Source organism: Anabas testudineus, chromosome 7, assembly GCF_900324465.2.
Source record: "Anabas testudineus chromosome 7, fAnaTes1.2, whole genome shotgun sequence".
NCBI lineage: Eukaryota > Metazoa > Chordata > Actinopteri > Anabantiformes > Anabantidae > Anabas > Anabas testudineus.
Window position 1 is genome coordinate 1,687,194 of NC_046616.1, and position 105,271 is coordinate 1,792,464.

The 105,271-nt window shown below is 42.7% G+C and overlaps 7 protein-coding genes across 13 annotated transcripts; 3 read left to right on the forward strand and 4 right to left on the reverse strand.

Moving 5' to 3' along the window:
• The first annotated feature begins 3,027 nt into the window (after positions 1 to 3,027).
• On the forward strand, positions 3,028 to 39,267 carry LOC113167498 (PDZ domain-containing protein 4-like). The gene is made up of 17 exons (XM_026368163.1): positions 3,028 to 3,252; positions 21,540 to 21,593; positions 24,184 to 24,286; positions 25,179 to 25,419; positions 25,537 to 25,621; positions 26,707 to 26,805; positions 27,107 to 27,169; positions 29,122 to 29,223; positions 34,301 to 34,743; positions 34,906 to 35,110; positions 35,302 to 35,777; positions 36,477 to 36,884; positions 36,991 to 37,061; positions 37,313 to 37,659; positions 37,870 to 38,010; positions 38,118 to 38,230; positions 38,616 to 39,267. Exons 1-17 carry the CDS (start codon positions 3,193 to 3,195, stop codon positions 38,842 to 38,844), a joined length of 3,240 nt encoding a protein of 1,079 aa, XP_026223948.1. The 5' UTR covers positions 3,028 to 3,192; the 3' UTR covers positions 38,845 to 39,267.
• A 1,593-nt stretch (positions 39,268 to 40,860) lies between these two features.
• LOC113167500 (A-agglutinin anchorage subunit-like) lies at positions 40,861 to 50,179 on the forward strand. Of its 5 annotated transcripts, none has more exons than XM_026368167.1 (9): positions 40,861 to 40,992; positions 47,340 to 47,684; positions 47,890 to 48,213; positions 48,346 to 48,402; positions 48,577 to 48,732; positions 48,840 to 49,040; positions 49,156 to 49,311; positions 49,429 to 49,575; positions 49,760 to 50,179. In XM_026368167.1, the coding sequence occupies exons 2-9, from the start codon at positions 47,447 to 47,449 to the stop codon at positions 49,900 to 49,902; spliced, it is 1,422 nt and encodes a 473-aa protein (XP_026223952.1). In that variant the 5' UTR covers positions 40,861 to 40,992; positions 47,340 to 47,446; the 3' UTR covers positions 49,903 to 50,179. The 5 variants fall into 5 exon arrangements, with proteins under 5 accessions (XP_026223952.1, XP_026223954.1, XP_026223953.1 ...); XM_026368165.1 differs by lacking the exon at positions 40,861 to 40,992 and adding an exon at positions 46,510 to 47,193 and having other exon boundaries at positions 47,337 to 47,684; XM_026368166.1 differs by lacking the exon at positions 40,861 to 40,992 and adding an exon at positions 46,512 to 47,193.
• On the reverse strand, positions 41,439 to 44,855 carry LOC113167524. Of its 2 annotated transcripts, none has more exons than XM_026368220.1 (6): positions 44,662 to 44,855; positions 43,878 to 44,210; positions 43,315 to 43,383; positions 42,928 to 43,029; positions 42,803 to 42,843; positions 41,439 to 42,210 (listed from the first exon to the last, which is right to left on the reverse strand). In XM_026368220.1, exons 1-6 carry the CDS (start codon positions 44,699 to 44,701, stop codon positions 42,073 to 42,075), a joined length of 723 nt encoding a protein of 240 aa, XP_026224005.1. In that variant the 5' UTR covers positions 44,702 to 44,855; the 3' UTR covers positions 41,439 to 42,072. The 2 variants fall into 2 exon arrangements, with proteins under 2 accessions (XP_026224005.1, XP_026224006.1); XM_026368221.1 differs by having other exon boundaries at positions 43,878 to 44,400; positions 44,662 to 44,853.
• Positions 50,180 to 52,119: 1,940 nt separating the features above from the next.
• Positions 52,120 to 57,711, reverse strand: LOC113167508 (polymeric immunoglobulin receptor-like). Its single transcript, XM_026368189.1, has 9 exons — positions 57,675 to 57,711; positions 56,337 to 56,487; positions 55,837 to 56,181; positions 55,362 to 55,688; positions 53,985 to 54,098; positions 53,720 to 53,743; positions 53,178 to 53,317; positions 52,681 to 52,717; positions 52,120 to 52,546 (listed from the first exon to the last, which is right to left on the reverse strand). The coding sequence occupies exons 2-9, from the start codon at positions 56,386 to 56,388 to the stop codon at positions 52,482 to 52,484; spliced, it is 1,104 nt and encodes a 367-aa protein (XP_026223974.1). The 5' UTR covers positions 56,389 to 56,487; positions 57,675 to 57,711; the 3' UTR covers positions 52,120 to 52,481.
• A 9,899-nt stretch (positions 57,712 to 67,610) lies between these two features.
• Positions 67,611 to 71,570, reverse strand: LOC113167093 (L-rhamnose-binding lectin SML-like). The gene is made up of 9 exons (XM_026367481.1): positions 71,540 to 71,570; positions 71,023 to 71,055; positions 70,584 to 70,688; positions 69,356 to 69,491; positions 68,575 to 68,684; positions 68,427 to 68,471; positions 68,197 to 68,329; positions 67,956 to 68,059; positions 67,611 to 67,652 (listed from the first exon to the last, which is right to left on the reverse strand). The coding sequence occupies exons 1-9, from the start codon at positions 71,568 to 71,570 to the stop codon at positions 67,636 to 67,638; spliced, it is 714 nt and encodes a 237-aa protein (XP_026223266.1). The 3' UTR covers positions 67,611 to 67,635.
• Positions 71,571 to 72,367: 797 nt separating this feature from the next.
• Positions 72,368 to 75,308, forward strand: LOC113167094 (polymeric immunoglobulin receptor-like). The gene is made up of 6 exons (XM_026367482.1): positions 72,368 to 72,441; positions 72,782 to 73,108; positions 73,486 to 73,830; positions 73,973 to 74,059; positions 74,391 to 74,503; positions 75,186 to 75,308. The coding sequence occupies exons 1-6, from the start codon at positions 72,402 to 72,404 to the stop codon at positions 75,306 to 75,308; spliced, it is 1,035 nt and encodes a 344-aa protein (XP_026223267.1). The 5' UTR covers positions 72,368 to 72,401.
• A 7,282-nt stretch (positions 75,309 to 82,590) lies between these two features.
• Positions 82,591 to 88,302, reverse strand: LOC113167525 (L-rhamnose-binding lectin SML-like). Of its 2 annotated transcripts, XM_026368222.1 has the most exons (10): positions 88,263 to 88,302; positions 87,514 to 87,635; positions 87,318 to 87,350; positions 86,816 to 86,920; positions 84,512 to 84,647; positions 83,867 to 83,976; positions 83,719 to 83,763; positions 83,489 to 83,621; positions 83,248 to 83,351; positions 82,591 to 82,944 (listed from the first exon to the last, which is right to left on the reverse strand). In XM_026368222.1, the coding sequence occupies exons 2-10, from the start codon at positions 87,542 to 87,544 to the stop codon at positions 82,928 to 82,930; spliced, it is 714 nt and encodes a 237-aa protein (XP_026224007.1). In that variant the 5' UTR covers positions 87,545 to 87,635; positions 88,263 to 88,302; the 3' UTR covers positions 82,591 to 82,927. The 2 variants fall into 2 exon arrangements, with proteins under 2 accessions (XP_026224007.1, XP_026224008.1); XM_026368223.1 differs by lacking the exon at positions 88,263 to 88,302 and having other exon boundaries at positions 87,514 to 87,648.
• Between the last annotated feature and the right edge of the window lie 16,969 nt (positions 88,303 to 105,271).

The window sequence follows — 105,271 nt, forward strand, 5'->3', positions numbered from 1 at the left end:
GATTTCACTGCAGACAGAAACAAAAGTGGTCTTCACCTTTCGGGATTAGGAGTTCTGAAGAGGATTTTTCTGCTTAACGCTGAAACCTGTTCTGATCAGCAACAGTTCAAGTCCAGTGTGAGACACAGAGACACTAGAACATTCCTTTAAATCATCAAGGGTACAACCAAAGAGCTGGTTACTGCGGCACCTCTTCAATAGAAGAAGTTTGTATGTTGGTCACTGAACTGAGCTGATTATGGTCCGACTGCAAAAACTCATTAAATAATCGTAATTTAAGAAAAAAAGCACAAGCTTGAAGAAAAAGGACGTTCTTTCAATCGTCTTCTAGTTCCTCTTTGCATACACTCATTTCTGCTTTCCTATTTCTTCTGTTCATGCACGTGTTGCATTTTCTCCCTTTTCCCACTGGGACACCTGACAGGAAACCCGGGGAGGATTGAGTTGTATGAAGCAGGTGTTGATGACACATAACAGCTGCAGGGAAGCTGAGGTCGACTGATAAAACCAGATAAGTGATGTTCAGCGACAGGAGCAGCAGGTAATCCAGGCAGAGCTCAGGCTCGATGTGCTGTTGTCTGTCATCTTTCTGCACTAATTCCATCTCAAGGACCGTCTGTGGGCGAGGTGGACGCTAACAAAACCAGAGGGAGGGAGATAGATGCTCCAACTCTGTGAAGCCTGAACATGGCAGAGCAGAGAGAGAGAGAGAACTGAAATAAACTGAAACAAGCACAAGTATCTACAGAGTAATGACCCACTGTGCTTTTCGCATGTTTACATATTAATTACATATTAATGTCTCTTTAGAGAGACGGTAAATGAGTTTGAAAGGCGCTGAAGGTAACAGCAGGGCTCTGAGGTACATTAAACACTTTCTACAAAGCTAATAAAAGCATTAACATCAGACTGATCGATCCTGTAACGGTTATAACAACAGGGGAAAATGTTTTGAGATGAACATTGGGGACGAGAAGCTCAGCGGAGCCACGGTTGACAGAGTAAACTGCAACTTTTCCACCGTTGGAAAGTTCAAGTGTCAGAATAATTCCAGTTAATACATGAAAACAGTTCAACTAGAAACAACAAACTCAGTGATCCAGTGACAGACACAGCGTGACATCAGTTTCTTAGAACACGTTTAAACAGCAGAGACTGAAAGGAGGTGGGCTAAACTGCAGCTTGAAGCACAAACACTACAAACACCATAGATTCTACTTAAATATGCACATTAAAGTTTACAGTGCCAAGTGCATCCTGCTCAAGCACAAATAGCATTTTCAAAGCTTGGTCTAAAATCTGTCAGAAATATGAAGCACAAATGTTCAGGTGATCAAAACTCTGCAGATTTAAGAGTCAAGTTGATGCACAAGTAAGAAATCAGGTGTTAAAACACAACTCAAATCTGCAGGTTTAACTGTGTTAGCACAAATCGTTTGCATGGGAAATTTTAATGTTGACATAAATATTCTGGTGCTAAAATACATTTTGGTAAATTTTTGACACTTTAATATTAAATAGAACCAAACATTAGATACTTCAGCTGTTTGTAGGCATTTTAACGTCAGCTGTTGTGGACGATCTTCAACGAGCATCAGGACGTTGACTTTAATATTGAACGTGCTGGGTTCATATTTGTTTGGGTATAAAATCTTTAAATGCAATTATGTTTAGAATGATTATTAAATGAGTTTGTTCAAGAAAAACGTCAACATTTGACTCGAACTGAGTGATTTGAACAGAAGTGCGTCTCCTCAATATTGACGCTCTGTTAGTAATATTTAATAGTTCAGATTGAACGCAGCAGTCTATTTGCTGTTGTCAGACTGAGGAGAAGGAGAGGCGTTTTAAACACCCGCTGATTTTCAGATGAATTATTGAACTGATTCATCAGCGAACAGTTCTGAGCCCTGAGGAGTTTTCCTTTCTTCCCTTTTCTCCTTCATGTCTTATTAATTGTCACTGGCCTCGTTTCCACTGCAGCTTAAAACATCCACATTTAGTAGAAGATTTCAATGATTTGTAAAGATCAGGTTAAGGGACGTGAATCATTTGAGCTGCAAACATCCAACAAGCTGAGAAAATAAGAAAAAGAATATTTGACTTTAACGTTAAAACCAGTTTCAGGTCCATAGATTTAGGTGGAATTAATTATTATAACTTATGATGAACACACACACACACACACACACACCTGTTCAGGCCGCCACACAGTGTGTAGGTGGAACTTAATCAAACAGTGACACATTGATGAAGTGCACACGCCCTCATCTCTCCAGAGACGACACTCAGGAACGTTTCTACAGGAGTTGGCTTTTTTACAGGACGCCCACAAACTGAACATTTTCTACACTCTGAAGCACAAACTCGCAGCTTTCCCCTCTTCATCCCTCTCATCTTCCTCCCCGGCAGGGCTGGAACAATCTGCTGTGCACAAATAAAAATGAATTTTTCTCCCTGATGAGAGAAGAGCGTCGCTCCTCTTCCTCGCCCCGCAGGACGGCAGATAAAAGCTGTTTACTGCGAACAAACAGAACAATGTCCTGCTCCTTTTAACGCCTCTTTCATCATTGTTTTTGCCTGTGACTGAAAAGCTGTAAGACACGCAGAAGTGGGTTTTGCTTTTTGTCTTCAGAGTGACAGAGCAGAGGAAGAAAGACAGCAGGAAGTGAACTCGAGTCGACTCTCAGATGGGTTTTTAATCAGGAGCGACACTTAAAAGGGGACAGATGTCTTGGTTGAAGGAGCGGTGAAGTTTGATGGATCAAAGCATCTGCATTTGTTTAAGCATCTTTTTGATGACGTAGCTTCATCGAGGAAAAACTAAAACTAGAGGCGACACTTTCCCAATGAACTAACTGAAAATGAACATGAAGGATCTTCTAAAGCACAGTAACCACTGATTCCAACAGTATGTCTGACGTCTGCTGATGTTTTTCTACTGTTATTCTAAACACAACATCGTCTCTGAGAATCTCATTAGTGTGAAAGGTCACAAGCTGGTAAAAGGGCGAACGATCGAGAAAACTGACATTGAAGACTGACCTGAGGACATCGGGTTTGAAGGTGAAAGGTCAAACACACAAGCTGGATTATTGATACAGATTGTCAGCTGTTTCCTGAGGGACCTGCAGAGACAAAGGAGAGAGGACAGAGAGATTAAAAGACGCCAAGATCACAGAGGACGTCATCATGGGCTGCAACATGTGTGTGGTCAAGCGTCCGGAGGAGCAGTACAGGATCATGTTCCAGGTAAGAAAGTTTGTGTCTTTGCTAATCAAACGTTCATCATCAAGTTTTGCTGTTATAGACACCGTCACTGGACCCTCACTGAGCTTCAGTCCATCTGTTCACTGTTTCAAAACTCTCCACTTAGTCGGCACAACTAAGGTCAGGACGGACGAACATGTGGAGCAGAGTTACCGTTTTGATACAGGATAGGTTCAGAAACCACATCACAGATAAGACTGGATCAGGTGGATCAATCTGCAGCCATTGTTTGTACCTGGTTGTGACTGTAAGGCATCACGTCAAAATGTTCTAACAAGCTGTTGTTTTAAGGATAGAATGACTGGTTGATGGAATCTAAACTATGAACTATGATTTTTACAGCTTGGTGCCTGTGTTTTGAAAACAAAACTTTACAGAACTTCAAGCTTTGCTCAGTAAAAGGTAGAAAATAACTTCTGAGGCAGATTTTACCAAAAAGTCTCGACTCCAACCACGGAGAACTACAGTCAAACCACAGCTCAGAGGACAAGTGGTAGAAGTACAAAGAAGGCCAAACAGCTGCCAGTTAGCCTGACAGCTAATGTTGTAAATGGATTGTTTAACTAGAACCAACCGAAGAACCGTAACTAGCAGTGGAACCACAGGTCCCGTCTGTCTACAGTGTAGTGTGTGTGTTTAAGAAAGCTGCTGTGCTATTAATCACTGCAGGTTGGTCTAGTTACTCTCTGGAAAGGTCATTGGTGACTTTTTGTTGGTCTGGTTCCAGCAGAAAGTCACATAGAACTGACATCCTGCTCACAGCCCCCCCACCTGTTCATGGGTATGTTAATCAGCACACTTCACCTTCTCGTTCTCGCTCTGTATTATTAAGTATTATTTATTATAGTATGTCGTATTATTTCAGTTTCAGACAGTACTGCTCACCAAAAAGACATCAACACTAAACAACACACACAGTTGAAGGGAGGGCTCCAGACACTCATTGTATTTTTACTGTCCATCAAATGAATAGGAACCATAGCTTTGTATGTACTAAAACACACCTACACCAAAATGAAGTACAAAAGGTTCAATGTGTTTTGTTGAAATAAGAGACAGACAAACCAAACGTGGTCTGTGTTCCTCCTACAGCCACGGGTCCAGATGCTGTGTTCTCTAAACTGAATGATAAAACATCCTTCAACCACCACCAGGCACAAAATACTTGGTTAGTGATCATGTTAATTAAAATGAACCAACACTGACGAAGAAGAGGAACCAGGCTCCAACATGATTTGTTGTCCCCTTGAACCGGCCTGTCCTCCCTGTGAGGCTTAACATTAAATAGGTGCTGCTGGTAAAGGCGGAACCAACAGGACCTTGGGGTCCGTGGTGTTTCAGACGGTACTTCACAGTATTTATTTTATTTCACAGTAGATAAAGTCGGGGGGGTGGGAAACAGTAAAGGTTAAAGAGCTGTCCGTGGTTCTGGACTCTGCAGTGATGAAACAAACTGAAACAAACATTTGTAACATGTACGTATTCTGTAATGTTCTAATCTGGACTTTTTCTGAAGCCTGTCTTGAGAAAATCAGGTAGTTCAGGGGTTCTACTAATCTGGATGTTTGTTTGTTTGTTTGTTTGTAGACAGACAGAAGTTTAATAAATCTGGTTATATTATGAGTAGAAATAAACGTTTCCAGCCTCTCAGCAGTGAAGAAAGCTCCTCTATGTGAACCTGCAGGGTAAATGTGAAGTTGTCAGCCCGACTCTTCCTCAATAACAAACTCCACCAAAGGTTTTGTGGAGACTGCAGGAGAGTTTTCATTAGAATGAAACTGCTCAGTGTGTCGAGAACTTTGTGAGACAGACCCTAACCCTCATGTTTATGGAGGAGCAGCGTGCTTCAGCTTCAGACATCAAACACACAGAGCTTTAAATTCCTGCTCGTCTTCAACGCGTCTGTAAACCCTCTTCCTTCTTTCTACACATGCACTTGTTGTTTTGTTGTTGATTTTGCTTTGTCCACCACAAGAGAATTTCTACATCCCTTTTTCACTTTTACTTTCCACCCAACTTCTTCCTGTGCTGCTGGTTTGTGGTTCACAAGAAGCTGCAGGGCTGGGGGAAGTTTACACAGTGGGCGCCGAGCTTTCTGGTGTCTATTTATACAGGCCAGACTTGCACTGTTACACATGAACACACCACTGAAAAGAGGTTTTTTATTTATTTTGTTCTCTCGGCTCCATTTACCTGTCACGTCACACCATAAATTACAAAATCCTCCATTTAATATGAAAAAAGTCAGCGTACAGTCAGCATACACATAAAACTCAGTTCCCTTAAAATAAGACTTTGAGAGCTAAGATTTGGATTCATCAACACTAACACACTCTGAATGCCCACGTGTGTGTGAATAATGAGGCACACAAACACAGACGTAGGTTCATTCTGTGTGAACGTGAAGCTAATTTTAGATGTTTACCAAAAATCTATGGAAGGATTGGAGATCTGTTCTTGATTGTGGAAACTGAAACAAAAAAGTTGTGTGGAGGCCACCCTGTCAGAGCTGCAGAGAAACAAAACAAGAAAAAGAAACTGGTAATTAAGCTGGTGTTTGTGAAGTCGTAGTTCACCAGGCTGAGACCTCCACTGTATCTAGTGTTGGAGTGAGAGGAAGAATGAAAGCAGTGAAGTGAGAACATGTCCTGTCTGTAAAAGGCGGCGCTGGTTTGAGGCTGTGATAGTGCAGACTGTAAATTTACCTTTTTGGTTGGTTATCACCGCTTTTAATGATTTAAATCCACTTTTACACTAAATACCTTGTGATTCATATGTGGCAGCTGAGTGCTGATAGTCAGAAGCAGGCTCTAGTTTGTCCTATGCAGCCTCAGAGCGTCTGAACGCCTCTCTGGTGGCTTCAGGCTCCGTCTGGCAGACTGAAGCTAAACGACTGCTGTGAAGCAAAGAGAACCTGAAAAAGACTGAAGTGAAAATCAAATGTCAGGAATCAAACCGAGCAAATCAAAGAGCTCCGAGTGTGTGATCCTCAGGCTTCGCTGGAGCTGCAGAGGGAGTGTGAGCTCTGTGTGTGTTCAACCTGGAAGCTGTGAGGCTCATTACAGTTCACTTCTGCCCAGGCCTGTCCGGACACACACACACACACACACACACACACACACACACACACACACACACACACACACACACACACACACACACACACACACACACACACACACACACACCAATGGAAAATAAACTCATATTGTTTTATTAATCTTCACATTCCTTCTTTCCCCGTTTTTTAATATCTTCCTCTTTCATGTATTTCTTTCTTCTTTCTTTTGTGCCCCCCCCCCACTTCTTTGCACCAGATACAGTATCTGTGACTCTTGTTATTAAACCATTTCTCTCTTCCCATCCCCGTTTTTAATCTTCTACCACTTTTATTGTCTCTTCTTTTTTTCTTCTAACCTCTCTGTTGTCTTTATCCTTTAATCTCTCTGATCTGGTTTGTTTTAGACTTGTTTTAGAATAATTACCTGATTTTCCAAATTTGGCTTTAGTAGTTTTTATTTGTGCCCAGTAGAGTAAATATTATTTATACTGCAAATAGATGAATGTGTGGGCTGACTTGTGTTGTGTTGTCTAATCTGTGTTAGTGGATACAGAAGAAGTCATCCATTAATCACACAGGGTTAGTGGGGAGGTTATTCACTGACAAACACTAGTCCGAACTTGACTATAACACTAGATTTGGAAGAAAACTAAATAACATCAGTCTCTGTACAAACTGCTGAATAATAAAAGCAGAAAGAGAAAAGCAGCCATGTGCAGTCGAGGGTTTATTGTACTGCACTCTGATAAAACTGATACTGAAATATCACCCACACACATTTTCTAAAAGTAGAATATTAGAGAGAGTGTGGTTTGAGGGAATTTAATAGAAATAAAATCAATGATTCAAGTTCATTTCATGGAGTAAGGTCACGTTTCCAGATGAACCAATGTCAAATAAGGAATTTAAACCAAATTAAATTACACGTCTGTATTGTCTGCTTCACAGCATTTAACAAATATATTGTAGACACGAGCACATAAACTAAACTTTCATTCATTCCTGCTGATGTGAGTTGATTACATGCAGGTTCTGACACGTGCTGCCACAGGAAGCTCTCACCTTCCTCTGCTCGTACCTGAAGGCCTGAACGCTGCCTGGTACTCAACAAACTGGAATCTTCAGTAAATGTAAAAGATCCAGTTCTAGTTCATAATAAACCCCCCCCCCCTCCTCTACAGGACCACTCCTGCATGAATCTCTCCCTCCATCTCGTCTTCCCCCCCTCGGTTCTCCTTTTCCCCACTCTCCCTCCATCTCTTTCTCCTCCTCTCCTCACTTTCCTGTCAGATTTGTCTCGATGGGATGTTGTTGCCGGGGTAACCAGGGTCATTAGGGAAGCTGTATTTATGCTTTCTCACACTGGAGCTGGCAGATCTGCAGTAATGAGCACACACATGCAGGGAGAGAGAGAGAGAGAGAGAGGGAGAGGGGAGAGAGAGAGAGAGGAGAGAGAGAGAGAGAGAGAGAGAGAGAGAGAGAGAGAGAGAGAGAGAGAGGAGAGAGAGGAGGAGAGAGAGAGAGAAGAGAGAGAAGAGACGAGGAGAGGAGAGGAGAGAGGGGAGGGAGAGGAGAGAGGGAGAGGGAGGAGAGGAGGGAGAGAGAGGAGAGAAGGAGAGAGTGAAGGATAAGAGGAGAGAGGAGAGAGGAGAGCGAGAGAGGGAGAGAGGAGAGCTGGAAGAAGAGGGAGAGAGAGAGAGGGAGGAGAGAGAGGAGGGAGAGAGGAGAGAGAGAGAGGGAGAAAGAGCAGAGAGAGAGAGGGAGAGAGGGAGAGAGGAGAGGAGGGGAGAGGGAGGAGCAGAGCGAGAGGAGGAGAGAGGGAGAGCGAGAGAGGGAGAGAGAGAGAGAGAGAGAGAGAGAGGGAGAGAGAGAGAGAGAGAATTGAATTGAATTTACAAAAGCCTTTATTACAAAATATTCAGAGTAAATAAACCGACAAACAAAAACGTGCCACAGACCAAAACATCATAAACATAACATCAAACAACAAAATAAATAAGGACAGAGATAAATAAACACATCAATAAATAGAGGGTTCAGCCTCTGGTGAAAATAAACTAATCCCTAAAGAACAGTGTTAAACACAAGATCGTCCTCCACCACAGAGCAGAGGACATCATCGTAGCACCACTGCTGAACAAAACCCGGCAGATTGTTCATGAACTTATAGAACTTAAAATCCAGCCACAATCGGGCCCGAACCAAAGCCCGGAACACAGAGGTGACCTCCTGACCCTCGGCCTTCCTGGTCTTGTAAATTGCAAGTTTGGCCTGGCCGGACAAGAAGTTCAGCAGTTGCCACTTGGTGGCGTCTGCTCTGCGGTACCCAGCCCCAAAGATAAAAACAGTCGTGGTCCAAGTTTCACTAAAACCTTCAAAAAGCACAGTCAACAACTCAAACAGCTCACGCAGCCGGTCACAGTCCATAAAACAGTGGAAAACAGTCTCCGGTAGACCACAGTGCACACAGGCGCAGGAAACCTCCGGATTGATCCTGCTGGTGAATGAGTTCACAGCGATCGCCCCGTGCAAGATCCTCCACTGAAGATCCCCAGTTCTCTTGTTCAGGGGGGGCTTGTAGAGGACCCTCCATGTCGGCTGCAAACCAACAGCGTGGGACAACCTCCTCCTCCACACCGTGTCAGCCCTGACCCCCAGCTGGACTCTATGCAACTCCACGACGCAGCAGGCGTACAGAGTCTTCCCCGTGATGGTGTAGAGGTCAAAGCACCTGGTCGAGTCTCTAAAGTCCAATGTAAAACCAAGTTCAGGAAAGGGATCTTGCTCATCCGGACTCTCCACGCCACTGCAATAATCCTGCAGCATCTGCTGTTCATCAGCAGACAGTCTAGACAGAACCAGTCCCAAAATCCTCTCTGAAACCCGGGCCGATCTCAGACCCAAAGCCGAGGCCACGGCCGGTGCGTTTCCCAGGTCAGGACCAGCCACGTGAACCAGGCGCTTCAGCGTCGTCAGTCCAGAAGAGAGCAGAGCAGGAGCCAGACCCGGAGTGGAGCCGTCGTGGACATCCAACCGGGCCCCGCACAGCAGGGGCTCAGCCAGGAGCCAGTGCAGGGAGACCGAAGGCTCCAGCCTCCTCCAACCGAACAGCCGCCAGGATCGAAAAACACTCCGATAAAACACAGGTAAAGCCGAATCATCAAAACTAGTGGGGTCCAGTAAAAACAGCGCAGAGTCCAGGTGAAGTGCGCCAGCCGTCTGTAGAATGGCAGAGGCCACGGGTCTCCAGACCACATCCTCAGGTCCAGAAAGAAACCTTTGGACAAACTGTAGTCTGAAAGCGGACACTCTGCTGGACAAGTGGATCAGACCTTGACCGCCTTGATCTTTGGGTAAAAACAAAACACACTGTGGCACCCAGTGAAGCCGGTCCCAGAAAAAATTCACAACGATGGACTGAACCCGTTTAAGAAGATCAACAGGGGGGTCCACACAGGCCAGGCGATGCCAGAGCCCACTGGCCACCAAGTTGTTGATCACCAGAGCCCTCCCCCTGTACGACATCTGTGGCAGTAACCACCTCCACTTTTGCAACCTCCCCTCCACCTTCTCTACAACACCAGACCAGTTCCTATTCACACTCTCTTCATTCCCCAAATGCACACCCAAGTATTTAAATCCCCCCCTCTGCCAGGTGAGACCCCCCGGTAGAGTGGGAAGCCCACCCCTCCACCTGCCGACAGCCAACGCTGCACTTTTGTGCCAGTTGACCTTAGCAGAGGAGATATTGCCAAAAGCCGTTACTATGTCTTCTAAAGTACGGATCTCTGTTTGTGACTTAACAAGAACAACAACATCATCTGCATAGGCCGACAGCACAGGGTGGGCCGTACAATTGGGTAAAACCAAACCACTAATGGAGGACCGGACCTGACATAAAAGAGGCTCTATGGACAGTGCGTACAACATCCCTGAGAGCGAGCAGCCCTGTCTGATGCCTCGTTGCACTTTAAAAGGAGCGCTCAGCTCACCATTGACCTTCAGTACACTCTCAATGTCCTGGTACAGAACCTGGATCATAGCAATCAAACCAGGGCTGAGACCAAACCTCTCCAGAGTCTTCCAGAGATACGGGTGCTCAACTCGGTCGAAAGCTTTTTCTTGGTCCAGCGAAATCAGACCCAAGTCTATTCCCAATGAACCAGAGAGGTCCAAAACATCCCGAATTAAAATCACATTGTCAGTGATCAACCTACCGGGCACACAGTAAGTCTGGTCCCGATGGACCACCTGGTCCATCACCTCTCGCAGTCTGTTGGCCAGAGCCTTGGACAGGATCTTATAATCCGTACAAAGCAGTGAGACGGGACGCCAGTTTTTAATGTCCTGAAGATCACCAGTCTTTGGCAGCAGAGTAAGAACTGCTCGTCTGCAGCTGAGGGGCAAAGAGTTCTCCGTTAAGCTTTCAGCAACAACACCGAGCAGATCTTGCCCCAGCTCAGGCCAAAAAGCCTTGAAGAACTCAACAGAGAGACCATCGAGCCCAGGAGCCCGCCCTCCCTTCATACTCTGTAAGGCCACAGACAGCTCCTGCAAGGACAGAGGTTCGCCGAGCGTCATGTTAACCTCCTCAGAGGCCTGGGGAAGACCACCACAGAAAGTCTCATAGTGCACCAAGTCCTCAGTGTACTCACTGCTGTACAGGTCTCTGTAGAACTCCACAGCCCTCCCCCTGATGTGACCAGGGTCCGTCAGTACAGCCCCTACAGAGGAGCGCAGGCCGTGGATGTACCGGCTCTGGCCATTCCTCTTTTCCAGACTGAAGAAAAAGCGGGAGGGAGCATCCATCTCTGCGACAGCCTGGAATCTGCACCGGACCAGTGCCCCCTGTGTTCTGGTGCCCAGTAGGCTGGCAAGAAGAGCCTTTTTGGATTTGAGGACGTCAAGGTGTCCTGTGTTTCCCGTGGAATCTGCCAAAAGTTGCAGTTCCACAATATCACTCTCTAGAGCTTTAATCGACCTGGTAACGTCCCTAGTGACATTGAGAGTGTACTGTTGGCAGAATTGCTTAATCTGGACTTTGCCACAATCCCACCACTGTCTAAGATTCATAAAATCAGATTTCTGGGTTTTAAAAGTCTGCCAAAAGAACCTAAAACCATCTTTGAAACACTCATCAAGCAACAGTGAATCATTAAAAATCCAGTATGCGCTCCTGTGCTTAATGTTATTAATAAAAACATGACACAAAACCATGGAGTGATCAGTAAAACCAACAGGTGTGATCGAACAGGACCTGAAAGAACTCATCTGGTGCTTAAAAGAATAAAAACGGTCCAGTCTCGCTAAGGAGATCGAGCCATCTCTCACGTGGGACCACGTGTACTGTCTGTCAGAGCCGTGGAGGCTCCTCCAAACATCGACCAGCTCATGAGCTTCAGTGACCTGTTGCAATACACGCCTAGATGCAGGATGAGGCTCGATGTGGTTCCTGTCTAGATGGTCGTTCTCAGTACAGTTAAAATCACCACCTAAGAACAAATAGTCTTCACAGTTACAGTGAATCAGAACAGAGTTCACTTCATTGAGGAGCAGGAGTCTCTCTGCTCCTGTATTAGGAGCATAAACATTGACCAAGAGCACTTTGGTACTTTCAAACACCGCCTGTACCACCAGCAGTCTGCCAGGAACCAATTCAGATGTAGTGAAGGAAACTGGGGGGCAGGATCCAGAAAACAGGATACCTACACCCCCGCTGCTGCTGCTGCCATGGCTCAGTACCACCTGTCCAGGCCACTCCCTGTGCCAGTCAACCTCATTACTGCTGTCACTGTGTGTTTCCTGTAGTAGCATCACGTCAATGTGATTCAGTTTCATGAGGTCATACAAAACCATTCTTTTCTTCAAGTCTCTGGCCCCGTTCAGATTCAGAGTGCCAATTTTAAAAGTAGTCATGGGGAGAGAGAAGAAAAAACAATCACCGAACAGCAGCAAGAAAACCAGGGCAGGGAGTGAGCACTTAGAACAACCCTCCATCATCCTCAGGTTCCTGGCTCAGCTTGAACACTATTTTCTTAAGCCTGTACACCTCCTGGTCCGTGTAGCCCCCTTTACCTCTGCTCCTCATCTGACCACGGACTGAGGTCACAAACAGTTCCGTATCAGAAAAATAATCCTCAACTTTAACACCCTTTAAGTTCTTAGTACGTAACAGAAACAGTTTGACTCTTTCGACACTGTACGCTTTCAGCCTCTGAGACTGGGAGGAAGCAGAACCGGACATCTCAGCATCAGTGCCGGGGGAGTCGTCGACCCCACTACAGTCCGACTCGGCTGCCTTCAGGCTCCTCAGGCCTCTACCTCTGACCTTTTTCACAGCCCCAGACTGGTCCTGGGAGCTGCCCACAGTAGTTTTACTTTTCCTTTTTCCCCCTGGTACTGTGGGACAACTGTCACCTTCGTCCATCACTGCGTCCTGTTCAGACCTCGGCTCCTCAGCACACGGCACCATCTCCCCTTTACTCACTGTCTGTACTACTGATGTGTGATCAGCAGCATCAGTCCCCACCACCTCAGCCTGGTCACCCCCCAGGGCACCTGCCTCAGGCTCATCCTGCTGTCCTGCATCTCCACCCTGCTCCTGCTCATTCACCTCAACCCCTCCTTTGTCCCCTGCTGGCTGCTCCACCCCATCATGGACACCATCAGACCTGCCCTCGGCCTTCTCAGGACAGGCCCTGATGAGATGTCCTCCCCTCCCACAGCCAAAACACTTCATGGTCTCAGACGTCACAAACAGAACATAATCAAAGTCATCAACCCTCAGCTTCAGCACCAGGTTCAGTTCTTCGTCCTTATTGTTCAGAACCATGTAGACCTGACGTCTGTGGGAGATGACGTGACGCAGCTCTGGCTGTGTACATCCCGACGGTAACCTCCGTAAAGGAGACACTATCTTCCCGTGTCGGGACAACTCTCTGCACAGCAGCTCGTCACTGATAAACGGAGGAACATTAGACAGAGTCACTTTCTTAGAGGGCTGAGTGAGAGGAGACACAGAAACAAAGGAGTCACCGATCACAACACCACTTTCAACCAGGCCGTGAACTTTATCAACGCTGTCGAGGAAAAGAACGACGGAGCCGTTCATCCTGCAGCTGATTTAATACTTTGTGGACCGACCACAGCGGCCACAGCGACCACACACTCATTCACAGAGAACCGGGAGGCAGCGGACACTTTCAGGCCGTGCTTCCGCGTCAGCTCGGTGAGGAGCATACCTCCACCTGCACCTGGACGCCGACCGGCGAACGCCGGTCGGACACAAAAGCGCACACAAACCCCGTAAAACACCCCCGACCCCCCCTGTATGAAGACCAGACTGTACAACAACAGTTAAAAAGACACCACCGTGAAAAAAGTAAAGAAAAAGAACGAAAAACCACAAAAAACACACGAAAAACGCTCCGAGCTCTGAGAGAGAGAGAGAGAGAGAGAGAGAGAGGGAGAGAGAGAGAGGTAAATATCGGTCTAATGTCTGAGTTAAGGATGAAGTTCAGGCTGGAAACTGTTTTAAATGAACCTTTTAACAAAACTAAACTAAATCATCATGTGAGTCATTAAGATCAACAGGACAGAGCTGCTGCTTCATTTCAGCTCGTCCTGCTGCATCTCTACTACTAGATCTTCTACTTCTCCAGAGTGTGGAAGTTCAAGCCACAGGCAGGACGAGCCCCCTTCAGTACCCAGTATCCAGCTGTACCTGCGTTCCTACGAAGTTTACTTTGACTGAACTTCAGCTGAATGAAAATGTCATCTTTAGAAGACAGGGTTGGAAGGAGCACGACTGAAAGACGGAAAAGAGTAAATATCCTCTCATTATCTGACACATCGTTTGCAGGTTTTTCTTTAGGGACTCTTGTTATGTGAGAGTCGTCAAAATGACATTAGTCTTAATGAGCTGTCGGATCATTAGGCCGTCAGCTTCCTCCCCAGAGACGGGGGGGGGGGGCTCGTTTGTATGCAGCTGTGGATCAGAGGCGAACACCAGCTAGAAACATGTTGCTACAAATCCCCAGCTGCAAAACTGCTGAACCCACAGCTGGAAAATCCTTCAGTCAAAGTTCAGATAGAAGACAGAAGGCAGAAGGCCACTGAGAAGATGTAACGGGACACGTTATTCAAGTTTGATGAACTGATGAACTGAATAATGTGAAGTGAAATCAAACTATTTCCAGTTAGAAATAAACAAAACAGCAGTAAGACAAAAAGAAACTCGACCAATTCTTACTGAAGCAGTGGAATCAATAATTAGAGTTCTGTACTTCTGGTTCTTATCATAGTGATTTATAATCTGAGTCTGTCTGTGCCCCCCCCCCCAGTAGTAGCCTCCAACTAAACATCTGCATGAGAATGAGTGTTTAGGACGTGAACTGCAGACTGGGCTGGTTCAGGTCATCAGGCAGCTCCAGGAGGGATCAGGGCTCTGTTTGCTGTGCAGAGGTGAATTTTAAACACACACCATGCAGATCAGCTGTGTATGAGGCGGTTGAAGCGACACAGCGTGAATTAAATCTAATAAACTCAAAGATTTAAGAAAGTCTCACAGAAACATGACTTCTAAATCGATTCTTTTTTAAATTGAACAGTTTCAATTTCCTCCTTTAAGGATTTTAAAGCAGTGAGAACATCAAACAGCAACATTATGGAAATGAGTTTGATTTTGACTTCTGACTTCTCATTATTCACAGAAACACGACGACGCTCGGAGCTCGGCAGCAAACACCGAGCTGTGACTGTGGAAATGTAAAGTTAATAAGAACAACGATTGCCGTCTTATGAATGTTAAAAGCCAGTGTTGCAGTGATACATGTTTATGTGAAGGCGTCCCCAGAACGACTACTGTGGATTTACATAATAGGCACGACTGTGAATAAACCAGCGCGTTCTGTGACGTCTGTCAGTGGCTGTTTCACACATAGAAAACTTATAAGGCATCATTTCAATGATTTGTGTTTGTGTTTTTACAAACAGTGAAATGGTTCTGAGAGCCGGGAATGACTCTGAATGACGAGAGTAATAATACAGAATACAGAGGAAACAAAATGATGCTCTGACCTCTGACCTGAGAGAATCCTTGATGTTACAGTATGTACACTGTCTGAACAGACCTTTCCTCCTGGTGGCTGCTTCAACTTGTTAAAGCACAAAAAGAACAAGTGAGAATAACTTCAGTAAGAGACAATAACTAAAGGTGAGAATCAAGTTTTCACACTGCTACACACTCCCAGTGTATCTGTACGTGCACAAACCTGAGGCTCTGCCTCCACCACAATAACATGGAGCTAGTATTTGGACAAAATGTCTCCTGCACTTTAAAATCTCTATATTTACATCATCATCAACCACATCGTGGTGTTTCTAATCTGGGGAAGAGCAGCCTGGTTTCTGCAGTTACATCTGACTTCTTGATGTATAGAGTGTGTAACCAGGTCTCTAATTGGCTCGACCGACCAAGTGTAGAGGTCTGCTGCACGTGAAGCCCAGGTAACGAACGAGTCTACGGCTGTGCTGGTTTTTAACACACTGGGAAGGTTGTGACCAACGATGTGTTCGCTGACTGTGCTGCATCACTGAGGAACACGAACAGACGCTGACGACGGAGAAAATGCTGTGGATGAAATCTGACTGTGACAGAAGCGTCAGTGAAACGCCTGAAAGCTGAAATGTAAATGTCTTTAGATTGTGAATCGTAATTAAGATAGTGGTGATGAAATAGATGGTTTCCTGGAGGCGGGAGCTTTACTGGAATCTAAAACACACAGATGGATTTTTGTTTTGTGTGTGTGAGAGAAGATAAATGTTATCTGCATATTAATGTTTATAGTGAAGGAAGCTGTGTGTGTGTGTGTGTGTGTGTTACTGTGTGTGTGTGTGTGTGTGTGTGTGTGTGTTACTGTGTGTGTGTGTGTGTTACTGTGTGTGTGTTACTGTGTGTGTGTGTGTGTTACTGTGTGTGTGTGTGTGTGTTACTGTGTGTGTGTGTGTGTGTTACTGTGTGTGTGTGTGTGTCGACTTTCTTTTCCTTCATGGTGATAAAAAGCTGTTTAGTTCTGAGGAAACGTCTGTTTTAGTCTTTTCCAATTTTTCTTTTTGATTTTCTTAAAGTCATTTTCTGTTAATTCATGTTTTCAGTGTTTTTTATCAGGTCAGGTCTCAGTAGACTATAGGTACCAGTACTATAGGTACCAGACTATAGGTACCATACTAGGTAAGACTAGGTAACCAGTACTATAGGTACCAGTACTATAGGTACCAGTACTAAGTAAGCTATAGGTACCAGTACTATAGGTACCAGTACTATAGGTACCGGTACTATAGGTACCGGTACTATAGGTACCAGACTATAGGTACCGGTACTATAGGTACCAGTACTATAGGTACCAGACTATAGGTACCAGACTATAGGTACCAGTACTATAGGTACCAGTACTATAGGCACCAGTACTATAGGTACCAGACTATAGGTACCGGACTATAGGTACCAGACTATAGGTACCAGTACTATAGGTACCAGTACTATAGGTACCAGACTATAGGTACCAGTACTATAGGCACCAGTACTATAGGCACCAGTACTATAGGTACCAGACTATAGGTACCAGTACTATAGGTACCAGTACTATAGGCACCAGTACTATAGGTACCAGTACTATAGGTACCAGTACTATAGGCACCAGTACTATAGGTACCGGACTATAGGTACCAGACTATAGGTACCAGACTATAGGTACCAGTACTATAGGCACCAGTACTATAGGTACCAGTACTATAGGTACCGGTACTATAGGTACCGGACTATAGGTACCAGACTATAGGTACCAGACTATAGGTACCAGTACTATAGGCACCAGTCTTAGTTACCCGACCTAGGTACGGACTATAGGTCCCCGACTATAAGGTTACAGTACTCTATGTCCCATTACTATATGTACCAGACTATAGGTACCAGTACTATCGGCACCAGTCCTATGGTACCAGACTATAGGTACCAGTACTATAGGCACCAGTACTAAGGTTAACCGGGATTAGGTACCAGGGACTATAGGTACCAGTACTATAGGCACCAGACTCATAGTTACCGGACTATAGGTACCGGACTATAGGTACCAGGACTATCGGCACCCGACTCTAGGTACCATTCTAAGGTACCAGACTATAGTTTAAAAGTACTATAGGGACCTGTACTATAGGTACCAGTCCTATAGGTACCGGTACTATAGGACCAGTATATGGAACCACTACTATAGTACTCAGAATTTTAGTACCAGTTATATAGTTACCCGTACTTATAGGTACCAGACTATAGGTACCAGGTACTATAGGTACGACTATAGGTACCAGACTATAGGTTACCAGTACTCTAGGTACCCGTATAGGTACCAGACTATAGGTACCGGACTATAGGTACCAGTACTATAGGCACCAGTACTATAGGTACCGGACTATAGGTACCAGACTATAGGTACCGGTACTATAGGTACCGGTACTATAGGTACCAGTACTATAGGTACCAGACTATAGGTACCAGACTATAGGTACCGGTACTATAGGTACCAGTACTATAGGTACCAGTACTATAGGTACCAGTACTATAGGTACCGGTACTATAGGTACCGGTACTATAGGTACCAGTACTATAGGTACCGGTACTATAGGTACCGGTACTATAGGTACCAGACTTTAGGTACCAGTACTATAGGTACCAGACTATAGGTACCAGTACTATAGGTACCGGTACTATAGGTACCGGTACTATAGGTACCAGTACTATAGGTACCAGACTATAGGTACCAGTACTATAGGTACCAGACTATAGGTACCAGACTATAGGTACCAGTACTATAGGTACCAGACTATAGGTACCAGTACTATAGGTACCAGACTATAGGTACCGGCCTCTCTGGTCTTTGCTGTTTTCTATAATCTTCCGTCCCGTTCTCGGCCTCAATCCTCAGCTTGACCTCCATTAGACTGTGAAAGTTCACTGCACTGATAGAGGTGAGAGGTGAATGAAAGAGAAACTGGAAAGAAAAACCTCTTTCTCCTCGTTGAGCCTTCTTCCCTCCTCTCTTCTCCCACTTTCATCTTCGCTCTGTGATGTCGATGCATTTTTACATTTTTGCCATTTTTCCCCCATTTTCATTGTTTGTCCTCGACTGAATTAATCTCCTCTTTCTTCTTCTCTCTCTCTCCCTTCCTCCCTCAGGAATGATTATAGCATCTCTCCGTTTCTCTCAGCATGGTGGGAATGAAAAATGAATTCTTGTGTGTGTGTGTGTGTTCATGTACTATGGGTGAACAAGATAAATGTCAGAGGAGTGTGTGTGTGTGTTCATGTGCAACCATTTCTGTTTGTAGGTGTGTGAGTGTGTTCTGATGATCTGCTGATGGATGTGCTGGAAGTGTGCGTTGATGGAATCAGTAAATAGTTAATGAGTAGAGAGGAAAACAGGTTGAAGCCCCAGGAGGGGATGTAGATGGAGACGCCGACACACAGAACACATGGCGACAACAATATAGGACAATAAACGTAATCACCATCAGCTCCATATGTTCATGTGTCGCACTCGTCGCTCTCTAAGCTGAAGTCGTCTCTTTTATTCGTCACTACTTTGCTTTTAATCAGTTCTGCTGCCTGTTTAGCAGTGAGCCTTTATAGACGCTGATGTCGGTGCAACAAATTGGACCAAAGAGAAATATATCAACGTTTTTACAAGTGCTTGGAAATGTGATATAAAATTTTATGTTCCCTCACGGATGAATCACAGGGTAGGTCCCGTTTATTCTTCACTCTCATTTTCGAGCTTGAATCCACGTTTAACCTCCACTCAGCACAAACACCTTAAAGCCAAATTAAAACAGTTGTAACTTCTAAACTGTGAATAGAAGGAAGTCAGAAACAATATGTGACACAGAAACAACAGGAATTCTTATCTAGAACATTACGAATATAAAAATGTTGAGACTGCATTTAAAGGAAACATCTGAGATCTAAACCTCAGATAAACAACTGTACGTGGCATCAAACAGCGCAGCACACAGCAGGAGGTGTAGTCTTTAGAAACCACTGATGTAGTAACTACCTGTTGAAAAAAGAAATGATAGAAGAAAACAACTCTGAGCTTCATCGTGTCCAGTCAAACTGAAATCTTCATTAGCTTGTGTGCGGAAGCAGCCGGGCTGTTTCCAACAAAAGACGACAGTCAGCTCTTTCCTGCCGTTCAGTTATTAATTTCACACTTCACTTAGCTGTGATTTCTTTCGGGCTAATGTGGCGGAGCCCATTCGGGACGTGTATTGTTACCGTTCCTGTAACCACACATACACACCAGTATAATGAGCAGGAGCGCTGCAGGGAGTCTGGAAAAAATAAAAATCACCATGATGCTGGTGAATATTCACATTTGACACAAACAAACACAACGACAAACATCACGCTTATTATCATTTGTTAAAAGTGAGATCAAGCTGAAAACAAAATAAAAGCCCAAATGTTACAGCCCGTTATGTAGACAGCGTGAGGAGGACTGAGCATGTCGCAAACACAGAACATTATAAATTCTTATAATTCAACAGAAAGTTCGACCTTTTAATAATCGTTCCTCTGCAGCCGTTTGATCTATGACAGGAAGTGTTGTGTTGCTGGTTCTGGGGATTTGAAAGCATCATCAGTTCATGTTTGTAGATGACTGTTTTCATGATTCTCCTTTTTCACAGATATTTCAAATCGTTTGAACTATTAGGACCCTGGTGCTGGGCTCGACTACAAACATGAGCACGTGTAGAGCTGGTTCCATTTGAATTCTACTAAGTTGGGGAATTTAACAATTTGCAGGATTTCACGTTCTGACTCTGATGCTAAATAAAATAATTGAGATCATTTATTCTTTAAGATCTGTCTTGCACTCAGGGTGACACAGTGTAAGCCCGGCTCGGTAGTCATTGATAAACACAAAAGCACACACACACACACGCACACACACACACACACCTGCTGTCTCCCAGTGAAATGCCTTTTGTCGGGGTGAAAATTCTAGGCTGACCTACTTAATGGCAGATGAAACACACACACACACTCAGTGACCACAACAGGCCTGATAGATGACTGTGGTTATTGAGTGGCTCAGGCTTCATCGACACACACGGACACACACACGGACACACACAACCTTCAGAGACTGTAATGCATAACAATCAGCTCTAAAACAAAGGCAGGGAGGGGGAGAGGTGTGTGTCTGTATTCATGAGCTGGTGTTTGTGTCTCACCTGGAAGCAGCAGGTGGGACTTGGCTCTCGCACCTTCAGCCATTATGTGTCCGCGGACGTTAACTTGACGTGATGATTCCAACGTGCTTGAAAACCTAATAACAGAGACACAGTGTTGTTAATATTACACTGAACCGTCTCATAAGTAAATACCTTCACGCTTCTTTCCAGGCAGGTGTTTCTATGTACATTGTCTCACAGTGATGTCTGCGCACACTCTTCTGCTTTCGGCTACAGTACTTAGGCTAATGTGCATCAGCAGCTGTGCATGTGAGCTACCGATGAGTTACTGACTGAGGTCGATCCAGCACCGTGTTATAGAAAACCACTGGGTGGACTTCTTTTAATCTGCTTGTTACGTATCACACTGTTAAAGCTGTTTATGTCTGAGTCCAAACTTTGATCCTCTCTCCAGTGTCATGTCCATGTTTCTTATATTAAGTAAAAGAAACAGCTGCAGCTGATTTGTTGGTGTCTTGAATCAGTCCAAGTCTTCTACGCTGACAAGTTTAAGACGATAAAACAGGTTTTACTCTTTACTGGCTGTGTTTAATCTTTAAATGTGGGATTTTTTAAAAGGTTTGTTTAGTTTAAATCTAGAAATATGTCGACAAACCACAAGCGCCTCATTGTCAACAACAGAAAAAGAAAGAAGGAACTACTGAATGTATGGTTCATCCCTCCGTTGGTCTTTAATAAGGTTTCACTCACGCTGCTGGTGACAGTCACCTGCACAGCCTTTAATCACAGATTTCTTTAATGTGTGTAATGTGTCTGAGAACATGGTTCTTTTGTTCCATACACAATAGATCTTCTTCTTCTTCTTCTCTGCCTTCTTGAGTTCATCTTCTTCTGATCTTTCTCGCTCCACCTCACCTCAGTAACACATCCATCTCTGTCTCCCTCCTCCCCTCATTAGCAGAAAGCCTGGAGTAACTCCCTGCGGCCGATGGACAGACACGGAAACATAAAGGTAAAACGCACTTGGACGTTGCCGTCCATCATTAACAGTCTCAGCCTCTTCACCAGCTTTCGTGTCCTACATCCGTCCATCTGCCTCCTATCACTCATGGTTAATAAGGTTCCACTTCCACCTGTGTCACCTACACACATTTTAATCTTCCATTTATCTGAGGAAGCTTTTGATAAGTGTTTGTTTGAGGATCACGCTTCTCATTCGTATATCAACATCTACAGTGGCAAAAAAAAGCATGTGAACCTTTTGGAATTTCGTGGTTTTCTGCATTCATTTATCATAAAACATGATCTGTGCTGATCTAACCATAACCCACTTGATCTTCATCAAGTCAAGTGTGTATTAACTAAAATGTGCCTAAAATAATAACACAAAAAAAATTTTAATCTTTCATGTCTTTGTTGAGAACAACCATACAAACCCCGTAGTGATAGTGGAAACTGGTTGACGGCCAGACGTCCTCCTGTAGACCTGTGCTCACTGCCCGGCGCCATGGAGCCATGTCATTTTCCATAGAACACTAGAACTGACAGGTCGGCCACTGGACCGCTGTGCTTTTTACAGATGAGCAGATTCACCCTGAACATGTGACAGACATGAAAGGTCTGGAGAACGTTATGCTGCCTGTTACATCGTTCAGCATGACCGGTTTGGTGGTGGGTCAGTGATGGTCTGGGAAGGCGCATTGAGGGAGGGACGCACAGACCTCCACAGGCCAGACAACAGCACCCTGAGTGCCATTAGGTATCAGGATGAAATACTTGAGCCCACTGTCAGACCCTAAACTGGTGCAGTGGGTCTTGAGTTCCTCTTGGTGACAACAATGTCCGGCCTCATGTGTTGAGAGTTTGCTGGCAGTTCCTGAAGGAATTGATTCCATTGACTGATCCCTAGACTGGTCTGACCTAAATCCAGTAGAAAACCTCTGGGACATTATGTTTTGGTCCATCCAATGCTGCCATGTTGCATCTTAGACTGTCAGGGAGCTCAGTGACCAGATCTGGGAGGAGTTACCCCTGAGCATCATCCATCATCTCAGGACATGCTCCATTGTCAGATCTGTATACAAGCATGTGGGGGTCATACAAAGTACTGAGTAGCATTTTAAGTAAAATGAGCTATTGTGCTGCATCATTTTTCGACTTTAAATTTTCATAGTGTCTTTAAATTCAGCCCTCTGCAGGTTGATCATTGTCATATCCATCAAACAGGGTGGATCCTTTCATTCCTAACATCACTCACTCCGTATCAGTACAAATGTCCAGCATGATTTTTTACCCATTGAAATCTGTTCCTTTAATTTTTTTTGAGTTGTGTTTCTGTTCATAATGAACGTGTTCACACACAGTGAGACAGAGATAGGATTTATTATCTCAGAGTGAAGGAGACCAGTTTGAAATGATGTAGTCATCTTTATTCATTAAAAGTCTCCAACCTTGAATTCTTTCCAGCTTCTTATTTGTCTGTTTTCTTTGTTAATCACAGCCCTCAGACGCCTGTTTCCGGCTTGGTTTATTAATCATCTCTTTTATTCCTCACATACTGTTTTCCTTTTGGTTTCAATGCTCATTTGTCAGCTGGTGTTCACAGCTGAAAACCTCTGGTCACTCCGATTTTCCCTTTTCTTTTCTTACTGACGCCTTATTTTTCAACATGGATTATTTTTCATGTGATGCATGAAAATGGAAACACAAGTCATTAGTTGTCTCCTTTTTGTTATGGTGTTAATTTCTCCAGGCGTACTGGAGCGGTGCTGCTGCCTGCGATGCCAGTGTGCTGTGTACAATTAATGAACACCATCCTGTGCAGCCTTTAGTTACTCCGGCAAAAATCCCCAATGTTTTTACCTCTGTACAGAATGAGATATACATTCATACTATTCATAAACATACACAAGTAAAGAAAGGCTTCTAAACAGCATCTACACAATTAATGTAGATTAAAATTAATATTAGAAAGCTAACGAGGGATAATGAGACAAATGACCTTTGGCTCTGTGGCAATAAACCGAGGCCACAAGGGAGCAGGTTATTGGTTTTACAGTGAAGAGGTCATCGGAGAAGGAGGAGAGACGGACAACAAGCACGACTGTACAAAGTTGAACCCTGCACTTCAGATGTGATGTAGCACCAACATACATTAGAGGAGCATGTCTTCTGTGAATACACCCATGATAAAGGTGCCAAACTGAGCTTCAAAACAAGACCATGATGAATAAAAATGTGTTGCTCAGCACTGTAGGTGGTGCATACAGCACGGAGTAAATGTGTGCAACATGTTTTCATTCAGTTGTAATTCAGTGCACACACGGCCCATTAAAGCAATTAGTGTTACACCCATTAAAATAATCACAGCCACAGCATGGCCCAAGGCTGCAGCCACATCATGGCCCAGTCATACATGTAATACAGAGCAGGAGTGTACCACAGTCAGCTCAGCCACCCAAGTAAAGTACTGTGAGGTACAGCTTCGTACCAGGGCATCCCACAATCCCACGGTGAAAGATTTTCAGCTCATTTTTTAATTTACTGATGTAAATTCTTCGTATTTATCACGGCATCATAATGACACTGTAAATCTTCAGCAGGTGAGAGGAAGAAGACCCTCGCAGCTCCCACTGGACAGGGCACAAAACTCGCAGGAGCCTTTGCACCAACCCAGCTCCATCCGCAAGAGTCACAGAAGGAAAGGTGAAGTAACACCGTCACCTCTCCAGTTCCTTCATGTCACACAGGCGTTCTCTCCTCTTTCCCACATTCTTGTCTCATCTAATCTTTTCTTCATCCCACAGTCTCAGTCGATGCAGCTTCCTCGTCTTTTCTCTTCATCATACACTTCCTCTATTTCATCATAGTTTTCCTTTTTTCTAAAATATCAAATAATTCTGTTTTATCTCTTGACTTAGAACATCGTTTCTGATGTAACTGCAGCATCTTAGTTTCCCGACTTTTGTTTTAATATTGGTTTTCTGTCATCCATCTCCCTCACTAAGATAAAAAATACATACTGTTTATACAAGATGCAGTACAGTTTGATTTTTCCATCTACTTTGATTTTGTTGAGTCCCCTGTTGGTTTATTCTCACTACAGTGAGCAATCACATTGCTGTTTAGCAGCTTCAGGACTGATGCAACTGTACCTGCAATTTAACACAAAACATCCTAAAATTATTTTTTCTTTGCAGACTTCACTTCATCTGAGGCCGTGACAGTATTTTATTTATTCCAGACTGAGAAAAGTTCAACATCTTCTGAGTCAACTGAAGTTTTAGTTGTAGCTCCTTGTTTTGTCTTAAACCAACAGAATAAATGACAATTATTAGTAATTAATGAACTAAATTAAAGTTGTTTAGACTACAAAACGAAGCAGCTAACTGGATTTCAGTGGTGGATGAAGTATTTAAAAGAGAAAGAGAAACAAAACCACAGTAAAAGATTCAAACATCTCTCACTGACCCAGAGAAAAGTGAGGGACTGTGATACGACATTAAACTGAGCTTGTGACCCACTTTGTTTTCACAGGTCCAATTTGATCTCAGCTCAGTTCTGCCTTTTGTTTACTGACGTCTCCTCCGTCCCTCAGGTACGTTAATGTGCAGCGGTAACGGGACCAGCAGCACCCTCTCCTCTGTTGCCATGGTGGCCATCCCAGACTGTGTGGACAACGCTACGCAGACGGACATCAGCTTCCAGACCATCATGACGCTCGGGAGGACCAGAGGACACCACCACCACCACGGCCGAGGAGGCTCCTCCTCTCCTCCCCCACCTCCAGCTTCACCCCCCGCCCCCGACGTCATGGGACCGTATGGGATCAATGAGTTGTAAGACCTGACTCTTTGTTTTAGAATAAAATAATAAAATGTCTCCAATGTAAAAAAAATCAAATCAATCATTCTGGACTGAATGGTGATCGGTTTTTCGGTGTCTCGCTCCTTCAGCTGTGTGTTTGAGTACAACGACCCCAACGACTACTTTGACGTCTCAAATCATGAGGTGGACAGACAGGACGACCTGGAGTACGAGGTAGGAATCCTGCTGCTGTATGAATATAAACTAAATATCACCATCAAATGAAACGTGTCGAGTCGATTCATTCTCCATTCAGTGAGGCAGGAGTGGCTTTTTTTAAACAGCCACCCAACTGCCACAGAATCCCCATCCCTGAGAAACAGTTCTGACATCTACATGTATGAAGCCACGTGCAAGTCATTAAGTTTGATGAATACATCTGGAAAATAAAGCAGCTGTGGTTTTTCACAGTTGCTCGTAGAGAGGAGACTCGCTCAAAGATTAAATTGACAAGGTGTTTTCACTCGACGCCGTTTTCCTCCATTTATTCAGATGCACATTTATGCTCATTCACAAGTGAAGCTCAAATGAACTAAATCTGGAAGAGACGGCTTCACAGTGTTCGACACAGAGCAGACGTGCTCAGGTTTCAGTCCTCTGTTTAAACTGGTCGTGGAGTTTCCCCCTTTTGATTATGAAGCTTCCTTTGCAGGTGTGACTCGTATTTGATTGACTCAAACGGGGAAATCAAGTCTAAAAACTATGTTTAATCATACATGTCTGCACTGAACTTGAGCTCTCGATGCCTGTCTGCACTCAGAGTGCTGAATGTGCATGTTCTAGTCAAACTGCTCATTTCATGCTCTGTAGATACTGTGTGTACTGCCTGACAGTTTGTACTGTTCAAAGACAATAAACTATTTAGACAGGTGATTTATTTGATCTACATTACTCATATCCTAACGCACACGCTGTGTTTTGAGTTGAAGTGGAGGACGTGAAGTGAAGAGGGCTGAACATTGATTAAATAAAGAACCTGAAGAATGGAACAAGTTAGGACGAGGAAGAAAAAGGAAAATACAGAAGAATGAAATCAACAGCTGTTACTGAAACATGATCAATTCTACAAGTTTTCACGTTTGATGGAGATAAACTCATCTGATGTGATGGTTTGATCTCCTACGGTCATTTGTCCAAACTTTTCCAAATTCATCTGCCCAAAACTGTTTTTGTGATCAACTGATGGTCTAAGATAACTACAGACCCTTCGCTGGGCCAGTTTCTGATGTGACCTGATCAATAATCAGATGTTCTTTCAGGAGGTGGAGCTGTACAAATCCAGTCAGCAGCAGAAGTTGGGTCTGACAGTCTGCTACAGGACGGACGATGAAGAGGATCTGGGGATTTATGTTGGCGAGGTAACAACAATCTTCAGCGTTACTCTAGTTAATTTAACTTCTGACTGAATAATCTATTTGTTAGTTTTGCTTGAACAAACAAAAGTCTGCGTCACACATTAACGAGCTTATGGAGGCTGCTCCTACCTCACCACTCATCTTTCTATCCATTCATTTATAGCTTTCACCAGTTATTCACTCTCTTTCCATCCATCAGACGGGTTCCACTGGTTACTCGTTCATGTCTTCATGAAGTTGTTTGTTCATCTTTCAGTTCTTAATGTGCTTTTCTTTATATTTCTCTCTTCATTTTTCTTTTTAGGTAAATCCAAACAGCATAGCAGCCAAAAATGGACGGATCAGAGAGGGTGACCGAATACTACAGGTACACAAACTGTTCAGACCACCCTGTCTTAACAGGACCGTCCTCAGTGTGACACCACATGTCAGAAACCTATTAAACAAAGCATTTCAATTAGTTTTTCTTCTTAATGTAATACTAGCAGTGCTCTGTTTAATTAGAGCTTAACCGAGATTGAAGCCATTAGTATTGTTCATCACGATGATAAAATTCAGAGGCTAAACTGTTTTAATGAGCCAAAGATTTTCCCTTTAGACCTCGAACAGTTCAGCCTCAGAATGATGAAATGATGGTAAAATGAAACATGTGTGTTCATAAATATTGAACATTGACCTTCAGCTGCATTTCGTGCAGACGGCCACATTGAATCTTTGCCTTTGCCGAATGAACTGACTCTACAGGTGTTAAAATAGATTCTAATCAAACTATGTAAATTTATACCTGAATCCCACAGGACAGTCTTGTCCAATCAAAGAGAGCCGTCAGCAGCCCAGTTACTGCTCTCCTAAAAATAGACACAGAGAGAGGGATGGATGGAGGGAGAGACATCGCACCCTGTGAACCTCCACAGAGAAACTGTCAGTTTTCCTAAATGAAGACTTTTCTTTCTTCACAGTCTGATTTCACCGTCTGTCCACCTGTGAAAGCTTTTCATCTCTCTGCACCTGTAACTTTCCTGAGTCACCATCATGATAACAACTGCTCTTAAGTATAACTAAGTGAAGGCGAAATACAGTCCAGGTCAGCTCAAAGTGAGCCAGAGACAGAATACATGTGTTACCAAGGCTGGCAGCACACCTCAACACTAAAGTCGACAAAACCGTTCCCACCAACATCCAGATTTCTGTATCTTGACAGACGCACAACTTGGACTGAAAAGGAACCCAGTAAAGGATGGTTCCATTTACCGCATGTCACTAGGCAACCACTGAAATCCAGCAACAACACAAAATCTTCAGACAGTCCCGTAACATGTGATCCCATCACAAACACCTTCATATTTGACAGTATTCTACCCAAACAGGACAAGAGCTTCACATAGAAGACAAGAGTTGGAGTCAAGCATGACATGAAGTTAAGGAAGCAGTAATTTTAGTACCCAGGGACCCCACCATGCCACGTTTAGTGTCTGAATCTACCCTGGAGGTCTTAAAGCACAATTCTTACCAAATCACGTCCGTGCATAGTTGTCCGGCGTTTCTGAACGTTTAAGGTGAAAATATCTGTTACACTTACAATAAACTGTGACTTTGGTCTCATGAGAGCGATGGGACCATAGACTGTCTATATACACAGTCTACGGACAAACGACCTACAGCAGTGTTGAAGTTGAGGGGATTACTTTCATGTCACCATTTCTCAGAACAATCTGACTTTAAATGTCTAAACCTTGTAGATATTCTTACAACTTATTATTTCTAAAAAGATAAAATTATCAAAGTGTGGTAACAGGAGCATCAGTGGGAGTTTGATTAGGACCTTTTTAATTCTCTTTAATAAGCGTTTTTGTTTTGCTGGAAAGCTCGATAATAAAAATCAAGTGTGAATAAACTGATCTCCCTGACACCTTTCTGTAATTAACCTCTGACCCTAAATGTCAGGGAAAAGGTAAAGTTGCCATGAGATTAGAATACAAAAGCAGCACCTGGTGTCACCATGGTTACTGAGCAGCAGATGAATGATGTCAGCTGTGGTTCCCATGACAGCCGTCACCACAGAGACAGTCAGAAGGCCATTTGGACTGATGTGGTGTCTCCCTGCAGGTCTGGGGGACACACCTCATTTCAGTTTTCCATCTGTCCCTACAGACTTTTATATTCATTTTCCCCTTTTGTAAATAATAATAAATAAACTGCAGATCTCTCTATGAACTAATTAACTGACAAAATGCAAACTGCATTTTCTTTATGTTTTGATTTACTACTATTTACTACTAATGTCTGTAAACATTTGTTTATTTTCCTCATCACTGTTAGATTAATGGAGTGGACATTCAGAACAGGGAGGAAGCAGTAGCCATTCTGACCAGAGAGGACAGCATCAACTTCTCCCTGCTGCTGGCCAGGCCTGACACAGAGGTAACATCACACCACAACACAATAGCAGCACTGTCCTAAATCAGTGCTCATGGGATTCAGACTGCTGGTAACCATAGTAACAAACATGTTAGCTCACCACTAACCCCAATACCTACTTCACATGGGAGGAACATGTACAGTCCGCTGCAGGTTTACATACTACAGGGTGTAGCTGGTGTTTCTGGACCATCATGCACACACTAACATTTGATCATGTTGTGTAACGGGTTTCCTTTACCCAGAGTTCTTGTCTGGAGGGTTTTTAGACTCCATAGTCATGATGCTATAGTATGGCAGCGCTGCTTTTCTAATGAAGTTGCAAGTTGAACGCAGTTTGTTTATGTGCATACAGTCTACAATTATGATGTTGATGCTGAGAGTCACTGTACTTAATCTTTTGCAGATAAATAAAAGCCTGTTTCTGATTATAGTCAACACTACCCACTGCAGCGTGAGCAGGCTGCTCTAAGCTATGAGGCATTCAAGCAGTGTTTGATGAGTTCAGGGACTGTGTGGAGTGTGGGTCATTCCAAAATGGTCCATGGTAGTATGGTATGTTTAGTATCATTAAGTGAATGTAGTGATAAATGCACCAGTCGTTCTAATGAAAGACAGTTTAAATTGCACATTTTGTTCAACTAGCACTCCAAAATTATCCAACAAAAAGTAAAGCTGCAAATCATTATATTTTAGCAAGTTAACAAGAACAATGAGCTTCAAACATAGATAAAATATTCCCTCAGTGAATCCTTTTCTGTCAGAGTAGTTTTATTCATTTCTGGTCCAGAAATAGTCGTCACATCCATAACTTTTGGTCTGTGTCTCCACTTCATCACTCACTTCCCTGCAGCCTAGTTTACTAACCCAGTTTCTCCTTGTATCTCACAGTACACCTACACTGTCCCTCACTTTTTCCATTTTACAGCTTCTACTGTACACTGTCAGCATAGTACTGTACATTTCTAGACTACTACTTGACTTTCTTACACCAATATGAAAAATAAATAATAATAATAATAATAATAATAATAATAATAATAATAATAATAATAATAGGTTGGAAGGTTTCTGTAATGTGCAGTTCTATATGTATTGCACACAACTCCTTTCCTCATATAAAACCTACTTTTGTTTCTCATGTTGACCTTTAAAGGTAAATTTCATGAAAAGCTACAGTTTGGTTCACAGTGTGGTCACAGGCCTGGTTTCTTACAGCAGAGGCCTCATGTGGTCGTCTCCTTCTGCCCTTTTTCTTTTGCTGTTGTGAAAGCCCTCCGCCTGTGTGTGACCAGCATTTGGTCAAACTACTAGCTGAATTGACAGGAAATGAGTTTCCTTGCTTCAAATATTGATTTTGAAGACCTCATGACATCTCTAGTAGTGGAGTCAGAAGTTTCTATCAGTCTCAAACACATCAGTTGTGCACACTCACAGTCCAAAGAGGAAGGAAGCCAGTGACTCCTCTGGCCTAATAATATTTTTCTAAACGCTGCAACCAGGAACAATCATTGGCCAAATTCACTCTGTTATCTATTACTTCCTTAGTTCCCGTCTAATGTTGACTGTAGTCTGTGTAACTGAGGAACGGCTGTACTTTTATTTTTCAGTTTAGATGAGTGAAGTAGTTTGATGCAATTTGTGTACAAAAGGTGGGAGGACAGTTCAATCACCACTAAAAAGGTAGAAATGGAGTGAGTGTGACTCAACATGTAAAAGTTTTATCTAGAATTTGTGATTAGCTGCATTTGTAGTGCTTTTATTTAAAGTGCTTTACAATTTAGCTCACATTCATACTCACACTCCAACACACAAGCCTGTGACTGGGGGGCAACTCGATTTACCTACAGACCCAATTCAGGCTCAATACATGAACTTCACAAGTTCACATAAACCAACAAAGCACAGTGGATGTTAAATACAATAAAATATGATCTAGTTCAATCAATATTCACATTTAATGATGTTTGGACCCCTGATGATACAGTAGATAGCACCATTCCCTCTCCCCAACATGTGAAGCTTCCTTCTACCTTCAACCCAGCAAAGAGTGTTCAGCACCTTGAACCAGCCTGTACATTGAATCTGCTAAGACTAAACTATGTTTCATCTCAAAAACCAATCACCTCATCTGACCATGGAGGTTCTACTAAAAGTAACCAGCTGTAGCAAACATGACTTCTTTTCAGCCTCGTTAAAACTTTGATGAATTACATCCTGTAAAGTAAATATGCAGCCACAGCCACCAAACCTTTAATGTCTAATTAAACCAGTCAAACCTCTGCTAACTCACGTTATGAACTAGGCCAAACACCAGCTAGTCCACCAAGTACTGAAAGAACCAGTAAAACTTCTACTTCATGTTAGCAGTATTCACCTCATTCTGCCAGATCCACCAAACATTCATCATCCTCCATCGCCTCACTGCGCTGCACGATCTTAACACACAAAACCAAACCACTTTATAAATTCAGTCTCAGCATTTACCTGTCTTTTGCAAAGTCAACCACGTTCCACTTCCTTCTTGCACTGTCGGCCATGTTTGTCAGTACCTGCATTTGGCTCCGCCCTTTTATACCTAATGCAGCTAAAAGAAAAACGAACCCCTGCAGCTTCTGTTCACTGGGTGGAGATAGGTAGCAGCTGTTTGACTGTGATTCCACTTCTGTGTATTTATAATTAGAATAAACCTAAATCAACATTGTAAAATTCATTCTCTGTCTTTATATTTAAGCACCGATCTCTACAAACATTATTGTCCCACACATCACAGCAGCTTCCCACATCCTCAAAACACGACTGTCAGGTTAACGTTTAGTAAAAGAACTAAACCATCGTAACTGAAATAATTACACTCATTAGAAATTCACAGCAAGTCTCCTGACTGAATGCAAATCACTGCACTGGCCCTGACTGGAACCAGCTTCAGTCTCCATTGACTCCCAGGTTTTTTTTATTCACATCATGCACTTCATACACAGACAGTGTGTGTGCGTGTATGTGTGTGTGTATGTGTGTGTGTGTGTGTGTGTGTGTGTGTGCGCTCTCCATGTGTTATTATATACACACATACAAAGCCATGATAAATGGTTCTGGTATGACAGCATGTCCCAGAGTGTGTGTCCACATCTGCTGACCAAGTAGGAACTGCAAGACGACATATTCATACCTGTCATTTAAAACACACTCACTCATACATATTCACAGATGAATGTGCACTGTGTGTGTGTGTGTGTGTGTGTGTGTGTGTGTGTGTGTTTGTGTGTGTGTGTGTGTGTGAACTCAACCAAAGAAATAAGCTGCCAGTCAGTATTTAGACGAGCCTGACAGTGTGCCAGTCAGATCTTGTTGTAAGGAGAGAACAGGAGATGATGGATGTTTTATCGACTAAGCAAATGGGGTGGAAGCCATGATGTGGGTGGGGGGGGGGGGGCACACATTCAGTGATTTATACATGAGCTTGAATTAGGTCCATTTCCGTGGAGCAAACTATGATGACGTATAGGTCAACATGTCTGTCTGACGCTGTCTAAACCACTGCTGCCGAGACTGAGGTGAGATATACTGCTCACAGTGCGAAGAGGATTCACCCTTTTTATTTAAATATTAATAAATAATAATAAAAATATAATAATATATAAATATACATAAGTATTTTATATTTGATCTTGCAAATTGTAGTTTTAAAATGTAAAATTAAATTTATCTGAAGAGACAAAAGCAAAAATTGTCCTTCTGTTAAAACAACCAGCTGTAAAACCTAAAGTGAAGAGAGACGGGGGAGAGAGGCAAAGACATCGAAGCTGGATGAAATGCGGAAGGGATGATAAGTGGGGAGAGGAAAAGGAAAGCTGATATTTATCCCATGTGGCCTGGTTTTCCTGTCAAGGTCACACACACAATACAAACATAAGGTAGAACCACAGTATGTACTGGTTCAGCACAGGCCTGTGTTCTCTCTCCTCTCTTGTACATCTTACTTATCAGCAGGTTTGAAAACCATCGTATGCTGTGACGGTCAGCCTGCTGAACACTGACGAATCGTCTCATTGTCCTGAGCTGGATGAATAAAAGCAAAAACTAAGGAGGTGTTTTGATTTTAGACGTAATGCAGCAGGTTCTGTCAGCTCCGTGATAAATGTCCAGGCTGTAAAAACAGTCGAGTAACTCAAATACCTGAGCACCAACTATACAAACGTGAAGGTTGACACAACTCTGATGACATTGTTTTACAAAGCTTTCATTCGAAGCGTCCTTACATTTTCTTAGATCTGTTGGTTTGACTCAGTGTTGAACAGAAATGTTCATTGAATGGTTAAAGTTAGTAGTAAAATAATTCATTCAATAATTCATTAAGCAGCCTGTCTGATCTCCATACGAAGCAGCTGTGCTTTCCCCCTGGGCCAATACAGTTATTAATTAATTGATTGATTGATTGATTGATTGATACAGACACAACAACAGAAGATGCATTCATGGACAAAATACTTTAGTTTTTGGGAAATATTACCAGTGTGAGAGAGGCTGTTCCAGCATGTGTGTTCAACAATGTGGCAGCAAAGCAATTGTTTAACTTTAATATGAATTGTTACCAACACACACCCACACAAACTGATGCAGACACAAATCTCCAGCACTGTAAACAGATGTAATAGAAAGCGACACAGTGTTGACAACGTTACCTCCGAGTTGGTGAAACCATTTCACGCTGACGTTATGAAGAAACAACCACTCTGCTGGGTCTATAAAGCATATTAAGCTCTGTGAATTCAATACAGGAGGAATTTCTCATTTCAACAAATCCAAAGTGGAAGAACTGCTCACATAAAAAATCCTATTAAAACACAGAATAGAGTTTGCAGTCTTTTTCTGCATCACTGTTTTCACACGATTTTAGACTTTTAAAATCTAAAATCTCTGCTCCCACTCGTGTGTGACTACATGAAGCCCCTCAGCCCACATCTCCTGTAGCCGTGCACTGTTTCCTCCTGCATTGGTTCTGTGTTCTTTTTCTAGCAACAATATGGACCCTGAATTCTTTATTTTCCATGTCACATACATTTATTCGACCCTTTTACAGAATGAAAACCCTGTTGATCCAGAGGAGGAAATGGACCTGACTCTTGAGGGAGGAGGCTTCTACCCAAATCCTCGATCTTCGTCCTGCTCTTATCGCCTCCTCTGGGGAGGCAGCCTGGCCTGCCCCAGGGGAGAGGGGAGCGGAGAAGGTGCAGGGGGTAATGTGGATGTGGATGAGGAGGAGGATGAAGAGGGAGAGGATGGAGAGAGAGGACAGAAGGAGGACAGAGACCCACCTGTTCCCCTCCCTCCTCTATTGAATCTGGCTCCGCTGCTGTCCAACAGCCAGGAACTAGACAGTGGAGTGGGCCGGACCGACGACAGCACCCGGTACGAGGAGTCATCAGAGCATGACCTGCTGGGTGATCAGACCAGTGCCTGTAACACCAACACCACCAACACTCCTGGCAGCACCAGGAAGTTCAGACCAGGACCCAGTCCTAGGTAGGAAAGAGGCTTTGAGTCAACTCCATATTTAGTTTTATCATCAATGTTTATATTCTAAAAATTACTTTAACTATTCAAACAAGAACAAAAACTCATCTGATATCTAATATCTTGAGTTTTTCTCTCACACACTGGCCTCTCCTTGCTCCCTGTACCCAGGCCCAGTCCCAGACCGAGCCCTGGCCTCGGCCCAAGCCCCAGGCCGAGCCCCAGCCCTGGGCATGGGCGAGGAGACACTACCCCGCCTTTCCACCTATTGCGAGACCTGCAGCTGAGCTCCGACTCTCTTCCCGGTCTGGACTGGTCAGTTGGAGGTGGAACAGGAGGACCAGCATACAGCCCCCACCACCATCCCCACCACAAGGTGCAGTACATGGCCTATCACAATACTTGGATCTTCTAGATTTTACTTATTGTAATCAAATTTCAGACAAACGTTCATTTTCAAGATCTTAGAGCCAGAGAGCAGGAAATATAGATTCAAGGTTTTACTATTAGCTCGGAGGCTATGAATGTGTCTCGGTTTCTAACTTCTAACTGACGTCTGATCTGCAGCACTACCATCACCACCACCACCCGCCCCCTCTGACAATGATGATGATGATGCCGGGCCTGACAGAGGAGGAGTGCCAGCGGTACCAGGAGCTGCTGGAGATAAAGTGCCAGTATGAGAGACGTCATGAAAAGAAGCAAAGAGAGGCAGTGAAAAATGACAATGAGGAAACAGAGGCACAAGAGAAAGACGAAGAAAGAAAGGAGGTGGAAAAGCAAGAAGAAGAGGAGGAAGAGGAAGCTTCTTCATCTGTGGTGTTGGATGTGAACTGCAATGAAACTATAAGCGAGCATGAGATGGCGCTCATCGATGAGGAGCTACGCCACCTGGAGTTCAAGTGCCGCAACATTCTCCGTGCCCAGAAGATGCAGCAGCTCAGAGAGAGGTGTCTGAAAGCCTGGATGATGGAGGAGGAGACGGTGGCAGCTGGAGCGGGGCGGCCGGGCTCTCATGAAGCAGGTAACCATGACAACGAGAAAGAAAATCCCAAGTCTGACATCTGATTAATATTCATGGAAGAACAGATTTTTAATAAACTGAGAAAACCCTGCAAACTTTTGACTGAGGGGAGCAGTTTGGCATCCTGTGACTTTCTGTCACCGTAAGAACCGAGGGGCACTCGTTAGAAAGATATTTTTATCTCAGAGAAGCCACTTCAAGTTGAATAAAGCCACTGAAAAATCAACAATACATCCTCGACTAGAAAGAGCTCCATCCAGATTGCAGTTATATTTATTTACAAATGTAGCTCAATGCATTTTAATCAAAATAGATCATATTTTTAAAGGACATCTCCATGTAATGTACACACACATGTCAGTGAGGATCTGTGAATTATCTACACAGTGTCAATGTCTTAAGGATTTAATCAGCTTTTACCTTGATGTGTTTAAAATATGTATATTAGAATTTCTATTTCTTGATTAAAATTATAAGAGATATGACCATAAGAGATATGACCAGATATCCACCAGCAATAATTCTGTACTATCACATTTTAATGAGATTTCATATTCCAATTTGTATTGGAAACCTTTGGGAGTAGAGATACCCAAGTGTGTTAACTAATAAAAATATTGTATAATATATATTTCAAATTGAAAAGAATCCAACAATAAATCTAAAAGAAAAATCATTTAATGATTTTAATTAAATTTCTTTAAGCAATGGAAGATGTTCTTGGTGAAAACGACAATGATGACCCTCATCGTCACGAGTTGTCGGCCATCAACGAGCTCCCAGAGCGAGAACGGTCAGACGACAAAGACACCACCAGCGCCTACAACACAGGAGGAGAGAGCTGCCGGAGCACACCATTGGTCAGCACGGAGCAGATCCCGCCTCTACATGAAGAGGAGGAAGAAGGAGGACGACGACTGATGTCTCCACCTCCGCTCCTCCCCCTCAGTCGCCTCCCCCCACTGAACTCTCCCCTCACCCCGCGGCGTCATGGGCGAGAACGGGAGAGACGCCACTCAAACCTCGGCTGCTCTTTCTCCCCAGGCACTTACAGGAAGTACGAAAAGGCCAACAGCAACCGGGCAGGTGGCTCAAGCTCCACCCCCTCCACCCCCTCCAAGTTCAGGTGTGTTTGTGATGTTATTAATGCCGAACTTTGTAAAGGTGCACATGCAATTTGTGTTATATTTATATTATACTGGATACTATTCTGTTTTTGTTGCCATCTTTAGGTCTCTAACCAGAGAAGCGGGGTCATCTCCAAGAAGGGGCATGGCTGATGGAAGGCGGAGCTCCAGAGCAGGTAAATAACACACTCTTCTCCTTCTGAAGATTTTAACCATGTCACAAAAGTCTGCTTCTCTGTTTTCATTAACTCACATAGTCAGAGCTAATTATACACAAATGCTCCTCAATAGAGCCGCTGCCAGACAGGAAGTCACAAATAATATGAGTGTGCTTACCGAAATCTGTGATCACACATTAACCCAATGATGCAGTAAGTTGAAGATAATAACAGATTCATCATTTATTCTATATTCATTACTATGACAGGTGGCGCCACTGAAGGGACTGGAGGTGGGAGTGCGGAGTCCACTCCTTATTTCACCAGAAGACACCACAGCCATAACAAACCATTAGAACGCTACCAAAGTTGTATGACTCTGCCTTCTGAGGGCCTGGTGGACCCTCTGGACAGGCTGAGAGACAGAACGAGGATGGAGGACGAGGAGAGAGGAGTGGGCACAGGCAGCAGTGGCCCCGCCAGCCCCAGAAGTGTGAGCAGTGCTCCCTGTGGTCTGCAGGACCATCATACAGGCACCTCACGGTTAGGACTGGCCCTACCACTCGGGTTGACGCACTCATCACCAACTGCCTCACCCCAACGAATGGAGTGGAAGGTAAACATGTGATCATGACAGATCATCATATAATAAATATAAAACCCTACAGTACAGTTTTTAAAGAGCCCCCTTTATGGAGTTAATGAAAGCTGTCTTCTAAATTCATCTTCAGGAACAAATAATCTGTCAAACTAACCCAAAAGTTGAAGTTAGTTTCAAGGCAACATTATTCAAGAGAGGAAACGTATTTATTCTGTTTGTGTCCAGGTGAAGATCCGAAGTGATGGAACTCGATATGTGGCCAAGCGGCCGGTCAGGGATCGCCTCCTGAAGGCCCGAGCTATGAAGATCAAAGAGGAACGAAGCGGCATGACAACTGACGACGATGCTGCCAGTGAGATGAAGCAGGTAGAGTCGAGAAGGGCTTGAGTACAGACTGAAAGACTGTGACTAGACCCCTTCAACCAGTGGGACAAACTCCCCATTAAACCTCAGGTAACTGTGATCTGTTACAGGGCCGATACTGGAGCAAAGAGGAGAGGAAGCAGCAGCTGTTGAGAGCCAGAGAGTACAGAAGAAGAAGAGAGTTCATGATGCAGAGCCGCCTGGACTACCTCAGAGGAGACAGGTAAAGCTTCAAAAGTTAGGTTGGTACCTGCCGTATTATATTTAGGTGATGACGAGGTTTGGTAGGAATAATCCTGCTGCTTCTATTTGTCCTAGTGTCCAACCTTAAAAACAGTGAACCATCACAGACATTATTCAGCATTATTACAATCACCTGTGAGCTCATCGAGGACTTAAAGGGACAGGATCAAAATAAGAAACAGGACCGAACTTTAACAAGTGTATAAAAACGAGTACTTTCTTAAGAAAAGACTGCAGACAGCTTGTGTTAAATGGAATTTTTTCAGTAAGTTAAGTCCTTAAAGTCCCAAATATATGTACGACTATGTTTAAACCCTCTACATATTCTAGTAGAAGTTAAAATACAGATTCTTTCACATTTCTAGGGATCCTTCATTATCAGGGGGCCCTGAAGACCAGAGCACCCAGCCTACTTCCCAACAGGATTCTCCAAGCAACAACATCCTGTTGCTAAGCCAGAAGAAGATTACAAAGAAGAGGAACCGCCGCATTCTTGACAACTGGATCACCATCCAGGAGCTGCTGGCTCATGGCTCGAGGTCACCAGATGGAAAGAAAATATACAATCCTCTGCTTTCTGTGACCACGGTGTGAGGAGAAGAGGAAGAGAGAAGGGAGGAAATAGACAATAGAAACATGGAAGTAAGAGTGCAAAGGTTCAGATTTCTAATGCTGGAAGGAAGAAAGACATTTGAGGATTTCAAGAGAAAGAGAAACACCTACAAACAGATGGTTAGACTTAAAAAATAGATCCTGGATGAATCTGGCACTAATGACTTCTTATGGACCTGCTGGTATCGGATTGGATCCAGGTCCAGACTCCAGGATTCAGAACCAACTTAATTGGCAGGAATCATGTTTCTCTCCCTTCAAGCTTTAAGAACACAGGAGACTGTGTTAAATTGTGTGATGAGTGAAGAGTCTGTGCTGAACTGACACGATCAGATTCTGGCAAGCTGAGCGCCCACAGTCAGTACAGATGGTGATCACAGGCTACGCAAACAGTCTTAATCATGATAAAACAAGCTGAAGCAAAGATGTGTTTCCCTTTCTGTCAGAACATTTAGGGTTGAATCTTATCGCTGGAGGAGAAACTTCGCAAAAAGCCAATGAATTCTCACCTAGTCCCTGAAGAAAAACTTGTGTCGACTTTGTTATCAACAAATGTACAGAAATGTATGGTGCAGAAACATACTGACAAAATTACCATGATGACCAACATTCAGTAAAATACCATTATTACACTAAAGTAAAGTAAAGTTCCACCTTTTATTTTATTTTAATATTATTTATATTTTTTATCTTATTATATATTAGATTATGAATATTGAGTCCATTGCATTTTGTTGGTTATGTTTTATTTGGATCACATTGTGGCCGGTGCTTCAGAGAACACTGGTTGTGACAATGACTATTTTGGACCTGTGTAAAATAAGAGTACTGAAATGCATGAATTATGTATTTGAAAGTGTGGATTATTGGAGATACAGTAAATTTTGAGTCTAAAGTGATGTAGTGTACAAAGTCTTGTGCAGACAATTTTAGTAGTAAAAGATGTGAAAGTGCAAATTAGATTAAAACGAGTAAAATGAAATACAAAACGTCATTATTTGTCTTTCTTTAAGTCTTCAAACCAAACAATCCTGTTGTCTCTTTAGCCTTTGAAAGAAAGATGTGAAACCTTCAGTATCCAATAATGCTGCTATTTGATCCTTTTCTATGACAGTGCAGTTTGTGATGGTCTTGACAGACTCTCTACAGACACATCTCCACATGATTGTGTTTTGGACTTTCTGCAACACCAGTGCATCAACTTCATATGTGCCAGAGAAGTAAAGCAGCTGCTCAATGCACACCAACTTATTTCAACGTCCGTGACACCAGTGAAACAGTTTCACCTGCTGTTATATTTCTTCCTCTTTTTCACTTTGTGTTCAGTAAAGTACAACAAATGAAGAAGCACTTGTCCATGGACGTAACTCCATCTGTAGTATGAACAGAAGCATCCGTGGTTAATTAGATTTAGAATTACTGTACCTGAGTATAGTAAAGATGGAGGATTAGTGACATACGTTTGTTTTCCAAAGTCATTCTCGATTTAACCACCAGGTGGCTTCGGTTTCTTTGTTACTGACTCACACAGCACCAGCTGAAAACTGTGCATATGGATCCACATACGTCACATGTCTCTTATTTCACTACTTATTCTGATTGTTTTCACTCGTCTGTCAGGGCTAAAACATTCAACACCTGAACCTCAAATCTCAGATCTTTGCAGATTTTGCAGTCGGAGGAGAGCAGCTGCAGCACCTGGCTTTAAAATCTGCAGCCAGGTGCTGCAGATTTTTCTCTTGTTACAATAAAACATCTTTCATTTAACCTCCCCGTATCTGGCATTCTTACTGGGTCCATTAACTCTGACACTTATTGATTGTGTGAACTGTTGTTGTTGAACATTGCTTTGTTTGACTTGAGAATGTTGTTTATGCCTCTTTCAGAGGGAAGTTCTTCATGAAAGGAACATTTCATCATTTACTCTTTCAGTTCCTGTGAAGACATTGGTTTCTGCATGCTGTGTTTTCACAGCACACTTCTGTTTAAAGGTGAACAGTGATAATCAGTGATAAATACACAGGTTTTTACTTTGCGTAAAATTAGATGAAACAGGCAGCTATTACCACATGACTCTACAGTACTTGTACTTTTGAGCCTGTGACCTGTAACCTACCTACTCGTATTAAGGTAAATGTGGTTTCACTTAATGTCGGTGTCAAATTCACAAATGTCATCATAAGACCTATTTGATTTGCTGGAGTGAAGAAATTCAGTCCATGGACTGATTCAGTTTGTTTTCTTCTTCTCAATTTGATTGGCAGCTACCTTTCAGTTACAAAGGTAAAAATGCAAATATGGATGTACAGTATAAGTATTCGATATTTACAATATGTATGAAAGTACGTGACATCTAGGATGTATGTGTGCATTTATGTGCAAAACTGCTTATTTACAGTTGCATAAAAAAGTTTAATGAAAGTTCCTATTTTTTTTGCATAAAAAAGTCCTGAAATGTGATCGGATCTTTATCAAAGTCACAAATATAATAAACTAGGTTGATGATGCAAACAGTTCTGACCTTTAATAAAAAATCCCATAATACACATACAGACTGATGGTGGAAAAAGTAATGAACAATCTTTGGCTACAATAACCTCAAAGAAGTTCTTCCTGTAGCTGCTCCAAGTCATGATGCTCCCTCCACCGATCTTCACCATTGGGATGAAGTTTTTATCATGTTTTGGTCCAAACGACTGGTTGGAATCCTCTCAAAACACATGAACGCTCACTTGAAGTTTGTAAAAAAGCACTTTAAAGACACAATGTGAAAAACAAGATTCTTTGGTCGCATGGTTTTCATCTAGCTACGCTGTCATGTAGCCCAGATGGTTGGACGGCTGCAGCGATGTTTCTCTTCCTGGAACTTTGTCCCATCACCACACAGGATCTCTAGAGCTTAGTAAGAGTGATTCTCGGTTACCTCACTTACTAAGGTACCTCTCCCCAATTGCTCAGTTTCAGGAACCTTTAGTGCAGCAGAGGTTTTTGTTGCCTTTCCCAGATCTGTGCTTTTCAATAATCCTGTCTTGGGCCTGTTTTTGGTTTCTGATACAGTATGCATTAGAGTCAGCTGGGAAACCGGAGCTGCGGATACTTTCTGAATGCACTATAAATCGACAATGTTCCCATCAAACATAAAACACTGATGACTGACTAATACAGAGGTATACATAACATATGTGTTCTTATTTACATATGTAATTTATGTTATATGTTATGTGTGTTGTGGTGTGAATGAGTGAGTATAGAGTAGATTTGATCCTTATTTCTACTGGCTGGATCAAGACTCTGATAGATGGAGCTTTCACATGTGTAAGGTGGAGAGTAGGTCTCATAGGGGCAAATCTGAAAGTAAAAACGTAAAGTTAGACGTTATCAAGAAATGAACATAATGGTAACCTCACTGATCCTCGGTCTGACGTGTTACATCGTCCTTCTTTAGGTACTTCCTGTTTTTGTAATGTAGTAAAACAAACCAAATAAAAGTTGTCATAGTTATTTCCAATTCAGTAGTCGTACATCCAAGGTTTGGTTAAATATAGAACACACTTAATGTCATGTATCTACTCTGCTTAAAAAAATCACACATCAGCATGAAAAGGTCCAGATTTTAGATTCAGGTTAAATGAAACAACAGACAACGTGGCTGATTGATCTGAGGAGATTAAATCAAAGTTTGGACCTGGAAACCTGTTAATAATTTTATGGTCACCACTTATTGAAATTAGTGATAATTAATTGACTTATATTAATTGGACTAACCAATAACTGGGCATATGATAATGATGATACTTTCCCCCGCTTCGTCTACTTCCCTAAAACATTTGCCCTGTGTTGTTTCAGGTTTAAAAATAAAATCAATTATCAGAAGTTCCTCATGTCGTCCTCCTTGATTAAATTGTTTCTGTTGTAAAAACACTGAGGTTTAAAAAGTCACCTCCATGTTCCTGTCATCCAGGTTTCCTCTTGTGTTTAAACCTGTGGAACAGAAAGACAAAATACTTTGTGTCTTTATCTCAGTTGGTTGTAGAAGTGATGATAGAGTTGGAAAAACATATTCACCATCGAGGTTCCTCTTTGACTTGAACTTGTAGAGAAACAGCAGGACAAGAGCCAACAGCAAAACAATCACAGGTCCACTAATAACCAGAGGCAAGAAGAAACCTGCGAGGCAGACAGGTGAGAGAGAAAGGTCTGTATTTACTGAACTGGAGGAAATTTAATAAACCAGAGACAAAGTCTTAAAAACCTGTCAGGAGTGTCAGTGCTCAGTGCTTCAACTGCATGTGTTTGAATTATCACTGTAAGTTATTTATAACATGATGAAACCTGGTGGTTTTACATCCCTAAACACTGTAGTTAGACTAACAGCATCCTGCAACATGTAGGAACTTGAATGTTGATTAATACTAAAATCTGAGCAGCAGCTCTAAACCTGGATTTAAGTACCTGCCACGTGAGGGGTGGTTTCTGTGAAAGTTACTGACGCTGTGGTCTGGGTAGAGCTGGTGGTTGTAGCTGTGAAAAATAAAAAGACGTTAAAATGATCAGCTAATAAACAGGAGACTGATGAAATAACACACATGACTCTGAATTCTGACTGATGAGTCTTAATGACCAGGATCAGATACAACAATTATTACTGCTGAAGCCTTTCTGTGATAGTGGGGTGGCTGTGGATCAGGAGGGAGAGCAATCGTCCACCAATAATTGGTGGTTCGAATGCCAGCTCCTCCTGTCATGTCTCCTTGAACAAGATAGATCAGGGACAAAGACTTTACACAAGTTAATAATAAAAACTGATGTATTTTCATTGTTGTTTTTCTTCATCTTTCATCTTTGTATACAACATTTTAAGTTTTTAAAACATCAGGCTACAACACCTGATATAAGTTTAAAATCTAAAATCTGTTCTAGATGATTCATTTATTTTAAATTGATATTCTGTAGACTGAAGTAAACATCAACAGGGTGAGAAAGGAACATACTGACAACGTGCAGAGCCAACTCACCATCTTTAACCACAAGGACAATATCCGTGAGACTTTTCAAAACTCCGTCCGTACCACATTTGTACTGTCCTTCGTCGGATTTAGTCAGTTGTCTGATGGTCACAATCACAGTCCCAGATGACATCCAAGATCCATAGGATTCAATGCTGTATTTATTGTTGTCGGCTCTGTCAGCAGTTGTTTCTATGAGATTTTTGCTACAGTCTCCTTTACAGAACAACTTTCTGCTTCCATATAAAGAAACGTGGCATCTTAACATAATGTTTTGTCCTTCAGTTCCTGTGAAAATGTTGGTTTGTGCATTGACACATCGACTGTTTCGACCACACAGTGCTGTAGAAGGGACAAACAGTGCATAGTGATAATCACTAATCTCTGTTTTGGAGACTTGGGCGCAGTAAAAACAAAGTGCAGGTTAACGAGTCAGGTTAATGAGAACTTTTCACTAACTCCACAGCACTTGTTGTACTTTTAGCTACAGTAGCAGTCTCCTGTAGAGTCTCTACCCTGGGACATAAAGACACTAAACAGGGAAAAAGAATGATTGTTTGCACATAAAGTTCACATAGCATCTTAAAACTGAAAATAAAGAAATGCAGCTGTAACCTACGACTGAGAATCTTCATCAACATGCTTCATGTCACAAAGCTGCAGTTTAACTATATTCAATAAATCAATCAGCAATACCAAGAAATGTATTTAGGATATAACAATATGTACAGTATGTAGAATCATAGCATACAAGAAAAGCTCTCAAAACTGTATTCAGAGTTTCAGTCCTCACCTGATAACAGATAGAAGAGCAGGAGCTGGTGGAGCTTCATTCTATGATGGTGATGGAGAAAAGTGATTGTAACAGGAGAACTGACTCCATCACTTCACTCCTTCAACTGTTCCTGATCAATCAGGAAGCTGAACTTACAACTTCTCTCTCTCTCTCTTTCTGTGAACTTGAGATTGCCCTCCCAGTAAAAACTAGAACTGGGTGAAGTGTGTGTTGCTGAAGATTCTTCTTGATGAGGTTATGCGGAAGTTGTGTCATGACAGTTACACTTCTTTATTTTTTGTTTTTTTGTTTTTTACTTCAGCCTGAATAAAGGTGGTTAAGGACCTAAATTTATGCTCAAGGCTGGCTTTGTTTCTTGCCTGAGCTGCAGGGGGACTCTTCATGTTCTATTTAACAACATCGTTTGCCTCATATAGTGAGAATGAAATATTAGGTGTGGCTTCCTTAACTGATGTGAGAAGTCTAAATTTTACAGAGGCCGGATGATGAGAAGAAATTGCATCACACATTCATGGCTTCTTTCATTCCCCTCCTAAAACAGTCATTCTCTTCATCCAGTCCGACGCCACCTTACAAACCTTTATTGCACAGGCTACAATGGTCAGAGTTAAGCTGCAGTAAGACTGAACGACTAGGTGCATCTAGAGTCTTACTGAGACTTGTCTCTTCCTCTTTCTAGTAAACATTGCTGTGAAAAGTATTAATACACTGTGGCTTTAAAGTTCCTCTTCTTTTAATGGACATGTTTACTAGTCTAGTTTATTAACTGAATCGTGGTTGAACATGTCATCATTCATAAGTCACCAAAGTATTGGTTACAGCGTTAGAGGACAACGATGACACTTTAAAAATATAGATGAACCCACAGCAGATGTTTTGTCTGCAAGCATCACACACCTGATGTCTCACCTGGGATATTACCAATGTGGTTTGGCCAGATCTTTGGTTGCAGATTCACCTTGGGACTTTACAATGAGAGTTCTTCTACTAAAGATTATTTAACTATTGGCTCAAAAACTTGAAATTTAAAAAGAAATCCAAGTTGAAATCTTATGGACAGTCTGCCGTTTGTTCTAGTCAGTCCTGCTCTTTGCTCTGTTCTTGCAACTTAAACACATTCTCACATTATTGATCATTGCTGCTAATTCATGTTCTCTCCCAAACATGTCGGCTGTGTGCCTCCCTCTCTCCCCTGTTCCTCCTCCTGGAGGAGTTGTGCAGTTGGGTACTGTAGTGCTAAGATCTCTGGGGTTTGAATCCCAGCTGTGACCTGCCTCCAGTAGGGTTCCTCACGCTTTCGCTGTCTGCCTTTGTACCTCACTTGTAAGTCGCTTTGGATAAAAGCACTACATGTACTTTTGAAGCCCAGCTCCTGCTGACTGGTTGCATCAGGAAGCTGCTGGAAATCTCCCTGATCATGACCTCGACTGGTCGAGGCAGATTAATTGAATTTAGAAAGTTCAACATCAATAGGTCCCACTCTTTGTGTAAAGTGTCCTCATTTAGCACTGACCACAGGAACTCCACATCATTTCCTGTGTGGTGTTACCTTTCATGATGGCCCTGGTTTTCTTCTCTTCCTCTTCCTCTCCTTACTCGCTTTTACAGGAAATACAGCAGTGTACCCCATCAACCTTCAATGGGAGGTGACCATGAGACATCCTGATAAAAGAAAACAAAAATCCACTGATGCATGTTGGAAAACAAGTTTAGCTGCATTTCTCTCAATGTCAGAAGAAAATAGACCACTTAAGAAGAGGCAATGATAATGCAGCCAAGTCCCCAACCAATCATGGAACAAACCCGTTAAGCATAAAAATGATGATTCAAGCACTTGCGACGTTTCAGGATCTTCAACCTTGTCAACCTCTGATTCATACACACCTCTTTACACTTAGCCTTTGTAGTTTAATATCAGCAGGTCTGTTTGGCACCGATTCCATTCTTTCTCAACATTTTAAGTGATTTTTAAGAGCTTCTTTATCTTTGAGCTCATTACAGAGACAACAGGAACACAGGAGCAAAAGATACAACAAAGGTCACTGGCCAGTAGCTGAGGGAACACCCTAGGAAATGTTTTGAAGTGACTATCAGTCGAGTTCACTGTGTCTCACTGAGTCAGCACGCCAGTCCTGATTCTTTTCAGTTGTATGTTTGCTGAAACATTTTTGTTATTTGGAGAAGTGCCCTGCTTTGTTTTAGAGTGTCCTTCCTTACACCGATATATCTGGTGTAAGTGCAGGACGTGTGGGTGGAACAGTTAATGAGCAGGCTAATGGGGTATCAGGCAGAGGAAGAAAAACAGCTTGGCTCGAGTTTCAGGCATTTGTCATTTAAAAACAATTCGATTTAGGGACAAGTAGAGGTTATGTAAGTGATTAAATCGAGTGGCTTTAGTTCCTGATTGATCAGACAGACACAGAGTGGAACGAGGGAAGGAGGGATAGAGGCAGTTTAAATAAGTTTTCTCCATCAGGATCAAATTCAGAATGAAAATCCATCACGTTCTGCTGCTCTGCTTCTTATCAGGTGAGCACTGAATACCTGACGGTCAGTTCACTGTTGCTGATGCATCATTAGTTGTTGCTACTTGTGAGACTGATGTTAAAAAGTACAGTAAGGCTGTAATACAGAAATGACTGACCATCAGTATTGACTGTGCTTGTAATCAGCAGCACTGTGTGGTGGGAACACTGGGCTCGTCAGCGCAAAGCTCAACATTTACACAGTTGCTGAAGGAGGCAACGGTAAAATCGACTGCTGCCTGCCTCTGACTGGAAGCATGAAGTTCTTCTGTAAGGACCAATGTAAGGAAGAAGGGATTCTCATAAAAACAGATGGTGTGACAGCTAACAATGGTAGATACAGCATGAAATTTAAAAACGGATCATCTGGACAAGGAATTCTGTCTGTGAGCATCACAAATCTGACCAAGTCCGATTCTGGGCGATACATCTGTGGTCTGGGCAAATCTTCAGCTCCAGATTCAAACTCTGACTTTGTGGTCAGAGTTTCAGATGGTGAGTTATTCAGCTTCATATATTTAGATATTCACAATACTGAGTTTGTTTCAGAGTGTATTAAATCAGATCAGGTAAAGTCAAACAGTGAGTTGTTATTAATGTACGGACTGAAGTACTGGGCAGATCCCAGTGTGATCTACGTGAACATGAAGCAAACTAACGTGCACAAACATAAGGTGTCGACTCTTTGTCTTTTCCACAGAACTCCTGGATAAAAATGCTGGTTTCATCCTTTCAAGTATTGAAGGAGAGACCTTAAGAAAGCCGTGCTTTAGTAACGCCTACAGAAGCAGATTCTTCTTCTGCAAAGACGAATGTAATAAAGAGGAAGACGTTCTTATTGAAACCGATCAGAGGAGCTCCCAGAGCGGCAGATACGGCATTGAATACATTAATGGATCTGCATACGGACTCTATGTGACCATCCAGCAGGTGACCAAGTCGGACACTGGACGGTACAAGTGTGGTTATGGCAGAGCTTTGTCTCCAATTTCATCCAGGAGATTTTCTGTCATTGTTATTGAGGGTGAGTTTTATCTTATGTAACGTTCAATGGGAAAATGTTTGATAATTTGATCATTTTAAATAACTGACAGTGACATTTGTTTAGAGTAGGAATTGTCTGTCTCACCGTTTCATATTTGCTTATTGTTCATAGCTCCGACCACCTCCAAACCAACCTCCATCCAACTTACATCAACGTCCGCAGCTGAAGGTCGCAGTTTCAAACATTCGTGCCAGACTGACCACCCCCCTCTTCCCAGCTTGATTTCTGAGATATCTACTTCTCTTTGCTTTTGATGGACGACATCTTAAATTTGTAGACTTGTTGAATTTAGAATTACCTCAGTGCTGATTCAGTAACTGATTGTTTAATTATTGTTTACAGCTCGGACCACTTCAAGACCAACCTTGACTCTCCGTCCTTCAACATCAGTTCCATCAACTTCCTCAGCAACATCTCAAAGTTTAGGAAGCTCCACCTTAGGAAGCTCCACACCTTCACCAGTTTTCCCTGAAACTACTAACCAGCCTGAAGCAGCAGGTAAACGTCTCTAAGCTGCAGTTTCTTCCTTGCTGCCTCTATTTGCACTGAAATAATCACTCAGCTTTGGCTCAGTGTTGACGATGGTTTCATCTTATTGTTGACAGCTCTAACCACTTTCAAACCAACCTGGCCTCTCCGGCCTTCAACGTCAGTCCAATCAACCTCCTCAGAATCACCACAGAGTTTAGAAGCCTCCACCTTAGGAAGCTCCACATTAGGAAGCTCCACCTTAGGAAGCTCCACTTTAGGAAGCTCCACACCTTCATCGGTTTTCTCTGAAGCTACTAACCAGCCTGCAGCTGCAGGTAAATGTCTCTGAGCTGCAGTTTCTTCTTTGCTGACTCTATTTGAATTGTAATAATTTTAATTTTCCTCAGCATTGGCTCAGTGTTGACGATGGTTTCATCTTATTGTTGACAGCTCTAACCACTTTCAAACCAACCTGGCCTCTCCGGCCTTCAACGTCAGTCCAATCAACCTCCTCAGAGACACCACAAAGTTTTAGAAGCTCCACTTTAGGAAGCTCCACACCTTCACCAGTTTTCTCTGAAGCTACTAACCAGCCTGCAGCTGCAGGTAAATGTCTCTGAGCTGCAGTTTCTTCTTTGCTGCCTCTATTTGAACTGTAATAATTTTAATTTTCCTCAGCATTGGCTCAGTGTTTACGATGGTTTCGTTCTCTTTGTTCTGCAGCTCTAACCACTTCCAACCCAAACCCGACTCTCCGACCTTTAACGTCGGTCCCATCAACCTTCTCAGCAACAACGACACCGAGTTTAGGCTCCAGGTCAGAGAGCATCACGACTCCGTCAGATCCCAACACCATCAACCAGTTTACAGGTACAGCACAGTTTGTCCTCCTGTAATTTCACATCTAATTGAATATTTATTATTTTTCTGCTTTTACAATAAATGTATTTCCATTTTCCAGCTCTTCACTGGCTCTTAGAGTATGATGAAGCTTAACTGTGAACTGTAAAAGTTAAATTCCTGTGTGTTGCTCTCTCTCTCCTGTCCCTCCCAGCCTTCTCGTACGTCCCTCATCCAGATAACTCCTTGCTGCTGGTTGTGGGTCTGCCTTTAGGGGGGGTGTCAGTGATGGGAGCTTTTCTGCTGCTTCTCCACATGTGGAAGAAAAAGAAGAACATGGCAGAAACACTGACATGAATCAATATGTTACCGTCAGTTTCCTTCACAGCTTCAAGTATAAAATCAACAGTTGATCTTTAACTTTAGACAAAAATAATCGAATGCAGGCTTTTAGCTGTATATTAAACTGATGTGACATATAAACTGTAGCAAAGCTAATTATTATCAATCCCATGATCTGGGATTTTAAATGTCTACATTTAAGTAAAGGAGAAATCAAGTGAGTCATGTAACACACAGATATATGTTGGTTTATTTTCTGTTTTATATTCAAATAAAAGCATGTTAAGTGAAAGTTCTTTGTTTTACTCAACCCTGCCTATTTCCTGCATTTCTTTTTTTGCCAGCTTGGTTCCACATACACGTGAGCTTGGTTCTGGTTTGGTTTGGTTCGTTCCCATATGCTTCTCCTTCCCATTTTAGTTCAGGTTCATCAGGCCATAAAACTTTATTGTATTTCTGCTCATGAAGTCTTGTTTGGATGGTTGATTGATGGAGGTGTTGCTGGTTAAGTCTTCACACCTCTTATCCACGTATTGAGTCTGTGTTGCTCAGTAAACCAGTGGTTTACTTTTGTGTAAAGACATTCCACATGTTGTATTGGCTTTGCCCAAGCTTTGTGCAGAACCCCTAATTGTTTTTTTTCTTCTGCAGAATGGAATGACTTCAGACCAGGGAACTAAATTAGACAAACCAGGTAGAAAACATATGAGTAACACTACGTTTTATTTTAAACACTGAGTTATATTTGCGTAAATTGGAATTTAAAGAGTCTCTTCTCACTATCGCCTAATCGATGAGTTGCTAAGCTAAATAGCACCATCCAGAGGGAAGTTACAGAAACTGTTATCAAGAAGTATTTGAACAACTAGGTGATAATACAACAGCTCTCAAACGTCTATAATGCCTAATGCCTGTCTGCGTGTAGGCAGCAACAGAAAAGCTTCATAGTGATTGATCTACAAAATGATTTCCCAAAGTTTCCAAAAACTTTAAAAAAGAAAAAGAGAAAACAGCTGAAAAAATATGATATGACAGTGATATGTATGAAGAGTGATTCATTCAGAATCACAAATATTAACGTGAAAATTTGACCAACACTAAAACATAAACAGTGGTCGACACGGACACAGGACACCGAGGCAGAGAAGAGAACTCGAGCTAATAAAAGAGTGAACTACGCCTCAGCCTCACCTCGGGTTGCTCCTTACAGACTGTACACAGGGCAAACGGGCGAATCAGAGAACAAGAAGCTTTGAATGTAAAACTTGTAATTAGTTTAAATTAATCTTTTATAAAAAAAATTTGTTCCAACTAACAACAATAACTTTTTTTAAACTGTTTTGTTTTGTTTTTCCATTCTCCTCATTTCTCTTTGTCTTCAACAGCGTTTAGTCTCAAACTGCAGGATTATTCTGCTCTTGATTCTGCTCCTGATCAAAAGTAACATTAGTGTGATTTATGGATGTTACTGAATTTAAGCTTCAGTCTTGACGACCCGTGTTCATCATTGTCACCAGGTTTCACTGCTCCACTATGACTGGGAACCAAATAAACTAAACTCAACTTTTAGTTCAGATTAGTTCCACAGAGTTCAGTTTAGTTTGATTCATTCCTTACTCACATTTCATCACATTCAGGAACACGGTTGAATTAGCTGCCAGAACAAAGCAGTTCTGATGTCAGCAGTATTTATTCATCTCAACACTACAGTAGAAGTATTGACTGCAGATGAATTAGAACTTATTTTACAAGCTGATAACCACATAAACCAACAGACACACAACATCTTATAAAAAGCTGTGACAACCCATCAGCCACTGACAAAAACCACATCCACAGCAGATTTCAACATAACAGTAACCAACTGTAAGTACAGAAAATAAAGACAACACAACAGCACTAAATAACAGGTAAAGACTGAACCCAGGAACTGAGGTAGACCACAAAACAGGTTTTAAGAATTTGATACAGTAAAAAACAGGGACATCTGCTGGTTGAAACCTCATTATTGCATCAGTCTGAGAGGATAATGGAAAAACAACTGGAATATATGAAACCAAATGACCAGGAAGAAAACAGGAACCCAAGTGCAAAACACAGCAGGAAGAAAAGAGAACACTGGACAGATTCACACTGAAAAATACAGGAGGCCGCTTTCAAATCTAGTCTGACTTCATGAACATTAGAAACAAAGAAACTCCAGACAAACGTAAAAGAGGACGTGACAACAAGTCCAAAACATGTAAATGTTTTAATCAGGTAATGAGATTCAACTGGAAAACAGTGACTTCAGCTAAACACAAAAGACAAACTGGTCCAGAGAGAGTGAAGGTGAGCAGAACTAAACACTAATGACCTAATTACCTAACGAAGACAGGTGTGAATGGCTGAAAGGAGAGCAGAGCTAATCAAGGTGAGTGAGACCAGGTGTGAGTGTGTTGGTCAGGTGGAGATGGAGAAGAGCTGACGATTTAGAGGCAGAGAACACGAGGGCCCAACATACATCAAAACATAAAAACTGATCCAGAATAACTAAATAAAGCTGAAAAAATCCTGGCAGACAATAGTAAATCATCTAGATACACCACTAGTTGTTAAACATACAGTAGACGGACTGGACACTTCAGAGGATGCTGAACCTTCAGAAACATGGACAGTTCTGTATCATCAGAAGATAAGGTGACAAAAAAGAACCTGTAAGCTGCAGCTTAAAGTCTAGATTCAATTCTGCACATCACCATTAGTTTTCTGCCCTTGTTAATTCAGTGTTGGAACAAATTTCTGGTTCTTCACCTCTGTTGAGTGGAGCCTTTTCATAGGTGACAGACATCTGACAGTAAAAGAGAAAACAAAGATTAATAGTAGGAAATTAAATATAGTAAGATACATTTAATTTATATTACCTTCTGACACAAAAACAGCACCACCTCCACCTCTGGCTAAATGAGAGGCTTAAATAGAGGTTTAGTAATAATCCATGGTTAACTGCATAACTTATGTTAACAGTTATCATAAAGGTTTTAAGTTATCCAGAATAAATAAATGTGAAACTGTCAATAATCAGGAAACTCTGGTAACAGCAGTACAATCTAACAGCATTTCTGTTTATTTATATAATAAGTGTGGGCATCATAATTATCTGAACTCCATCTGAATTTCAATTCATCTCAATACTTCAGACATTTTAGAATTTCAGTGTATCACAGACTGAATCTTGTACAGAAGATTTCACACCACTCATCATCACTAAAACTGAAGAACAAAGATTTAAATAAGTTAAAGGAAGTGACCTCTGTCTTTGTTCCATCTGTGCTTCTCCTGGTGATTTCATCTAAGTTTCTCCTTTTCTTCCATTTGTAGAGGAGCAGCAGAACAACCATCAGTGATACACCAACCAAGGGGACACACACAACCAGAGGCAGGATGGAGCCTGGACCGAGGAGAGAGACAGGGAGAAGGAGTGTGTTTACAGTTTAATAGAAAAAGAGCATTTTGGTCGGTGTTAGCAAATTAAAAGTGTCCACACATTGGTCTATTTCTCTCTTTTCACTTTACTAAATTTTGCATATGATTGTAAATAAGTATCTCTCATGTTAGTTGTACCATTTAACATGTTGTTCTGAATAGTTTCTCAAAGCTGAAAGGCAGGTTCCAGTTCCAGATTTAAAACACATTCACACAATTTGGAACCAAGTATAAAACTGATAGTACAAATAGTGACTGTAGTGAATTATCCAAACTTCAATTTGGAAGTCTAAATAAAAAAAACAGTTGTAGTTCCTACAAAGTTCAAATATTTTCAAACATTAAATTAAGGGTTTTTATACTTTACCTTCAGATGTACGTTCTAATTTACCTAAGGAGTGAAAAGAAGTTTATTGTTGTGAACGTAAGAACATTTTCAACTTTTCATACACATGAACGAATCAGTGACATAAATATAAAAAAAAAAAAACATTTACAACTGGTAAAAGTTAAAAAAATCATACACTGATCAGCGACAACAATAAAACCACCTGGTGCTAAGGTTGTGACTGACCAGTGTGAATCGAAATTCAACAACCATCTAAAGAAAGCATCAAAATAGAAAGTTCAACCTGTAGCTGTTCGCTGGTCAGTGGTTTTAATGAAAACTGATGAAAATGTGGAGGTTGATGGGACTGATGTTGAAGAAGATGGAACAGTCTGAGTTGGTTTGGATGTTGTTGAAGCTGTGAACAACAAAGACAATTATAAAAAATAAAAATAACAAAATCAAAAACAGAACAAATACTGATGTACTGCCTGGAGCTGTACATCTCCAGAATCCAGTTGACCTGTCCAATGTTCTTGCTGCTTGTTGTTGTCTTATTGCCTGCTGTTCTTTTCTCTCTTCTCTTTCCACTCACCCCAACTGGTCGAGGCAGATGGCCGCCCACTATGAGCCTGGTTCTGCTGGAGGTTTCTTCCTCTAAAGGGAGTTTTTCCTCTCCACTGTTGCCTAAAGCTTGCTCGAATGGGATTGTTGGGTTTTCTGTATAATTTTTTTGTATAATGGACTGACGGGGACCAAACAGGTAAGAACAACAGGATATTTATTAACAAAAAGGTCAGGGGACACAGGGAACTAACAAACATGAACAAAGTATCAACATAAAACACCGTGGTAACACAGGCAAAAACTCAAACTAAAACTAACGACAACATGCAAAGTACGAACAAAAACCCACGTGCTAACGCGGACATGAAACTAACAGACAAACTAAATGTACAAAGTGATAAACCTAAATCACTGCAGAAGGCAGGCAAACGGGAACAAACATACAAAACTAACAGGACAAAGTAACAACGAAAAACACTGCATAAACGCAGACCAAACAATTCAAACTAACAGACAAAACAGAGGTTCCTGACGGACAAACGAACACACAAACTGACCAGAGTGGTGGATGATTCCATGAGCATGAATGAGCAAAAATGAACAACAAACCAGCAATTCAACTGAGGACCGAGGGGTGCTTATAAACCAGAGGGAGTAACAGGTGAAATGAGTCAGTAATAAGTCTGGTGTGTGGAGAGTGGAGGAAGGGGAAGTCCATGTATGGGTGTGGCAAGAGGGTGAGACACAGAACAACACAAAACCAACAGACAGGGGTAGAGGGAGGAAGTGTAACACTTAAACCTTAAACACTGTAAAATGCCTTGAGATAACTTTCGTTGTGATTTGGCACCATACAAATAAAACTGAATTGAATTGAAGTGATACAGACAAATCCCAAAGAGAGAAATAAGATGCTGCACTAAACATTTAATAATCATGTTTGTGTCAGATTATTTCAAGTTAGATGTTGTTTGGTACAATGTAAAAATGTCTTTTCAGATTTAAATCAGAATAGAAACAACTTTTACTGGGAATTTAAATTAATAATGTGCTTTGAATGAAATGTGAAGAAATATTCTCATGTAACTGAATAAAACTGAATAAAAAAACTCACCATCAATGACAATGACAGAAAACCACATAGATGATGAATCTGGAGACAAAGCTCTGCCATAACCACACTTGTACCATCCAGCGTCCGACTTGGTCACCTGCTGGATGGTCACATAGAGTCCAAATACAGATCCATCAATGTATTCAATGCCGTATCTGCCTCTCTGAGAGTTCTTCTGATCGGTTTCAATGAGAACGTCTTCCTCTTTATTACATTCGTCTTTACAGAAAAAGAATCTGCTTCTTTTCGCTTCAACAAAGCATGGACTTCTCAAAGTGTCTCCTTCAACATATGTACTGATAAAACCAGCATTTTTATCCAAGAGATCTGAAAAATGAAGAGTCCACAGTTACTGTATGAACTTCACAGTGTTTCCATAGTTTAACTGGTGCTGAGTCATTTCCATGAGATCTATTCCATCGCTAAACTACTACATCCTCAAATATGAGATTTAATGATTTAAACAGAAACTCACCATCTGAAACTCTGATCTCAAAGTCAGAATATGAATCTGGAGTTGAAGATTTGCCCAGACCACATCTGTACGGTCCGGAGTCAGACTTGATCAGATTTGTGATGGTCACAGACAGAATTCCTCTTCCAGATGATCCATCGCTATATTTAACACTGTATCTACCATTGTTAGCTGTCACACCATCTGTTTTAACTAGGATGTCTTCTTCTTTACATTGATTCCTACAGAAGAACTTCGTGCTTCCAGGCAGATTCAAGTAGCAGTTAATTGTACCATTTCCTCCTTCAGCTCCTGTGTAAATTGTGAGCTTTGCACTGACCAGCCCAGTGTTCCCACCACATAGAGCTGCAGAAGAGAAGCACAGTGAACAAGCAACAACAAATAATGATGAATGTTTGTAAAAGCAGAAAGAATCATGAGAACAGGTTAAATGAACGAACAAAACCAGTTATAAACAGTGATTTAATTATTAAATACACAGTCAGGTAACCAGTCCTCACCTGATAAGAAGACGAAGAGCAGGAGATGTTGGATCTTTATTGTGTATTTCATCCTGATAGAGAAAAGTCAGAGAACTGCTTCTTTCACTTCAGTCTGTCCAGAATCTCTCTGACCAGTCAGGAAGATGAAGCAGCTTATTTTAAGATTTAGCTGCAACAATATGATAATGATGAGGATGAGTTAGAGTAACTGAAATAAATGTTGTGAGCAGATGCTGTAAGTTCAACTGAAGAGTTAAAGACAAAACGTCTCTGGTTCACACTGTGACCTCATATCTCAAGTGCTGCAAACACAAAAGTCTCTATTTTTGTAACCAGATAACAGCATTGAAACAGAAGTATGCAGAAGAGAGAAAGAAAGTCCAAAATGTGCATCTGTGAAGTACCAGCACAGTACTATGACTATTTCAATATATTGTAGTGAGCTATATCTATTTAAGACGTCCTAGTATAGATGAATCAATGATGATTGATTAATTGTGGATGTGTGCAGTTCTCAGTCCATGAGTTTGCTGTTGTGGTGCAGTCTGGACATGTAAAAAATCCTCACTGCTGCTCTTGCCATGACACGTACTCTGACAAACAGCACCCTGCTGTTACCATCTGCAAACTCTACTAACCATTTTCCATTAATCACTACTGATGGGGTACCAGCTCAACTATTACACCTCTCCAGATGATCCAAAATGCAGCAGCACATCTCATTTTTGATCAGTCAAAAAGGACACCACCCTTCAGATCTCTACACTGACTTCCTGTAGCTCAGTGCTTCTCAATTATTTTCTGTTAGGCCTAAACATTCGCGCCTCCCTCTCGGGAATGCAACCCCCCCTTTCTTTCACCATAACCAATCGCGACATAACCTTCGTCATATTTCCTCGTCTTTGGGCGACTTTCGTTTCTCTCATTACCTCTCTCTCTCTCTCTCTCTCTCTCTCTCTTTCTCTCTTTCTTTTCGTCCCTGTTAATATTTTCCTTGGTGTCTCTTGAGGGTTTGTTCACTACACTTCAAACCTCCCGCTCTTTTCAGTGCGCATACGCGCATATTCAAGTACGACCAAAAAGCAGGTTTCCTGGCGTCACCAGCGACCCCCCCTAGCATCGCACCTGCTATTTGAGAAGCACTGCTGTAGCTGCTGCCTCAGGTTCAACGTCCTGACCGTTACCTACAAAGTGGTCAACTCAACAGCACTAGTACCTGAACTCCCTCATCCAGGTCGACAATTTCTGCAAGTGAATCAGGTCTTGTGATCTCCTCACATCACTTCAAAACATCCCAGGCAAAACTTTTCAGCTCAGTGATTTGAACCTTTCTTTGTACTTAAATCTTTCACTTACACCTCATGAGACAGAAACAGTTCGTCCTAGAGCACTTTATCTTAAAGTTCTTCTCCTTGGCTTAGATCAGGGGTCTCAAACTCGCGGCTGGGGACGATAATTTGTGGCCCCCGCCTTAATATGACAATTTAATGTTAGTGCGGCCCCCGAGTTTTATATGTTTGAAACTTTACAGTGTTGGTGCAGAGCTGAACGAACCAACCAATCACGGTGGGGTATATAGCTCTCGGGGGCGGGACATCGGCCGGGCTTAAACCAATCAGAGAAACATTTCTCAATGACTAACAGCAGCGTTGCCATGGAGAGTTTTCATCCTGACTAGCGGCCTCGTTTCTATGAAGCTCACACGGACATTCATCCCACCGTGCTGCGTTCACAACCCCTAAAAAACAAAGTTTTTAACTTGCTGCCCAGCGGAACATTATATGTCAAAGTGAGGCGTTCGCGGCGGGATGCTTATTATCCACTTCAAAAGAGCAGATGGTTTCTACAGTCGGGACCACACCTGTAAGTGAACAATGACTGTTTGTGCACTGACTCTATGACACACACACACACAGACACACACACACACACACACACACACACGTGATAAAATTACACGGTGGTCATTTTGCTTATCTCTTCAACTTCAATAAGTTCTCCTCATAAAGTGGTCATATCATACTTTATTTTGATTTTATATCTTCTTCAGGGCTCCACTGATAATGATTATATGATTTTCAAGTTAAAATGTGGAAATATGTGTGATAATGTTAAAATGCCTCATTTGAACTCCTGTGTCATTGAGCCCCCGTTCCCCCATCCCACTCTGTTCTGATTGGCCAGTGAGTGGAAATCTTCCTGTGGGCTGATAACCTGAGAAGGTGGTAACCAATGCAGCATTTTGAAAAACTCTTGAGGATCAAACCTGGTCCCAGTCAGTAGAGTTGGACAGGTCTGCAGGTCATTTACTTAAAACACTATCATCAACACACTGCATATGAAATTTAGGTGTTAAATAAATCAATAAATTCGGTAGTAAAAAGTACAGTATGTCATCATCACCTCATTATGTTCTGTATTATAGGATTATTATCATTGATGCATTAACACATGAACAGAGTTTTGTTGTATTTGGTTCAGTATTTTATATAATGTTGAGCAGTTCAATCTATTTCTATCTATAACAGAATCCTCCATCATATTAACCGTCTGCTGAAGCTTACAGAGGTGGCAGTTTCTGAAATCTTTTACTACTAAGGTCTTTAAACGTCACAACTTTCTGTTCTGGTTTCCTGATTGTCACTGAAGGTAACGTTGCATTTTAATCCTCCAACACTGAATTTAATTAATATTTGCTATATTGAGCATAAATAATGAACATCTCAGATGATTCTGTATAAACAAATGGTGCAGACCTGAATTCAAAATAGATTAAGAACAGGGCACACTCACCACCTGTGCTCACTGTGTCCATTTGTTCCGGGTGAAATGATGAGAGAAATGTAGTTTCCCACGGGATCCAATGTTATTGTGATGACATACTTCTGACTTTCGTTCTTAGAGCAAGGGTGTGTCCATGTAACTGTTTGTGCGGGGAAACCTGTTCATCAGGTTGTGAAACCAGTTTAGATAACTATTAATATTCTGTCTAGAAACTATACTCAGCTTTTATTAGCAGATAGACAACAGGTCAACATGTAGTTATTTTCCAGATGAAACAGTTCTGACAGAAATTTTGAACCTATCACAGCTGTAAATATTGTAGTAGATAAGAATGTGCAATCAAAGTTATTTAAAACCTGAAAAATATCTACTATCATCTCCATCTTTTGATACAGAAAGCTGGACTGCTTCAGGACGTCCAGTTAGGAACAGCATAGATGAGGGGTTTAATCATAAACTTCTCCAAATTCATCTGAAACAGGACGATGAACAGTGTGAAATAACAACATAGATACACTTCCTGTCAAAAAAACAGGATTTAATCTAATATTTTGTTGCCTTAAGCTTTGATTACGGAACACATTCTTCGTGGCATCATGTGCCAAGATCTTGTATTGATTACAGAGAGTTGGACACTGCAGAAAGTCTTCTCCAGCACATCCCAAAGATTCTCAATGGGGTTAAGGTCTCGACTGTGGTGGCAAATCCATGTGTGAAAATGATGAGTCATGCTCCCTGAACCACTCTTTTACAGTTTGAGCCCAATGAATCCAGCAGCCCCAGATCATAGCACTGCCACCACAGGCTTGTACAGTAGGCACTAGGCATGATGGGTGCATCACTTCCGGACCACATCAGACCACATGAGCTTCTTCCATTGCTCCAGGGTCCAATTTTTAGCTCCCTAGCTAATTGATTTTTATTTTATTTTTTTCATGATTAGCCTTAGTGACAAGTGGTTTTCTTAAGGCTACTAAGCTGTTTAGTCCCAGTCCCTTGACTTCCATTCACATTGCACTTGTGGAGATTCTTTTTCTTTTACTAATAAACATAGTAAAAGACTGCTGTTTTTCTATGATTTGATTTCTCCAAACATTCATCATCATTCAGGATGACTATCTCACTATTCTTCCAGTTCTTAATAATGCATTGGACAGTTCATAAACCAGTTTTAGTAGTTTCATCAATCTCCTTAGATGTTTTCCCTGCTTGATGCCAAAAATTTGACCCTTCTGAAACAGATTAACATTTTTCCTCGACCACATGATGGTGTCTTCAGACATGGTTGTTTAAGAAAGGAGAAACTACTCATGTGATGATAATAATAGTGACATTTGTTGTGGGCACACAGTAAACAGCACAGCAACAAAACAGTGCAGCTGAAGTCCTGAATCCAAACTAGCCACAGTCACTGTCTTCCTGTTTACTCAAGTTTGGATCCAGTAAATCAGCATCATTAAGTGTAAAAACTAATCCACTGCTGAATCATCCCAGAGATTTGCAGCAGCATGATCACAGGAGCAAGAGGTGAAGGAATTTACTTGACCTGAAAAATACTCTATTACAAAAAGTACTCTTTAATTTTCTACTCAAGGGGATCAATAAAGTATTCATTATTATTATTATTATAAGTACAACCTTTAAATGCTACTTAAAGTACAACAATGAAAGTAGTGGAGTAAAAGTAAAATAAAATGGAAATACCCTAGTAAAGTACAAGTATGTCAAAGTCTTTAGTGTGAGTACTTGAATAAACATACTTATCTCTGAAGAAACCTAATCTAGCCACAGGGGTTGCAAGCCAGTTACTTCCCTCTCTATTTAGCCCGGATAAATAGAGAGGGTTGCGTCAGGAAGGGCATCCGCCATAAAAATTGCCAAAATAACCATGCGAATCACCAATAACACTTTCATACCGGATCGGTCGAGGCCCGGGTTAACAACGACCACCACCAGTGCTGTTAACCTACAGGGTGTCGGTGGAAATTTGACTACTGTTGGTCGAAGAAAGAGGGGAGGCAGAAGGGTTCGTGGTCAGAGAGAGAAGGGAAAAGGCAGGAGCATAGGTTTGAGAATAGGGACTCTTAACGTTGGCACGATGACAGGGAAAGGCAGAGAGCTGGCAGACTTGATGGAGAGAAGGAAGGTAGATGTTCTGTGTGTGCAGGAGACAAGGTGGAAGGGCAGCAAGGCACGTAGCATTGGAGGAGGATACAAACTGTTCTACCATGGTGTTGATAGGAAGAGAAACGGGGTAGGAGTGATCCTGAAGGGGGAGTTTGTGAACAATGTTCTAGAGGTGAAAAGAGTCTCAGACAGGGTGATGAGCCTAAAGCTAGAAATTGAAGGGGTGATGATGAATGTAGTCAGTGGGTATGCTCCACAGGTTGGCTGTGAGTTAGAAGAGAAGGAGAGATTCTGGAGTGAGTTTGATGAGGTCATAGAGAGTATCCCCAGAGGAGAGAGAGTTGTTGTTGGAGCAGACTTCAATGGGCATGTTGGTGAGGGCAACAGAGGTGATGAGGAGGTGATGGGCAGGTTTGGTGTGAAGGAAAGGAATCTGGAAGGACAGATGGTGGTGGACTTTGCTAAGAGGACGGAAATGGCTGTAGTCAACACTTACTTCCAGAAGCGAGAGGAACATAGAGTGACATACAGAAGTGGAGGTAGGAGTACGCAGGTGGACTACATCCTATGTAGACGAGGTCATTTGAGAGAGGTTAGTGACTGCAAAGTGGTGGTAGGAGAGAGTGTAGCCAGACAGCACCGCATGGTGGTGTGCAAGATGACTCTGGAGGTCAGGAAGAAGAAGAGAGGGAAGACAGAAAAGAAGACCAAGTGGTGGAAGTTAAAGAATGAAGAAACTTGTGAGGAATTCAGACAGAAGTTGAGACAGGTTCTGGGTGGTCAGGATGAGCTTCCAGATGACTGGGAAACTACAGCAGAGGTTATCAGGGAAACAGGTAGGAAGGTGCTAGGTGTGTCATCTGGAAAAGGTACTAACAACCCAGGAGAGTGTGCAGAAAAGATGGAAGGAGTATTTTGAGGAGCTGATGAACGAGGAAAATGACAGGGAAAGAAGAGAGGAAGATGTGGATGTTGTGGAGCAGGAAATAGCAGAGATTGGAAAGGATGAGGTTAGGAAGGCTCTGAAAAGGATGAAGAGTGGAAAGGCTGTTGGTCCTGATGACATACCTGTGGAGGTGTGGAAGTGCTTAGGAGAGGCAGCAGTGGAGTTTCTAACCAGTTTGTTCAATAGGATTCTAGAGAGTGAGAAGATGCCTGAGGAATGGAGGAGAAGCGTTCTGGTTCCGATCTTTAAGAACAAGGGTGACACGCAGAACTGCAGCAGCTACAGAGGAATAAAGTTGATGAGCCACACAATGAAGCTGTGGGAAAGAGTAGTGGAAGCCAGGCTTAGGAAGAAGGTGGAGATTTGTGAGCAGCAGTATGGTTTCATGCCCCGTAAGAGCACCACTGATGCTGTTTTTGCTTTGAGAATGTTGATGGAAAAGTACAGAGATGGACAGAAGGAGCTGCATTGTGTCTTTGTAGATTTAGAGAAGGCGTATGACAGGGTGCCGAGGGAGGAGCTGTGGTACTGTATGAGGTCGTCGGGAGTGGCAGAGAAGTACGTCAGAGTAGTTCAGGACATGTATGAGAGAAGTATGATGGTGGTGAGATGTGCTGTAGGTCAGACAGAGGAGTTCAAGGTGGAGGTGGGACTACACCAAGGATCAGCTTTGAGTCCCTTCTTGTTTGCTATGTTGATGGACAGGCTGACAGATGAGGTCAGACAGGAATCTCCCTGGACAATGATGTTTGCGGATGACATTGTGATTTGCAGTGAGAGTAGAGAGCAGGTGGAGGAACAGCTGGAAAGGTGGAGGTTTGCTCTGGAAAGAAGAGGCATGAAGGTCAGTCGTAGTAAGACAGAATACATGTGTCTGAACGAGAGGGATCAAGGTAGAAGCGTTAGGTTACAGGAGGCTGAGGTGAAGAAGGTGCAGGAGTTTAAGTACTTGGGGTCAACAGTTCAGTGTGATGGGGAGTGTGGAAAAGAGGTGAAGAGGAGAGTGCAGGCAGGTTGGAGCGGGTGGAGGAAAGTGTCAGGAGTGTTGTGTGACAGAAGAGTGTCAGCAAGACTCAAAGGAAAGGTGTACAAGACAGTGGTGAGACCAGCTCTGCTCTATGGGTTAGAGACGGTAGCAGTGAGAAAGAGACAAGAGGCTGAGATGGAGGTAGCAGAGATGAAGATGTTGAGGTTCTCCTTAGGAGTGACCAGGTTAGACAGAATAAGTACATCAGAGGGACGGCTCACGTTGACTGAGTTAGCGACAAAGTCAGAGAGGCCAGACTGAGATGGTTTGGACATGTTCAGAGGAGGGATAGTGAGTATATTGGTAGAAGGATGTTGGAGATGGAGCTGCCAGGCAGGAGGACAAGAGGACGACCAAAGAGGAGATATATGGATGTCTTAACAGAGGACATGAGGTTGGCTAGTGTTAGGGTAGAAGATGTTCATGATAGAGTGAGGTGGAAAAGGATGATTCACTGTGGCGACCCCTGATGGGAAAAGATGAAAGAGAAGAAGAATCTGCTTTGAATAAATATTCTCATGTAACTGAATAAAAAACTCACCATCAATGACAATGACAGAAAACCATTCAGAGGATGAATCTGGAGACAAAGCTCTGCCATAACCACACTTGTACCGTCCAGCGTCAGACTTGGTCACCTGCTGGATGGTCACATAGAGTCCAAATACAGATCCATCAATGTATTCAATGCCGTATCTGCCGCTCTGAGAGTTCTTCTGATCGGTTTCAATGAGAACGTCTTCCTCTTTATTACATTCGTATTTACAGAAAAAGAATCTGCTTCTTTTCGCTTCAACAAAGCATGGACTTCTCAAAGTGTCTCCTTCAACATTAGTATTGATAAAACCAGCATTTTTATCCAAGAGATCTGAAAAATGAAGAGTCCACAGTTACTGTATGAACTTCACAGTGTTTCCATAGTTTAACTGGTGCTGAGTCATTTCTTTGAGATCTATTCCATCGCTAAACTACTACATCCTCAAATATGAGATTTAATGATTTAAACAGAAACTCACCATCTGAAACTCTGACCTCAAAGTCAGAATATGAATCTGGAGTTGAAGATTTGCCCAGACCACATCTGTACGGTCCGGAGTCAGACTTGATCATATTTGTTATGGTCACAGACAGAATTCCTCTTCCAGATGATCCATCGCTATATTTAACACTGTATCTACCATTGTTAGCTGTCACACCATCTGTTTTAACTAGGATGTCTTCTTCTCTACATTGATTCCTACAGAAGAACTTCGTGCTTCCAGGCAGATTCAAGTAGCAGTCAATTGTACCACTGTGAGCTTTGCACTGACCAGCCCAGTGTTCCCACCACATAGAGCTGCAGAAGAGAAGCACAGTGAACAAGCAACAACAAATAATGATGAATGTTTGTAAAAGCAGAAAGAATCATGAGAACAGACTAAATGAACGAACAAAACCAGTTATAAACAGTGATTTAATTATTAAATACACAGTCAGGTAACCAATCACCTGATAAGAAGACGAAGAGCAGGTGATGTTGGATCTTTATTGTGTATTTCATCCTGATAGAGAAAAGTCAGAGAACTGCTTCTTTCACTTCAGTCTGTCCAGAATCTCTCTGACCAGTCAGGAAGATGAAGCAGCTTATATTTTCTTCCTCTCTCTCTCTCTCTTTCACTTTTGTTCCTTCTGTGTTGGTGATGATTCAGAGTTGTAGGTGCAACAATATGATAATGATGAGGATGAGTTAGAATAACTGAAATAAATGTTGTGAGTTGTTGCTGTAAATTTAGCTTCTCCTTTTTATAATATGTCTCTGGTTCACACTGTGACTATATCATATCTTAAGTGCTGCAAACACAAAAGTCTCTAATCCTATAACCTGAAACCAGAAAATTCACTGCTCTGCAAAGTCTGTAGAAGAGTAGAAGGAAGTCCAAAATGTGCATCTGCGAGGTACTTATCAGCTTCAGTTTTAGCTTCCTCTTTTTAGCAGAAATGGCGTCCAGCAACTGTTAAAGATCTTACTGCTGCTCTTACCATGACACGAACTCGAACAGTTCCCTGCTGTTAACATCTGCAAACTTGACTAATCATTTTCCAGTTATTTCAGTATTTTATTATTATCATCATCGTTAATAACGTATGATCTTCTTAGCAAACTGTAACACAGGCCACGCTGAACATCTAGACACGTTATCTTCACTTTGGAAACTGAATTGGATGAAGAGAATGAGAGAGAGCCTCAGTCAGCTCCTATTCAGACAGACCCAAAGCCAGGCTGTTCACACATATAGAGAAAAATGGTACAACTTAATTGTCCTCCTGCCCAGGAGATGAGCCTCCTGCATGGCTAAAATATCCCAGTAGGCCCAACATTGATGACTGTTACTCATGTTTATCATGTGAACATTCTTGTTCATTTTAATCTGAATTCCTCTAATTTGAAAACTAAATGAGTTTATGGAGAGAGATGGAGTGAAAATGATTCAGCTGATACTTTAGGGTCCTGTGATGTTCAAATCCAGTGATTAAAATCAAATCCTTAAGACCGTTAACTACAATTCTGACCTCAGTCAACCCTCCTGTCAATCAAGTACGTGGTTCTGCTTCCTCGTGTCTTAACTGGACAGTTACAGTAAGAAATGACCAAACATGGACTCAGCTGCTGTTCAGTCTAACTGAACCAGGGGTGTGAAAATGTACCAAGAAGAAAAAACCTCCAGCCCCCTGTAGTTAATTATGAAGTAATGCTACAGGAGGGAAGCAGAACTGGAACGTGTTCGATGGAGAATGAAGTTTGAAGTGATCTGAAAATGCTTGTGTCAGCAACTAACTGTTGATTTGCATTAGAAACTGTGGAATAATTTATTAAAATACACATGAACATAGAGAAATAAGTGCAGAGGAGAGCACAGCTGTTTGTGTTGGGTTTGCAGGAGGTTCCTGGTTTATCAGTGAAGAAGAGAGAGGAAGTCTTAAACCATAAGAGCCTCAACATGGAAGTCCTTCACACGTTGTTCTGTCTCTTCTTCCTCTGTGAATATATTCACTTTGACAAAAATACTCACATCTGCTCAGTCTTACATTTGCAGCACAGTTCCTCAGTTTCTCAATTTCTCAGAATCAGTACTTGTTACTTCCTTAAATTAAATGTTCACTCAGCTGCTAAACTAATCTTCAGCTACAGAACCTGCAGCTTCTTCAGTCTCAGGAATCTCTCCAACTATCCTCAGACTGAAGAAGAAGCTGCTTTAAAGAGCAGTGAAACATTTTGATCTAGAAAGAGAGAGGTCCAGTCGCCATGACTCAACTTCCAGTTGGAACAAACTGTATCTCGTGCACACGCAGCAGTTTCAGCGCTCAATGCTCCTTTACGTATGTAAACAGGGAAACTGCAGAAAGGCTAAAAGATGGTGGATTAAAAAAAGAAACAAACCAGTATAAATCTGTCATCAACAGTCACAGACTGGTTGAACTGGGCAGTTCCCAGTTTGACTCTGTGAGACGTCTTACAGGAAAAAACTAACTAACTACTGACTGTTGGTCTCTCCAACAGCTCAGCAGAATGGAAACATTGTCAATGCACCAATCGCTGTCTGTGCACGAGTCAAAGGAGGAAATGTTTCTGTTCGATGCTCTTTTTGTTTTTTTATCTGTCCCCAGATGATTTAGTGAGAAGAAAACCTTCTCACTAAAACAGCTGGTGTCACAGATACAGCATCAAATATAACAGAAGAGATGTTTTAGTGACCATCACACAGCTGAACGAGTCTGACTCAGGACTGTACACATGTGGTTTGGACACAACATTCTCCTTCAAACAGATGATGACACAGCTCAGAGGCAGATACAGCATCAAATATTTAAAAGGAACTCGTACAGGAGGATTTGTGTTTGTGACCATCACACAGCTGATGAAATCAGATCTAGATGGATCCTACAGGGGGTTTCAGATCATCTCAGTCTACAGCAAAAATAAAGAAACTGGCCTCACTGGTCCAATATTTGGAGAAAAGAATGAACACTCAAGTAATATTTTACAGGAATATCAGGAAGAACATGACCCTGGTGTGTATATAAGACCAGACAGGTTGTTGATGCAAGTTCTATTTATTTGAATAGTAAGATAAGAAATTAGTCCCAGAAGAATACAAAGGAGACAGAATACAGAAATAACAGCAGTAGAAAAATCTATGAATCAAAGAGACATTAAATCAGGAATATTTCACTGAGATTTTTCTGTTGATTCAATTACAGTATATAACTAGGAGTCTGTGGATGTTCCAGTTTGAATGGTCTCATATCTGACTGTCAACAATCACGAGGAGGGATTTTCAGGTGTCCACATACTTTTGGCCATATACTGTATCTGGACTTTTAATTGTTTAATTGGTTTTCTGATTAGTTCAACATTTCATTAAAAGCTCTCATGTTGTCAGGTCAGTGTGGTTTCAGTAAAACACTGGAGCTGCAAAACAAAAGATACAATTTACTTTTTAGACAGATTAACAATCACGATGGAACAAAAGGTTTTGTTAGTGCAGAACAGAGTTTTATAAAACAACAGTCAAAGTTCATTTGTTGACTTTGGAAACACTCGTTTGTCAAGTTAACTTTGTCACACAGAATTCTTCCACTGTCACATTAACTTTCACTTATTTCTGTACTAGAAATTCAGAATAAATGTCATTTCACTAAATGAAGTGGATCTACTGAACCTCAGCATCACTGCTGTTTTCCCATAGTTCATGGGTGAAAGAGCTGCACTCACAGTGACATGTGTAATACACCTCCAGGTACTTGTAAGTGCCGACACAGGGGTCTCCAAACTCTGAGTTGGTCGCCTGGATAGTACAGCTGCTTTTCCCATTACATCTGTGCAGACAGAGTGATGTAAGTGAATACAAGCTTGAATGTGCACAAAATACTGGAAAGTACATTGTAATATGAGGGAACATTCACTGTTATGGTTTCCATCACGACTATTTAAGAAAAGAAAGGAGAAACTACACCTTTCAGCAACTTTGTTAACACGCAGTGAGCACTGGACATTTTGGACCTGCACGGCTGGACGATCAAAAGAGCAGGTGGTACGGTCGTGGCGTCCATAGTCAGCACTGTAGACGAATAAAACCTGTCCTTCATCTGACAAAAACAGGAGGAAATGGAACATGTTTAGAGACTAATGAAGCGAAAAATATTATGATTCACAAAAACTCTAAAAGAGAGAATTGGATCTTACCACAGCGAAGGTTTAAATAAGAGGTTTCACAAACTACAATGTGTCCTGTTAAAATAAAGACACATCACATTAGATATATGCACTTACACTTAAAATGGTTTAAATTGGTCATCATATCAGTGATGTAGAAACATGAAGGCTAACTGACTTGCTGGGAAGCAGGCGTAGGTGGTGTCAATGTATTTGTAGGTGCCAAAGCAGGGATCAGAAGTACGAACAACATTTTGGCTTAATTCACACTCTCTCTTTCCATCACACCTGCATGGAGGAAAAAAGAGCTACATTTTATGTTTCGTCCAACACAAACCTCCCTCTTTATGATTTGTGAAGCATATGTTATTTACTAAGACTCTTGATAAGTCAAGGGGAATGTATGAAATGAACTCAGAGGGGACATTGACTCTATTTTATAGTAATCCACAGTACTCACAGCATTATTACTATTCTAGTTATACAGCTCAGAAACAAACAGACCAATGCTCTACAACCACAATATTAGTACAGTTGATGTCGATTCATATCGATGGAACCAAAGATCAAAGTTTAGACAAACTAAAATTAGAAAGAAGAAGAAAGATTATGCTGTTATTAAGTTCAGCCTGTCGGCATGGTACACATCAATAAAACATATTTTAAGTGTCTGATTCTACTTCCCACAGAAATCTGAGTCTGAGGAAGTGACTCCACAATCAGTACATGTGATAGAAGACAGTGGTTTACTGTTGGTAAGTGTTCACTTGGTTCATTCAGGAGTCATGCAGGGTCATTGGTTTGACTCCTGGTACTTTGTGGCTGGATGTCTACGTGATCAGGGACAAGACACCAAATCCATGTAGTATCTCTGTGAACTGAACTTAGAAATTACGCTCTAAAGATATGTTGCAATAACTGTACTGCATTCTTACAATAAAAAAAGATTGTTTGTGTACCTTGCCTGGAGGACACGCTGAAAGCCCTGCTGTGAGCAGTTTGTTCTGAGTGTCTGAGATGCAAACATGCCCTGGCTGCAGATTTCACTGTCTGCACGTCCGTACAGAGCTGCCTGCACACCGATCACTCCGCTCTCTGTTACACATCATGGAAAACAGACTAAAACACTGAAATATAGTCATAGAGCAGAAATAGAATAGAAAAACAAAATGATGAGGGTAGAAATGTTTGATATTTCCCAGATGTAGATAAATAATGGGGCGGCAGTAGCTCAGGTGGTAGAGCAGTCGCCTATGAACCACAGGGTGAGTGGTTTGATTCCCAGTTCCTCCTGGCTACTTGCTGAGGTGTCCTTGGACAAGACGCCAAAACCCCGTAGTGTAGCGCTGACATACCGTCTATCAGCTGTCCACCCACAATTTCCCCAAGGGGATCAATAAAGTATTAATTATTATTATTATTATTAAATGTGACACACAAACCTGTAGCAGGGTCAAGTTAGTGGTGGTGCATACATATGTACAGGACTGTGCAAAGGTCTTAGGCACAATGCGCTTTGTTATTTTATGAACGATCACTAGTATTTATTTCTCTCTTTTTTATTTTTTAAACCTAGAATTACAAAAAGTAGTTTCTTGGCCTCTCTCCCTCTACAAAACATTTTTGGTCCAGCTTCTTCAGGCTGACCAACTCTGTAAGGTCCAACTCGGCATCCACATGAAGCTGCCAGATTCTGAACCAGGTCCTTGCTGGACTTCTGATCTCTCAAAGAAGAAACTCTGGGAAACTTCTCATCAGATCTTCTACTACTGTTTTGTCCTTGACCTTTGCAGATTCCTCTACAGGAATCTAAAAATTTTATATTTAATATTTGTCACTTTAGCCAACATAATGTCATGTGTAATCTTTGTGTATTTTATCACTGTGAACATTTTTCCTATGTTCACTAGCTGTACTCTAATCAAGTGAGTACAATATAAATGTAGGTATATATTCTTATTTATAATAGCACCGCCAAACCAAAGAAAACAATTATGGTGCCAAAGACCTTTGCACAGTACTGTATTTATATTCATATATGTATATCACATTAGCTTTTAATGTAAAGGACAGCTGTCTGTGAGCAAATAATCTAACGCCAGTTCAAGGGTGAAGCAGATTAATTAAAGGTGACTGAATATGACAAACATCCCTACAGGTCCTCATCAACCAGGTTTTCAGTCGTACCACAGCTCAAGCGTTGGACGTAGAAGCTGTAATCACAGGTGATCACTCTCTCTGTGGACAAGGCGGTCACAGTGGACGGGAAAACCAGTGTAGCTGCAGAGAAGCCTGCAATGAAATTAACAATATAATAAGGATGGAGCAAACATCACCCGCTGGTAATTGATATTTTTACTGGTGACACTGCAGCAGGTCAGTCGACTGCTGCTAAATGTAAGTTTAGACATAAACACTCAGATCAAGATCAGGTAGAATAAAAACCAACTCTTAGCTACAGGAAATCAACAGTTACGCTGTGTCATGAGGCATATCTTAATATAAAGTGTAGAAATCTATTATTTAGATGCCTGAGACCAAAAAACGAATATTAAAACACAAGGTTAACAGAGAAGCACGTTATTAAAACATATTGTACTGTGTGAGTGGACATTCAGTCATTTACCTGAACTCATGAGTAAACATGTTGCTGTCAGCACTGAAAGAGGAAAGAAAAGAAACATGTTAACGTTTATTCACTTTTTTATTAACAGCACTCTGTGTTTTAATAAATTATGATAATATTTTATTAATGTGTCCAATTTATGTTTGGTCTTTAATGGTTAAAACATTATAACTAATACTTAAGTTTTTAAAACCATTCATAACTTTTAGGTTTGACAGGATTTATGTGTACGTTCTTTTAGAATGTCTTTATATGTTATAATGAACATGACTAACAATGATTTAATATCAGCTTCTTAACATTAGAAAGTTGTGAATTTGTTTAAGACTCTTCTTAACAGAACCTTCTGAAGTCTCATATTTCTGTTCCAGATGTAAGAAAAACTGTAACTAACAATTAAAATACTTATTTATATTTATTTATACTTAATTATAATACATTTGTATAAAAACACAAATCTTGTCAAATTACAAACATGACACATAATTCATCTTTTCATCATCAGTTATGTACTTACACAGTGTAGAGATGAGTCTGGAGAAGAACATGGTGTTTGAACCTGGTTCCTGATCTGGTTTTAGATGAACAGCTGAACTGAAGGTGTTTCTGTCACCGGGTATTTATGCTGTGGGGTTTCAACTGTTGTAGAAGAAATTTGACATTGTGACTGTTTGATGTTTTGTGCTGACTCAGCTGAATCCTAAAACATGTGTTTCCTTTATCTATACAACTGAGTGTTCAGAAAACTCAGGATGCTCAGTGAACCCAGATAAGTGTTGATAGCATTACTTAAGAACAATACCCCAATGTCTGGTTAAGATAATATGTTGATCTTTTCCTGATGAGGTCTGAGTAAGCGTAAAATGAGTAAATCCGATTGGTAGAAAGTCTGTTTACGCCTTCAAGCACACATAGAAAAAGAAGCATGTGGACATAGAGATTCAGAGTTGTCACGTACCACATGTTATGTGTACAGCTCTCCCCGGGTGACGAATAAAACGACAAAGACAAACAGACTTCTCTCTCATCATTTCTTTGTTTGGATGAGGATCAGCACGAATTTCAAAACTTCCTCCACACTGTCCAGTGGTGAAGCTGCATTTATTTACTTGGTTGAGGAGGAATGAGAAAATTAAACCACTTATAATAGTTACAGGTGATTTAAATACCAGGAAGTTAATGACACCTATAATAATAGTCAGACATAATTTACACAGTAAAGTGATAAACATATGTGCCAATGACTTCTGACATAGAGGAAGAGAGCAGAGCAGTTTGTGTTGTGTTTGGAGGAGGGACTCATCATTTTAGAAACGTGAAAACTTCCTGTTCTATCAGTGAAGGAGAAAGAAGCAGCGTGAAACCATCAGAACCTCAACATGAACAACTTTCCCACTTTGATCTGCTTCTTCCTCATCTGTGAGTACATTCACTTTGTCATGAGAGACGTGGTTAAACATGACGATCAAATTCAGGTCAATTGAAACTTTTTAAATTCGGGTCAATTCAAAGGATAAATTCACATTTTCAGTGAGTCGTAAAACAGAAACTTCAGTTTCTCTTCAGATAAACTTCAGAGAGAATTAATATAATCTTCATGACTTCATAATTAAGATTCACTGTTAATGGAAAGAATAACAAATGACCTATAACAAGAATCATCGACTGTGAATCAACCATGGATCTGTGGGAAATACTGTGATCAGACTGCAGCATCCTTTAAGTAGAATCAGTAACAGCTGAGTGTTCATCTTTTCAGCAGCTCTGCAGGATGGAAACACTGTCAGTGCAAAAACCATTCTGCATACAAGAACTGAAGGTGAAGATGTGACTGTCAACTGCTCATTTTCATCATCTGGAACCAGAAAGTTTTTCTGTAAGAACGAATGTGAAAAAAAAGACATTGTCATTGAAACGAATGGTGACGGAGCTCGAAGTGGAAGGTACAGCATGGAACCTGATGGAGAGGGGTTTTTAATGACCATCAGACAGCTCACCAAGTCTGACTCGGGACAGTACTGGTGTGGTTTGGACAGACCTTCAACACCAACTTTATACAAAAGGACTGAAATCTTTGTTGCTGACGGTGAGTTGAAGTTAAGTCGTGAAAATGCTTCAGGAGGTCTGAAGAAAAGTTTTAATGTTCACCGACAGCTGCTTTTAAAAGTTTAGAAGTTTTATAATCACTGTGATATCATACATACACATAAATACATCCAATAATATCTTAATCTTAATGATACGTGCACCATACGCAGGAGGCAGGAAACAGGTAAAAATGTCAAAAAGGTTCATTTCTACACATATGATAATCAAAATATTAGCTGAGTTAATTAGTTATAAGTGTGTGTGAAAATGTAATGAATCCAGTAGAAACCAATTCTATGATGAACGTTGGAGAGCTGATAATATTGTTTTGTGTGTTTGGTGGATGAATCTAAACTCGTTTATCTGTTTCAACAGCACTGCTCGGTGTAGACCGCTATTCATCTGAAGAAAGCTCTACAAAGCTCCAAACAAAAGCTGGAAGATATGTTTCAGTTGTGTGTTACTTTGCTCGGCCTGGACACTGGAGGTTCTTCTGTAAGGAGCAATGTGAAGGAAATGACGTTCTTGTTGAAACAGATGGCTACAGAGCTCTCAGTGGCAGATACAGCCTCCGATACGTGAAAGGACTGGATGGAGGAGGATTTGTGCATGTGACCATCACACAGCTGACAGAGTCGGACTCTGGATGGTACTGGTGTGGCCTGAACACGTCCACCCTGGGGTTTGCCCTCATTGTTCTAAATGATGAGTTTACACAGTGTAAATAAAACTAATGGGATTTTATTTTTTCATGTCTGTGGAGTTTTAAACAAACTGACGTAGTTACTACTATTTCCATCACGATGTACACTGGTGGAGGCTCAGAACTCCATATTTTTAATGTGTTTGTCATTATTTACAGCTCCACCCAGATCAGGAAGCTCCACACTTCTATCAGCTTTTCCTGGAATCACTCCTCAGTCTGGACAGCGTCAAACTGAGAGAACCGGTAAAGGAACATCCACACACAGGGTTTGATATCTATAAAATCAGTATCTAGCAGTAAGATCTTTTACCACTGATCATAATAAATACTTAGAAGGCTGAAAAAAAAACAGGCTGTTGAACAATGTTTGTGTGTTGTCAGGTTCACACATGGTTCATGTATTTTACCAACATTATTGTTCATCTGTAGTTAAACAGTCCTACGTGCTGGTTAAAGAGATGTTTGAGTCCTGTTGTGTGATCATACTGGACACCAGGTCAACTTTCAGACTCTAGATTGATGCTCCCATTCAAAGTAGTTGTAAATATATGTAATATATGTATATGTACAACAGATACTGTGGTGCTGTATGCTGGAGTGTCTCTCGTCATCGTCGCGCTTCTTTTACCTGCGGTTGTGCTGATATTTTGCAGGAAGAGGTTTTGTAAACCCAAAGGTGGTAAACAGGTGATGCACACACGCACACAGGCAGACAACCGGACCCAATCATCTATTTGACCTGTATAATATTAATATATAATAATATTAATATATACTATTCACTGTACATTTGTCCTGCTTCAATCTAGGATCTGCTGTTACTGTTGTGATACTTGTTGTTTATACATTAGTCGATAGACAGTAGGAACAAACAGTTAAGAAATTTCTCTAAATTCTTTCATTTGGGATGTTTCCTGAAACATAAAGATTTTATTTCGTGTGTTTTTTCTTTGGCTGTTTTATGCAGCTGCTTCTCAGTAACTGTGACCAACCTCATCTGCACTTTGAACAATTTCTCAGACACAACAGAGAAAAGTTCTTTGTGTGTTCCACAGGTGCAGAGACGGCAGAAACATGGAGGTGACTTTCTATAGCCATTAGTTTACTGTACAGAAAACTCAAAGAACTCTAGACAACAAGTTTTAAAATATCTTCCACTGAGACTTTTGAAACTTTTAAACGTATTAGAACTAATGTAGAGTCCAGACTAATGTAAGTTCCTGGCTTCAGTCTCCCACCTCAGGTCTGAACACACTGTGGTTAAAGCCAAGAGCAGTGGTTTTTATTCTGTCTCCTGCTCTCACAACACTTTGAACACAATAGATTCAGTTTTTATTCTCTGTTAAATATCTTTTTGATACTGTTTCAGGTTGTTATTAATGAGAATGATCCTCCTGACTCTACCTACCAGAGCCTCGATCCAGCCACCAGGAATCAGGCCCAATTCTACTCTACACTCAGACACACACACGACTTACATCACAATCTGTGAACTCACACTTTGATCTGTTACTGTGCACCAATATTTGAGTTTGTAGAGTTGTCCTGTGACCTCAGTGCACTGTGGGTTAAAGAGCATGTAAATAGAAAACCAAAAAAAAAGCAGACCTTCCCGTCTCCTCCTCTCTACACAGGCACCTGTCTTACTTGTTATGTTGGCTGCTGCTGTTCTGTGCCACAAGTTCTTAAACTGAATTCATATTTATGGAAGTTTGTACCAAAATTACCACACATCATTATGGTCAGACAAATAAAAGTGAACATTAATAAGTAAGATAGATGCAGTTTACTGCTGTTTAGTTGACTTTGTTTTAAACTGTGTTTCTTTCCTTTGGATCTTTCAGTAACCAATAGTACATTTAGTACTACATGCTACTTAATAATATTTAATATATAATTTAATATTACAGTATAATTTAATATATAGTATAATTTTGTGGTACTCATACTTGAGTATTTTCACTTTATGTTACTGTTACTCTGCTCCATTAGTTTGACATAATTTTTAGTGTGAGTAACAAGGGAATGGAGCTGGTCAATTCCCTTTTGGTCAGTCGGTCAGATCTAATTCCCACATGCTTAATACCATATTTTTATGACAGCTATTAAAACAAAGCTGAAAGCCTACACTCTTATAACACCTTAATTGTTTTTATTTCAATTGTGGTGGTGTATAAACGTAAATTCATGAAAAATCATCTTAATTGTCCTTATATTATTATTTAGAAATGATGGTCAAAGGAAGTTTGAGTAATGCAGCTTTAAAATAAGCTGTGTGTCCGTCTGTGTCCTGTGTGTGAAGGCCTGACACTGTTTCCTCAAACATCCTGATCTTAACTTGCTCCAGGGGTCCTGGTCCCCAGCTCATCTCCAACTGTGTCCATCTACGACAGAGCACGTATGTTGACACTTGGTGGTGCTCACTGCACGCACGGCCCTGAACCACATGATTCGGAGTATATCGACATTTCTATATTCTCCTCTGTGGTCAAACATGAATGTGTGATTAATCTCACACCCTTCTGTAAAAATAAAGACTGATTATTGGAGCGAGGGGAAAGAACTCTGTGTGTTGTGTTTGGAGGAGGGACTCCATCACTGGAGAAGTGAGAGGCTCCTTGTTTATCAGTGAAGAAGAAAGAGGCAGCGATAAACCATCAGAGCCTCATCATTAAAATCTTCCACACTTTAATCTGCCTCTTCTTCTTCTGTGAGTACATTTGTTCTGTAGTTCTGTCACTTCCTGTAGTTAATACATGTCTTTATGCATATTTGGCACCAGTAGTGTAACAGTTTCTCATGAGTGTTTAATATATGTAGTTAAACTTGGTTCAAGAGGCAAAGATCACAAGAGCCCAACATACATCAAAACATGATGTGTGTTGTAGTTGTTAAACTACAACATACTGTAAGTAAGCACTGTTCCACTGAAACTGTTATTTCATCTGAAAAAAAGCTAGTTACATAAAGTTTATGAACATCTACTGAATGTGCACCAAAATATCCACATCAACACATAGTGACAGGTACAATAATGATGACTAGAAACAATATGAAATTATAGGACTCATTTGGATTAGAAAAATATCACCCATAACACTCAAAGAAATGAATGAGGACGGACTTTAAATGCTAAAGCCCGTCCTCATTCATTAAAACAAAATGTCCCAACAGTCAGGTATGAACAGTTAAATGATCTGAAAAGAGATTTTGTGTAATTTATGATCACAAATCTCCCATGAGAGGACAAACTACACAAACTACACATGCCCAGCATTCACATGTGGGAAAAAGGAAAACAGGAAAACATTTACACAGGAGAGAGACGATGAAGGAGACACCTGAAGGACAAAAGATAAATGTCCAGGTACATATTAAAAACAGGACTGTGCACGTTTCCTAAGTGTGGGAGAAAAACAATCAACAATATTCTGATGATGCGGAACCTTCAGAAACATGAACAGTTCTGTATCAGCAAAAGATACGGTGACACCTAAAGTCTAGATTCAAATCTGAACATCACCATTAGTTTTCTGCCTTTGTCAATTCAGTCTCAGCTGGAACACTGTTCTGGTAGACAGGTTCTTCACATCTTCTTAGTGGAGCCACGTTCTCGTATGTAACAGACATCTAACAGTAAAAGAGAAAACAAAGATTAATAGTAGGAAATTAAATATATTAAGATACATTTAATTTATATTACCTTCTGACACAGAAACAGCACCACCTCCACCTCTGGCTAAATGAGAGGCTTAAATAGAGGTTTAGTAATAATCCATGGTTAACTGTATAACCTATGTTAACAGTTATCATAAAGATGTTTTATTTATTATTCTGGATAATTTAAATTTGAAACTGTCAATAATCAGGAAACTCTGGTAACAGCAGTAAAATTAATTTGTTGCTTTACAGTTTCTATGGTTGTGTAGAAGAAAAGTACTGTTCCTATTTCTGATACCATGCATGAGTAAGAGCAAAATGAGGAAATCTTATTGGTTGAAAGTCTGTTTTGTGGGCTTCAGCAGTTTCAGAGTTATCATGTACCACATGTGATGGGAGCAACTCTTCCTGGGTGACAAACAAAGAAAGACAAGCAGACTTCTCTCATCATCATTACTTGAACAGGGATCAGCATGAATTAAAATTTTACTCCACAGTTGTCATAGTTCCTCATTAAGAAAGTTGTTTACTGACAGTTTGCAAAGTCATAGAGAGCTAATAAAACTTTTATTTATATATATATAGTACGTTTAGGCATCATAATTATCTGAACTCCATCTGAATTTCAATCCATCTCAATACTTCAGACATTTTAGAATTTCAGTGTATCACAGACTGAATCTTGTACAGAAGATTTCACACCACTCATCATCACTAAAACTGAAGAACAAAGGTTTAAATAAGTCAAAGGAAGTGACCTCTGTCTTTGTTCCATCTGTGCTTCTCCTGGTGATTTCATCTAAGTTTCTCCTTTTCTTCCATTTGTAGAGGAGCAGCAGAACAACCATCAGTGATACACCAACCAAGGGGACACACACAACCAGAGGCAGGATGGAGCCTGGACCGAGGAGAGAGACAGGGAGAAGGAGTGTGTTGACAGTTTAAAAGAAAAAGAGCATTTTGGTCGGTGTTAGCAAATTAAAAGTGTCCACACATTGGTCTATTTCTCTCTTTTCACTTTACTAAATCTTATATATGATTGTAAATAAGTATCTCTCATGTTAGTTGTACCATTTAACATGTTGTTCTGAATAGTTTCTCAAAGCTGAAAGGCAGGTTCCAGTTCCAGATTTACCTCAGTCATTCACACAATTTGGAAAATAGCATAAAACTGATGATACAAATAGTGACTACAGTGAATTATCCAAACTTCAAATTTGAGGTCTAAATAAAAAAATAGTTGAAAAGTTCATCAAATGTTTAAAAACAAACAAACATTAAATTAAGGGTTTTTACACTTTACCTTCAGATGTACGTTCTAATTTACCTAAAGAGTGAAAAGAAGTTTATTGTTGTGAATGTAAGAACATTTTCAACATTTCAGACACATGAACGAATCAGTGACATAAACAAAAAAACATTTACAACTGGTAAAAGTTAAAAATCATTCACTGATCAGCCACAACAATAAAACCACCTGGTATTAATGTTGTGGCTGATCAGTGTGAATCGAAATTCAACAACCATCTAAAGAAAGCATCAAAATAGAAAGTTCAACCTGTAGCTGTTCGCTGTTCAGTGGTTTCAATGAAAACTGATGAAAATGTGGAGGTTGATGGGACTGATGTTGAAGAAGATGGAACAGTCTGAGTTGGTTTGGATGTTGTTGAAGCTGTGAACAACAAAGACAATTATAAAAAATAAAAACAACAAAATCAAAAACGGAACAAATACTGATACAGACAAATCCCAAAGAGAGAAATAAAATGCTGCACTAAACATTTAATAATCATGTTTCTGTCAGATTATTTCAAGTTAGATGTTGTTTGGTACAATTTTAAAACGTGTTTTCAGATTTAAATCACAACAGAAGCAACTTTTACTGTGAATTTAAATTAATTAATGTGCTTTGAATGAAATGTGAAGAAATATTCTCATATAACTGAATAAAAACTCACCATCAACGACAATGACAGAAAACCAAGTAGAGGATGAATCTGGAGACAAAGCTCTGCCATAACCACACTTGTACCGTCCAGCGTCCGACTTGGTCACCTGCTGGATGGTCACATAGAGTCCAAATACAGATCCATCAATGTATTCAATGCCGTATCTGCCACTCTGAGAGTTCTTCTGATCGGTTTCAATGAGAACGTCTTCCTCTTTATTACATTCGTCTTTACAGAAGAAGAATCTGCTTCTATTAGCTTCATCAAAGCATGGACTTCTCAAAGTGTCTCCTTCAACACTTGTTCTGATAAAACCAGCATTTTTATCCAAGAGTTCCGAAAAATTTAAGAGTCCAGAGTTACTGTATGAACTTCACAGTGTTTCCATAGTTTAACTGGTGCTGAGTCATTTCCATGAGATCTATTCCATCCCCGCTATTTTGTCTCTGTGATCGAAAACAAAATCTTTCCCTTGTGACTGGATTATTTTACAGACGTAAATGTTAAAGATCAGATTAATGATTGGTAGATGCTTCAAGCTGCTCTGAGATGATCTGATACTGCTTGATTGGTTCTGTGCAGAACTGCATTTTATTTTTACATAATCTCAATTTCTGATGATGCTCCAAATGAACACGACACATGATGTAGCCATGATGATCACACAACCACAGAGTTAAAGAACATGTATCTCCAGTCTGAGGAAATGTCAGGTTATAGTTCATCTGTGTGATATTTTCCGATGTTAGTTGTCATAGCCACGAGTTTATTGGCTGATGTTAGTTGATGCACTTTACTATTTTAATGTAGAGATTTTTTTTTTCATGTTTCAATAAACCTTAATTATGTTAAATATTATACAATATGTTAAAATAATAATAACATGCTTCATTAATATCCTTGTGGACACGTTGGCATGCGTTCATGTACCTCAAAGAAGACTGATCCACCACCTGAGCTACTACATCCCCAAATATGAGATTTAATGATTTCAGCAGAAACTCACCATCTGAAACTCTGATCTCAAAGTCAGAATATGAATCTGGAGTTGAAGATTTGCCCAGACCACATCTGTACGGTCCGGAGTCAGACTTGATCAGATTTGTGATGGTCACAGACACAATTCCTCTTCCAGATGGTCCATCGCTATATTTAACACTGTATCTACCATTGTTAGCTGTCACACCATCTGTTTTAACTAGGATGTCTTCTTCTTTACATTGTTTCCTACAGAAGAACTTTGTGTTTCCAGGCAGATTCAAGTAGCAGTCAATTGTACCACTTCCTCCTTCAGCTCCTGTGTAAATGTTGAGCTTTGCACTGACCAGCCCAGTGTTCCCACCACATAGAGCTGCAGAAGAGAAGCACAGTGAACAAGCAACAACAAATAATGATGAATGTTTGTAAAAGCAGAAAGAATCATGAGAACAGGTTAAATGAACGAACAAAACCAGTTATGAACAGTGATTTAATTATGAAATACACAGTCAGGTAACCAGTCCTCACCTGATAAGAAGACGAAGAGCAGGAGATGTTGGATCTTTATTGTGTATTTCATCCTGATAGAGAAAAGTCAGAGAACTGCTTCTTTCACTTCACACTGTCCAGAATCTCTCTGACCAGTCAGGAAGATGAAGCAGCTTATTTTATATTTTCTTCCTCTCTCTCTCTCTCTCTTTCTTGTTCCTTCTGTGTTGGTGATGATTCAAAGTTGTAGGTGCAACAATATGATAATGATGGGGATGAGTTGGAGTAACTAAAATAAATAAATAAATGTGAGTTGATGCTGTAAATTCAACTGAAGAGACAAAATGTCCTGATTAATTCAGCTCCTCCTTTTAATAACGTGTCTCTGGTTCACACTGTGACTATATCATATCTCAAGTGCTGCAAACACAAAAGTCTCTATTTCTATAACAGAAACCAGAAAACGGTATTCACTCCTCTGCAAAGTCTGCAGAAGAGTAGAAGGAAGTCTAAAATGTGCATCTGTGAAGTACCTAAAATAAACAGGTTTCAGCTTCCTATTTTTAGCAGAAATAGTGTGCAGCAACTGTTAAAGGTCTTACTGCTGCTCTCACCATGACACGAACTCGAACAGTTCCCTGCTGTTAACATCTGCAAACTTGACTAATCATTTTCCAGTTATTTCAGTATTTTATTATTATCATCATCGTTAATAACGTATGATCTTCTTAGCAAACTGTAACACAGGCCACGCTAAACATCTGGACACGTTATCTTCACTTTGGAAACTGAATTGGATGAAGAGAGTGAGAGAGACCCTCAGTCAACTCCTATTCAGACAGACCCAAAGCCAGGTTGTTCACACATACGGAGAAAAATGGTACAACTTAATTGTCCTCCTGCCCAGGAGATGAGCCTCCTGCATGGCTGCTGACATGTAAAAGATCCCACTAGGATGACTCAACTGCCTCATCTCGCATCTCTGCCTGGATGAGAAAAAGACACCTTCAACTTAACATTCCCAAGACTGAAGTCCTATTCTTCCCTGCCAGACCTTCAACTCAACACAACATCAGCATTAACAATGGATCTGCGGTGATTGTCCCCGCTAAGAGGGCCAGAAACCTGGGGGCCATCATAGATGATCAGCTGCCCTTCACGGAACACATCGCCACAGTCTCTAGGTCGTGCAGATATGCCCTCCACAACATCAGAAAGATCAGACCCTACCTGACAGAGTACACGACCATGAGAAGAAAACCTTCTCACTAAAACAGCTGGTGTCACAGATACAGCATCAAATATAACAGAAGAGATGTTTTAGTGACCATCACACCGCTGAACGAGTCTGACTCAGGACTGTACACATGTGGTTTGGACACAACATTCTTGTTCAAACAGATGATGACACAGCTCAGAGGCAGATACAGCATCAAATATTTAAAAGGAACTCGTACAGGACAATTTATGTTTGTGACCATCACACAGCTGATGAAATCTGACTGTGGACAGTAAAGGTCTGGACAGATCCTACAGGGGGTTTCAGATCATCTCAGTCTACAGCAAAAATAAAGAAACTGGCCTCACTGGTCCAATATTTGGAGAAAAGAATGAACACTCAAGTAATATTTTACAGAAATATCAGGAAGAACATGACCCTGGTGTGTATATAAGACCAGACAGGTTGTTGATGCAAGTTCTATTTATTTGTATAGTAAGATAAGAAATTAGTCCCAGAAGAATACAAAGGAGACAGAATACAGAAATAACAGCAGTAGAAAAATCTATGAATCATTAAATCAGGAATATTTCACTGAGAATCTTCTGTTGATCCAATTACAGTATATAACTAGGAGTCTGTGGATGTTCCAGTTTGAATGGTCTCATATCTGACTGTCAACAATCACGAGGAGGGATTTTCAGGTGTCCACATACTTTTGGCCATATACTGTATCTGGAATTTTAATTGTTTAATTGGTTTCTGATTAGTTCAACATTTCATTAAAAGCTCCCATGTTGTCAGGTCAGTGTGGTTTCAGTAAAACACTGGAGCTGCAAAACAAAAGAGACAATTTACTTTTTAGACAGATTAACAATCATGATGGAACAAAAGGTTTTGTTAGTGCAGAACAGAGTTTTATAAAACAACAGTCAAAGTTCATTTGTTGACTTTGGAAACACTCGTTTGCCAAGTTAACTTTGTCACACAGAATTCTTCCACTGTCACATTAACTTTCACTTATTTCTCTACTAGAAATTCAGAATAAATGTCATTTCACTAAATGAAGTGGATCTACTGAACCTCAGCATCACTGCTGTTTTCTCATATTGCATAGGTGAAAGAGCTGCACTCACAGTGACATGTGTAATACACCTCCAGGTACTTGTAAGTGCCGACACAGGGGTCTCCAAACTCTGAGTTGGTCGCCTGGATAGTACAGCTGCTTTTCCCATTACATCTGTGCAGACAGAGTGATGTAAGTGAATACAAGCTTGAATGTGCACAAAATACTGGAAAGTACATTGTAATATGAGGGAACATTCACTGTTATGGTTTCCATCACGACTATTTAAGAAAAGAAAGGAGAAACTACACCTTTCAGCAACTTTGTTAACACGCCGTGAGCACTGGACATTTTGGACCTGCACGGCTGGACGATCAAAAGAGCAGGTGGTACGGTCGTGGCGTCCATAGTCAGCACTGTAGACGAATAAAACCTGTCCTTCATCTGACAAAAACAGGAGGAAATGGAACATGTTTAGAGACTAATGAAGCGAAAAATATTATGATTCACAAAAACTCTAAAAGAGAGAATTGGATCTTACCACAGCGAAGGTTTAAATAAGAGGTTTCACAAACTACAATGTGTCCTGTTAAAATACAGAAACATCACATTAGATATATGCACTTACACTTAAAATGGTTTAAATTGGTCATCATATCAGTGATGTAGAAACATGAAGGCTAACTGACTTGCTGGGAAGCAGGCGTAGGTGGTGTCAATGTATTTGTAGGTGCCATAGCAGGGATCAGAAGTACGAACAACATTTTCGCTTATTTCACACTCTCTCTTTCCATCACACCTGCAGGGATCAAAAAAGAGCTACATTTTATGTTTCGTCCAACACAAACCTCCCTCCTTATGATTTGTGAAGCATATGTTATTTACTAAGACTCTTGATAAGTCAAAGGGAATGTATGAAATGAACTGGGGGGAGAGGGGACATTGAGTCTTTTTTATAGAAATGCACAGTATTCACAGATGGTACATATCAATAAAACATATTTTAAGTGTCTGATTTTACTCAGAAGTGACTCCACATTCTATACATGTTATAGAAGATAACAGTTGTTTTAATGTTGGTAAGTGTTAACTTGGTTCATCAAGAGCCCAGAAACATTTAAACCATTTGGGGGTGGATGTGCACAAACTTCAGGGTCAGGGTTAACTCCGGGTTCCTCCAAAACCCATGTAGTATCTCTTTGAACTGAAGTCTTTATGTTGCATTAACTGTACTACATTTTTTCAATAAAAGAAGGAAAAAGTACAACATGCATGAGAAGAAGAGTAACTGCTTAGCTGGATTTTTCAAGTTTTTTACTTCATTGTTTGTTTACCTTTCCCTGAGGACATGCTGAAAGGCCTGCTGAGAGCAGTTCGTGTTGAGAAGCTGAGATGCAGGTCTGCCCTGGCTGCAGATTTCACTGTCTACACGTCCATACAGAGCTTCCTCCACACCAATCACACCGCCCTCTGTTACAATTCATGGAAAACAGACAACAACACACTGAAAATATAGTTATAGAGCAGAAACGTTACACAGGAAACCTAAATGATGAGGGTAGCAATGTTTGTTATTTCCCTACATCATTTAAATGGAACAGAGAAGGATAAATGTGACAGACAAACCTGTAGCGTGTCAAGTTAGTGGTAGTGCTATATAAAAATGTGTGTGTGTGTGTGTATATATATATTTATATATATATATATATATATATATATATATATATATATATATTTGACACCATATTGACACCATTGAGCATAGCATTCTCCTTCACAGACTAGAAAATGTAGGAATTAAGGGAACAGCCCTCTCCTGGCTGGTTCAGTTTTAGGCCCACTGCTTTTTTCCCTCTACATGCTTCCTCTGGGCAACATTATCCGTAAACATGGTATTAACTTTCATTGTTATGCTGACGACACACAGTTATATGTTTCATCAAAACCAGATGAGATCAAACTGCTGTTGAACAATGTAATGTAATGTAATGTAAAGTATATACGAGACACTATGCTAATTAACTTCCTTCTGCTAAATCCTGATAAGACAGAAGTACTAGTTATAGGATCATCTGCAGCTAGAAGCAAGATGTTAGATCACGTCGTAACTCTAGATGGCCTTTCTGTTACATCTAGTGCAACAGTAAAAGACCTTGGTGTGATTCTAGATTCCAGTCTTTCATTTGAAGCTCATGTAGATAATATCACCAGGACAGCTTTCTTTCACCTCAGAAATATTGCCAAGATAAGGAATATTTTGTCACTAAATGATGCAGAAAAATTAGTCCATGCTTTCATCACCTCTAGGTTGGACTACTGTAATGCCTTACTGTCTGGCTGCTCAACCAGGTGCATAAACAAGCTTCAGTTCAGAATGCAGCAGCGAGAGTCCTCACTAGAACCAGAAGATACGATCACATCACGCCTATCTTATCTACACTTCATTGGCTCCCAGTGAAATTTCGCATTGATTTTAAAATACTACTTTTGACATTTAAAGCATTAAATAGTCTTGCGCCACAGTATCTAAGGGAATTGCTAGTGTCTTATGATCCACCACGCCTACTTCGCTCAAAGGATGCTGGCTGCCTGTCAGTACCTCGTATCCTAAAAACTACAGCTGGGGGCAGAGCTTTTTCTTACAAAGCCCCAAAGTTATGGAATAGCCTTCCAAATAGCGTTCGAGACTCAGACACAGTCTCAGTGTTTAAGTCTAGACTAAAAACCTATTTATTTAATCAAGCATTTGAGTAAATAGATTTGGGAAGGACTCATGGACGTAGAGCATTATGGTGAACTGGTAAGTTTAGATGCTGTCTTCCCAACTCTCACTGATCACTCGGGTTTGTTGATGGTGAAGTGTTCGGTTGCTCTACATCCCAGGGAGCCCTCATGTCTGTGTTTCCTTCTGGACCCACCCTTTTAGTTAGGCTGTCATAATTAGTCCTGCCGGAGTCCCTGCTGCACTACACTAAATATACATTCACCTCAAACTTATCTGACTGTGAATACAACTAACTGCCATCTCTCCTCTCTCTCTCTTTCTCTCTCCCTCTCTCTTTTCCCTCTTCCTGTCTCTCTGTCAAGCTACACGTCGGTCCACACTTTTCCCTCTGGACCTGTCTGACTCGTCATGATGCCCAACTTCTGGTCGGAGATCTCGTCACTTGGATCCTCTATGTGGTCCCTATGGGATGCGTGTGGTGACTGGAGTTGGTTCCACGCTACCATGAAGATGGCTCTGGCCTTGGCGGACGTCGGAAGCTGTTTCTCAGAGGTCTTGACTCAACACTCGATAGTCCAGCACTGGAACAAGTCTGCCTGCAAATAACTAACTGGACTCCACATTAACTTAAAGACATCTCAAGGTTTCTTCCTGTTGCCTTCTCAGGGAGTTTTTCTTGCCACCGTAGCCCTCGGCTTGCTCATCAGGGACAATCTTATTATTATGATTCTTACACATTCACTGTTCATGTACTGTTCTTTGGTTGTGTAAAGCTGCTTTGCGACAATGTCAATTGTAAAAAGCGCTCTACAAATAAAATTGAATTGAATAATAGGAATAATATGTCTGTGTGTGTGTGTGTGTATCATATTTTTTGTAGTAAGCAGAATTCAGCCTGCACAACCAGTCATACCACAGCTTAAGCGTTGAACGTAGAAGCTATAATCACAGGTGATCACTCTCTCTGTGGACAAGGCGGTTACAGTGGACGGGAAAACCAGTGTAGCTGTAGAGAAGCCTGCAATGAAATTAACATTCACTAAATAAACTGTTGTGAAATAATGATAAAGCAAACATTACCTGCTGGTAATATTGATATTTTTCAGTGACCAGTGACGCTGCAGCAGGTTGGTCGACTGCTCAAAAATGTAAGTTTCTAATAACGTTTAGTCAGAAACTCTCAGGATCAAGTTCAGGAAGAATAAAAACCAACTCTTAGCTACAGGGAATCAACACTATCAACAAACAGGTGTGAAAATAGTTACGCTGTGTCATGAGGCATATCTTCATATACTGTGTATAAATCTATTATTTAGATGCCTGAGACCAAAAAACTAATATTAAAACACAAGGTTAACAGAGAAGCACGTTATTAAAACATATTGTACTGTGTGAGTGGACATTCAGTCATTTACCTGAACTCAGGAGCAAACATGTTGCTGTCAGCACTGAAAGAGGAAAGAAAAGAAACATGTTAATGTTTATTCACTTTTTATTAAGAGTGCTCTGATTTGTGTAAGACTCTTCTGAAGTGTCCGATTTCTGTTCCACATGTAAGAAAAACTCTAAATGTCTAACCCTAACCCTGTGTATCATCAGTTATGTACTTACACAGTGTAGAGATGAGTCTGCAGAAGAACATGGTGTTTGAACCTGGTTCCTGATCTGGTTTTAGATGAACAGCTGAACTGAAGGTGTTTCTGTCACCGGGTATTTATGCTGTGGAGTTTCAACTGTCCAGTGGAGAAGCTGCATTTATTTACTTATACTGACTGAGAAGGAATGAGGAAGTTAAACCACTAATAATAGTTACAGGTGATTTAAATACCAGGAAGCTAATGACACCTAATGACATCTTAGAACAGAGGCATCACTTAAAAAAGTACATTTACTGGACAAGGTGTGTGAGAACAGACAACAGATTATTAAAAGCTGATTTTTACATTTGCATTTTTCATCTGTGACTTTGAAAAAACTAGATTTGATTTGGATGTTTGTGTCTGTTCCATCCATGATACAATGTGTAAATATTAATGTGAGTGTAAAGAAATTCAATATGAAATCCATCTTTCACAAATGTTCCTGGATAATCTCATTGTTTGTACATATCACTAGACACTTGTGCGTGTTAGGGCACGACATGAGGTGAAGCTTTGGGTGTGAACTTAAGGATAAACACAAAACGTGACCACAGACAGTACGTGAGAACTCTCACACACTAACAACTAACATCACGGAGAGAGTAAACACATGGTCATTACTGTGCTGTCAAGATCAGGTTTGACAAAGTAAAACTATTAAATTGTACAAAAGTCTGATGGGAAATGACTTGGTTCAGTGCAGGTTTCTCTAGCTCTCACCTTGATACTTGAAGTGTGCTCAGGACTGAAGCAGCTTCTCTGCAGATGCAAGTAGAAAGTGCAACAATAAAGAAAAAGGAAATGCTTAGATGAAAAGGTAAAAATGCAAACAACAACTAACAGAAATAGTTAAAAGTCTTGTGTTAGGTCACTACTGCAGTGATTAATATGTTTCAGTTGGCAACACAACGAGGTCAGCGGACTACCAGACTGTGTTGAATGACCAGGTTTCGAGAAGTCTTGGAAACTACAGGATGACAATGAAAGAATTCAGGGCTTAGAGTTTTCGGAACAGACATTAATGCAGGTCTGAACAGGAAGGTGCTTTAGATTTTTGACTTCTATAACTTTCACACGGAACCAGAAACAACAAGAACAAAGAGTCCTGCAACAGATTTTACTGAGCACCATGTAAAGGCTGGGTGCAATGCTCAAAGCGAAGGAGAAGAGTGGCCATGAGCACCTAACACATTGGTATTTTACTATAACCAGGAGAGAAGGTGCTGAACATCAGAGAATAGGTTCATTTGGTTTCAGCAGATGATAGATAGAAAAAAATAAGTTTCTGGCAAAGCAAAACAGATCAAAATGGTCCCTTGCAACAGATTGTGAGTCTCAAAATGCAAAATATCAATTTAAATCTACTTATTTCTACTTTAAGTTTTTTTTTTCAGTCCCAAAAAGTACAACAATAAAAAGGTCAAGAGAAAGAACTAGTGAAAAGATAAATACTCTGCCTCGCCAAAGAAAACAAGTCAACACAATGCAGTCAGCTGACGACCTGACCGTCCTGAATGACCAGGTTTTCCCATCAGTGGATTGTTTTTGTCCTCATAGTCATGGACAAACTCCACAATGGCACAATTCACTGAGCATGAGTCATAATTTTCACACATGGACTGGTCCCCACAGAGTCCAGAACCCAACCCCACTGGTCCCATCATGAATCAAAGATCGTAGCAGGAAATAAATGAAGTCTGAAGAGAAAAGTTCTTTAGATTTTTACATGTCAAGACATTTAAAATAGGTATATGTATTTGTGCAGTGCCTCTGAACATTTATCTCATATCCATTATTTATCAATATGTCTGTTGGGGACTTTATTTTAAAAGAAAATGCAAAGGTTTGGCTGAACTCCTGATGTTGCAGCTCCTCTCCTTTACAGTTGTGCATTCAGCTGCCTGGGAAAGCTGTAATTAGTGTGTGTCAATTGTCATCTTAAAAACTGAAGCAGCAGAATGTAAAAATTTATATTTGCATCATTCTTTAAACTTTTGGGCACAGGTCTGTACACACCAGTAAGGAGGAGGAGGAAGCTACAACCGACCGGCCAAACCAGAAAAACGGAGGAAGGAAGAGCAGCAAAGATGAGAAGCAGGTGAAGTAGTTATCAGGGAGGAAGCTGGAGGCATGGAACCAGATTCTACTAGAAAACTTAGTACTTAAAACTAAGTTAGTTACTTTTGCTGTTGTCGACCAACTAAGTCCTGTTGACCCCCCACCCACCCTCTCTCTCCCAGACATCTAGATTTAGCCTCTACAACAGGGGTATTCAAGTCAAGTCAAGTCAAGTCAAGAAGCTTTATTGTCATTCCAACCACATATAGCTGAAGCAGTACATAGTGAAATGAGACAACGTTTCTCCAGAACCATGGTGCTACATAAGACATTAACAAGACAGAACATGGAGCTGAGGACTGCTAAGTTGTCCTAGCCACATAAAGTGCATCCTGTGCAACCTAGTGCAAACAGTGCAAGAACACAAAGAAAAAGTGCAGACAGACGTCTGAAGACGGTGAAAAACAGAAACACAAAACAGCAGCGACCAGTAGCTGAAATGTACAATTTACATCTGAGGTACTATAAAAACGATGGTGGAATTTATGTGCAAGAACAGCAAGTTGAACATGTCAAATCTAGTGAGTGTGTGTGTGTGTGTGCTCAGTTCAGTTTGTGGTGTGTGTTGAGGAGCCTGATGGCTTGAGGGAAGAAGCTGTTCAACAGTCTGGTTGTGAGAGCCCGAATGCTCCGGAACCTCTTCCCTGATGGCAGAAGTGTGAAGATTGGGTGTGATGGGTGGGTGGGGTCGTCCACAATGCATGTAGCTTTGCGGATGCAGCGTGTTGTGTAAATGTCCATGATGGAGGGGAGAGAGACTCCAATGATCTTAATAATAATAATAATAATAATAATAAATTTATTTATAGAGCACTTTTCTAAACATATGTTACAAAGTGCTTCACAAGACAGACAAGAAACACATGTAGCCCAACAAGATCAACTTGAGCAAGCACTAGGCAAACAGTGGAGAGGAAAAACTCCCCCTGGGGGAAGAAACCTCCAGCAGAACCAGGCTCAAGTTAAACGGCCATCTGCCTCGACCAGTTGGGGAGCAGGAAACAGCTATACAAACAAAACAATAATACAAACAACTACCACATCGGTCCTTGGGGAGACCAGTTCCAACGTAAAGACATTGTAATCTAATGGAGAGTCTTCCCAAGGACCGATTTGTTTTAGCTTACAGAAGATCGCAAAAGGCTCGCCGGTAGAGGTATGTTTTAAGGAGAGTTTTAAAAGATGTTACTGAGTCAGCTGATCTTATATGCTCGGGTAAGCTGTTCCAGAGTTTAGGGGCTCTAACTGAAAAGGCTCTGTCACCTCTAGTAGTCATTCTGACATTGGGGACATACAGAAGATTTCTACCAGAGGATCTCAGGCTACGTGCAGGCTCATAAGGCTTTAAAAGCTGGGATAAATAGCTGGGGGAAAGGCCATGCAGAGCTTTAAAAGTTATTAATAAAATCTTAAAATCAATCCTAAAAAATACTGGCAGCCAGTGTAAGGAAGCTAATACAGGAGTGATGTGATCATATTTTCTTTTTCTAGTTAAGAGTCTTGCAGCTGAATTCTGAACAATCTGGAGCCGATTAATAGATTTCTGGCTGAGACAGGTGAACAGACTGTTGCAATAGTCAAGGCGTGAGGAAATAAATGCGTGTAAGATTACTTCAGTGTCATGAAAAGAAAGAATTGAACGTATTTTGGAGATATTTCTAAGATGATAAAAACATGCCTGGACAAGCTTTTTGACATGATGCTCGAAGTTAAGTTTACTATCAAACCAAACACCAAGACTTTTTGCAGTGGGCTTAGAATTAGCTAAGAGAGAATCTGTGCAGGGCAGAATGTGTCTGGCTACACGCTGTGGACTGATGACAACTATTTCTGTTTTGTCAGAATTCAGCTGCAGGAAATTTTGAGCCATCCAGTTTTTTATCTCATTTATACACTCATGTAAGGAACTCAGTCCCCCGTGGTCTGATATCTTAAAGGGACAGTACAGCTGAGTGTCATCAGCATAGCAATGAAAAGAAACACCATGTTTGCGAATAATATGTCCCAAAGGGAGCATATACAAAGAGAACAAGATTGGCCCCAGCACTGAACCTTGTGGGACTCCGTACTTTACAGGAGAAAAAGACGACTTGTAGTTATTAACTGTAACACAAAACGATCTGTTGGACAGGTATGAGGAGAACCAGTCCAGTGCAGTGCCTTCTATTCCAGCCCAGTGCTTTAGCCGGTCTAACAAAATTTTGTGGTCTACTGTATCAAAAGCAGCACTAAGATCGAGGAGGACAAGAATAGAGCACAAACCAGCATCAGAAGCCAACAGAATGTCATTGGTTACCTTCAGTAGGGCGGTCTCTGTGCTGTGGTGTTTGCGAAAAGCAGATTGCAATTCGTCAAAGATGTTATAGTTTTCTGCGGCTAGAAATAAGTGTTTAGACACGTACTTTTCTAAAATCTTTGATATGAAGGGTAGTTTGGAGATTGGTCTGTAGTTTTCGGGGGATGAGGGATCTAGACCAGGTTTTTTCAAAAGAGGTTGCACAGATGCAATTTTAAAATAATCTGGCACAATCCCAGTGGACAGAGAAGTATTGAAAATATTCAGGAGAGAGGGAGCAAGCGAATCAATGATCGAGATTAAGAACTTAGTTGGGATGACATCAACTGGGCTGGAAGATGGTTTCATTTTAGAGACAGTTTGTAGTAGCTCAAATACGGACATGGGAGGAAACTGGCTTAAAGTGCATTCTCTAAAAGGGTGTGCAACTATGACTGGTGAGGAGTTGGGGATGACAGAAGCTCTGATTGATTCTATTTTATCATTAAAATAGGTTAAGAACTTCTCACAATCTGCATCACTTTCAGCTGGGATGCTAGGAGGGGTTGGGTTTACTAACTTGTCAACAGTCTGAAATAAAAATTTAGGATTATGGCAGTGAGCAGTGATCAGGTCTGAGAAGTATTTAGATCTGGCGTTCTTTACCATCGTATTGTAGTGGAGTAATGCTTCTTTCATAGCTTCATAATGCACTTGAAGTCCGGTTTTCTTCCATCTCCGCTCAGCTTTCCTACACTCAGCTTTACAACTACGAATGCTGACATCTATCCAAGGCTGTTTGTTGGTGTCTTTACGAGACACATTTGAAGTTTTTAAGGGAGCAGCAGCCTCTAGCGCAGAGGCACAATTATTGTTGAAAAGGCGGACGATATCATCAACATGTGATGTGCAAGAAATACCCTGCTTCAACACAGAGAAGGTGCTAGTGAATTTAGCTGCTGACTGGCTGTTAAATAGATGGCGTTTAACAGTAGATTTCTGAGGTACAGTGATTGGATGAAGACAAGTATCAAATAGGACACATTTATGATCAGAGATGGAGTCCTTTAACTCAATAGAATTTAGAGTCAAACCTAAAGTGAATATCAAGTCAAGGGTGTGGCCCTGGTTATGGGTCGGACCTTTGACATGTTGAACCAGGTTGAAAGATTCAGTAAGATTGATAAAATCATTTGCTAGAGTATTAGTATTATTGTCAATATGAAGGTTAAAGTCTCCAGCGATAATGACCTTATCATACCTCACAACAATGTCAGCAACAAACTGGGAAAACTCTGACAAAAAGTTACCATTAGCTTTTGGTGGGCGGTAGATGACAGTACAACATACAGGAACAGAGCAGTGGATAAGAAACGACAGAGCTTCAAAGCTGTGAACCTGTTTAAGTGATAGCATTGAGCATTTGAATTGATTTTTAAAGACCACAGCAACACCACCACCCCGACCACTTAATCTAGGGGAGGTGAAATAAATGAAATTAGGGGGACAGAGCTCCTGCAACTGGATAGATTCACCTATCCTCAGCCAGGTTTCATTTAAGAAAAAGAAGTCTAGATTCTGAGAGAGGATAAAGTCGTTTAAGAGAGATGTTTTGTTAGAGAGGGATCTAACATTTAGAAGACCAAGTCTTGTAGTAGGAGAACTAATATTAGTACTGGGGTTGGTCAGAGGCCTAACAAGATTAGAATAGTTTCTTTGTGCTGCTCTGTGACCTGTTTGCTGTCTGCCATTGATGATAACTGGAATAATATTGACACTGATTGGACCTTTGAGGGAGCTGGTGAAATGCCTCACTGATGAGGAGTAACACCTGCTCCCCCCTTGATGATAACCTGTGACAGGTGTGTTGTCCAGAGGTGGTACAGAGTGGACAATACAGCTAGAGGAGAGAGAACTTAGGTTAGTGGGGATCACAGAACAGAGAGGGGAAGTGAGGGGAGCAAATCCCTGAGGTGAAGGTAGGAGATGAGGATCTCCAGGTGGTAAAAGGAGGGACCGTCAGTCATGAGGAGTACACTGAATGGCGTGCTGTATATTAGCAGCGAGCATGCGGTTGCCATGACGGCTGGGATGCAAACCATCATTCCTGAAAAATGAGGGTCTATCCCAGAAGAGGTTAAAGTTGTCAATAAATCCAATATGCTGAGACATGCAGGCAGACTGGAGCCAGGTATGAAGACTAAGGATTCTGCTGAAACGTCCTATACCTCTGCCTAGAGTGGGAATAGGGCCAGAAATAAAGACAGACTTGCCACAGGACTTTAAGAAAAGGGCATTAAAGTCCTTCTTAGTCAGTTCAGAGTGCTGGCGAGTGGTGTCACATGATCCCACGTGAACGATGACCCGGACAATGGAAGACGGAAGAGAGTCTAACAGACTCGGGAGTTTATCCAGAATTACCGGGACTGTGGCACCAGGGAAGCAGTGAGTAGCTGCATTGAAGAACCGGATGTGTCTGGTTATGGAGTCTCCAACAATTAAAGTGGTCGGAGAGAAGAGGGGCTGAGGAGAGCGTTGCGAGCTGAGACCACTGGAGTTGTGTCCATGTTCAGAGCGCACGCCGTGCACCTGAGACGAGCGCCGAGCTGTAGCCGCGGCTACAGACATAGGAGAGGGGGGGCGATGAGGAGCAGCCGGCTCCACCGACTCAGAGCTCGGGAGTCCTCCGGAGCGTCTGAGCCACGGCCTCCTTCAGGATCCTCCGGCGAGCAGACCTTGTCAAAGTCCGTGAGTGTTGCGCCAGCCGAGTGCTGGTGGCGTTCCGGGCCGGGCAGTTGTTACAGTCGGCGGGCGTCGATGCTGGTTGGAGTTCAAGATCCGCGGGGGGCGGGGCCGAAACTCCGTCAGCTGGGTGGTTCGGGGCGTCGGAGGTCAAGGCCGCGTAGCGGTTGGAAATGTTTATCTGGAGACGTGAAGGCTCCTGGTCCCGGTTCCTCTTCTTCCCAAGCGTCACAACTTCGGCCCACGACGGCTGATGGTTCGGAGTCGAGCAGAGGGAAGGTCGCGGACAGCTGGAGGGATCCCACGGAGCCGTATCCTGGAGGGCCGTGGTGAGTGAGAAAATCCGCTTGGACTGCTCCGGGGCCACATCGACGACGCTGGTCAACAAGGACTCCTTCTGTCGAAGTTCATCAGACAGGCGACGGATGTCTTCCTTCAGGTCAGCGATCTTCTTGTAGGCTCTCAGAAGCAGCACGTTGTCCTCTCTGGGCGAAGTTGGTGCTGGAACAGCGGCCGCCATGTTGAGCTCAGACAAGAGAAATGTTTGTTAGTTGTGAAATAACCACGAAAAGGTGTAAAATAACCAGTTTGAAAACACCGTTTAAAGGTAGATCGAGTTTATATGGAGATATGAGAAAGTGAGAAATACAACGAGAGTAGTACAAAGAGATTAACAAAGTTTAGAGCAGAGGAGTTACGAACCCAAGTTTCGCGTGCGTCCGATCAGTACAATTCCAAGATGGCGTAGAATTCCAAGATCTTCTCAGCTTTCCTCACTATCCGCTGTAGGGCCTTGCGATCCGAAACGGTGCAGTTCCAGAACCAGGCAGTGACGAAGCCACTCAGGATGCTCTCAATGGTTCCCCTGTAAAATGTAGTCAAAATGGGGGGCGGCAGATGGGCTTTCCTCAGCTTCCTCAGGAAGTAGAGACGCTGCTCGGCCTTTTTGCTGATGGAGCGGGTGTTGAGTGACCAGGTGAGGTTTGGTGCTTTCTGGTGCTATTGACGATCTCCACTGAAGCTCCATCGATGATCAGTGGAAAGTGGCCACTCTTTGCTCTTCTAAAGTCAACAACCATCTTTTTAGTTTTCCCAACGTTCAGAGACGGGTTATTGGCCTTGCACCAGGCTGAGAGCTGATGTACCTCCTCTCCTCTCTGACTGGGGTCTCCCAGTCAGGAAGTCCAGGATCCAGTTGCAGAGGGAGGTGTTCAGACCCAGTCGGCTCAGCTTCCCAATCAGCTGCTGGGGAATGATGGTGTTGAATGCTGAGCTGAAGTCTATGAACAGCATTCGAACATATGTGTCTTTGTTGTCCAGATGGCTGAGGGCCAGGTGGAGAGTAGTGGTGATGGCATCGTCCGTGGAACGATTTGGACGATATGCAAACTGCAGAGGGTCCAGTGAGGGTGGAAACTTGGACTTGATGTGCCTCATGACCAGCCTCTCGAAGCACTTCATGATGATGGGTGTGAGTGCAACAGGGCGGTAGTCGTTGAGGCAGGAGACAGTAGACGTCTTCGGCGCCGACACGATGGTCGTTGACTCGAGGCATGTAGGAACAACGGCGCTGCTCAGGGAAATGTTGAAGATGTCGGTGAAGACATCCACGAGCTGTTCTGCACATTCCCTGAGGACCCTGCCAGGAACGTTGTCTGGACTAACAGCCTTCCGTGGGTTGAATTTGCGTAGAGTCTTCCTCACGTTGGCTGTGGAGAGACAGAGCACCTTATCATTTGAAGGAGGGGGGGACTTCTTAGTTACCGTGTTGTTCTTTGCCTGTACCTCAAATCGGGCGTAGAAGTCATTCTGTCGTCTGTATCTCTCTCCTCTCTGTCGTCTGTCTCTCTCCTCTCTGTCGTCTGTCTCTCTCTCCTCTCTGTCGTCTGTATCTCTCCTCTCTGTCGTCTGTCTCTCTCTCCTCTCTGTCGTCTGTATCTCTCCTCTCTGTCGTCTGTCTCTCTCTCCTCTCTGTCGTCTGTCTCTCTCTCCTCTCTGTCGTCTGTCTCTCTCTCCTCTCTGTCGTCTGTATCTCTCCTCTCTGTCGTCTGTATCTCTCTCCTCTCTGTCGTCTGTATCTCTCTCCTCTCTGTCGTCTGTCTCTCTCTCCTCTCTGTCGTCTGTCTCTCTCTCCTCTCTGTCGTCTGTCTCTCTCTCCTCTCTTTCGTCTGTCTCTCTCTCCTCTCTGTCGTCTGTCTCTCTCTCCTCTCTGTCGTCTGTCTCCCTCTCCTCTCTGTCGTCTGTCTCTCTCTCCTCTCTGTCGTCTGTCTCTCTCCTCTCTGTCGTCTGTCTCTCTCTCCTCTCTGTCGTCTTTATCTCTCTCCTCTCTGTCGTCTGTCTATCTCTCCTCTCTGTCGTCTGTATCTCTCTCCTCTCTGTCGTCTGTCTCTCTCTCCTCTCTGTCGTCTGTCTCTCCTCTCCTCTCTGTCGTCTGTCTCCTCTCCTCTCTGTCGTCTGTCTCTCTCCGCTCTGTCGTCTGTCTCTCTCTCCTCTCTGTCGTCTGTCTCCCTCTCCTCTCTGTCGTCTGTCTCTCTCCTCTCTGTCGTCTGTATCTCTCCTCTCTGTCGTCTGTCTCTCTCTCCTCTCTGTCGTCTGTCTCTCTCTCTCTGTCGTCTGTATCTCTCTCCTCTCTGTCGTCTGTCTCTCTCTCCTCTCTGTCGTCTGTCTCTCTCCTCTCTGTCTCTGTCTCTCTCTCCTCTCTGTCGTCTGTCTCTCTCTCCTCTCTGTCGTCTGTCTCTCTCTCCTCTCTGTCGTCTGTATCTCTCTCTGTCGTCTGTATCTCTCCTCTCTGTCGTCTGTATATCTCTCTCCTCTCTGTCGTCTTATCTCTCCTCTCTGCTCCGTCTGTCTCTCTCTCTCTCTGTCGTCTGTCCTCTCCTCTCTGTCGTCTGGTATCTCTCTCCTCTCTGTCGTCTGTCTCCTCTCCTCTCTGTCGTCTGTCTCTCTCCTCTCTGTCGTCTGTATCTCTCTCCTCTCTGTCGTCTGTCTCTCTCTCCTCTCTGTCGTCTGTCTCTCTCTCCTCTCTGTCGTCTGTATCTCTCTCTGTCGTCTGTATCTCTCCTCTCTGTCGTCTGTATCTCTCTCCTGTCGTCTGTCTCTCTCCTCGTCGTCTCTGTATCTTCCTCTCTGTCGTCTGTCTCTCTCTCCTCTCTGTCGTCTGTCTCTCTCCTCTTCTGTCGTCTGTCTCTCTCTCCTCTCTGTCGTCTGTCTCTCTCTCCTCTCTGTCGTCTGTCTCTCTCTCCTCTCTGTCGTCTGTCTCTCTCTCCTCTATGTCGTCTGTCTCTCTCTCCTCTCTGTCGTCTGTCTCTCTCTCCTCTCTGTCGTCTGTCTCTCTCTCCTCTCTGTCGCTGTCTCTCTCTCCTCTCTGTCGTCTGTCTCTCTCTCCTCTCTGTCGTCTGTCTCTCTCCCCTCTCTGTCGTCTGTCTCCCTGTCCTCTCTGTCGTCTGTCTCCCTGTCCTCTCTGTCGTCTGTCTCTCTCTCCTCTCTGTCGTCTGTCTCTCTCCCCTCTCTGTCGTCTGTCTCTCTCTCCTCTCTGTCGTCTGTCTCTCTCTCCTCTCTGTCGTCCTGTCTCCCTGTCCTCTCTGTCGTCTGTCTCCCTGTCTCTCTGTCGTCTGTATCTCTCTCCTCTCTGGTCGTCTGTCTACTCTCTCTCTGTCGTCTGTCTCTCTCCTCTCTGTCGTCTGTCTCTCTCTCCTCTCCTCTCTGTCGTCTGGATCTCTCTCCTCTCTGTCGTCTGTCCTCTCTTCCCTCTCTGGCTCTGTACTCCTCGCTGCTTCTGCCGTCGGTCCGCTCCTCCCTCTGGCGTCTGATCTCTCCTCTCTGCGCTGTCTCTGGCATCTCGCTCTCGGTCGTCTGTCCCTGACTCCGGCTCTGCTCTGTCGTCTCCCCCGTACGTCTGCCTCCATCTCTGTCGTCTGTCTCTCTCCTCTCTGTCGTCTGTACTCTCTCCTCTCTGTCGTCTGTGTCGCTCCTCTCTCTCTCTCCTCCCTCGGGTCGTCTGTCTATCTCCTCGTCTGGCTGTCGCTCTCTCTCTCTCTGTCGTCTGTCTCGCCTCTCCTCTCTGCGTCTGTCTCTCGCCTCGCTGTCGGCGTCTCCTCGCCTCTCTGTCGCTGTCTCCTGTCCCTCGTCTGTCGTCTGTCTCTCTCTCCTGCTCTGTCGGTCGCTCTCCCCTCATCTGTCGTCTGTCCCTCCTTCATCTCTTCGTCGTGTCTCTCTCTCTCTCCTCTCTGTCGTCTGTCTCTCTCGCTCTCGTCTGTCCGTCTGTCCCTCTCCTCTCTACTCTGTCGTCTGTCCTCCCTGCTCTCTGCCGCTGTCGCTCGTCCCTCCTGTCCTCTCTGTCGTCTGGCTCTCTACGCTCTGGTCGTCTGTCTCTCTCTCCTCTCTGTCGCGTGTATCTCTCTCTCTCTCGTCTGTCTAGTCCTCTCTCTCTCTCTCGGTCGTCTGTATCTCTCTCCTCTCTTCTGTCGTCTGTCTCTCTCTCTCCTCTCTGTCGTCTGTCTCTCTCCTCTCTGTCGTCTGTCTCTCTCCCTCTCTGTCGTCTGTCTCCCTGTCCTCTCTGTCCGTCCTGTATCTGCTCTCCTCTCTCTGTCGTCTGTCTCTCTCGTCCTCTCTCTCTCCGTCGTCTGTATCCGCCTCTCTTCGTCTGTCTCTCTCCTTCGCTGTCGTCTGGTCTCTCTCCTCTCTGTCGTCTGTCTCTCCTCCTCTCTGGTCGCTGTCCGGCTCCCTCTGTCGTCTGTCCTCTCTCCCTCTCTGTCCGGCTGTCCTTCTCCTCTGGTCGGTCTTCTCTCATCTCCTCTCTCTCTCGTCTGTCTCTCTCCTCTCCTCTCTGTCGTCTGTCTCGTCTCTCCTCTCTTCGCTGCTCTCTCGCTCTCCTCTGTCTCTCTCTTCCCTCTCTGTCGTCTGGTACTCCTCTCTCCTCTCGGTCGTCTGTACTCTCTCCTCTCTGCGTCGTCTGTCTCTCTCTCCTCTCTGTCGTCTGTCCCTCTCTCCTCTCTGTCGTCGTCTCTCCGCTCGTCCGTCTGTCTCTCTCTCTCCTCTCTGTCGTCTGTCTCTCCCTCTCTCCCTCTCTGTTCGTCTGTTCTCTCTCCTCTCTGCGTCTGTTTCTCTCTCTTCTCCTCTCTGTCGTCGCTCCTCTCTCCTCTCTGTCGTCTGTATCTCCTCCTCTCCTGTCGTCTGTCTCTCTCTCCTCTCTTTCGTGCTGTCTCTTCTCCTCTCTCTCTCGTCTGTCTCCTCTCTCCTCTCTGTCGCCTGTTTCTCTCTCTCTCTGTCGTCTGTCTCTCTCTCTCGCTGTCTCTGTCCTCTCTCTCCTCTCTGTCGTCTGCTCTCTCCTCTCTGTCGTCTGTCTCTCTCTCTCTCTCGCGCTGTCTCTCTCCTCTCTGTGTCTGTCTCTCTCCTCTCGGTCGTCTGTCCTCTCTCTCCTCTCCCTCTCTCTCTGTCTGTCTCCTCTCGCTCTCTGTCGTCTGTAGCTCTCCTCTCTGTCGTCTGTCTCTCTCCTCTCTGTCGTCCTGTCTCTCTCCTCTCTCTCGCTGTCTCTCTCCTCTCTTCTCGTCTGTCTCTCTCCCTCTCTGTCGCTGTCGCTCTCCGCTCTGTCCGTCTGTCTCTCTCTCCTCCTCTCTCCCTCTCTCGTCTGTCTCTCCTCCTCCTCTCTGTCGTCGTCTCTCTCTCTCCTCTCTGTCTTCGTCTGTCTCTTCTCTCCTCCTCTCTCTCTCCTCTCTGCTCGTCTTCGTCTCTCCTCTCTGTCGTCTGTCCCTCTCGCTCCTCCTCTGTCTCTGTCCCCATGTCCTCTCTGGTCGTCGTCTCTCTCCTCTCTGTCGTCTGTCTCTCTCCGCCTCTCTGTCGTCTGTTCTCTCTCCTCTCCGGCGTCTGTCTCTTCTCTCTTCTCCTCTCTGTCGTCTGGTCTCGCTCTCTCTCTCTCTCCTTGTCTCTTCTCTTCTCTTCTCTGTCTCGCTCTCTCTCTCTCTCTACTGTCTCTCTCCGTCTCTGGTCGTCTGTATCGCTCCTCTCTGTCGTCGGTCTCTCTCTCTCCTCTCTGTCGTCTGTCTCTCTCTCCTCTCTCTCTCTCTCTCTCTCTGTCGTCTGTCTCTCTCCTCTCTGTCGTCTGCTCTCTCGCGCTCTGTTCTTTCTCGCCTCTCGTCTCCTGTCTCTCTCCCTCTCGCGTCGTCTGTCTCCCTCTCCTCTCGTCCTCTGTCCTCTCTGCCTCTCTGTGTCTCTCCGTCTCTCCTCTCCTCTCTGTCGTCTGTTCTCTCCTCGCTTCTCTGGCTCTCTCTCCTCTCCTTCTCTGTCTCTCCCTCTCCCTCTCTGTCGGCTGTCCCTCTCCTCCCTGTCGTCTGTCCTCGTCTCTCCTCTCTGTCGTCTGTCTCTGTCCTCTCTGTCGTCTGTCTCCTCTCCTCTCTGTCGTCTGTCTCTCTCTCTCCTCTCGTCCGTCTGTCTCTCCCTCTCTCCTCGCTGTCGTCTGTCGCTCTTCTCCTCTCTGTCGTCTGTCTCTCTCTCCTCTCTGTCGTCGTGTCTCTCTCTCTCCTCTCTGTCGTCTGTCTCTCTCTCCTCTCCGTCGTCCTCGTCTCTGCTCTCCTCTCTGTCGTCGGTCTGCTCTCTCCGCTCTCTGTCGTCTGTCTCTCACTCTCTGTCGTCTGTCTCTCTCCCGCTCTGTCGTCTGTCTCTCTCTCCTCTCTGTCGTCTGTCGCTCGCCTCTCTGTGTCTGTCCTCTCTCTCTCCTCTCTGTCGTCGTGTCTCTCTCTCCCTCTCGCGTCTGTCTCTTCCTCCTCTCTCCCCTCTCGTCTCCTGTCTCTCTCTCTCCTCTCTGTCGTCTGTCCCTCTCTCTCTCGTCTGTCGTCTGTTCCTCTCTCTCCTCTCTGTCGTCTGTCTCTCTCCTCTCTCTCCCTCTCCTGGTCGTCTGTTCTCTCTCCTCTCTGTCGTCTGTACTCTCTCTCCCTCTCGTCGCCTCTCTTCGTCTGTCTCTCTCTCCTCTCTGCGGTCGTCTGTCTCCTCTCTCTCTCTCTCTCTCTGCTGTCCGTCTCTCGTCTCCTCTCTGTCGTCTGTCTCCTCTCTCTCCTCCTGTCGTCTGTCTCCCTCTCCTCTCTCTCTGTCTCCTGTCCCTCTCGTCCTCCTCTCTCTCTCCTCTCTGTCGTCCTGTCTCTCTCTCCTCTCTGTCGTCTGTCTCTCTCTCTCTCTTTCGCTGTCTCTCTCCTCTCGTCTTCTGTCTCTCCTCCTCGCGTCTGTCTCTCGCCTCTCTCTCTCTGTCGTCTGGTCTCTCTCTCCTCTCTGTCCGTCTGTCTCTCTTCCTCTCTGGTCGTCTGTCTCTCTCCTCTCTCGTCGTCGTCTGTCTCTCTCTCCTCTCGGTCTCTGTATCTCTCCTCGTCTTCTCCTGTCTCTCTCTCCTCCTCTCGCTCTGGGTCTGTCTCTCTCTCCTCCCCTCCGTCGTCTGTCTCGCTCCTCTCTGTCGTCTTCTCTCCTCTCCTCTCTGTCGTCTGGTTCTCTCCTCTCTGGCGTCTGGTCTCTCTCTCCTCTCTGTCGTCTGTCCTCCTCTCCTCTCGGTCGCTGTCTCTCCTCTCTGTCCGTCGGCTCTCTCTCTCCTCTGTCGTCTGTCTCCTCCTCTCTCGCATGTCGTCTGTCTCTCGCCTCCTCTCTTCGTCCTGTCTCTCTCTCCTCTCTGTCGTCTGTCCTCTCTCTCCTCTCTGTCGTCTGTCTCTCTCTCCGCTCTGTCGTCCCTGTTCTCCTCTCTCTCTGTCGTCTGTCTCCTCTCTCCTCTATGTCGTCTGCTCTCTCGCCTCTGTCCGTCTGTCTCTCTCTCCTCTCTGTCGGTCTGTCTCCTCGCTCTCTCTCGGCTGTCGTCTGTCTCTCTCCTCTCTTCGTTCGGTATTCTCTCCTCTCTCGTCGTCCTCCTCTCCTCTCTGTCGTGCTGTCCTTGTCTCTCCTCCTCGCTGTACCGTCCTGTCTCTCTCTCTCCCTCTCTGTCGGTCTGCTCTCTCTCTCTCTCTCCTCTCTGTCGTCTGTACTCCTCTCTCTCCTGTCGTCTGTCTATCGCTCTCTCCTCTCTTCCGTCTCGCTCTCTCCTCTCTGTCGTCTGTCTCTCTCTCTCCCTCTCCGTCGTCGGTCTCTCTCCTCTCTGTCGTCTGTAGTCGTCTCTCCTCTGCTGTCGTCTGTCTCTCTCTCCTCTCTGTCGTCTGTCTCCTCTCCTCTCTGGTCGTCTGTCTCTCCTCCTCCTCTCTGTCGTCTGTCCTCCGCTCCTCTTCTGTCGTCTGGCTTCTCTCGCTCTGTGCTCTGCTCCCGGCTCTGTCGGTTCTCCTCTCTCCTCTCTGTCCGTCTGTCTCTCCCTCTCTCTCCGCTCTCGTCGCTCGGTCTTCTCTGCTCTCTCTGTCGTCTCGTTCTCGGGCCGTCGTCTGTCCTCTTGTCGTCCTGTCCTCTCCTCTCTCTCGCTCTCTCTGTGCTCGGTCGCTCCTGGTCGTCGTCTCCTCGTCTGTCGCTCTCTATCGCTCTGCTCCTCTCTCCTCTCTGTCCCCGTCTGTATATCTCTCTCGGTCCGTCTGTCTCTCTCTCCTCTCTGTCGGCTGTCTCCCTCCCCCTCCTCTCTGTCGTCTGTCTCTCTCCTCTCTGTCGTCTGTCAGCTCGCAATCCTGTCCGTCCTGGTCACTCCTCTCTTCCTCTCTGTTCGTCTGGCTCTCTCGCCCTCTCCGCCTCCTATCTGTCGTCTGTCTCTCTCTCCGCGCTGTCGTCTGTATCTTCCGCTCTGTCGGCGGTCCTCGCCTCTCCTCTCTTCGTCTGTCTCTCTCTCCTCTCTGTCTCTGTCGCTCTCTCTCCTGGTCGTATGTATTTCCCTCTCTCTGGTCGTCTGTCTTATCTCTCCTCTCTGTCGTCTGTCCTCTCTCTCCTCTCTGTCGTCGCTGCTCTCTCCTTCGTGCGTCTGTCTCTCTCTCCTCTCTGTCCGTCTGTATCTCCACTCCCTCTCTCGGTCGTCTGTCTCTCTCTCCTCTCTGTACGGCTGTCCTCTCCTCTCTGTCGTCTGTCTCTCTCGTCTCTGTCGTCTGTATTTTCTCGTGCTCTAGCTCTCTCCTCTCTGTCGTCTGTATCTCTCTCCTCTCTGTCGTCTGGCTCGCTCCTCTCTCGTCGGTGTCTCCTCGTCCGGTCTGTCTCTCTCTCTCTCGTCGGCTGTCTCTCTCTCCCTCTCGGTCGTCTGTCGCTCTCTCTCCCTCCGCTCGTCGTGTCGTCTCCCGTCGCTCCTCTAACCGGCGTCTGTCCTATCGTCGTCTGTCTCTCTCTCTCTCTGTCGTCTTCCTCTCTCCTCTCTGTCGTCTGTCTCTCTGGCTCTCTGCTTGTATCTCTCCTGTCGTCTGTCTTCTCCTCTCGGTCGTCTGTCTCTCTCCTCTCTGTCGTCCGTCTCTCTCTCCTCTCTGTCGTCTGCCCTCTCTCTCCTCTCTCTCTCTCTCTCTCCTCTCCTGTCTCGCTCTCTCTCTCCTCTCGGTCGTCGTATCTCCCTCTCTGTCGTCGTTGTCTCTCTCTCTCTCTCTGTATCGTCTGTCGTCTCTCTCTTCTCTCGTCTTCGTCTGTCTGGTCTCTCTCTCTCTGTCGTCTGTCCTCTCTCTCCTCTGCTCGTCTGTCTCTCTCTCCTCTCTGTCCGTCTGTCTCGCCTCTCCTCTCTGTCGTCGTCTCTCTCCCTCTGTCGTCTGTCTCTCTCTCTCTCTGCGTCTGTCGTCTCTCCTCTCTGTCTGTCGTCTGTTCTCTCTCTCTGTCGTCTGTATCTCCTCCTCTCTGTCGTCTGTCTCTCTCCTCTCTGCGTCTGTGCTCTCCGCTCGTCGCTGTCTCTGCTTCCTCCTGTCTTGCCGCTCTCCTCTCTGTCGTCTGTCTCTCTCCTCTCTGTCGTCTGTCTCTCTCTCCCTCTGTCGTCGGTCTCTCTCTCCGCTCTCTCGTCTGTCTCTCTCTCCTCTCTGTCGTCTGTATCTCTCCTCTCTGTCGTCTGTCCTCTCTCCCGCTGTCGCTTCTCTCGCTCCCTCTGTCGTCTGTCTCGCGGCCTCCTCTTCGTCGGTCTCTCTCCTCGCCTCTCTGTCGTTGTCTCTCTCTCCTCTCTGCGTCTGTATTTCTCTCCTCTCTGTCTCTGTCTCCTCTCTCCTCTCGTCTCTCTCCTCCTCGCTGTCGTCGTCGTCTCTCTGTCCTCTCTCTCTTGTCTGTCGGTCTCTCTCTCCTCTCTGTCGTCTGTCTCCTCTCCTCCTCTTGTCGTCTGTCTCTCTCTCCTCTCGTCTCTCTGTCCTCTCCTCTCTGTCGTCTTTTTCTCTCTCCGCTCTGCGTCTGTCTCCTCGCCTCTGCTGTCGGTCTCTCCTCCTCTCGTGTCTTTTGCTCTCCTCTCTGTCGTCTGTCCTCTCTCTCTCGCCTCTCTCTCGTCTGTCTCTCTCTCCTCTCTGTCGTCTGTCTCCTCTCCTCTCTGTCGTCTGTCTCCTCTCTCCTCGCTGTCGGCTGTAACCTCTCCTCTCTGTCTCTGTATCCTCTCCTCTCTGTCTCTGTCTCGCTCTCCTCTCTGGTCGGCTGTCCTCGTCTCCCTCTCTGTCGTCTGTCTCTCTTCTCTCTCCTCGCCTCCGCTGTGTCGTCTGTCCGCGCTCTCTCTCTCTTC

Bases quoted from the DNA above. Each gene is read 5' to 3' on its own strand.
- LOC113167498 (XM_026368163.1), top strand. From the start codon at position 3,193: ATGGGCTGCAACATGTGTGTGGTCAAGCGTCCGGAGGAGCAGTACAGG. The intron at 35,111-35,301 runs GTGCAGTACATG...TCTGATCTGCAG, and splicing joins ACCACCATCCCCACCACAAG to CACTACCATCACCACCACCA. The intron at 37,062-37,312 runs GTAAATAACACA...TTACTATGACAG, and splicing joins AAGGCGGAGCTCCAGAGCAG to GTGGCGCCACTGAAGGGACT.
- LOC113167524 (XM_026368220.1), bottom strand. From the start codon at position 44,701: ATGAAGCTCCACCAGCTCCTGCTCTTCTATCTGTTATCAG. The intron at 44,211-44,661 runs GTGAGGACTGAA...TCCCTTCTACAG, and splicing joins GCTCTTCTATCTGTTATCAG to CACTGTGTGGTCGAAACAGT. The intron at 43,030-43,314 runs GTACTTAAATCC...TCTGCCTCGCAG, and splicing joins AACCACCCCTCACGTGGCAG to GTTTCTTCTTGCCTCTGGTT.
- LOC113167500 (XM_026368165.1), top strand. From the start codon at position 47,154: ATGAAAATCCATCACGTTCTGCTGCTCTGCTTCTTATCAG. The intron at 47,685-47,889 runs GTGAGTTATTCA...TCTTTTCCACAG, and splicing joins TGTGGTCAGAGTTTCAGATG to AACTCCTGGATAAAAATGCT. The intron at 49,576-49,759 runs GTACAGCACAGT...TGTCCCTCCCAG, and splicing joins CACCATCAACCAGTTTACAG to CCTTCTCGTACGTCCCTCAT.
- LOC113167508 (XM_026368189.1), bottom strand. From the start codon at position 56,388: ATGAAATACACAATAAAGATCCAACATCTCCTGCTCTTCGTCTTCTTA. The intron at 53,744-53,984 runs GTTGAACTTTCT...TTCACTCCTTAG, and splicing joins TGACCAGCGAACAGCTACAG to GTAAATTAGAACGTACATCT. The intron at 53,318-53,719 runs GTAAAGTATAAA...TCCTCGGTCCAG, and splicing joins ATTAGAACGTACATCTGAAG to GCTCCATCCTGCCTCTGGTT.
- LOC113167093 (XM_026367481.1), bottom strand. From the start codon at position 71,570: ATGTTCTTCTCCAGACTCATCTCTACACTGT. The intron at 70,689-71,022 runs GTAAATGACTGA...ATTTCATTGCAG, and splicing joins ATGTTTACTCATGAGTTCAG to GCTTCTCTGCAGCTACACTG. The intron at 68,472-68,574 runs GTCAGTTAGCCT...TTATTTTAACAG, and splicing joins CTACGCCTGCTTCCCAGCAA to GACACATTGTAGTTTGTGAA.
- LOC113167094 (XM_026367482.1), top strand. From the start codon at position 72,402: ATGAACAACTTTCCCACTTTGATCTGCTTCTTCCTCATCT. The intron at 73,831-73,972 runs GTAAATAAAACT...CATTATTTACAG, and splicing joins AAATGATGAGTTTACACAGT to CTCCACCCAGATCAGGAAGC. The intron at 74,060-74,390 runs GTAAAGGAACAT...TATGTACAACAG, and splicing joins GCGTCAAACTGAGAGAACCG to ATACTGTGGTGCTGTATGCT.
- LOC113167525 (XM_026368222.1), bottom strand. From the start codon at position 87,544: ATGTTCTTCTGCAGACTCATCTCTACACTGT. The intron at 83,764-83,866 runs GTCAGTTAGCCT...GTATTTTAACAG, and splicing joins CTACGCCTGCTTCCCAGCAA to GACACATTGTAGTTTGTGAA. The intron at 83,622-83,718 runs GTAAGATCCAAT...TGTTTTTGTCAG, and splicing joins TTATTTAAACCTTCGCTGTG to ATGAAGGACAGGTTTTATTC.